Source organism: Barbus barbus, assembly GCF_936440315.1.
Source record: "Barbus barbus genome assembly, chromosome: 43".
Lineage (NCBI taxonomy): Eukaryota > Metazoa > Chordata > Actinopteri > Cypriniformes > Cyprinidae > Barbus > Barbus barbus.
The window spans coordinates 23,121,162-23,238,492 of NC_136721.1; the positions used below are offsets into that span (position 1 = coordinate 23,121,162).

Below are 117,331 nucleotides of genomic sequence, written 5' to 3' on the forward strand. Positions count from 1 at the left end.
CAGTCGACAAAACCATAAAAATGGGTTTCTTATTAGTAAACTTGATGAATGTGAAATTTGGTCCACAGTATAAGTAAATTAATTAACTGATCTGTTCCCCTTGGTCAGAATAGTCAGTAAATCCAAAGATTACAGGTCAAATGAATGTATTGATCATGTGGTCCATATGATTGCAGGACGCGCATGCGCACTGTGCTTCCATGAGCTCGCATATATATAAAGATACATAGTGACAATAACAGCGGCGTCTCCCATGACAACGGCAGCCAGACAATGAACGAGGGCCCGGATGGCAGAAGAGACACGAGCAAAGATGTCGTTTTGAACCGGGACTTGTTCCAAACGCGTTCTGTCCTCCGTTTACGTGATAACTGCTGAATATCTGGCGGCGCGTCATGTAGCGGAGGCCGCGCTGGTTAAACGCGTCGGGAATATTCACGCATCTTTAAAGCTGGATTGTGGATCTGACGCGTGGATTGAGGTAAATTCGGCTCGGTTTTGGCCGCTGACAGGTGCACACAGATTATATTTCTGTGATAGTGATAGTAAAGCGGCTCCTCCGTTCATTCATAGTTCATGCAGTGAGGATTTCACGCAGATATACATCATATTTAATTGTTTTGTGTTCAACACAAACATGCTTTCATCAATCTGTGCGAGTGATTGCTCTTCTGTGTTCATCATCAAGAAATCTTTCATTGTTTGGTCTGTTCTGGATCAGTCTGGGCCTGTTTTGGGCTGCTTATTACAATGACTGCAAACTGTCTTTATTAAAAGGGTGTGCTGAATACCCAATGCACTGGTGTTGTGCTGAGGTAGTACCATGGTACACTGATGGTATTTACCATGGTACATCACAGTCAAAGAAGTTTCATCTGTCAAATGTGCAGCAGTACAGTGCTTGCTGTCTTTTGTAGAAGCTGGCTATTTATGAAATATATCAGTGACATTGTTTTTGTTGTGTGCACCTATGTGCTCTTGTATCTTCCTATCATTTTTGATGTCTTCTAGTCATGATCCAGGCGTATTGTTAGATCATGGCAATGTTTCAACTCTTTAAAAGCATAATTTTTATTCTTCACCTCATCATAGGACCGTTTTTCACTTTTTCCAGCTTACTTCCAGCATTTTATTGGATACAGATTAGTTTACGCTCGTAAATGCATGATGAGTTGTCAACATTTGGGTCTGTTTTCCTAAAAGAGATATTTTAAATGTGTGTATCCTGAAGATTTATTTTTATTTTAGCATATATATGACTTCAATGCATCTTTATAAGGAACAAAACTCCAGTTATTAAAGGTATAGTTGACTCATGTCATTCAAAACTTGTGTAATACTTTGCATAGCGATGACTGTCAAGTTTCCGAATGAACCCTAAAGGACCATAAAAGTCTACCATATATATTAAAAATCATCTGAAGCTATGTGATAGGTTTATGAGGAATAGAAGACAAAATTAATTACTCTTTTTTTTTTTTTTTGATTAACTGTTTAAGATGTTTTCAGTAACTCTTGAACATCTGTGTGTGTTTAGGATGGATGTAGGTGCGCTTGCAGGTGGGGACGGTGTCCCGAGAAGAGCGGATTCGGTTGAAGGTGGACTTGAAATCGTGCCGCTGGAAATGTACGACTCGGCCAGAGCCAAGATAGAAGCAAACCTCCGCTGGTTGTTCGCCAAAGCGTACGGGGAAGGTAAGTGCATCTCTTTTCTGCAATCCCCCTCTTGCAAACAGTGGCACCCTTTGAATTTCAGTATCATGATATTTATAGTTTCCTCCAAGGTTCCCCAAAACCATAAAAGTACCATGATATTTAAAAAACACCTTTTGGTGTTTAATATGATTTCATGTGTATAATATGTATTATTTTAAAAAATTAACCTTTAACTCCTGTTGCTATTTGTGACAAAAAAAAAAAAATTCAATAGTTGGGCTATCAATTAAAATTGAAAAAACACCAATGAATACAAATATTATTACATAATTACATCTACAATTTGTTTTTTTCTGTAATAATATTCATATAAATTGCTGTATGGTGTTATTTAAATCAAAATTGCATCTACAATTTGTTTTTGTTTTTTAATTTAAATAACACTATACAGCAATTTATATGAATATTATTACAGAAAATAAATTCCACAATTTTAATTTTTAAAAACACCATATAGCAAATTATACAAATATTATTATAATATTTATATATTATAATATTAAATATTATTATAAGTAAAAAATGATGGCCACAATTATTAAATAACTAAATAAAAAGATGTTATTTTTATATCATTGTTTCTTATTGCTGGACACTGTGTTCTGGGCAGAATGCACTCTTGTTTGGCCTATCACATCTATTGAACTGCTTGCTTTGGATGCTGGCAGTGAGATGTGTTGACTGGCATGGAGAAATAGTTCTGAAGTGGCAGAAGTTGTGTGTGTGTTTTGATGAGAGTGTGTGTGTGTAGCTTCATAGCAGTTCTCACAGTCCACAGTGACCACGGCTCTATACTGACCACAAGAGAGCTTTGGAAAGGACCTGACGTTCTCTCAATGCTCTTGAGTTGAGAAGAGCCTTTGGAATAAAACAATAGTGATCGATGCATGAACGTTTGTGCCAGTGAAATGGATGTGTGTTTGATAGGCAGGAGGAAGCTGGTGGTGTGCGTGTGTGTTTTCCTCTAGCAGAGCGTCTTGAGTCTAATCAGAGGACAGAAATAACAGCGACTGTTACATCACAAAGCCTGCAGACTGAAATATCTGTGTGTAATTGTGGGAAAGCATCGGTGTGTGAACGTGCGGTGCCCTCTGCTAACATACGTCGCGTTTGTAACCCTGAATGGGGCTAAATGAATTTTGTAGGTGATTTCTTCAGAACAAAACTAATTTAGACTAAAGGTAAAAATAATGGATGCATTGAAATAGAAAAGTCCTATGTGATAATTAAATAGTTTTATATAGTATGCATTTTACAATACACTGTTTCAAAGCAGCTTTACAGAAAATCAGGATGTTGATGTTTATAATATTATAATATCTTCATGCCTTTTAGTTGCAATTAGCAGATTAGAGTCGGGTGGTAATAATGTAAATATATATTCAACTTTATATAAAGAGCGGAGTAAATAGTTACATTTTTTGTGGTGAGGAAAAAACGAGGTTGAGATTTGCTATATAGTAAATATCTCTTTTATACAGTTTGCTAATTCATATTGCTTTACATTTGTTTACTGTATATATGCAAATAAAGTTTGATATGATATTAACGGAGTGTCTATTTACACTAACTCCGCATTTTCTTTTTGCAATGGAAATTAAAAATCAAGCAGTTGAGATTTAGTATATTATATCATTTCTATGTGCGTTTTTTTGTATGAATGCAAATTAATTTTGATATAATTTTAATCCTACTTTATAGAGCTGTGTTAATACAATGTGACGCTAATATAATATTTTGTATACATAAAATTGTTTTTTATGTAGATGATTATGCTAACTTTGAAATGAGAATTTTTGATTATTATTTGAAATGAGCTTTGTCATGATTTCGTATAGATCCGTATTGATCTGTAAGATTTCTTTGACTTTGATGACCTCATGCATAAGAATGAGGGAACAGGATCTAAATTAAGCACCCTCATTTGCCTAATGTTTTATATTCATAATATATATGTTCAATGCATTGTCTGTGTTTGAAATCCCATGCACACTGTCACACTTGCTAAAACAGCTTTTACATGTAAATGACCTTTTAAATCAACAAATCTGAATGTAAATGCTCAGCTGGTATGCATGCATTTGTAATATTTCAGAGTATTGTTGAGTTATAGTATTTGACTGATTGTCCTTTCTCAGAGATTTTCAGGGTCTGAAACCTGAAGCTGCCTCCTCAGCTAGAGCAGAGATAAAGATTATTTGATGTGATATTGCGGGTTTATGTGGAGTTTTGCTCTGAAGCTCTTTGTCGAGTGTTGAAGGTGTGGTCAGATGTCATTGTGAGGGGAAACCCTCGTGTGTGACCCATTTCTGACTGTCAGCCTTTATTTATTAATGAAAGAGAAAGGGAAAGGGAAGTGGTGTGTGACCCATACTCTGAATTTGTGCTCTGCGTTTAACCCATCCAAGTGTACACACAGTAGTGAACATACACCCGGAGCAGTGGGCAGCTAATGCGGTGCCCGGGGAGCAGTTGGGGGTTTTGGTGCCTTGCTCAAGGGTCTCACCTCTCACACACACACACACACACACACAAACCTGTCTGTAATGTGTGTATAGAATTTTTTATTTTAATATAATCTTAGTAATAAAAAAGATTTAACGGTGTTTGATTTAGGATTTAGTTTTTGTTGCAGTAGAATCTTTAGATATTATTGTTATTATTATTATGTGTATATATATATATATTCTCAGTTTAATATTATAAAATCGTTTTAAGTATATTCTTTGGATCGTAATGCGTGTGTATATAGAACATATATAATATTATCTTTAGTTAAGTAATATACAATAAAAATGTTGTTGTCAGCTTTGTAATGTATAGAATTTATTATTATTATTATTATGTATATACAAAATTATAGTCGCTTAATATTATTCTTATTATTGTTATTTGAATGTTTATACAGCGTAATATTATAAAATTATTATTATTGATACAATTATTAACAATGTATTAAAATTATTAAATATTCTGGTCTTTTTAACAAATGCACCAGGATTAATTAAAAAAAAATAATTTGAAATTAAAAATATATATGTGACCCAGGACCGCAAAACCAATCATAAGTTTTTTGAAATTGAGATTTATACACTGAAATATCTGAAAGCTGAATAAATACGCTTTCCATTGATGTATGGTTTGTTAGGTTAGGACAATATTTGGCTGAGATACAACTATTTAAAAAAAAAAAATCTAAATATTGAGAAAATCGACTTTAAAGTTGTCCAAGTGCAATATCCTTAGCAATGCATATTACTTATAAAAAATTTAGTTTAGATATATTTACGGTAGGAAATTTACAAAATATCTTCATGGAACATGATCTTTACTTAATAGCCTAATGATTTTTGGTGTAAAAGAAAAATCTGTAATTTTGACCCAAATTTCAACAAATATACCCATGCTACTTATGACAGGTTTGTGGTCCAGGGTCACATATTATATTTTTAAAAATATGTAATTTTAATATTCTGGAATATTTAAGGGTTATCTTCACTGCAAATGTCTTCATTGAAAAAGATGAAAAGTGTGTGGTTAAGCGTGTATTTTAAAAGAAAGTGGTACCATGGTAATCTGATTGGGACATTTGAGACATTTAGAGATACTAGAGTTCACTCTGTGCAAACAGTACAAATTCACTGATTTCAACAGGAACAGTGTTTTGCAAAGAGTAAAAAAACACAGGAGAAATCACAAAGAAAGTGACGCTGTCATACAGCTGAATTGAACATTTTAACTGCAATGTGGTTGGATGTAGGCATTAGTTGACCAGATACAGTTTCAGAGTGACAAGTCTAATTTTACAGCTTGATTTTAAACAAATTTGCCTCTTTCCACCTCAAAATAAGTCCCATACATTCCCAATTTCCCATCTTTCAACGTCCCACCAGAGCTGTATTGATTTAGTGTTGTCTAATGTAGGATTTGGCAAATGCACACTTGCATACGTGCACACACACACACACACACACATCTCATCAGGGGTTATTAGACAGTCAGACATTAAGGCTTTAATCTGACTGGTTGACCTTTGACCTCCTAATTTAACGAAACCTCAGATTGACCCTTGGCAGAGTGGAAAAATATACAAAAAAAAAATTACCTGTAAGAAAGAGAAATAAACAATTTAACGTAAAAAGTGGCATTTTGTACTTGCACTGATAATAAACGGTGACCGTTTTCCACCTGCAGTGCTGTCAGCATTACCTAAAGCTGCTTATCATCTTGACCACGCTCTCTTCTCACGTCTGAATCAAACACACGAGGTCAAACACACCAACAAGTGAGATAAACATAGTCTCGTCGCTTAGCTACATTAGCTTAGAAGTTAGCTATAATTAGCCTAGCACTGAAGACGTGAATGTGTAATCACACTGAGACGCCTGATGTCATGTCTTTCTGTGGAAGTGGAAGTGTTGGTTGTTTGATTCGGCCAGCAAGATGTTAGCCATTCTAGTGGCTGATCTCAAAATCACCTTTCGTTTTTTAGTTTGTGGAAAATTTCCACATCTTTGTCTTACAGTCTTTTCCATACAATCTTTCTACAGTTCTTACAGACTGATTTGTCAATGCTCCACTTACAATTTATTGATAGATAGAGGTCACATTTTACCCAAAATGTAAAAAGAGAGTGAGAGAGAAATTATATTTTACTTTTTTAGGACAATTAAAATAATTTATTATGACAATAATATTTACATTTATTATTATATAATGTTATACATATCGTAAAATCTAATCATTATATATTATATACTTACTAGATAATTATATACAGTGGTGTGAAAGTGTTGGCCCCCTTCTTGATTGTTTATTTTTTTGCATGTTTGTCACACTTTAATGTTTCAGATCATCAAGCAGATTTAAATATTACATTTACATTTATGCATTTAGCAGACGCTTTTATCCAAAGCGACTTACATTGCATTCAAGTTACAGTTTTTACATTTTATCAGCTCTTGCTGTCCCTGGGAATCGAACCCATGACCTTGGCGTTGCTAGCGCCATGCTCTACTATTTGAGCTACAGGAAAGTAAAATATTAATCAAAGATAACACAAGTAAACACAACATGCAGTTTTTGAATGTGGTTTTTTTATTATGAACGGAAAACAAAGTCCAAACCCACATGGCCCTGTGTGAAAAAGTGCTTGCCCCCTAAACCTAATAACTGGTTGGGCCACCCTTAGCAGCAGCAACTGCAATCAAGCGTTTGTGATAACTTTCAATGAGTCTGTTACAGCGCTGTGGAGGAGTTTTGGCCACTCATCTTGGCAGAATTGTTGTAATTCAGCCACATTGGAGGGTTTTCGAGCATGAACCGCCTTTTTAAGGTCATGCCACAGCATCTCAATAGGATTCAGGTCAGGACTTTGACTAGGCCACTCCAAAGTCTTCATTTTGTTTTTCTTCAGCCATTCAGAGGTGGATTTGCTGGTGTGTTTTGGATCATTGTCCTGCTGCAGAACCCAAGTTCGCTTCAGCTTGAGGTCAAGAAACAGACGGCCGGACATTTAGCTTTTGCTGCAATGTGGTTGGATGTAGGCATTAGTTGACCAGATACAGTTTCAGAGTGAGAGAAAAAAGAGGAAATCAATCACTTTTATAGTTTTAAGGATTCATCTGTATTTAGTTTAGATTTTAGTGTTTGATAACTTTATTCAATTTCTGTATATTTTTGCTGAGGGGCACACGTAGATAAATATGACTTACTGTATTGGGTTTATGTGAAGATTGTTTTAAGTTCACTTAAATTAGAAGTTATTTTTATAATAAATTTTAAAACGGATAGCTCTTAATTATAATGTAAAGTTGAATGGTTATAGTCAATGGTTAAATATTAGGTGGAAACATTTTTATAGGGAAATCAGTATTAATTGGTATCAGTGATACTGGCCTTCAGTCATAAAAATATAAAAAATATACTGTCTTTATGTTGTTGGTAGATTTAATTTGAAGATTGAATGTGAAATTATTGCAATATCAAAGTATATTTAAAAACTTTAATGTTAGGTGGGATTAATCGCGATTAATTTCAGAAAAATGTGCGATTTAGTTAATTTTTTTTAATCGATTGACAGCACTAATATATGTGTGTGTGTGTGCGTATGTTCAATTTCAATATAATATTGAAATTGACTAAATTGTGTGTGTGTGTGTGTGTTGTTATATATATATATATATATATATATAACAAATCAGTAGACATGTACTAGTTGTATTGGGCTGTTGTAATTCTGTATATTTGTTTAGTGTTTGTGTGTTTTGTATAACTCTCTCTCTCTGTGTGTCAGAGCACATCCCGGCGGACCTGCGGGACCCGTTCTACACGGATCAGTACTGCGTGGAGCACATCAAGCCTCCGGTGCTGTCGCTGCTGCTGTCCTCTGAGCTGTACTGCAGGGTGTGCGGGTTGCTGCTGAAGGGCGACCAGGTGTCTGCGCTCAGCTCCCATCAGGCCATCATCCAGACGCTCGCACGTCGGGGGATATGTGTCAGAGAAGCAGACGACACGCCCGTCTCCCACAAAGACCTCTCTTCCACCCCCATCAAGATGGTGCGATTTTCACCTTTGACTTCTTACCTGGAGACAGTGCCGAGCTTACAGTGTGTCTAATAGAGTGCAACAGTCCACTTCCAGAAGTAAAATCACATTGGCTTTACACATAGTGAAACTAAATAATAATGTTTAAATCTTAAAACAGACCTACCTACCTTTTTTAAAATATCATGTATAATTGCTGAAGAACTAAACTACCCATAATCCTAAATCAAGATAAACCAATCAGGAAATCTGCTATTTATCATAAAAACAGAAAAGCAGAGAAATAAATAAGCTAAAAATACCATAAAAAAAAAATAAAAAAATATATATATATATATATGTATGTGTGTGTGTGTGTGTGTGTAATTTTATAAAAAAAGAAAAAAAAAAGATGTTAAAAAATATATTTTTTCTTTTTTTTTTTCTTTTTTTATAAAATTACACACACACACATATATATATATATATATATATATATATATATATATATATATATGTATGTATGCGTGTGTGTACATATTTTAGTACATCAAGTTAAGCTAAATGAAAATGAGGAAGGCAAGGCAATTAGCTGAAATAAAATAACTAAAACTGAAACTAAAATAAAATGTTATTTTAAAAACCTATATAGGCATGCTTAAAGAAACCCTAAAACTACAATTTCTGTAGAGAATATAGATGAGAAAGATACTTCCTAAATCAAGGCTGCTGAAAGTGAGCAGTCACTGTTGCTCTCTGTTGTTTATGTGTTTGTGTTTGTGTGTGCATGTTTATGTGGTTTATGAGGACACAAATTTGTATAATGACATGGGTATGACAGAGGTATTACAATATGAAGGTGGTTTATGAGGACACTGCCTATGTCCCCGTAATTCAAAAGGCTTAAAAAACATACTAAATGGTGTTTTTTTGAAAATCTAAAAATGCACAAAGTGTCCTGTGAGGGCTAAGTTTAGGTGTAGGGTTGGTGTAGGGCAATAGCACACACAGTTTGTTCAGTATAAAAACCATTACGCCTATGGAGAGTCCCACAAAAAACAACGTGTGTGTGTGTGTGAGAGAGAGAGAGAGATTTGGAAAGGTTTAGCTGAGGACAGAACTCAGGCACAGTAGGACCATCTGTTCAAAACCTGCTGGGGTGATGGAGCGCCACGGCTAGACGTGTGTGTGTGTGTGTGTGTGTGTTTGTAGCCCAGTGGAAACATCCATAGCGTTTCTCTAATGGACCAACATGCACCCAAACACAAAGTCTCTTTTAGTTTCCATTCGCTAATTTTCAGAATGATTATACTTATGAGATGAGCAGCCATGAGCATCACCACATGACAGCACATCATTTACTCTCTTTTTGTTCTAGGACTAAGAAAGAAATATTAAATTTTATTAAATCACTGGAAGGTTCATCAATCACATTGCAATTCTGACTTCCAAACATGTAACTTCCCAGCAGTTTAGTTTTATTTATAGTATTATAATATATTATATATTTATTAGTATAGTTATAGTATTTATTAGTAACTATTTATTAGCATTTATTAATATCTTGTTGGCTTTTATTTTTAGTCAGTTTTTATTTTAATTTTAGTTTGATTTCAAATTTCGGTTTATATTTTTAAGTTTAGGTTTTAAGTTACTTTTTATCTAATATTTATATTTAATTTAATTTCAGTTACCGAAAGTTTGTTTTAATATAATAACAGCACTGCTCCCAATGCTCTGTGTTTATGTACTTGTGTAGAGTGTGTTTCTGGATGAGACACACAGACTCCTCTCCCATCATTAAGCGCAGGCAGTGCACTGGTGTTCTGGTTTCCTTTCTTCTACTGTGTGTACAGCAGCCGGTTCCCTGACAAACACACACACACACACACACTCTTCCTGCATCGTGACTCAGAGCCGTGTGTGTTTATGAGCGGCAGTGAGACTGCAGCACTGATGTTCTCCTAATATGGCTGAGTCTGTTGACTCATTCATCTTGTTGAGAGATTCTGTAAACGTCCCTCTATGTTTGGGATGGCCTACTAACATTACTCAAACTGCTTGCACTATTTTTCTATCAGTAAGCTGTGTACTGTGCACATTAAGCTAGATTCCTGTACATATGAAATGTGATTCTATGTTTATCTTCTTATTCAGACCACTCTAGCGTTATAAATGCAAATTCTAATTATAAACAATATAATTTATAAATGCTAAATGATCTAGGGATGCAGAATACATTGACACCATATTGGTAATTTATTTATTTATTTATTTCAGTTGTTTGATATACAATATTTTTCTCTTTGACTCATCATTTGATCAGTTTGAGAAAAGTTAAAAAAATTTTACAGAAAGGTTTAGTCCAATGCAAAATATCCATATTATTTGATGAGATGATAACCAATCCCAGATTTAAAATACACGTAGTGAGGTTATGTGATGTCAAAGTAACAGGAATGGTAAATGTTATAATGTTTAGCAATAAACTATTGTTAATATATTTTTATATAATATAATAAATTAAGTATTTTAAAAATATATTGAATATTGTTAGAAAATATGTATATATTAAATATATTATTAAAATATACTGTTATAATCAACTACTGTAAATCTGTAAATAAGTATTGTTATAGTATTCCATCATTTTTTTTTATTGCATATATTTTTTATTCTGACCAAAATCACTGAAACACACACAACACAGTTATGACTTCTAGATTTCTATTTGTTTTATTTTAGTATTATTTATGTACTATTATTTGTTCATATGTTTAATGTTTTATTTGTGTTTGTTTCGGAATTATGTTCTTTTTTTTTCATTTTTATAATTTTTTTTCTATATTTCTAATTTATTTGTATTTGTTTTTGTTAGTGCTGTCAAACGATTAATCGCATTCCAAAATAAAAGTTTTTGTTTACATAATATATATGTGTGTGTACTGTGTGTATATATAAATACACTCTCATCCTTGTTTGTGTATGTAGAGTTCTCATATCCCGCTGATAGACGCTCTGATGATGGCGTATACGGTGGAGATGATGGCTATAGAGAGAGTCGTGGCGAGTGTCAAGCGCTTCTCCACCTTCTGCGCCTCTAAAGAGCTTCCCTTCGACATGGAGGACGCCATGCTGTTCTGGATCAACAAGGTCAGCAAGGTTTCATTCCTTTTAATCAGGACATTTAAGTTCAAATATAATGTTAGTCAAGGTTTCTTGCACCAGGCATGTTATAATTTTGTCATTTTCATCCTCTCTCTGAGCCTTAGAAATAAATGTTATTTTGTTACTGTACCTTTAAGACTCTTTGTGAAGATCATCTACTCAAAGCACCCTAAGACAAATGAGCAGAGTGAACACAAAAGATTTAGAAATTATTTATAAAGGGTTTTTAAGTTTCAATATTAAAATGGTATAAAAAGCATTGATTTGTCTTTTTTTCAGGTTTTTTTTGTTGACGGATAGAAAGTTCAAATTAACAGTTTATTCAAAATAAAAATCTGTAGCATTATAAATGTATTTAATATCCCCTAACTGAAACAAAAAAAGTACTAAAACTTTAAAAACTGATTCAAAATATGAATAAAAACTATAATAGTATCTCAAAAAACTCTGTAGGAAAATAAACAAATTAATAAATAAATAAAAATTTATAAAAATAAAGTTGAATCACTAAAAATGATTTAAATTGTTGTATTGAATATTGTTTCACTTTTTTTGAGATTTGAGAAGTGACCTACCTCAATCAAAATATGTGAAAGAGTTGGAAGTGAGCTCAAAAACGTTTGTTTGTGGATAAAAATGACCAAACTAAATAAAATAAAAAATGAGGATATATTCCTTAGACTTATTGGAAGTGTCAGTATAGTAGCAACTAATATCTTTAAAATAAAAGATTGGGCGTTTAACTATATATCTATATATATAACTATATAAGAGTATCAATTGAACCAAAACTTCTGAATTATTTCACAAGACAAAAATGAATCTCTTAATGATTCATCCTCACAGATAATGTGGACTATTTTGGTAAGACATCTAATTGGTCACATGTCATATCATCATAATTTTTTGCTGTTCAGTTTGAATAAAAGTTCCAGTCTTTTGAGTATGTTTTCATGGTATATGAAACTCTTTTATTAGAGTTTGAAATGGAGTACACTGATCTGTGTGTGTTTGTGTGCTGCAGGTGATTCTGAAGACGAGAGAACTCTCCGAGAAGGAACTCAAGATGAAACAGCCGCTGATGGATTCGCCGTGCCATCAGAAGGTCTGACCAATCACGAGTCTCGAAACCGTCTGATAGTAGAGCAGCACCCAGAGTGTTAGCATGCAGGCCTGTGTTCTCCTCGTCGATTGGCTGAATCACTCGTTGTGCATTTTACTACACGGTTTAACCCTGTTCTCTGATCAGATTGCATTCACTTAAGATCTGATCGTTCTCTTCTCCCTCCACCTCTTTCTCTGCTCGACGTTTAACCTTTATGCTCTTCCTGTTTGTCTCTCTCGTCCCGCCCCTTCCTGTCGGATAGTCTCCCTCAAAATGGTACTGGAAGCTCGTGCCTGTAAGTGCCACAGCGCCCCCTGTGTCTGTCATGTCACATTGCGGGAAAAGCGTGACTAGATGTGTGTGTGTGTGTGTGTGTCTCATTGTGCATCTCATGCGTTCATCCGTCTGTCCATCTCTCTCTCTCTCTCTCTCGGTCTCAGCCTGATCTCATGAATGCTTTGGCCCATTGCATGCTGGAGCCGGTGGAATTCTCTCGTGTGGTACAGTACTCGTGCTCTCTCACATACGCTTACGGACCCAAACCCAGTGCTTTATTTATTTATTTATTTATATATTTTTTAGTAATTACAAACAAAAACCTGATGTAGATCGAAGTCCTTTCAGGTCTCAAATCGACTAGCAGACGTCTAACACACACTCTTCAATACTTCACTCTCCTATTCATCCATCTGTCTTTTCATGCATCCACACATCCAATCATTCTAAAATTCTATATTATTATATACAATTTTATATATTTACTTTTTGTTTTAAGATTTTGTTTATATGTAATAATTATACTAATTTTAACAGTACTAATTTTAATGATATATACAGTATATATTTGCACTCACACACATTTTTATAATATAAAATCAACTAATTTATATTTACTAAATTTTTATATAATTATATATAAATTATTATAGTAGATTATAACAATAATTTAATTTAGTTTTTGTGTGTATATGTGTGTGAATGGTTAACATTTTGTGTGTGTGTGTGTGTGTGTGTGTGTGTGTGTGTGTGTGTATATATTATATATTATGCACACACAAAATGTTAACCATATTTTGAGAGAAATTCATTGCCTCATAAGAAACCACTATGCCACACAACACATTCCACACATATGGAGGTAATTTTGCATGAAAATAATAATTTTTATTTGTTCCACTGGAAATGAAAGTCCTGTCATGTATGTATTGTAAGCATGCAAAAATAATTAAGAGCTTAGGCAGATTGTTCAGTGAATAATCACATTTATCATATGGCATCTGAAGACTTGGAGTGTTGTGCTTTAAGAAGTTGTACAGACTTCTTTTGCCATGTTTCTTTGTCATTTTTGGAGCTCGGCAGTCTTAAATTCTATCCACATTTATTGTATGGAAAAGATTTGTCTTTTTATTTGAACAGTATTTAAACAGTATGAACAAAAACATGTTTTTGGAGTGACATGAGGGTGATTAATTGATGACAGGATTTTCATTTTTCAGAGAACTGTCATATTTAAAGCTGCAGTCCGGTTTTTTGGTTAAAAATGATCCGAAATCAATATTTGAGCAAGTACATAACCAGCCAGTGTTCAAAACTATCGCCTTGCTTTAGCCCGATTCACAACGGTTAGCTTATAATAATGTTTTCTGATTTGAGTGGTACTGGTAGGTTTTCATGGGACATTCAAGCATGCATGGCACTGCGTCATTACGTCACGTCTGTAAACATAAAGAAGGTGTCCCAGCTAGTAGGCTATCGCATGTGAGGATCCTGCAGGTGACGGCTCATTTATAGCCTTTTCTCACAGCAGCTAGAATAATTAAATGTATCATTTTAATGGCGGATTGTGATCCAGAAAGGATTATGTGTTTATGAAACACATAATTAAATTATATTCCAGTTTTAAATGTGCTTCTGATTACAGATAGCCTGAGTTTACACAAGATTTGTATTTTAAAGAAAACCAGTTCAAAGAGAGCATAGTTTGCTTTTTGGGTTAAAAGAAATTCGAATGGTATGACAATTAGATATTAGTCTGCACAGAAATTGAAATCTACACGCTAATACACACTATACTCATAGTCACACAATGCTGATCTTGCTAACATTAATAATTTGAGAATAAAGTATAACAGTTATAATAATTTGCACGGTTTGATGTGATAGGAGCTAACAAATCTTTACATTACTTCACCTTTGGTAGCATGATTTATGGTGATGCTTTTTTTCCTCAGTTGGGCAGAATAAACGTGGCAGACTTGTTACTTGTTCAGATGGCAATATACGGTGAAAATTCTTATTTGGGTCATATATTCCAAGACATAGGCTAGAATCTGTGATTGCGAAGTACAGTAAACATCCGCGCTGGAGACGTGCCGGAGCACAACCCCACGCACGGAAGATAATTCCGCAAGAAACTGCAATTCCAGGTTTTCAAACAGAGATGGCGACAAAGAGGCAAAACTTACGGACTGCAGCTTTAAAGTGAGCGGGTGATTTAGTATGTGAGAGACTGTGCGTGTCTGATCTGTGTTAGACGCTTTATAAGTCCCTGTCTGCTCACTCTCAGGTACGGTACCGTAGAGAACAAATGTCCGGCCGGCCGTTCCCACACCTGGCTGTGATGGAGGATCTGATGAAGGATGTTTGTGATGGAGCGGCTCTGCTAGCGGTCATTCACTTCTACTGCCCTGAATACATGAGGCTAGATGGTATATAGACACAATGGGCCACAAATGAGCAGAATAATCCTGTCAATTCATTCTTATGTAAATTATTGCAATCAATTCAACTCAACATTTTAAATCAGGATTCTTTGGTGAATAGAAAGTTCAAAGAATGTTTAATGCATTTGAAATAGTAATGCTTTGTAACATTATAAATGTCATCTTTATTAGATATTTGTCTGAAGGAGGTGCCGTCTCTGTTGGACAGTGTGTATAACATCCATCTGCTCCGGGAGTTTTCTAACGAATACCTGAACAGGTGTTTTTACCTGCACACTGAAGATCTGCTCTATGGGCCACCTGTGCTGAAGGTTCGTACTGAAATATATTTCATTCAGTAATACAAAAGTATAGATAAAATAGCTACCTTCTAAGAAACCAAATGCACTGCATGCATTTAGTTTCTTACAAATGCACAGCACTTCCAAATTAGGGCTGTGCAATTAATCGCATGCGATTGTCATGTGCATCTCGCCAGTAAAGCCGGTTCTGTGATTAGTAGTAAATCTCATCACCTGCTTTAAGATGGAGCGGCATTTATTACACAGAGCCATAGTTCACTGACAAGCTAGGCAATATCACGTTCATTATCGCAGAAGAATTGCCTTTGTACATTTGTATTGTGCATCATGGTCATATTTGTTGTACTGTCTTTAATTTACGCAGATTCTAATTAAAATCAAATAAAATAGAATTAAATTAAATAATACAGTAATTCTATTTTAGTTCAGTATATATTTACTGTATAAAAATGTTTAATTACCTTTGAGAATAATAGAAATTACAAACAAAGCATCTCTGTGCATTAGTCTTGTTCTTGTTCCTCCAGCATAACGTGATGGTTTTCATTGCTGAGCTCTTTTGGTGGTTTGAAGTAGTGAAGCCGGACTTCGTAAAGCCAAGAGACCTTCAAGAGATTAAAGATGGTTAGAATCCAGTCTTTAAAGCTCACTACTTTTGTTTCGATCTAAAAATGTCTATCTCATGATTCATTCACTCTTTATTTAAATGCTATGTTGTGATTGACAACCCATTGCTCCAATCTGACAGTGAGAGCGTCTCTTCAGCCAAAGAGTTCCCGCCCCCATGTGCCCATACCCAATGCCACCAAGCGAAGCTTCCTAACTCCCTCTCCTTCAGCCGACTCACTGGCGACAGCTACCACTCCTGATGGTTGTATGCGGTATTACTTGCACCCTGAGGAGTCCTTGTCTGTGTAAGTCTGTTTGACGTACCTAATGATCTGTTGCACACTGCAGTACATTTATTGCATTACATTGATTGTTTTATAAAACCAATATTTAATTTTTGTTTCAGAACAAGCAGAAGCCCCTCCCACGCGCTCCTCCCACTGCGGCAGAGACAGCAGAAGCCCACTCAGGGGGAGGAGGATGCAGGTAACTATATCTTCTAATCAGAATTTCAGCAATATTCACATATTGCATTTAAATCAATAAAATGTATTAAATTGAACAGTTGCCACTCTATTTTTCCATCTTTCTCTATCATTGTGTGAGCAGAGCTCAGGAACAGGTCAAACTCTTTGTCCCGTATGGATGGACTCATGCTTGGATCACAGTTTGCCTGGACAGAACGGAAACTAAGGTTAGGGTCAGGTCAAATTTTTTAACTATAACTAAAACTATTAAAATCTTTTTTTTTATTTTTTTTTTATGTTACTATAGTTTAACTCAGCTTTATTTAAAATATTTTTGTAATATTTATTGGGATATTTGACTTTATAAAATAAAATAAATATTAGATGAAAAACTTATAAAATATATTTTTTTAAAAATCTGAATTCTCGCTCTGGCAACTAACTGAAATAAAATAAGTTGAAGATGAAGTACTAAAATGACTAAAAATGAAACTGAAATTAAAATGAAAAAAATGCTCATTCAAAACAAATAGTGTAATAGTGTATAAATAAAATCCTATGAAAATTATTTAATTCATTTTATTTGTGTGTGTTAATGTCTGTTTTTGGAAATCTAGGATATTAAATACAAATAAAAGCTACTCTATTTCTTATATACTTATAATTAATATGTAATTATTATATATATCTAATTATTTTCTTCTTTTTATTTGGAAATTGCGAAATCTCTGTAGGTTTACAACAGCCCAGTCCATGAATGAATGACTAACCCGTTCAAATCTCAAATCTGTTTTCTCAGGCCCATCTCTCAGATGGAGATGGATTGGGAACGTGTATGTGGCGATAATGTCAGCTTGGCTCGATCCATAAGCAAGGACAGTTTAGCTTCCAATGTCATCTCCATCACTCCACGACACCGCATCAACGGCCAGCCCCTCCCCCAGACACGTCACTATGACAACCAGGAGGAAGAGGAGGAGCTACTGGCTGTGATTAACCCAGAGGGTGCATCTGCATCCAGAGACACCCGACCCGAGAGTTTCTTCTTGGAACCGTTGCAACCCGCGGTTTTACGACCAAATAAGGAGAAAACAGGGGTTAGTAAGTGGGAGGAAAGTGGAGAGGGGCGGAGTCAGGGACGCCGGGGGGCATATACGCCCACAGAATGCACTCTCAACCGGACGTTTACGCCGATTGGTAGCATAGAGCAAGCAAGCTCTCGATCACAATCTCCCGGAAGCTTATTCCTGCAGGATGACGCAGAGTGTGTGCGGGACAGTCCGCTCGGAGGCTGGGAGGACATCGCCTCGGATACAGAGTTTGAGGAAGATGATGAAATAGAGGTCCAAGAGCAAGAGCTTTCCAAAGCAGTTCTGATGCACGCTGGGAGGAAATGCATGGGACTCGGAGAGGAAGAGGAGTCTGAGAAATTGTGCGAGGACGTTTGCTTGCGCGAACGGGATGATAAGGAAGGCACGAGTGGAAGGGCGAGTCCTTGCCCCAGCATTTTGTCGCAGGCCAGCAGCACATCGACTGGCACTGGCCGTATGACGAGTTTCGCAGAACGCCGTAGACATAGAGTCGGATTCCCTGATGGTTGTTACAGCACCGGGAGCTCGCAGACAACCACTCCTGATGGATCCGAAAGCATGCAATTCCCTTCAGATGCGAGTCCGGGAACATCAGGTGGCCGACCTGGTCTCGCTTCCGAACTCGTACACCTTCGCATGCAGCTGGAGGAGAAACGGCGCGCTATTGAGATGCACAAAAAGAAGATGGAGAACCTTTCGGCTCGGCAACGGCTGAAGCTGGGAAAAGCGGCATTCTTGCATGTCGTTAAAAAGGGGAGGAGCGACACACTGCCACACCCACTCAAAACGGAAATTGCGTTTAAAGAGAAACCACTTTCGAAGGATGACTCATGCGTTGAGGTTCTGAAAGCCCAAGGAATAGACGTGGAGTGTAAAGAAATGCCAGTAGAGGAGGATAAGGACAATCGTTTGAGTGTAACAGGAGGGGGCGGGGCTTCGGATGATGTGGGCGGAGAACCAGATCTCGGCGAATGTAGCCGTTCCATTGAGCTCCTGAACGAAGCGATCGGAGCGATACAGCAGCAAATGACGCAAATGTCTCTCCAGCAGGACTTGCTCATGAAACAGACCATCCAGTCTCCGCAGGAAACCAAACCGAGCACTGTGCCGCCCTTAAACGAACACCCGCCGGAGCAACCTGAGACTAAATCGCGCCTCTCTGTGCAGTTCACGGAAACCCTTTCCACTGCGACCAAACGTCCTCCCAGGCTCAGCTCGAGTCGTACACCTCGGACGAAACCTAGTGACCTCAAACTGAGCAAAGATGCAAACAGTCGTCCAGCAGAGAAAGCAAGCACTCCGACACCGGGAGGCAGGACCCCCCGGGCTGAGAATGAAGAAGAGGGTGAAGCTAAAGAGGGTGGGCGTGGCTCAAAAGGAATTATTCGCAATACTATGTTCAAACTGCAGGACACTGCAAACCGACGCGCTGACAGCTTCGACTCGCCCCAAACCAAACTCCCCCTGGTGGAACCGTCGCCTGTCGATCCGACCCGGGAGCGGAGCGAGTCCAGCGGCTCTGGAAAGGAAAATGTTCCCATTTCGTCTGAGGAAAACAGAACGAAAGCACAGCTGATTGAAGTGGACCTATCTGAGCTGGCTGAACCGTCTGAAACTAGCACAGAACCTGATGGGGAACAGAAATCTGGACTGGGCTTCTTCTTTAAGGTACCATAGCATTTTTACAAAAGACGACGATGATGATTATTTATTTATTATTATTATTATAGATTTTTTTATTTAATATTATAATATGGTTCTATCTATCTGTGTTATATTGCATTGTAAAAAATTTAATTAGAATTATATTGCGTTATAAAATGGAAAGTTTCAGCCCTAAGAAGAGATGTTTTAATGTGATTTATTTTTATTATATGTATTATTATTATTATTATTATTATCATTACTATTATTATATCTCAGAAGAGTGGGTTAATATTATATTTATTATTATTATTATTATTATTATATCTAAGAAGAGTCGGTTATTATTATTATTATTATTATTATTATTATTATTACCATTATTATTTAAAAGTTTGGTAGCACTTTAGAATAGGGAACACTTATTCACTATTAACTATGACTTTTCCCTCAATAAATTCCTAATTTGCTAAATTGCTTTCCTAATTAATAGTTAGTAAGGTAGTTGTTAAGTTTAGGTATTGGGTAGAATAAAGTCATGTAGAATAAGGCATTAATATGTGCTTAATTAGTCCTAATAATTGGCTTATATGCTAGAAATAAACATTTTTTATTGAACATTGATGTCTTTTACCATTTTGCTATTGCTATCATTTCTTAAAGGCCATAATAATGTTAAAAGGCACCAGTGATCAATAGTAAAAAATGTTTTTAATTAAAAAAAATTGCAGTATAAAATTGTGAATGTAAATGATTTTGTTCACAATTGCAAATGATTTTCTCTTTTAATTATTTGTCACATCTTGCCCTAACTATGTTTTTTTTATTTATTATTATTATTTGAAATTAAAACCAATGTCTCAATTTTCCATTTCTGTATGTAGGATGATCAGAAAGCAGAGGATGAACTGGCTAAGAAGAGGGCGGCGTTCCTCCTCAAACAGCAGCGTAAGGCCGAAGAGACACGAATACGTAAGCAGCAGCTGGAGGCGGAGTCAGAGCTCAAGCGAGATGAAGCCAGGTATCAGTGTCTTTGTGTGAGTAAATGCTGTAGAAGGGCTGCTGCAGATACATTTGATGTCATTTGTGTTTGTGTTAGACGGAAAGCTGAGGAAGAGCGTGTGCGTAAAGAGGAAGAAAAGACTCGTAGGGAGCTGATCAAACAGGAGTACCTGCGCAGGAAGCAGCAAGAACTTCTGGAGGAACAGGGTGGGACCAAACCACGCCCACGTAACAGGAGGGCCCGCCCTAAATCACTGCATCGTGCTGAATCTTCCTGTTCTGCTCGTGAGAAAGCGTTACTTTCAATGTGCCATATTTCTGACTTGACCAGCCTGAATTTGTGCATCTATACATGCTTGCATTTGATTTTAACATCACTCTTCCTCTCTCCAGCGGTTAGTCTCTGTTCTGCTCCCTCCGGATCCTCTCTCTCATTGGCCTCTGCTGCTACTGAAGGTGACAGTGTGGCGTCAGGAGGGGCCAGTTCACACAGGTGAGTGGGAACAGACCATCATCCGTGTGCAATCCACTTTTCTGGACTTAAAATGATAGGTGTACGCCAAAATGATGATTTTGATAATGATAATTAATAAATTAATATATTTATTTTTATTTATTTATTGTTAATTAATTTACTGTATTTTATCTTTAAAAATGGAATTTATTTTTAATGAAACAATTTATTTATTATAAATTAATTTTATTTTTAATGTATTTGTAGTGTATTTATTTTTTATGTATTTTTCTCAGTTAATTTTCAGTTTACTTAGGTTTTATTTTAATTTATATATTTTAGTTAATACATTTTTATGAAATACTGTATTTTGTTGAATGTATTATAATTCATAATATTTGTTTAATTTTTTTTAAATGTATTTGTCAGCAACTCCTAACTCATATCTACATTTACCAGATTATAATAACACATAATTCCTGAATGTTTGTTGTAGGGGGGAATCTGTGGAATCTTTTCCCATATTGAGCCGAAATGCGAGCAGGAACATGGAACGAGACTGGGACAACGGCTCAACGGCCTCATCCATCACATCTGTAGCAGAATACAATGGTGAGACACACATTTTACAGCTCTTCTTGAATGTGTAAATACTGAATTATGTTATTTGTTTATTCAGCCAAAATAACAAAACATTTGTGAAGTGAAGTGACATACTGCCAAGTATAGTGACCCATACTCGGAATTCGTGCTCTGCATTTAACCCATCCAACGTGCACACACACACACACACACACAGCAGTGAACACACACACACCGTGAACACACACCCGGAGCAGTGGGCAGCCATTTATGCTGCGGCGCCCGGGGAGCAGTTGGGGGTTCGGTGCCTTGCTCAAGGGCACCTCAGTCGTGGTATTGAGGGTGGAGAGAGCGCTGGACATTCACTCCCCCCACCTACAATCCCTGCTGGCCCGAGACTCGAACCCACAACCTTTGGATTACGAGTCCGACTCTCTAACCATTAGGCCACGACTTCCCGTTTCAGCACCAATAGCTCACTTTGTGTTTTTCCTTTCTGTCCACAGGCCCCAGATTATTTAAGGAGCCTAGTGCAAAGTCCAACAAACCGATCATCCAGAATGCCATCGCTCACTGCTGTCTCGCGGGAAAAGTCAATGAAGCCCAGAAGAACGCTATTCTGGAGGTAAGTGCAGTTTCTATGACAGCACACTTTAAGGATGTTCAAACCTATATGAACCATACTACCCTACTTATGCAATACATATTATGTATACTGTGCATAGTATATTTGCATGACTTGTTATATTTATCTGTATATACAGCTGTATATGTTTGAGTATGTAATAACTCATTGCCATAATTCCACAGGAAATCGAGCGTTGTGAATCCAACCACCTGATAATCCTTTTCCGTGACGGGGGATGTCAGTTCAGGGCGCTGTACGTATATTCCCCCGAAACAGAGGAGATCGTCAAGCTCAAAGGCACTGGACCGCGTGCCATCAGCCGCAAAATGATTGACAAACTCTACAAATACAGCTCCGACCGCAAGCAGTTCACCGTCATCCCCGCCAAATCTGTGTCGGTCAGCGTAGACGCTCTCACCATCCACAGCTACCTGTGGCAGGCCAAGCGGCCGAGCAGCACGTCAAAGAGAAAATGATCCCGCTTCCAATTGGCTCATCGGATCCAACCGCTGCTTTCTGATTGGCTACTGGGTTATATTCCAGTCTCTTAAACCGCCGTTTTGCTAATGAGCAGGCCTCCTAATATTCTATTGGCTCACCAGCTGCCGCACTCCTATTGGCCACTGCGCTGTTGCACAAGCAGAGCTGAGGAAGTCAGAAGTGGGTGGAGCTTCATGTTTGATTGACAGAGTTAATGAATGTGTTTTAGGATTACGTCATCGTTCAGTGTTGTTGTTTTTTAGGCAGGAATCTGCGTGTGACACTTTTCTGTTTGATTTTACCATAGTATTAATTTATACAGGGAACAAAATGACACTCCCACTACTTGAACTATGAATTATGGTTGCTATCGTTACACGGCACGTGCGAATGTGTGTACAAGCGTGTCCGGTTCTTTGCATTTCTCATACCTCTCCATATGCTGCTGTTCATACGTGACACTCACTTTAACAGTGCAATGCAATGAACACGTGACAAAGGATCCGAGTGTGTGTGTGTGTGTGTGTGTGTGTGTGTGTGTAGATGTTGACCTCTTCATGGTTTTAAAATGTTTTATCATGAACTGCTTCTGTATTATTCATCTTTCCTTTTCTTCATGTATTCACGCTGGCTGCTGACAGTATTAATGTACTTTCCTAATTCTTCACTAAAGAATCAGATTGTCATAGAAACACATTGCCACTGATTGTGTGTGTGTGTGTGTGTGTGTGTGTGTGTGTGTTCAGTAAAGAATGTATGCACTCCAGGGACTCCTGTGAGCAGGGCTTTCTGTTGTATATGTTTGGATTGTACAAAACTTTGCTTTAACTTTTCTTTATTAGCCTCTTAATTGTTATTATTTACCATATATTTATTTTAAAGAAAAACACTGAAATTTAATAAATTATACAACCAAAATGATGTCTTGCTTGTGGTGTAATTTTAACAATCTGACCAAAATAGAACTCAAAAATATCCTAATATTCTTCTATAACATAATTGAACACACTTCAATCAGTCCATCCCTCTCTGATGCGGAGTCTCTGGGTTTGGACCATAAGGTGAACTCATATTTAAATTATTACATGTAAACACCACATTTACCGGCTTTACATGATGAAAGTGAAACTTTAATGATGCATAGTGTTTAAAGCCATGTTAAAATTAAATGTTTACGGCCTCATGAAGCTGTTCGCATTGAGGATTTCCTAGAAGCAAGGATAAAATAATATTTAACCCCCCTAACAAAATGAGAGGTGAAATGTGGTACCCTACTAACAATTATTGGTTCCCAGAATGTTAACAGCCGATAATAAAAACAATAACAGCCTATCCGCCTACAAAGTGACGTCATCGTTCTATTTTCGAGCCTACGCATAAGCCACGCCCACAGCGGAAAGCGGGACCAATCACCGACGGCCCTCTGCGAGCAGCATTAGAATGTCAATTGGTTCGTGACGTCACAGTCATATGCCAGTATAAAAAAGCTGTCTTTTGATAAACCTGATAAATCACTTGCGGTTCGTTGCTACTAGTTGTTTTCACTTTGCACATCTTGCAACCAACGCTAGTCGTTTTATTGCTCGTTGTATTCGAGTATTTTCCTTACTTTGCATTTCTTCCAGCCAACGTTAGTTACTATTTCAGAATGCTACTCACGTTGCTAGGAATAATTGCTTTAATTCAAAGAGAGCGGAAACAAGTCAACACCTCCTCAGGTCAAGAAGAAAATACAGACCAGAGTGATGCACCACCTCTGAAGAGTCCTGATGATGGTAAATGAGAATACCCAGCAACTCCCTTTCTGTACTGGAGTCTGCACAGGACTCACTTATTTGGATGTTTAAAGTTTTTTTTTTTGGAGGACACTGTCAAGAATTTAGGTGCTTAGCTGAAGTTCAGTTTTATAAAGTTTAACTTAATACAACACAGCAGAACACAAATTTCATATTTTAATTTACACAAAAACTGAAATACACAAAGGAAATTTGCAAATCAATATTAATTACATTAAGTGATGTTTTAGTTAATTATTATGACATGACAACTAATTCAATGTCTGAATGTCATGATCTAGTCACATAAATATTTAAGTTACATGCTAAGGTTACCATGCAAGATTTGGATGACCTTATTCATATTCATACACCCAACTAATTTAGGAGCTGTAAAGGCACTATTTTAATGTTTGATTGTTTTTAAACATTTCTCTTATTTAGAAACACAATGCTCATGAACATGCCAGAAAAAAGACATCCAGACATTGACCAATTACTGAAAAAGTAGAAAGCAATGCCTCCAAAAAGTCACTTCATAATTTAATAATCACAAGCTTATAGTTGGAGTAATATGAGTATGCGTTAAAATGGTTATAAAATATATCATAAATGTTCTTTTAATGATTAATATATTGTGGTCCATAGTCTCCCCTTTAGGTCAAGAAGTCGATGACACAGGTACAGTCTGTGCCACATCCGACTCTGTTGTTGACTTCTCTCCAGCTTCTTTCTGTGCCGCATCCAGCTGTAGTGATGACATCCCCCAAACTACAGTCTGTGCCACGTCCGGCTCTACTGATGACATCCCCCAAACTACAGTCTGTGCCACGTCCAGCTGTAGTGATGACATCCCCCAAACTACAGTCTGTGCCACGTCCAGCTGTAGTGATGACGTCCCTCAAACTACAGTCTGTGCCACGTCCAGCTGTAGTGATGACGTCCCTCAAACTACAGTCTGTGCCAAATCCAGCTGTAGTGATGACGTCCCTCAAACTACAGTCTGTGCCACGTCCTGCTGTAGTGATGACGTCCCTCAAACTACAGTCTGTGCCAAATCCAGCTGTAGTGATGACGTCCCTCAAACTACAGTCTGTGCCAAATCCAGCTGTAGTGATGACGTCCCTCAAACTACAGTCTGTGCCACGTCCAGCTGTAGTGATGACGTCCCTCAAACTACAGTCTGTGCCACGTCCTGCTGTAGTGATGACGTCCCTCAAACTACAGTCTGTGCCAAATCCAGCTGTAGTGATGACGTCCCTCAAACTACAGTCTGTGCCACGTCCAGCTGTAGTGATGACGTCCCTCAAACTACAGTCTGTGCCAAATCCAGCTGTAGTGATGACGTCCCTCAAACTACAGTCTGTGCCACGTCCAGCTGTAGTGATGACGTCCCTCAAACTACAGTCTGTGCCAAATCCAGCTGTAGTAATGACGTCCCTCAAACTACAGTCTGTGCCACGTCCGGCTCTACTGATGACATCCCCCAAACTACAGTCTGTGCCACGTCCTGCTGTAGTGATGACGTCCCTCAAACTACAGTCTGTGCCACGTCCTGCTGTAGTGATGACGTCCCCCAAACTACAGTCTGTGCCACGTCCTGCTCTACTGATGACATCCCTCAAACTACAGTCTGTGCCACGTCCGGCTCTACTGATGACATCCCCCAAACTACAGTCTGTGCCACGTCCTGCTGTAGTGATGACGTCCCTCAAACTACAGTCTGTGCCACGTCCTGCTGTAGTGATGACGTCCCTCAAACTACAGTCTGTGCCACGTCCTGCTGTAGTGATGACGTCCCTCAAACTACAGTCTGTGCCACGTCCTGCTGTAGTGATGACGTCCCTCAAACTACAGTCTGTGCCACGTCCTGCTGTAGTGATGACGTCCCCCAAACTACAGTCTGTGCCACGTCCTGCTGTACTGATGACGTCCCCCAAACTACAGTCTGTGCCACGTCCTGCTGTAGTGATGACGTCCCCCAAACTACAGTCTGTGCCACGTCCAGCTGTACTGATGACGTCCCCCAAACTACAGTCTGTGCCAACTCCAGCTGTAGTGATGACGTCCCTCAAACTACAGTCTGTGCCACGTCCTGCTGTAGTGATGACGTCCCCCAAACTACAGTCTGTGCCATGTCCAGCTGTACTGATGACGTCCCCCAAACTACAGTCTGTGCCACGTCCAGCTGTACTGATGACGTCCCCCAAACTACAGTCTGTGCCACGTCCAGCTGTAGTAATGAAGTCCCCCAAACTACAGTCTGTGCCACGTCCAGCTGTAGTAATGAAGTCCCCATTTGGACGTCACATAGAATAAAGCTGGATGTCTGTGCCCTGTTAGACCGTAGTGATGAAGTCCCCCAAGCTACAGTCTGTGCCACATCCAGCTGTACTGATGAAAGCAATTCTGCCAGATTAAGTGATAACATCTCATTTTTTACTGGCACATCTATATTAAGTGATGACATCTCGTTTTTTACTTCCACCTCTAAATCAAGTGATGACATCTCGTTTTTCACTTCCACATCTAAATCAAGTGATGACGTCTCGTTTTTTACTGGCACGTCTATATTAAGTGATGACGTCTCGTTTTTCACTGCCACGGCCAAATTAAGTGATGACGTCTCGTTTTTCACTGCCACGGCCAAATTAAGTGATGACGTCTCGTTTTTCACTGCCACGGCCAAATTAATTGATGACGTCTCGTTTTTCACTGCCCCGGCCAAATTAATTGATGACGCCTCATTTTTCACTGCCACGGCCAAATTAATTGATGACGTCTCGTTTTTCACTGCCATGGCCAAATTAAGTGATGACGTCTCGTTTTTCACTGCCACGGCCAAATTAAGTGATGACGTCTCGTTTTTCACTGCCACGGCCAAATTAATTGATGACGTCTCGTTTTTCACTGCCCCGGCCAAATTAATTGATAACGTCTCGTTTTTCATTGCCATGCCCAAATTAAGTGATGACGTCTCGTTTTTCACTGGCACATCTAAATTAAGTGATGACGTCTCGTTTTTCATTGCCACGGCCAAATTAATTCATAACGTCTCGTTTTTCATTGCCACATCTAAATCAAATGATGACGTCTCATTTTTCACTGCCACGCCCAAATCAAATGATGACGTCTCATTTTTCACTGCCACGCCCAAATTAAGTAGCGACGTTTTATTTCATTCTGACACATCCAAATCAAGTGATGACGTCTCATTTTTCACTGCCACGCCCAAATTAAGTAGCGACGTTTTATTACATTCTGACACATCCAAATCAAGTGATGACGTCTCATTTTTCACTGCCACGTCTAAATTAAGTAGTGACGTTTTATTTTATTCTGGCAGACCCAAATTAGATGATGGCATCTCGTTTTTCACTGCCACGTCTAAATTAAGTTGTGACATTTTATTTTATTCTGACACATCCAAATCAAGTGATGACATCTCGTTTTTCACTGCCACATCTAAATTAAGTGATGACATCTCGTTTTATTCTGGCGCATCCAAATTTAGCGATGACATCCCTCCAAATTTTTTCTCTGCCAAGTCCATATTAAGTGTTGATGTCCCTCCAGCCAGTTTCCCTACGATGTCCAAAAGTAGTGATGACGTCCTTCCAGTTTTATTTCATGTCAAATCCAAAAGTATTAATGAAGTCCCTCCAGCTTTATTCCCTGTGACGTCCAAAGGTATTAATGACGTCCTTCCAGCTTTATTCCCTGTGATGTCCAAAAGTATTGATGACGTCCCTCCAGGTTTACTTCATGTCACATCCAAAAGTATTGATGACGTCCGTCCACTTTTATTTGATGTTGCATCCAAAAGTAGTGATGACGTCCCTCTAGTTTTATTTTATGTCACATCCGACTGTAGAGATGTAGATCCGACTGTTGACGTCCCCCAAGCTTCAGCTTGTGCAGCACCTGACTGTAGTCTTTATGCTCCCCAAAATCAGTCAAGCCAGCTACAGGATAATGAGACGACAATTATTGGTTAGTTTGCTACCACAACATAATCCAACACACACACTTTAAGGTTTATGCTTCAGATTGACTGTAATATGCATTTTATTTAAGAGTAGTTAACATGGAAATGCAATTAATTTAAAGGTATTTAAATTGTATTTATGTATGACAATTACAGGTAACTTGAACAGTTTTTAATGTGACAAATGATTTTTTTAAAGGCACATATAGTATTTGAATTATTATATGTTTTTCTCAATTCTAGTTTTTAAATAGATGAAGTGCTGTCACTGTGACATTTTATGTTGACATCTCTTATTTATCTTTCAACAGACATCAATTCACGGCATTATGAAATTGGTAGTCAGCTGGGTGAAGGAGGCTTTGGAGCTGTTTATGCAGCGACTCGTTTGGATGATGGCCTACAGGTGTCAGATTGTATTACTTACATTATTTTTCTAGCTAATCATTTTTGTCTTATTCTACTTGTCTTGCTCTCTCCTGTGCAAGCACTATATGTGTACATTAACTATTTAAAGCACTTGTCCTGTCAGACCTGTTTAGATTATTCACACTTTATATTAGGTGGCCTTAACTACATCAAAAAATAAGTACAATGTACTTGTAGTCATATTGTATTTCAACACACTTTTGCTGCTATTGAGGTGGGATATGGGTAAGGTTAGTGACAGTTTTGGTGGTATGGGTAGGTTTAAGGGTGGGTTAAGGTATAAGGGATGATTCAACAGTGTAATTATAAATGTAATTATAGAAATGAATTACAGATGTAACTACATATAGGTATTTAAAAATATATAAGTACAATGTAAGAACATGTATGTACACAATAAGTACATTGTATCAAAAGATTAATTTAAATGTAAGTACACTGTAGTTAAGGCCACCTAATATAAAGTGGGGCCGACTATTTAAATTCATGAAATTGTACGTCTATTCAGGGTTAATATTTGAAATGATGTGAACTCTGCTGACAAATGAATTGTAATTCTTACACACATCCCTTTTTTGTTTTGTTGATCAGGTGGCGATAAAATTTGCATCCAGCAGGAACAAGAAGTTCATCAGCATTGTAAGTAGACTGTGCTCTCTCTGTGTTTCTCCTCTCAGTCACTGTTTTCAGTTTCAAACATCTCATATTAACATTAATCACAGACTCTAAGTGATTTTTCAGTATGCAATTTGCCATCGTCAACAGTTTGTCCAGGAATTGTTTAATTCCTATATCTTTCTAACCATCTTAACAACTGTCTTTCTTCTAGGACGGTTATTCTGAACCTCTTCCTCTGGAGGTTGCTTTGTTAATTCTTGCAAACAAAGGCCCCAGGGTTGAGGAAATCATCCAGCTTCTGGACTGGCAGGTGGATCCTGACTATTACTTTATGGTCCTAGAGCAGCCCATGCCCTGTCAGTCCTTGTATGAATATTTAAAGTGCTACAAGGGCACCATGGAAGAGGACGTGGCACGAGTTATTATGCACCAGGCTATATTCGCAGCTCGAATGTGCTGCCTTCGTGGAGTGTTGCACCGGGATATAAAGCTGGAAAACCTGCTGATTAACCCGGACACACTTGAAGTCAAATTGATTGACTTTGGCTGTGGTGCAGTCCTCACTGACGCGGGTTACACGTCCTTTGCTGGTATGTATGATCCCTCAAAGCTGTGAAGTGGGGCCCAAACTCTGGTGCTGAGTTGAGGGCCGCTCACACAGGACTCTGAGTGAATCAAGCTCTCATGAAGCATCATGGAATGGGATCCACTGTTGTGAATCAAATGGCATCAAATAATTTCTTACATGATAATGAATATTTAGTTAAAATGCTGTGTTAATGGAAACAAAATCTCTCCTTCAGGCACAAGAGAATACTGCCCTCCTGAATATCTGATGACCGGCCAGTACTACGGTGAACCAGGGACAGTGTGGTCACTTGGGATCCTCATGTTTGTGATACTTTTTTGTAAATTTCCAAAGAGACCACACCTGCACAAGATTAATGATAAAAACTGGACCAAAGCTGGCTTGTCAAAAGGTGAGATCTTCACTTCAGCAAAACTCAGCTGTAATCCAAAATCTGAGCTCAGTGTCTTAATTAAGAATGGTCATTGTGATAATTTGACAGAGATCAGGTGTGAAGTTCAAGGTACTAATCAGACATCTCTCTCTTCTTTCTGCACAGAGTGCTGCGATTTAATACGCTGTTGTCTACAGATCGATCCGAAGCAGCGAATTGAACTGGGGAAACTCAGTCTCCATGACTGGTTTATGGTAAATACATTCTGTTGATTTTTGAAGTATTTTAGCTTTGTTCGCTCTTTCTTTTTTATACAGTTTTCTTTTCCTATGTGCTGTAACTGTCATACAGTCAGTCCTCATGCAGAGCTGTATGTTTTGTTTAGACCTTCTGAAATGATTTTACCTGTTTTTAAACATCCAGTTTTTTTTTTACTCCAAGAATGTTATTTCTTGTTGTGCATTTCTTTTCTATGCTGTTTATGTATTTTGACACTAAACCTGATTTCTGTTGTTTCAGACCGCAGACAAGCAGAACAACAACACAATAATGGGTGAGTTTGGTACCATAAGCCTAACACACAACACACACTTTTTTAAGAATAGTTTATAAATAACACAGAAATTGACTTATTCAGCATTCAACAAGATTTAATTTACATTTATTTAAATGTGTGGAAGGTGAAGGTTTGTGTATTACACAGAAAAAAAAACACACATGTATATATTTATTTATTTTATGACTACTATAGTTTCCTTAAATAGTCCTGTAGTGTGCCAGTAGTTTTTAAGCACAGATATTTAATGTAGTGTCATTATATCTTTTAACAGACATCAATTCATGCCGTTACGTAATCGGCTGTCAGCTGGGTGGAGGCGCCTGTGGAAGCGTTTATGCAGCGACTCGTTTTGACAATGGCCAAAAGGTATCAGTTTTCATTACTATCTCGAATGGAGTAACTTGATAATTATTTTTGTCCTATATTATAGTCATCTGACTAAGCACTCTAAATGTATTTTTTTATTTACTATTTAAAGCACTTAAATTGACAGACCTGTTCATGGTAGACCATGCTCTACCAACCCGATCTCATGAAAGTGTGTATAAATAGTACGCCAAATAAAAGTGAAAACTTGTGGTTTTCACTCGCAAAAAGGGACTTTGGCGTGTATATGCTAGGATTAGGGCATGTGAAAACTGAGTTTTATATGCACGATAAACATGTTTGTATCATTAATATGCCAAAGTTCATTTTAGCATATCAATACCACGAGTTTTTGTTTTTATTTGGCGTACTATTTATACATTTACATTTATGCATTTAGCAGACGCTTTTATCCAAAGCGACTTACATTGCATTCAAGTTACAGTTTTTACATTTTATCAGCTCTTGCTTTCCCTGGGAATCGAACCCATGACCATGGCGTTGCTAGCGCCATGCTCTACTATTTGCACTCTACTAAATACGCATTTTCATGAGACCGGGCTAATGTTTGAAATGTTGTGAACTTTGCTGACAAATTAATTGTAAATCTTACAAACATCTCTCTTTTGTTTTTGTTGATCAGGTGGCGATAAAAGTCGTCTCCAGCAGGAACACAAAGTTCATCAGCATTGTAAGTAGGCTGTGTTCTCTCCGTTTCTCCTCTCAGTCATTTTCAAACATCTCATATTAACAGTAATCACAGACTGTAAATGATTTTTCGGTTGGCAATCTTCCAATGTTAAGAGTTGTTCAGGAATTGTTTAAGTCCTATATTCATCTAACCATCATAACAACTGTCTTTTTTGTAGAACGGTTATACCAAGCCTCTTCCACTGGAGGTAGCTTTGCAAATTCTTGCAAACAGAGGCCCCAGGGTTGAGGAAATCGTCCAGCTTCTGGACTGGCGGGTGGAGTCTGACCACTACATTTTGGTCCTAGTGCGGCCCGTTCCCTTTGAGGAACTGAACTGGTTTCTCCTGCAGAAAATGGATACCATTCAAGAGGATGTGGCACGAATTATAATGCGCCAGGCAACATTCGCAGCTCAAACATGCTGCAGACGTGGAGTGTTTCACCGGGACATAAAGCTGGAAAGCCTTCTGATTAACCCGGACACACTCGAAGTCAAATTAACTGACTTTGGGTGTGGTGAATTCCTCAGTGGTGTGGGTTACACGTCCTTCGCTGGTATGTATGATGATCCCTCAAAGGTTATAGTGAGTCTCAAACTCTGGTGTTGAGTTGAGGGACGTTCACACATGACTCTGTGTGAATCAAGCTCTCATGAAGCATCATGGAATGGGGTCCACTGTTACAAATCACATTAATTCTTGAATAGTAATGCTTATTCAATTAAAAATGCTATGTAAACAAAATCTCTATCCTCCAGGCACAAGAGAGTACTGCCCTCCTGAGTATCACATGACCGGCAAGTACCACGGGGAACCAGCAACAGTGTGGTCACTCGGGATCCTCTTGTTCGTGATCTTGTGTGGGGATTTTCCAAATAGACGAGACCTGCGCATGATCAACGGTAACAATTGGACCAAATATGGCTTGTCGGAAGAATGCAGCGATTTTATTCGCTGCTGTCTGCAAATCGATCCGAAGCAGCGGATTGAACTGGAGAAGCTCAGTCTCCACGAATGGTTTATGGTAAGTTCATTTTGATGATTTTTAAGTATTTTTGATTTGTGTTGGTTTATTTATCAGCTACACATTAGCTTTTATTGCAAGTGTCATATAGACAGATGATAAATTTTAATGCTGAATGTTTATACTTTCTGATATATTTTTTTATATATATTTTTCTGATATATTACTGTAAATATGCTGCCTCTCTTCGATTTGTTTTTATATGTTGTGTTATGTATTTAAACAGAAACCCTGATTTCTGATTTTCCTGGTTTTTATTTCAGATTGCAGACAAGGAGAAATGAGGGGGAACAAAAGAAAATAGTGTAAGTAATGACAGGAAAGACAGGAAGTTCAGTGACGGCCATGACAGGAACCCAAGCCCCCAGAGGGTAGCAGAAGTGGAGCAATGTACCCTGATGAAAATATTCATGGCTGCCCCAGTCCTAAACCACAAACATTATTAATCATAATATACAAAATAATAATAATATTTAAAAAATATAAATATATATTAAAAAAAACAGATAAGTAAATAAATAGGTGCTTAAAATATAATCAAATTACATTTAGTTAATATAAAAAGTTTATTGTTATTATTCATTCATATCATTAAATAAATATATAAAGTGCATGAAATAAATTATATTTTATATAACAACAATATAGTTTATAATATATGTAAATATATAAACTTCAACAAAAAATAATATATTACAAAAATAAAACTATTAAAAATAATAAATAATTCAAATATAAATAAATATAAAAAGATGCAAGAAATTAAATTACATTTTCTAACAACCTTATAGTTTATAATATTTACATATTATATACATTTTTTAATAAATAAATATAAATTGTATATAAATATATGTGTGTGTTTATGTATTTATAGCTGTATATACAGTGGTGTGAAAAAGTGTTGGCCCCCTTCCTGATTGTTTTTTTGTTGCATGTTTGTCACACTTTAATGTTTCAGATCATCAAACAAATGTAAATATTAATCAAAGATAACACAAGAGAATTCACTTCTCTCCAAGAGATAAACTTTGCCCCCTAATCGATATAGAATGTTGTCGCCGTTTCCTAGAATCTGGACTGACTGTTTTAATCCACGACGGTCCAGGCCTTGTGCAATTTCAATTTCAGCTTCAATTTCCGGTTTATGGTTCAGATCCGTCGAAGCATTATTAATTGAAAAATTGCAGACTCGGACAAATTGGATTGTATTGGATTGAAGCTGATTCTGTTGGTCCATATACTGTAGATAATGTTTTGATCAACAAGATGTTGCAGTAGCTCCGTTGACCGTGCTGTCAAGATCTAGGAAAGCCTGTGATAACTGCAGAGTTTTTGAGGACAGCCGCTCTTTGCTCACAGGGGATGTAGCGTAGCTGTAGTCACGAGGAAGTAGTAGCGAATCTTCTGTACATTCGAGCGAAATAAATTGTTGGGGGGAAATGTCTTGTTTCTGCATTTCGGATGTTGGTTGGTTGGTTGTTGAGATGTGGGTGTTGCACTCAATAGTGGAGGAAGGTGAAGGGGCCTGGTTAGGGATTTGAGCATTTTCTTGAAAATAATTTACGTATAAATAAATGGACAATTTTTATGATGTAGGCCGAAAATGAGCTTCCCCTCTTTGAAAGACCAGCAGCCGCCACTCGTATATATACATTTTATATTATCATCTCACACATGGATTGGCATTTTCTATAATAAAAATACATATCTGATATGACTTAATATATAATTAGCATCAAACAAAAAATATAAGTCATATTCTCAAGGATTAAATATTAAACGGGAAAAAAATGATTACACAACCATCAATTAGGTGGCGATATGCACTAAGCATGTAAACGACCATTGAACAACAAGAAAGAAACAGCATGGTGCGCTTTTTCTTAGCATCCGTTTCCAGAGTGACTCGTCGATTCATCGCTCTGTTGAGAATGTCTTGAGTCTTAACTTTTGATTGTGCAAAATTATTACAGTAAACATTACCATTTTAGATATTTAGTAGCTATTTAATATGCAATTATTAAATAAAAAGGGTAATTTGCTCAAAGAAAGTTAAGCTTAGCATAGGCCTATAATTGTGCACAAAATGTTATAGTGTGGTTTATTTTAGGATTATATGCTATGAATAGTCTAAATGAGCCAATGGCTGTTAAGTATTTTTATTATATTCTTTGGTTTTGCCTTTAAAACCATGTCATTTGACAAACGTATATATATGGTAGCGTAACAGGAAAAAAAAATCCTATGTTCAAGGCAACATAAAAAGTGCTAGACGATTTTTCAACCACTAGATGTCGCACGGGAGACCCCCATCTCAGACCAAAACAAACCACGCCTCCGCTCTCCGTATGGCCACGCCCTCTCGGGACATGAAGGCCTAATGAATTTGTGTGTAATGTATGTAAAGTGACGAAGTAAGTACTTTACTTTTACTGAGCGGTGTGGGTGTCTCCCTAAATGCATGGAGGGGCAACGGCTTGCATAAAATAATAAACACAAACACCCCATCCGGATTAGATATAGCTCCCTGCTAATTATGTCATCATACTCTATATTTTTATACAGAAAATAGCTGTTTGCTGATTCTATATGTAGAAAAAATCTGTAACATAATGCTGCAAGAAATTAAGAACAATATAAAAATCCACATTTAGAGGAAAAAATTATTAATTTATTAATGTATATCACATGCATATGCAATATTACATATAATGATGTAAATATTATATATAAAATCACCTTGAATACTTATTACAGAAATCTTAACTTAATCTTAACTCTTAACTTTTTATCATCATATCCATACACCAGAAAAAGTAACACATTTGTGAATACAACTTTGACAGTGAATTAGTTGATCTCTTTATTCAGCAAAATGCAGCTGTTCCCATGAATTTCTTCTATATTCGTGGAAATTACTCAGTATTTTTTTTTTCCCATAACATAGGTTATTTAATAAAGTTATGTTTTCAAGCCACGAAAATTTAAAATCATTGCATTTTTTAGAATTGTCTTTTTTGCATGGATATGAGTAGCTACTTTAAAAGGGACTGCTTTTAAACATTTAACTTTTAACACAAAATTAAGCAAAGCTTGCAAATTTTGTTAGGCCTATACAAAAATACAATACCATTTTACTTCAATGGCACCCACAGAAATATAAGATATAGCTAATTTGAGAATTTAATTCCAGTCTGTTTCTCACACTAAACCATCATATGAATTCAGAAGAAATCTGAGAGAAAGGCATGGGCTACTTTTCTAATGCTTTCTAATGCTTTTATGGACCTCAGAGTCCATTTACATTAATTCAGTGGAAAAGATCAGCATGAATATTGTGTTCCACTAAAGAAAACCAAACAGGTTTGGAAAGACGTAAGGGAGAGTAAATAATTATTTTCACTTTTCTTACTCTGCTGATAAATCGGTCAGGCCTACCACGCTGGTTTCTGCTGGTTTGATGGTTTTGACCACTTTTCCTGCTACAACTGGCTGCAGAAGCATGGTTTTTCTGCAGTGTTTATTGTCTAAGTGATCACAAATGTAATTGGTTGTAGAAGGGTTCGAGCATCAGTGGCTCGTTTTTGATGTGGGATACTGATGTACAAAACCCTCCCATTTTTGACCAGACATAAAAGGCAAATGAAACATTGTTTGTTCATTCTTGTTCCGTCACAAGATGCATCTGCAAGTCTCCATCGTTCTTCTTTTCATTCTTCTCGCTGGAGGTACAGAAAACATACAGCATATTTAATATATTTTGTGATGATAGATGACACTGAATGCCTCTCTCTGTCTGTTTATCATTTAAGGATTCTCTCTAAACTGTTATGATTGCCGGGATCAACAAGGAGATACTTGTCCAAATACGAAAACATGTAATGATAAACACACCAAGTGTGCAAGTACAAAAACAGTAGAGTACTTGGGTAAGTTGAGTATGATGAAGTGCACTTTTACTGTTATAATTTACTGGTACTGGCAAAGTTTTGTTTTTTAAAATCAAGAGTTTAGGACAAAAAAAATATTTGGAATCAGAAAGGAATTTTTTTAACCTTAAGTCATGTAACTGGTTGCCATTTCTTGTTTTTCACTATTTTTGCCTTCACTAGTTCAGTTAAATACATGTAAGTATTCCATGAATTATTGTAATATGTTATTTCAAAATTTTACAAATATGAAACACCTTGTCAACCCAACATATTTGACTTTGCCATTTAAGAGTTATATAGTGCTACCTTTTTGTTGTTTTTGACGTTGTTTGTTGTGATAGGACGGTATAGAAACCTGACAGAGGTATGGGTAAGGATCGGAAACTCGACTCGCCCAAAGCGCAACCAAGCTACATGTAGGAGCATGACAGGTATAGTGCTACTATTCTGGTATCCATCTCTTGATGTCCATTTAAAACTAGAGATATGTTCTCTCTTTTTTTTTTGAGTTTCACTATATTATAGTAGAAATGAAATGTTTACTCCAAAACCAAAATATTTACTCCAGTGCAAATTGCCATTCTTCTAATTCATTCTTCTCTCTTTTTTATGTAGCTCCCCCAAAGGAAAAATTTTCTTGGAGCTGTGTTATGCCACGTGAATGTAAAAGCTGGTCTTTTAGCACTGGCTGCTGGAGAAAGATGATTTATGCCAAGTGCTGTTACACCAAATTTTGCAATCAAAAAAAGGCTACAGGTCTCATTCTTCATTTGACTAAAACCAAGTGCCAAATGACCAAAGTATACGACACAGTATCTACTGAATACTAAAGGATAAACATTATTTGTGTAGAAAATAAAAATAAAATATGTTTTATACATTAAAAAGCATTAAGATATTTTTTGGAATGCTATGGAATTATATAGTAAATCTGGAATAGTGCTATTATTTATATAATAAAACTATATCGTTTTTTTAGTGCACTTGAATGTTAATCCAGCATCCGAGGAAATGTTGTTTGATTGCAATGCAATATTTTATTTACAAATCTTGCAGGTTTTTCTTCAACCTCTCGTAACCCCAATGGAAAGAAATGTTTCACTTGTGATGATGAGGGCTGCTCAAAAGTAATGAGTTGTTGGGGGGATGAAAACCACTGCTTTACTACAAAAACAAATGGTAAGAATGTAGGAGTTTTCTTCTCATAAACTATTAATTAGCAATTTTGACCTATAGACAATGAATTGAATCAAAGGTCTTTTTAATTTTTTGAATACAGTATATATAAGTCACTTTAGATGTGTGTGGCACTTGACTTCTGTTTTCTTACATGTTAATAGAAACTTTAAAGGCTATCAAAGGATGTGCATCGAAAACTGCCTGTGATCGGGAGCTTGGACGGACTTTAAAAACTTATGGGAACATCACATGTTGTTCAGGGTACCTGTGTAACGGTGCTGAGAGCGTCCCTCAGAGCTTCCTGTTCCTCTGCTGTTCTCTGCTCTCCTTCATCCTGCTGCACTGAATCCAGAAGCAGTGATCCTTACATCAGCATTTTAATAAATTACTGTGCATTATAAAGAAAGATGGTATTGTCTGAAATCATTTGATTAAAAACATGATGGCTTCATTTAGGCATGGGAATACACTGGACTTTTAGGTATTCTGAAAAACTTGTGAAATTCATACAAAATCCAGTGCTCCGAACATATTAGATGGTAAGAAATACTGAAATTCAAGTGCATTTTTCAATTAAATGTTTCATGCAAATTGTTTTTCGGACTATTTTGTGATAATATAAGACTAATAGAAGTAATAGAAGAATATATATTTTTTTAAATGAAGCATTTTAATGGAGATTACAGACATCTGGATCTGGTAAAAATAAAGGTGCTTTATTGGCATGCATGCTTTCATAAAGAAGAACCTGTAATATCCATGAAATATTTTCATTCCACAAAAAGAAAAAATATTTGGAATAAATTTTCTTTAGATTATCAAAATATTTTTCACACTAAAAATGGTTCTTCTAAAAATGTACCATAGGTTCTTTGAAGAACGCAGATTGGTTCTTCCATGGCATCACTGCAAAAATCCATTTTGGAGACTTTATTTTTTTTAAATATCGGATAATTGTAAGGTCATCAATCAAACATCAGTTTCAAACATCTTCCAGAACCTGTGTATATAGCTCTTCTCTTGTTATTGCCTCCTTAAAGGTGCCATAGAATGGAAAACTGTATTTACCTTGGCATAGTTGAATAATAAGAGTTCTGTACTTGGAAGTAACATACAGTGAGCCTCAAACACCCTTGTTTCCTCCTTATGTAAAACAGGTGAATCAGAACATAACACCGACTGTGACGTTACAGTCGGAATCACTAATAGTTACAAGCGAGGACAACTGTGAAAATGGCAGATCATGGAAATAAATGTTCTGTTTCAGGCTGTGCAGGGGATAAGAAGTGCAGGGATGAGTTGGTGTCTGTATTCAGAAAAGCAAATAACGTGCTCTAATAAAATAGCGGTAGCCTGTTACATTACAATACATAAGATTTCACTTATCACATAAACAGAGTAAGAACCCTTACCAAAAAGTAGTATACTTCAAGTTGATTTTATTAAGTATACTTAAGTAAAGTTCAAGTATATTTTTAAGCATACTTTATGCAGTAAGTATACAAATATCAGTGTACTAGTAGCATACTTGGATACTCCTTGGGACTAAATTGGCCCACTTTCTAGTATATAAAAGTATACTTAAGTATAACAATAATAATAGTATAAAGTATAACAGTAGTAAACTTTGAGTACACAACTAGTTTACATTAAAGTTTTTAGCTTGTACTGCAACTATACTAAAAGTGAACTTATAGGTATACTGATAGTTTACTAATTAAATACTTGTAGTAGCATTTTTAGTACACTTTGAAGCAGTGGCGGAGCTAGACTTTTAAAACAGGGGTGGCAAAGGGGTGGCAAGGTATTATTTTGGGGGGTCAATATACAAAGTGTTCAATTACACTAAAAATTAATTATTTTCCACAAAATGTATACAGATTAATTAAAGTTGTTTATTTTCCAAAATTTCTTTCTTCTGCTGAACAGAAAGGAAGATATTTAGAAGAATGTCAGTAATCAGACAGTTTTAGATACCATTGACTATGGAAGTCAATGGTATCTAAAACTGTCTGATTATTGACATTCTTCTAAATATCTTCCTTTCTGTTCAGCAGAAGAAAGAAATTCATACAGGTTTGAAACAACATGAGGCTGAGTATATGATGACAGAATTTTCATTTTTTGGTAGAGTATCCCTTTAATGTTTTTTGTACATGGCTACTCTACCTACCACTTGGTCCTTTTGGTGCACATGTGATGCTTGAGCTGGGTATGGGGAGTTCAGTGCATTGTTCTTCTTTTTCTATTAGGTCTGGCTCACTGTCTTCCTCATCACTGGTAGAAATAACCGTCTCACTCTGGTCTTCTTCTGAATTTGAATTCATTATAAAATTATCATTGGATATTATACCATAATACTTTGCACAAAAATCATCACACAATCTGAATTTAAGACACAATTTACTGCCTCTGCTCACTGCTCTGACCTGCTGGTGATACACTGGGTTCTTGTGTGTCATCATCTTTCTCTTCTTGACTTCCCTGTCCACCACCTACATATGGTTCACTACAACAGCTGACACTGGGATCTGTTTGGCCCTGATCTGCACCTGACTTTTGCTTCTTTAGAAAGAAGTTGGTGATATCGCTTTTTCTCTTCATTCTGCTGTCCCTATTCAAAGGAAAGCTTGGTTACACACCTCATGAAGAAACCAAAATTTGGAACAATTTGCTTGTTATTATTTACCATGAGTACACCATTACTACAAATACTAAAGTAATACATTACGACAAAATGTGAGTATATTGAGGTCTAGCCTATTTGACAACACAAGGAAAATTGCTTAAAGACGTCTAGACATGTTATGTTAAGTGCTAATAAATTGTATGTCTACACAAAGTTACTTCAGTACATCTCTACAGTCACATCTATTCAGGGATGCAAACACATGTATGGTCAAAAAAAGAGAGAGGTTATTGAAGCCCTCGCCCCGCGGCAAATATCCAGATACTTACATAATTGTGATGAATTTAATCCTTTGTAAGTTATCATTTTGCATTGTAAGATTACAGTTAACACCTTTAAATATTACATAAATGTATTATGTATTTTTATTAAACTTAGTGAGTATATAAATGAGCAGCAAAAAGTAATTCGAAAAAGTAAGCGATTGAGTGAGTGAGGGAGGGAGGGAGTGAGTGAGAGTGCGTTCGCGAGCGAGTGTGTGTGACTGTGTGTGTGTGCGCGCGAGAGTGAGTGAGTGTGTGTGTGTGTCTGTGTGTGTGTGTGAGAGAGAGAGAGCGCGTGTATGTGAGAGAGTGTATGTGCGAGTGTGTGTGTGTAGGCTATATGAGTGAGCTTGTGTATGTGCGAGTGAATGAGTGTGTGAGACAGCTCGCGATGACTGGTCGGAAAACAACGTGTAGTCTGACATGTTTCTTGTCCACGACGTGACAAAATTTTTAGGAGTCAAAATCGTGTAATCTGACACAGTGACAATCGTAACAGACAAAAAAAATCGATTCGAATCGTAAATCGAGTTTTTTATTTAAAAAATCGCAGATCTTCCTCGGTCCCGTGTGTGCTGCCGCGATGTTTTGGAGCCGTTTGGAGCACGAAAGAGCTGCGTGTCAGCTTAACCAATGAAAAGTGTAGCAGCAACAGCACGCTGCACGCTTGTGCGTGCTGTGTAAGGATGCATTCACGTCCGCTGGGAGATTTGAGAAATGTTCGTAAAAATCAAACAGTGTAATGTTTTCAGCGGGGTGGCAACAGGGGTGGCAAGGACTTCGTCCCACCCCAACTAGCCCTCTGGCTCCGCCACTGCTTTGAAGTATAGTCTCAGTAAACTACTAGCTTAGTAGTTTTATACTGAAAGTATACGCGTAAGTTTGTTTTGTTTAAAGTAAACTTTACATCATACTTTAAGTATACTACTATGTCCCTATTTAGGTATTAATTTGTATATATTTTGTTATATGAATGTCTGAACATACAAAACACCAAAAGAAAGAACAGAGTATTTACTTCTAAACAAAACATTTTATTCTAGCTTCATGCATTCTTTTTTTAACACGTGAATGTGGGTAAGTTTCATAAATAAAAAATAAAGAACATTTTGAACAAAAATCTGAAGAAAGAATATGGATTCAGAAAGATAATGAAAAAGGTAGATGGCTATCAACACCCCAAAGCTTGGCAGTCATTATTACCTCTTCATTGGTGACATTTTATTCCATAACGTTACAGAGTTTTGATGCTGTTTTATGTCTGATGATGGTGTTAGATTACATGTGGAAGCATCTGTTATTTAGGTTTCTTTTTCACTTGTGTTTTTTGGACATTTTTTACAGAATATGTGTACTAGCGGCCCCTAACATATAACAATGAAAACACAGATTCTAGGAGCACAAGTATAGCTCAAATATATTTAGACTTTTTCGAAGTATAAGTCAAGTACACTTAAATGCCATTTTAAGTATATTTCTGAAAAGTACATAAAGCCCATTTCTGAGAAGTATATGAAAAGTAGACAAAGTATACTTCCCTATTTTTATTTTTGTTTAAAACAAGTATACTAATAACCTTCCTGTAGCTCAAATAGTAGCGCATAGCGCTAGCAACGCCAAGGTCATGGGTTTGATTCCCAGGGAAAGCAAGAGCTGATAAAATGTAAAAACTGTAACTTGAATGCAATATAAGTCACTTTGGATAAAAGCGTCTGCAAAATGTATAAATTTAAAAGCACACTTGAATAAACTTCTTTTCGTAAGGGGATAGATAACTGAGGATGATGGCGCATGATTTACAGATCACCACTGACAAGCATCTGATTTGGTCAAATGTGTGGTAAGTACTGCAGCTCCATAGCATAAACAGAGTAAGTGCAATCCCAAATCTCGAAAGTGAAAGTGAAACTAAAAAGCGATGGCGCATTGGAAAGCAGTTTCAATGCCCAGCATATTAATAGCGGCTCCCTGATGTCTGCATTTTATTTACAGTATAATCACCCAACAATACAACTGCACGAGAAAGTATTGACATATGAAGTGTTCATTTGCAAAAACCTATAACTCCAATGTTTCTTTTTTTTTTTTTTCAGAAATCACGTTTTTTTTATTGCGCATTCCAAGTTATATCAATCAAACTGCAGTTGGGTTGTTTTGATAAGAAGAAGATAACACAGGTTCATCAAGTTCGTCGAAATTATCCATCCTCGATCACTTTTAGTCAGCTTTGGCAAAACTCCTCTCAGCTAGCATGTCTTTTCAAAGTGAATGTAGCCTTGTCACCTGACATGAATACAGCGAGCTGATTCGCCAAAATGGACTTATCGGCTTCTGTTAAAAAACAACAAGGGCGCTTGTCAGCTTCTGCAGTAAAACGTGAACTCGCGATGCCTTGAAAGTGGACAGTACAGTCTTTTTTGACGAAACATGTTTAGGGTTTAGATCGCGATATATGTGGAGAATAATGCACAGTTTTTGCAAAGGAACTCTTCATATATTCCCTGTGTTTCCTTCTTGCTGTGAGCTACTGAAATGAGCCGCACTGTGAAACAGCCAATCAGAGCAGAGCTCAACATTATTATTCATGACCTTTCCAAATAAGGTAATAACAGACCATTTGATTCTAGGGAGAAATCCTAGGGTTGTAAATGGACATGTAAAACCATTTCTGAATTTTTGCCCTTACCTAAGCCACATAATTATGTAGATATCAGAGAACAATTTAAAATACTGTATCAATGCATTCTATGGCATCTTTAAAATGAATTGCTTTTGTAGGTCACTTTAGATCAAATTAATCTTTAAAAGTTTGAAATGAGGAACATCATGAATATAATTAACATGCTCACATGTACAGTACATTCGAGACATTTAGCATCCACAATTATTCAGTGAAATGTAGGCTACAAGATGGCAAGAGGTTTTTAGTGAAACCCACATAACCACTGACACACAAACACACACAGATATGCAAACCATACATATATCTACATTTTCCTTGTAACACGCAGGTTTTTTATTTTTCAGTGGTTGGGACTTTCCACTGACCACAATTTTTTTCATGTTGGGCTTGAAATGAAACCCTCACTCACAGGGCCGTACGCAGGTTTTTATAGATACCGAGGTCCCAAAATGGGCATGCTCCCCCGAGAAAATTAGATTTTCCTGTCTTACATGTGTGCATTTAAAGATGTTTTAAGGCTCATAAATTGGATAATAATATAGGTTTAAAACCAAGTTAGTGGGCAGTAGCATAAATCATTTTTCAAGATAACAGATTCTTAAACATGAGAATCAGATTAAATGTTGCAATGAATGATCCATGCTACAAACTGGATATAGAGAAGATATAGTTTGTTTATGTTTATGAATTGAATAAACTCAGTTATAATTATCCTGGTAAACTTCAGTAAAATCACTTGTCTAAAATGTTTAAACATAAATATTATTATAATTATTAATATTATTTATTTTTTTAATTCACACTGAGAGAAATTTATCTTTTCCAATAAGTTTAAACTGTTTTTTATTTTATTTTAGGGGCATTTTTACATTTTCTAAAAGTGTCCATTACCTTTTGAGTCAAATTCTTACATTTAATCAGTGAAGAAGAATAAGACATTTGGGCTGTTACCAAGCAAATTAAATTGGTGCATCTGAATGCATCTGAAGTGGCATTTAGATGTATTTACACACTGTTTAATGCAAAACATGAATGCATTTAACCTGCAATTACAATAAATAATGTTTTGATATATTAAACATAAAACATTGAATACTGATAATTGAAATAATTTAAAACATGAAAAAAAATCGAAGAGTCTCGTTGAAGCCTACAAGATCCAGGGGGCGTGGTTGGATCCAGATCCAACTCCTCCCACCTTACATATACCTAAACCTACCCATCTCCACCCCCTGATCCCTAAGCCCACCCATCTCCACCCCTAAACCTACCCATCTCCACCCCCTGATCCCTAAACCTACCCATCTCCACGCCTAAACCTACTCATCTCCACCCCTAAACCTACTCATCTCCACCCACTGATCCCTAAACCCATCTCCACCCCTAAACCTACCTATCTCCACCCCTAAACCTACCCATCTCCACCCCCTGATCCCTAAACCTACCTATCTCCACCCCCTGATCCCTAAACCTACCTATCTCCACCCCCTGATCCATAAACCTACCTATCTCCACCCCCTGATCCATAAACCTACCAATCTCCACCCCCTGATACCTAAACCTACCCATCTCCACCCCCTGAACCCTAAACCTACCAATCTCCACCCCTGATCCCTAAACCTACCCATGTCCACCCCTAAACCTACCAATCTCCACCCCTGATCCCTAAACCTACCCATCTCCACCCCTAAACCTACCAATCTCCACCCCCTAGATGTGGATCCAACCACGCCCCCTGGATGTTGTGGACTGCAGCGAGCCCTACTTGAAAAAAGTCGAAACGTGGAGTTAAAACCACTAATAGGTGGCAGCAAATCACGGTTAAGAAGTGAGTCCTTGCGATTGAACCGAATCATTTAAACGGTTGATTCACTCCGCAAAACAGTGCCGTGACCATTTTTGTTGACGCGAAAACAGGCAATATAGTGTCTAAAACGTAAGTCTCTTAATTAACTTACATTTATAGAACTGTTGTAAAAAAAAAAAAAAAAAAAAAATCTATATAATAATTGCTCCATAAAAGTATTTATTGCAACATTTCGACCCTCACGTGAATTGGAGAAAAACTCACTCTTTGTGTGAAATTGATTAGCTATATGAAGTGCCCTCATGTCTTGAATTTGTGATCATTCTAAATGCATCATGCACTGAAAGAGCGCACTCGAAATGCGCGCGCGCACAAGTCTAGACTTCATGTACTGTATGCGTGCGCTCTCTAGGGGTGTTTCAAATGCTTTTTGCAAAATACTCGATAATGTCAAATTGCACATCGTTAAAACAACAATTACGATATATATCGCACACCTCTACCGCTGAGGCATCTCAGATAAGAAGATCTGTTATCTTGGCTTTTAATCCTTGCAGCACCAAATCAGAATTAATATAAGATTTTTTACAACTTCTGTTATTGGAAAAAAAAAGACAAAAAAAGACTCCCTGCTCACTCAAAAGTGTTAAAACTCTACACATCAGTGGCGGATATTGTAATGTGTAATGTAAAAATGTATTTGTCTATAGTGCCTAAAACACACCTGAATGCCCGTAGGATTCAATAATACCTAATAAATACCGTTTTCATAAACTAGTGGAATTTCGAGAACCGCCCAACTCCTTAAACTTTGCGCGTGCTCGCACGGTGACGTCACGGATTCTAAAATGGCGGTTCCTACGTCTGTTTTGAAATTATTCATAATCTACCGCTCACAATTCAAAAATAATACAACGGGCATCATGTTTTGAAAGAAATATTGTTCACAGATAAAACAAAACACTCTTATTTCGATCCAGAATGGATTCTGTGGTCGGAGAGGATCAAACGCTGCCGTTTGACATCAATCTGAGGTGAAGCGCTTTATTTTTTAAAATTTCTGTCAGGTTAGCGTTAGCATGTTAGCACGAGGGGAAAAACGTTTAAAATAAATGCGACAACAGTTCCTACCAAATGTTTTCAATTTGTTATTCATCATTAGAATTTAAAAGTGTTTAGTGGTAACACACTCGACAGATGAGCTAATGTTAGAATTACAGCACGTTAAACTATTCTCCGAAGTCGTTAAGATGAATTGTTTTAGATTTGTATGACTTCATTTAACCTTTATCATGATTTATGTGGTGAATGGGGTGTTTTCATTCTGTATTATCTCAGAAATTATGCATTTGTTGCTTTTATGTCTTACACTTTCATCTGTCTGACAGCTGCAAAGACGAATTACTAAAAGTCTATTAACTTAGTTGGTTTCATTGAGTTTCAATTCATAAATAAATGCGCTTCTAATATGTACGTTATACTTAAGAATGTTAGAAGTAATATGTTCTGTTGGACTGAATTTTAAAAAGTCTGCATCCAGCTTTTGTGGTTATTAATATATTATTGATCGTGTCACAGCATCTCACAGCCTTCATGTTAAAAACAAAACACATGATCCTCTTAGTTAAATATAGCAGGGACTCGATGTCCAAAGCATCTGGGCACACGAGGCTGTTTTTGACATTGTTTACTGCGTTCAGGAGTCAATGTTTGAGGCAATGTCAAAACATTCACAAACCGACAGGGATCATTAAATAATTATAATGTAATGTATTAATAACATTTTGTATGCATCAAATGCAGTGCATTAAATATAGCCGTCTGCATTAAACTGGATGTGTCATGCATTAAAATAGATTTGCATTAAAGAAAAATGCAGTTAATAAAGTCGTATGCATTGAATGCAGACCGGATCAAATTCAAGCTGACTTGAAGAGTTAGTTTATTAGAGCAATGCATTAATTGCACAGAAAGGATTAAACGCATTGCATTCAGTTTCAGTTTCTAAAGTGGCTTCAGTTGTGTTGAGTAATACTGACAGACAGACAGAGAGAGAGTCTCTAGCTGCTGTTATGTGTTGATCATGCGCTGTCATAGTAGAAAACACATTACTTCCTTGAGTTCCTTCCTGGAAACGGCACATAGCGGAACAGCGCTCCTGTTTATTATCTGACGCATTGATCTCTATATTTTGATCTATATTGGCCATGTGAACATGAAGGACTGATGTAGGTAGGTTGTAACTCCGTTACACCTGTGCAGCTTGTGTATAGAGTTAGTGCTGTAGATGTGCAGCTGTGTAGTTGTAGTAGATCACTGCTTTTTTTCAGAGCTCAGACTTTATCAAGTTCAGCAGCAGGTCTCTAATGGGCAGGAGTTGAAGGACTCTTGGGTTTGATGGTCAAGTTAGAGACCGTCTGTGCTGTCCTGATGGTCGTGCCATTGCAGTGTCACCTTTATAAAGCAGGTGGTGAGCCTGTGGGGAAACACAAGACGAAAGCTGATAGCAGTCAGCTGCTTGATTCTCTGACATCTGAGAGGAGCTTTTAACCAATTTAAATACAATTCTGAGACTAACTCGTATGTGAACCCATAAGACAGTTATATAATAGTTTGTGTGTGTCTTCCTGTGGCTAGCACAATGCTAACGATGCAGGAAAACGTGAGAAGAGGAAGTTGTTTGGCTGTGATGTCTTGAAGGTGTTGTATCCGTTTGGCTTCATCCGTCCTGCTCAAAATACTGTAGATTAAAATAAACAGATGAAAAATAGTGGTGTTGAGAGACTGTTTACATTGTTATTGAGCAAAGTTGCACCTGCTATTGTCTCCACATAAATGTGGTCTCATGAATGCTATATGTATATTATGGTAGTTGTATTTTTGTAAACACACACAGGATGTAGTGGTTATTTGGGAGTTGTGTTAGGTTTTTTCAATGGCTGATGCTGATATGGAAATACGGCTGGTTTCAGAGGAAATAACTAGAGATCAACCAGTAATCAGTAACCGGTCTCTAGATCTTAAAATAACACTTAAACTCAAAATAGATATGTTGGTCAATATCTATTTTAAACATGATTAAATATTTTTGTTACTTAAAAGATAATTTCAGCTAGTTGCCAGTGTAACATTTAGTTAAACTTATAGCCTACTAAAAAAACAAAGTCAAATTGAAATAAATTCAATAAACTGTATAGACATAAACTAGACTAAAAACTAATAAAGCTGAAATTGCAATGAAAATAGAAAATGTAAGATAAAAACTAATTCAAAATATGAGTTACTCACTCTAGTATTTGAAAAACAAACAAGCAAGGTTAATTTTTATGATATTTAAATGACATGATCCAACTTTTTAGTAATCAAATGTATGAATGAACACATTCTTTTTTTAATTCAGGATATTATTTTACTGAAAATATTTCAAAAATAGGGTAATCATATGCATTGTTAGGCTAATTTACAAGTTAGATTTTGAAAATGATGTACTTTCAAATGACATAAAATGACATAAATCAGCAAATGCCACTAATTTCAAATATTGGCCTATAAATTGGTCAGGTTGAGATAATGGATGTAAATGAAAGCATCAGAAGCTTAGACCTGCGAGGCTCTTCTGTTTGACAGCTGCTCAGTCTTATGTAAGTCCAGTGTGCTGAGTGTCCCAACGGGCTTGCTGTAGGTCTGGGTGACAGACAGAGGAGCAAAGGGGATTGAACTTGTTAGGAAGCCAAGAGTTACAGCAAATACACACAAACACAACATAAACATGCTTTAATCTGTACATTCACATTAGTTTCTGATGGCCTGCTTACATCATGCTCTCGCTTGTAGCCAGTGCTGCACTTTAAAACGGTTATGAAAGCACACACCCACTTTATTTCTGCTCCTGCCTTGAGGTTGGGTTATGAAAAGTGTCCACAGACGTATGCATTGTCCGTCCTCTCAGTGTTTGTGTGTGTTTCCATGAGCTGGATAGTAAAATAAAATAGACGCTGTAGTGTTGAGTGTAACCGCTGGATATTTGCACCTGCTTCGTGGATGAACGCTGACAGTTTTGTGGCTTTGTTGTGGTTGCAGTGTATTTGTCTTGCTGTTTTGCTTTTTTAAAATATATGTTTAAACTGTTGCAGTATTTCCAGACTGCCAGAGTCTCTGAACAGCGGCAACTTCAGCATGGACGACATGACAGGTACAAACACCCTCATGTCTCGTAATGTAATCTGTAAACAGAAAACACAAATGAGAAATTGGTGCTTTTTAACTGCTTTGCAGATTCTTTCAAGGATGTAGATCTGTGTACTTTAGCACATTTAGAACTTTAGCCTCTATTGAATCATCGAGACTGTTTATGTAAAAGAGCAAGATGAAAAGACCATTATTTTGTTCTTCCCTCCAGCCTTTTACCTTTAACTCTGTAATGAACACACAGTCTAACACACTTGTTGTATTTCTCTCTGATGTCTGTCCTTACGTATCAAACCACATGGTCTTAATCAGATTTTCATCAAAGCCTGAAAGGGTCAAATGAAAATAAGTGAGACAATGATCATTTCTGGAGTGAACAGAAGTGTGTTTGTTGTTCATTTGTTCATCTGTTGTCTTGTCGTCTGCAGCGCCTCTGTTTCTAGGGCAGAGGATGTCTCCAGCCAAAGCTCTGACCATGAAAGACTATGAGAACGTAAGTACAATAATATCAAAATGTTTGCTTTTGTTTGTTTTCTTATAATGAGAGAGAGAGAGTTTTTAGGCAGCCGTTTTAGGCAGCTGTGCATATGATGGCTAAATGCTGTCTTGGTAGGCAGCTCACTAGGTGTTGAAACATTCTGAAATGTGAAACATTATTTTAAACGAGTTTTTCTTTTCATAGCAGACAGTACAGTTTATGCAAAAACAAAGCAACACACATAGATTTCCTTGATTTCACTTTATATGCAGGGCTCGCAAAATCGCTAGCCCGACGTCCCGGGGCTATCTTAAATACAGGGCTCCCATGCAATGTTCCCTCTAAGCTGAGCACGCGAGACCGCGCTCTTCTTCCACCACGGGCGCACAGAAGAAATAATGTGCCTCGCGCACACAAAAATGAGTTGGGAAGCCATTTGATTGAATGCCGCCAGTAAAAGGGAAAGAATAGCAATGCTCGGGCAAACCGCTATAGAGCTGATGTCACGACAGAGTTAGAACCGGTGAATGCGGTTTACACGTTTCATAGAAAGAGAACGATGTGCACCAAAGTCGCTGAAGAAACTGAATACTTCAATGGTTGCAGTGCGCTCAACATGAGAGACAACGCAAACGCAATGACATGTGAAATAAAAAGTCCTCATGTATTAAAGAAGAGTGGCTTGATTAAGTGCTAATAGCGGAGGATGGGTAACAAAACTCTGAGACATACAGTCACACACAAGTGTATTGTACAAACTGTACTTCATGATGTTAAGACAGCTATACAAGAATTCATATGTTCACGTTTTTTTTATATATTTAACTTGCAGATCCCAGTTTGTATTGTATTCTATTCTATTCTATTCTATTCTATTCTATTCTATTCTATTCTATTCTATTCTATTCTATTCTATCAGTTTAAATAGTTTGTTTTGATAATATATTATGTTAGGGCTATATTATAAACCTGATAAATAATTGACCTTGTTTTTGAGTCTTTGACTTTGAGTCTCTTGTTCATCAAGGCTGTATTCATTTCAAAAATACAGAAAAAACAATGATATAGTGAAATATTATTGCAATTTCTAATATTGGTTTCCTATTTTAATACCTATACTTTAAAATAGCATTTATTCCTGTGATCAAAGCTGAATTTTCAGCATAATTACTCCAGTCTTCAGTGTCCCATGATCTTTCAGAAATCATTCTAATATGCTGATTTATTATGAGTGTTGAAACTGTTGTGCTGCTTAATATTTTTTTGGAACCTTTTGGAACCTTTTTTTCTTTGATTCTTTGATTAATAAAAAGTTTAAAAGAACAGCATTTATTCAAAATATAAATATTTCCTACAAATTTTCCTACAATTAGGAATTAGGGATGTGCAGGTCTAGTCGACTAAACTGCACAGCTCCTACTAGTCGACACTGACAACAATAGTCTGTAGACAGAGATGTTTCAAAGCAAGGTACAACTGCCCATCACTGTGGTATTTGTGGTTATTCCACACTCTCTCATTCTATTTGTATATCTTTCTTCCCTTCCCCCTCTTTCTGCCCCAGATGTTGAAGTGAAAAACGCGTGGAGTACAATGATGCACAGTTCACTGCCCTGCCAGTCTCTCTCTCTCTCTCACACACACACACACACACACACACACACTCTCATGCCAACCCTTATTACTGACCCACACACAGCCGCTCTGTTTCTTTTTTAGTTCTTGTCTCCTCCCTCCCCATCTCTCGTTCAGTTATATGGAGAACAGCTTCCCTTATGTTTATTCATGAATGAGTTTAAATATTGTAATAAGGAAGAATTGCATATTCAGAAACATTTCAGTATGAAGGAAAGTTAAGCCAAATTGTAGAAGGTTTTCTCCAGACCATGAATGAGTTGTTCAGTCTGGTTTTGTGAACTAGATCATTTGTAAGATCTGACTCAAAAGAATCACTTGCTCATGAATCTGAACTTTCATGAATGTCACAGGAAAACTACTATTTATTTGTGAATAAATTCCGATTTGTTCCTTAAAATATTCCATACATATTGCTTAAATAGAAGTTTCGGGGACATTTTCTTCTTGTTTGTATTGTCTGTGTGTAAATAAGGAGTATTTTGGGAATAATTTCTATGGTTCCCCTGCAGCAAATCACAGCCCTGAAGAAGGAAAACTTCAACCTGAAGCTCAGGATCTATTTTCTGGAAGAACGTGTGCAGCAGAAATGTGACGACTCCACCGAGGACATTTTCAAAACGGTGACTGACACACACAGTCACAAACAAACAAGTACACACGTGACATAGTTCATCCCTTCATATTAAAGCAAGCAGTTGTTTTGTGCTTGTTGATCTCAGTTTTTTATTATTGTAAATAACTTGTCTGTTTGTGTAGAACATTGAGCTGAAGGTGGAGGTGGAGTCAATGAAACGAGACCTGGCTGAGAAACAAGAACTGCTTGTGTCCGCATCGTAAGTCCTGCCCACTTGTTTACTTCCTATTTTTACTAATCATTGGTATGACATGATAGAGCATGAAGTGATAAATCCTGTGTCTTCCTTGTTCATCTTGATGATTGTTTGCTGAAACACTTGCTACATTTTCTCTCTTGATTTTTGTTTTTATCTGTTTCTGTTTGACAGTTTTAAAGTGTAGCTCCACCCATAGTCAAATTTGATTGGTCCAAAATTAAATTCCACAAAGCCATTAAACATCAGATTGTTCTGACTGACTGTGAATTCATTACCTAGTTTCAATTTTTTGCTTTAAGTGGGACAGAAAAATCACAATTAAAAAAAAATCTATTTTTTTCTTCAATTTCAGTCTATTTTACTGATAAGGCTTATAATATTGAAAACTAACTGGAGCTGGTTATTACTCATTTGTGCTTTCAGGTGAAATATTTAAAATTGAACACATGTAGAAGGCAATAGATATAAGACATGGATCTAAATGGTGTGAATGTAAATGATCTAAAGTTTATTTGTATAGCGCTTTTTATGATACAAATCGTTGCAAAGCAGCTCTACAGGAAATTAAGTTTCCACAATATATATATATATTGCAGAACCTTAATATATTTAACTTATGGCAAAATTTGGTAATTCTGTATGTTGTCTGAGCATTGGCATCCTCTGAGGTCCTCTGAGGGGTTGGCATCATCTCTTCTCAGGTGTTCGGTCATCTCAGATCATTTAAGGGTTGATTCCAGACTGAATCTTCTGTAATTCCTAGTTACAACGGGATGTTAATCCCATGACAGAAACAGTGAAACAAATAGAGACATAATTAGCGTAGCTGCTGTTCCATCTAAGCAAAAATGATTTGTTCAACCCAAGCTAAAGAATAATAATAATGTACATTTGATTAGATATAACTGCAGTACAAGATTATAAGATGCATTATGTGAATGCTTGGCTAAAGAGATGTGTCTTCAATCTAGATTTAAACAGAGAGAGTGTGTCTGAACACCGAACGTTATCAGGAAGGCTATTCCAGAGTTTGGGAGCCAAATGTGAAAAAGCTCTACCTCCTTTAGTGGACTTTGCTATCCTAGGTACTACCAAAAGTCCAGAGTTTTGCGACCTTAGGGAGCGGGTTGGATTGTAGCGTGTTAGAAGACGAGTTAGGTACGCAGGAGCTAAACCATTTAGGGCCTTATAGGCAAGTAATAATATTTTGTAAATGATACGGAACTGAATAGGTAGCCAGTGCAGAGACTGTAAAATTGGGGTAATATGATCATATTTTCTTGACCTGGTAAGAACTCTAGCCGCTGCATTTTGGACTATCTGTAGCTTGCTTATTGAAGATGCAGGACAACCAGCTAGCATTGCGTTACAATAGTCCAGTCTAGAGGTCATGAATGCATGAACTAGCTTTTCTGCATCAGAAACAGGTAGCATGTTTCGAAGCTTGGCAATGTTTCTAAGATGGAAGAATGCTGTTTTTGTAACATGGGAAATATGGTTTCCAAAGGACAAGTTGCTGTCTAATATAACACCCATATTTTTGACTTTAGAGGACGTAACAGTACATCCGTCTAGTTGCTAATTTTTAATCCAAGAGATTCTGTGTACTGTTTTTTTGGTCCAATAAGTAATATCTCTGTCTTATCTGAATTTAATAGGAGGAAATTATTGGTCATCCAATCTTTTACATTTTTTACACAATCTATTAGCTTAGATGGTTTAGAAGTTTCATCTGGTCTTGTTGAGATATATAGTTGAGTATCATCAGCATAACAATGAAAACTAATCCCGTATTTTCTAATAATATTACCAAGAGGCAACATGTATATTGAAAATAGCAGAGGACCTAGGACAGATCCTTGTGGTACTCCATACTTTACTGATGATAATTGAGATGACTCCCCATTTAAATGAACAAAGTGGTAGCGATCGGACAGGTAGGATCTAAACCATCTTAAAGCCTGCTCTTGAATACCAGTATAGTTTTGTAATCAATCTATGAGTATATCATGGTCTATAGTGTCGAACGCAGCACTAAGATCAAGTAATACTAGCAATGAGATGCAGCCTTGGTCTGAAGCAAGAAGTAAGTCATTTGTAATTTTAACAAGTGCAGTTTCTGTACTATGGTGAGGCCTGAAACCTAACTGAAATTCTTCATATAGAATTTTTTTTGCAAGAAGGAGCACAATTGAGCAGACACAACTTTTTCAAAAATTTTAGACATAAACGGAAGGTTTGAAATGGGTCTGTAATTTGCCAGTTCATTAGAATCTAGTTGTGGTTTCTTAATAAGAGGCTTAATAACCGCCAGCTTGAATGGTTTTGGGACGTGACCTAAAGATAACGATGAGTTAATAATATTGAGAAGCGGTTCTTCTGCTACAGGTAACAACTCTTTCAGTAGTTTAGTGGGTACAGGATCTAATAAACACGTTGTTGGTTTAGATGCACTGATAAGTTTATTTAGCTCTTCCTGTCCTATAGTTGTAAAGCACTGCAGTTTTTCTTTGGGTGCGATGAATGAAGCTGAAATACTAGACGCAGTAGAATCTACATTTGATATTGTATTTCTGATGTTATCTATATTTCTGATGTGTGTGTTTGTGTGTGTAGGAAAGCTTTAGAGAGTTTAGCGAGTCGAGGTGTTGATGATGGCAGAGAGAAAATGCAGAGAGAAATGGACTCACTCAGAGAAGCTTTCAGCACTCGGATTCAAGAACTCGAGGAGGTAAAACAAACCCTACAATGTTTATAACAAATGCTTGGGAATGTGTCCTCCATCTTTAGTCATTGCTTTCTCTTTTAAGTCTCTGCAAGCCGCCCAAGAGGAGCTGGAAAGCATGGCCACCATTGCTGAACAGGAGAAGCTGAAGAATCTTGGATTGGAGAAAGAGCTGCAAGCTGCCAAACAATCTGGACCCTCAGCTGATTCAGGCTCCACCCCCGAACGGGTCAGAGAGCTCCAGCAGGCCCTTCTGGAAAAGGAGAGGTGATTCAGAAAGAAATTCAATAACTGAAACATCAGTTTACGTTAAAAAAGTATAACTATTAACATATCCCTGATATGATTTCCAAAGGGCTATTGAGCAGCTGCAGGTGTCACTCAAGAATCAAGACGCCATGATTGGAGATCTTCGGCACAATGACCCAAAACAGCCAATGGTAGAGCAGGTGGCACAGCTAAAATCCCTTATTGGCCAAAAAGACAGTCAGCTACAGGTTAGTCTTTTAAGGCTTCTTTACACAGCTGAGTTATGGCTGCTCTGTGCCTGCTCAAAATTCCTAATGCCGCATAAAAGCAAGTTTAAATTATACCTGCTCTGACTCACTTCAGGCTCTAGTATAAAAGTATACAGTTGACATTGCTGTGTGAATGCATTTATTCCATCTCATTACACAGTCTGTCTAAAGACCCCTAATTTCCAGTTCAGAATTGCTTCTGTGCTACTTTTGCATTGTAAATTTGGCATTAGTTTTGGAAAACACAACAGCTTTCATACATCAAGGTTAATGCTATTTTTTAACGCACATGAGCAAATTACGAGTAATGTTTTGTTTATTTTACAGGCTCTTAGGGAAGAACTGGACCATGGGAGAGAAAATGCAGAAAGAGACAAAGAGGTAAGCAGATAGCTAGTCATATTGTGTTACCAGAATATTCCTCTTTGTGAGTACTTTTATAGAGTAAAATGTGCTTGTAAGCAAGCCAGCATGATGATATCGGCCTGCGTGATTCATTGGGCGGCAGTCAAAGGGGCGTGAAGCAATTGAAAGCTGATTCATCCATTCCAGCAGCATTCAAATTTCAGGGTTTTTCTTTGTGCACTCATAAGTATGATAGTTTAAATCTTTTCATAAATCTGATGAACCCCAAGTAATCCCTGTGCAATTATCAGTAAAAGTCCTATGTCGTAATTAAAAATGACAGGAAGGCCAAAGAGTGTTGAGAACCCTGTCGAAGGGCAATGTGCTAAATTGGATTAGCAGATTGACAGCAGTCTGTTACTGTGGTAAATGGAAATCAAACATCAAAAGTTTGGACAGTTTTGGACATTTGTTTGGGTTCAACTTTTGAAACTTTTGATGTTAGGATATTCTGGGTGTTCGACATGCAGTAGTTTATGAGGTTTGTAAGTGATTTTTAGTCATTGCTAGGTGGTTGTTTTTAAGTGTTCTGACCAGTGTCAAGAGTCCACTCTAAAATTTCTGATAATCTGTAGATATGGCTGAGGTCCCTCCTTCAGTGCTAATCTGTGAGCTTTTCAGGTGAACAAAGATGTGCAATCTAAGATATCATTCATGTCTATAGCAAAAACAGTGTGGCACTAGTTATGCATCAAAGATTAATACTTGGTGTTTGGGGGTTTGTTCAGATCATCAGAAGTATACTATTTCACGCATATGTACCATGCATAAATTTGACCTGCAACATCCTCAAGACACAGCAGGAGCATCAGTGGCCCAAATACAACTCTTCTCATCGGACGCCTGCTGAGCTGAGTGGATTACTGTGTGTGTGTGTATTAGCAGACGTTGCACACATCACCCAAAGGATTTCCTGTTTGTGGATTAAAGGGTTTAAATCTGCATGTGGGCAGAGCGTAGTCAGTTCAGATTCAGTGCAGAGCAAGATAGCATGCGTACAGATCAGAAAATTGTAGTGTCGGTCTGGTGAACATGCGTGACCCATGCCGTGTATGTGGCGTGTGTGTGCAGGGCGGTCAGTGTCGCTGGTTGTTCAGCGCATGTGGCCGTCTGAGGTTGGCGGTCATCCTTTCGCATGTGTTGGGCTTGGAGTTGCAACGAGACGGCCGCAGCGAGTTTCTCTGCGGAAAATGTGTGTTTTTACTTGAACGCATCGTACAGTGTGACGTCGCCATTGGACAGCTGCAGGAAACGCATGCTGCTCAGCTGCAGCGGATGCAGAACGAGAGAGATGGACTGAAAGCACAAATCACAAACAAATACAGACAACATAACCTGACCAAACTAGGTGGAAACGTACCTCTTAAACAGGAAGTTCAGACTGGAGCAAGCTTAAATACTCCAAAACAGCTGCAATGCATTCGGCGACCTCAATCAGTTCAACCAAAGCAGCAACAAACACGGATTGCCAGCATCCAGGACACCCTAGGAAGAAGTCAAGGGCTTGTTTCTGTGAATTCAGGTGGTGACGGCCAACAGGAGAAGTTTAAAGGTCGATTGAGGAGGTGTGTTAGTCTTGAGCCGCTTAGTAAAACAGATCATTCTCAACGTTCAAAATTACATTCTTTTTCACGTCTAAGTTCAAAAACCGCTGGCATGCCGGTAACCCGACCTCGCTCTCTTAGTCGAGACTATTTGGACGTTGTAAATAAGAAGAGCGCTTTGATTTCACGGTCAACTTCACTCCAATCGGTGGCCCTGGAGCAGTATGACCATGGCCTCATCAGTGCATCACCCCTCAGACAGACACGCCCACTGAGAGGCTCCACCCCCACAACCGTAGAAACGACCTCGCTGGTTTGTGATATACTGCAGCTCTTGAAGAGTGTGCAAGGAGTGCGGCCTGTCCCACGATGCAACCGTAGCAAGATTCCAGTATTAAAAAATCCAAGTTATTTACATGGAAACGCCCACAGTGGTGTGTCTTGGAAATTAAGGCTGGAGAGAAGTCTGAGAGAGTTGGAAGAGGATTTTAATGATGAATACACACCTGTTAAACAGAAGGTACACCGCTTGTACACAGATTTTTATGAGACTCTGCCTTCTCAAATTAGCATGTTAGGGCATTGCTTAACAGTTTTTAGCGGCAAATTAAATATGTTTTTGTTTGTTGCAGGTGTTTGTTGAAAGGCAGAATGAACTGAACAGATTGGAGCAGAAAACCAGACAGCTGACTGAAGAACTGAACACTACCAAGAGCAGCAACCAGACCCTCAAACACACACTAGAAGAAACAGAGAGAGAAAAGAAGGTAAATACTCTTCAGACAAACCCTCTCTGCATATAAGAAAACTATGCCATGGTTTTTATTGTTAACTTAAATTAAAGCCATAAAAAACATTTTCCTTACTTGAAATAATATAATGAAATCATATTTAACTCATATATAACATATTAAAAACTTGAATTATTTCAGCTAGTTTTGTTTTCATTTAGTTTAATTTTATGTACTAAAATAACAAAAACTAAAGCTGAAATAAAAATGAATAAACTAATAAAAAAGACAACCAAGGTACTAAAACCTTCAACCAAAATGAAAACAGAAAATTAGAAAATCTAAATAATACTAAAATAACAAAAATGACATTACCCTCTTTAACATTGCCAGTAATACTTTTAGAAATTGGTTTCATGCATACATGATTTCTAAGCAGAAAATTGTCATTCATCAAAGTATTGCGTTAAAGTCTCATTGGGTTCCTCTGTGTTTTAGGCTCTTTCTGATGAGCTGCAGGAGAGAGAGATCAAACTGGCTGCAGAGAAGAAGAACTCTCTGAAACGAGACAAAACCATCCAGGGGCTCAGTCTGGTTCTCAAAGAGAAGGAGAAAGAGGTATGATCCAGTCAAGCATTTTTCTGTCAATAAAAATACAGTGTTGAAGAACAAAACAAGTAGGGAAATTCAGAGGAAAATGAAACAAGTACATAAATAAAAATGACAATTTATATAAAAATGTTTCTATATGCCAGATTTTTTTACTTATTTTAATTGGAGATTTTATTGAACTAATGATAATAGAAACATAAATCTGAAGCAATATTTTTACGTTTGGGTTTAAATTGAAGCAATCTTTCTTTGTTAATGTGGTATTTACTTGACAATGGTTTTATAATGTATTTGAAAACAATCTCAAATGAATTGATTTTTCACTAAAAACTAGAATGCTTTTGACTACAAAAACTGCTAGAAAATGTGGTTTACCTGTATTTTTCCTTCTTTAATTCTGTCTCTTCAGATTGAGGATCTATCTGGTGATCTTGAGGAGAAAGATCAGGCTCTGGCAAAGGCTCGAGAGGCCCTTCATAAAGCCAAACTACAGAAATATCAGGTATGTGTGATTGTGCACTTTTCCGTGGTGAGTTCGAACAGATTGATAGCTGGAGCTACTTAGTTCCTCCTCATCACTAATATAATAGGTGGGTGAAGGAGTTGTGTAATGTGTGCATTGTGTTCTTTCGTGTGTTCCAGGGGGCTGAAGACCAGCAGTCTTTACTCCTGGAGCAGCAGGCTGAATTGTCGCGGCTCCAGGCGGAGGCTCACTCCTTGCTGCTGGAAGCCCAGAGGCTGCAGCGTGTGCTCGGCAGCAGAGATTCAGAACTGTCCCTTCTTCAGCAGGCCAAACTAGAACTAGAACATGAGCTGGAGGAACTACAGCAACAGAAGAAGAAGGGAGACAAGACCATTAACGTGAGTAACACAGACACACATGCTGAAACAAAAAAAAAAGCATTTGCGATAAACAGCAGTATTTAACTAAATACTTGCGTCATTACAAAGAAAAATTACATGTGACATAAATTAAAATGCTTAGATGAACCAAATGTTGAAATAATAATTTTTAATAATTTATTTATTTTGATTATTGTTTTATTTTTTACTTTTGTTTGTTTACTGTAGGATCTTCAGAACCAGTTGAAGAAGGTAAACGGTGCTCTTGCTGACAGAGAGAACTCTCTAGAACAGCAGCGTCTAGAACAGCAAGAACAAAACCGCGCTGCTGAACAAAAACTACAGAACACCATAGAACGACTCACAGCTAGCCTGAATCATAAGGACCAGCAGCTGCAGGTACACACACACACACACACACACACACAGCTTACACACAACACCTCTCTGCTCGCTTATTCATTCCTGTTTTTTTTTTTTTTCAGGACTATATGAACATGGTTAAAGATCTGGAGAAGAACAGAGCTCAAGAGGAGGGTGATCCCATTGTGGGTAAACTGAGAGCACGACTGAAGGAGAAAGAGGAAGCACTTGAGGTTTGTGGCTCATCCTTTGTATTTATATACGTCTTAAAGGTACCAGAAGCAACCTGCTTAATTTAGATAATGAGGTGTTAATGATTTGCCTTTCTCTGTTTGTGTTAGCAGAATGATGAAAACAGTTGTCAGTCCAGATATCATAAATATTAATCACTTGAGATTTTTTGTGTGCTTTATTGTCTGTGAGTAGAAAGCTTTGAATGAGAAGTTTGCAGCCGTGGAGGAGAAAGAAAATGAGATCCATTTTCTGCAGCTGAGCTTGAGAGAGAAAGAAAGAGACGTGGAGCGTCTTAACAACCTGCTCTCACACAACGAGGAGACTATCAATGTAAGAGTGTGTTTGTGTGATAGAGAGAGATTTTGCATTGGTAGATGTTTCTTAGTTGCCAATGTAGAATCAGATGCTAATGGTTTCTCTTTTTGTGTAGAGTTTTGATGCTCTCATAAAGGAAAGAGATCTTGAGCTGCAGCAGCTATTGAACTCGCTAAAGAATCTTCAGAGGTGTAAAGACGAGACTGAGCAGAACCTTCAGAGGGCTCTAAGAGAGAAAGATGCCATTATACAGCACTTACAGCAAGCACTGGACAACAAAACGAGAGACATGGAGGTACAACACGCACTCAAGTTTTTGGTGCAGACACGAGTCAGAATTTGGTTGGTGTGAAGGCATTTTTTTCCTCACTTTCCAGGAGATGGCCAATAGGGTTCTGAACCAATCAGAGTCTCAGGGTCGTGACCTCGCAGAGCAGATGAGTCAGAGGTTAAAGGTCACAGAGGCGATGCTGTCAGAGGCGGTGAAGGACAGAGAGAGGCTAGTGACCGAGAACCAAACTGCTGTAGAAAATCTGCTGGCCACAATCAACAGCAAAGACCAGCTTCTGAAGGTACTGAATACCAGTGTTATTTCACTATCATTGAGATACTATTCTAGTTTTGTTAAAAAATTTTTTATGAAATAAAATATATTATAAAAAAAAATATTTTATGAATATTTTTATTTTTATTTAATTGAATTCAATTTTGTATTTAATTTATTTGTGTATTTCCATTTTTACATCAATTTATTTATATATATATATATATATATATATATATATATATATGTATATATATATTATATTTATATTGTTAATTTTAAATTTCAAATAATGAGAGAGTTTATGGTTTTGATGCACTTGTACACTAATGCTTGATATGTGTACTTATGAGCATAGTTTCCAATGCCTCAGAAATGTCTGTTTTGTGTTTGTAGGAGAGTGCAGAGCGTCACGTACAGGCTCTGAAAGATCATGCAGCAGAACTGCAGGATCTTCGCAAGGAGTTGGCAGACACTCAGCTGCAGCTCAGAAACGCACAGAGACTGAACACTACAGCAGCACAGGATGGTCACCTAGAGACCGCTGAACTCCGTGCAATGTTGGCGGAAAAGGATGCCCTCATCAATGTGAGACTGACCTGTAATCTGTTGATCACAAAACTGTTTTCACACTTAAATCGATTGCTCGGTCTGGAGCTGGAATTGCTTTAGTGTGCAAAAACCTTCATAAGACAGTCATTTTGTGGTAATTAAATGGCAAGTAATGTTCTTCTGTTGGTTTTATAGAAGCTGCTAGACCGTGGACAGGAGAAAGATCGCATCTTGTTGGAACTGAAGACAAGTGAAGCTCTTCCTCCTCAAGTGCTGGAGCTCAGACAGACCATCGAGGTGCTGCAGGAGAAACTTGTGGAGAGAGAAGGTGAGAGTGTTTGTCCTGTAAAGGCTGATTTATACTCGACGGATCCGCAAGTTCACTTGGGTGCCCGCGCCAAATGTGACGTCATAGCGGTGTTGGTGGAAGTTTGCTTTGAGTGCGCGCAATGTCTTTTCTCGTGGCGGTGTGCACGACATTTTTTGTAACTTTCTGCGCAGCTCCGCTTCCAAAGATGCACGAGTTCTGGGCGATTCTAGCCAAACATGCACGTCTGTGCCGGCATTTGTGTGAAACCGAAGCTGATGTTAAGTTCAAATTCCACCAGGTGCAACTTTTAACGCTTTGAGGGAAAACAATGAAGAGTTTTTTTGTTTTTGTTTTTTTTGCATAGTTTGTCCAAGGCTTTTTAATTCAAGAACGTTTTATTTTTAATTGTATAAAAATAGAATTAGAATTAATGTAGACACTATTTGTACACTATTTGATTAAAGTTGTCTTGTTTAATGCGAAATAAACCCAAAAGCTTAAGATTATTTTAACCAGTTCATAAAGAAATTATTAATTAATCAACTCATTCATCAGGCGAGAAGTCTTGTACGGCAAATGACTTCTCACCGGTGAAAATTACTCCTCGTCGCCCCCTGTCATTTCAAAGAATATCTCAACGACGAACGCATCAAGTATAAAAGCCTCGTCCATTTGGGAAGGTGCGCGCGCAGTAGAGGCTGACATTTTTTCGGGAATCCCGCGGGTCACGGGAATCCCGCGGGAATCCCACGGGATGGGAAACAAAATCACTATTAATAACGTGATTGGGACGGGACTGGAAAAAATGTAAGCGGGAGTGGGCGGGACCGGGAATCGTAATAACACTATGATAACTATAACTATACAGAAATATACCTTTTAAATAAATAAACTAATTTTGAACTCAATACTAGTTGTCCTGTCTCTTTATGCTCTCCTCCTGTTTGCTTTGGTGTAGCCGGTTAAGTGAATGGCGTGCTCCACACACCCGTAACAGTTGGTGGCGATAGTGCCAACCACCAATAATGGTAGAGAAGAAGTAGGCTTCTTCACGCACTTTTTAGCCGCGAAAATCATAACCAAAATGGAGGCAGACGTGAAAGCTACACTGCAACGACTACTGTCTGAAAATAATAAGTCAGTTGTGCTCACGGATATTTCTGGGCGGTCTGAAATAACTAAAAATTTACGCGTTGAGAAAGATGGCATGAAAACGCCATACGCCAGCTGCAAAACTTGTAGACAAAAAAAAAAAAAAAAAAAAACAACACGGGAGTGGGAGGGAATGGGAGTCATTCTTCTGGGATTGGGACGGGACGGGATTTCCCCCAGTTTTTTTATGGGATTGGGATGGGACGGGATTTTTTTTGTGGGAGTGGGACGGGAGAGGTTTGAAAATTCACTCCCGTGTCACCCTCTAGCGCGCAGTCAGCAGAGGCTCACGAAGAGGAACCAGGCGAGAGTATAAATCCCGCTAAAGAATATAACAATTTTATAGTAATGGTGCACATATGGGCAGATAACGGTGATATTTCTTTAAAAACACAGGTATTGTCAGAAATATACCATGCCTCACTTAAATTATATGTAGACATAACATTTGTGTGTGTGTTTGTAGCTGAACTAAGCAGGCGAAACAGTGAGGAAACTCTGGATATAACAACAGTCAGTAAGAAATCAGTGGTGGTTTTGAAGAAAGAGCTCACACAGAAAACAGAAGCTCTGAACGCTGCTCTGAAGAGAGAGAACCAGCTCAAGGTCTTTAATTTGAGATCTTAATGGATTTATGTTTTTTTGTGTTTCAACATTTGAAGTTTATAAAATAGTTGTGTGTGTTTGTGACAGATTTGTCTAGCAGAGCTTCAGTCAACAGTTTCAGATCTAGAGACACGATTAGAGGGACAGACAGCCAATATCGAGTCCCTTACATCAACACTCAACACTAAAGAAGAAATCATTACTGTGAGTATAAATCATACTCGAATATACATATACATTCAAAATTTTGTGGTCAGTTAAAATCTTTTTTTCTTTTTTTATTTTTTAATTGAAAGTAATGCTTTTATTCAGCAAGGATGCATTAATTTGATCAAAAAAAGTGACAAAACATTAATCGGTAAAATATTAAACTTTCAAGGCACACCTAGCATGAGCTCTGAGGTTGGGTTACAGTATATGCTTCAGTCTGATTTTGTGGTTCTTTGCAGGAGCTGCACCAGCGTTTGTCTCAAAGATGGGATAGTCGACTTCCTCTGACCCGGGATCAAACGTCCCAGCTGGGTGAAAGTGAATGCAGCATTTCCTCCCTCCCTCAGAGAGAAAGAACCATCATTGGAGGAGATCGCCAACAACAGGTACATGTGAACACATGCATGCATTCTTTAAGCTGATACATGTTAGCGTCTCTAATGTTGAATGCCTTTCTTATTTTGTAGGATGTTGCATCTCTGTCTGATCTGTTGACTGAGCAGACAGAGTTAAACCGAGCTCTGAGAGCTGAGCAACATCTCTACTCTGACCTCATCAGAGCCGTCAAAGAGCGTGACAGGTGTGTGTGACACCTAAAAGGTCGTATCTGTTGTAATGTGATGTTAAACACTTGAGACCTATATTTTAATAATGCTTTGTTTTGTTTCAGTGTTGAGAGGCTGCAGGCACTGCAGCTGGAGCTCACAGCTGTATCACTCCTCAGACAGCAGCTGGAAAGTGGAGTCCAGATGAACACAGAGCTGAGAGATCAGCTACAGAAAGAGATCCAGAGAGCCAAACAGAGAGAAGGTGCAGTACAGACAGAGAGTGCAGAAAATCAATCAGATGCCATGCTCTAATCTCCTAAAATACCAAAAGAACCTTTTAGTTTGTTCAAGCCAGCAATGATGCAGGGCTAAAGCTAGTTCAAGGTCAGAGCTAATGGCTTAATATTTTTCCCATCGGGTTTTTGATTTTCTGGATGGCTCTTATTATATCAGCCCTGTATCTGGTGTAAAGCAGGGCACACAGTAACACACATCCAGCTTTTACATCATTATCATTGTTCATCCCCACATAACCATGCTTTTTTATTTATAAGAAAGCTTGCATTTATCTTTATTCTGACTTGCATGTATGTTTGTTCTGTTTTCTTTTGTGTTGTTCTGAAATTTTCTGTCATTCTTGTCCATCTTGTTCATCTCCTTTTTTTCTGTGTTTTCTGTTCTGTTCATTCATTCCTCTGTGGTTTTATTTATTTATTTATAGGTAAAATATTCTTTGTAATAAAGTGTTTTAAATTTCTGTGTGGCTCATCAGCACTAAAACACTAATAATACATTAATCTCATCCCACCCTGCCTTGTACACATATATGCCTTCACTTATTCAGCCTGTTTAATTCTTTCTGTGCATACCTATGACAACCTTTCCAATCCATTAATCTTCACAATGGTCACAAGATCCACATATATTCATCATTTTTTAAGTTCAGTGCTTGTATATGAATGCAGAAGAGATGGATCAGACAGTTTCCAAATACACTGACTGCTGAAAATTAAATGCATTCTGTCTGCGTTTCTGCTCCATTTACCCATAATCCTCTTGTGTCCATCTGCTTTGTGGGATTGTGGCTGTGGCAATGCCCTTTCCAGCCATCACAAGATAAAATAAAAACCTGCAATATTAGACAGTGCTATTTCAGTGCTATATATATATAGAGAGAAAGAGAGAGAGATTTTAAATTAGCTTAGTACTTCAACCTAAACATTTGTCAACATTTATAATTTTATAAAATATATATATTTTTTTTTAATAGTTATATTTTATTTTTTAATCTTTAATTGTTTTAGTTACTCTGGAGTAGAGCGGATCAAGAGAACCTTATTTATTTGATAATTGAACGATTTTATTCCCACTTCATAACTTTTGAATTTGATTCCAATTGAATGTGATTCTATTTGCCAATCATCTTTCTGTGCACACTCACAAAACAACAAATGCACCTGATTAACTTTCCTATTAACATTCCCATTAACTTCCTACCCATGTCTTGCTATGGCTCTCACTTTCACCACTCAGTTGTCTGTATGCTGTAAGTCTCAGCTGAAACTTACAATAAATATCTGCATAAAATAAATGTGACCCTGGACCACAAAACCAAGTCGTCTTAAGTCGCTGGGGTATATTTGTAGCAATAGCCAAAAATACATTGTATGGGTCAAAATGATCAATTTTTCTTTTATGCCAAAAATCATTAGGATATTAAGTAGAGATCATGTTCCATGAAGATATTTTGTAAATTTCATACCGTAAATATATCAAAACTTCATATTTAAAGGTGATTTTCTCAATTTTTATTTTTTTGCACCCTCAGATTCCAGATTTTTAAATAGTTGTATCTCGGCCAAATATTGCCCTATCAAATATTGTCCTAACAAACCACACATCAATGGAAAGCTTATTTATTCTGCTTTCAGATGATGTATAAATCTCAATTTTGAAAAATTGACACTTAAGACTGGTTTTGTGGTCCAGGGTCATAAATATGCATTGACATAGCATTTAGTGTGTATTCTATTCTATGGCACAAATTCGGTTTATGTCATATACTGATTATGCACCCATCCATTTCTTGTGTTTTCTCAGCCTTTCTTTAAAGTCTAAAAAAGGAAATATGCAGAGAACAAAGTTAAAGTTGTACATGCATATATATTTAATGTGTTTGCAGTGTTACTAACTGCATGAGTATACATGTGTATGCAGGTTCAAACCCTTCAGAGTTAGAGAGCATGCGTGATGCACTAGAGGAAGCCCAACGCTGGAACACCTCTTTGCAAGCCAGATTGGGACAGATACAGAACCGGGGAGGAGGGGTTGGACAAGCCAACGATTCTAGTACGTTCATGTATCATATGTATCACATTTGTCCATTCTTAATTAAATTAAATTATTTTAGTTCATTTGACTTTAATTCATCTGATGATTTAGTGGACACACTGAGTTTGATTGGTGATCAGACGTCCTATATGAGTATATGTGTTGGCGAAGGGCCAGAGGAGGAGCTCCAGCACTTGACCATTGAACAGCTCAGAATAAAGGTGAGTGCCTAATCGCCAAGTGCCATGTAATTTTTGTCAAAAATTGAAAGACTTATATTTTTCTCTTATTTTCAGGTTTCAGAGCTTCAGGCAGTCAATGCCGAACTGCAGAAGAAGCTGCTTCTGATGGAGAAAGACATTGTGGGTAAAGATCCAGTAGACTCTAAGAAAGAACCAGACCTAATCAACCTCTCAACTCCAATCAAGGTATTAAAGGTCACAGTGAAATCTTTTCTTAGAAATATTATTAGTTTTAAGTCTTATTGGAATATATTGGCATCAAACCAAATGTCAGCTTTGCACGAATGTAAACGGGGGCCCAATTTCTTACCTTCGTTTAACCTCTTGACGAGGGATGGGCGATATCTTATCGTTTGCGATATACCGGTAAAAATTCTCCCCACAATAAGAATTAGTCTTCCCACGATAATAACGATAAAGTAAAGTTGTTGACATTGTTCTGTGCGCGACAGTGCGGAGCGAAGGCTGGACGTGAAATTGAGGAGGAGTAAATCGCTAAATGAGGAGCTCGAGCTCCTTTTACAATCTGTAACTATTTGGTTAGGACTGTACAGTGCACAAAAAATGTATCTGAATAAATGTAGTACAGTAGCACGTGTGTGATACAGTTTTGTATGCATATGAGCCTGTTTACAAACCTATTGTCCAACAAAGATATAAATTAGCTTAATAACATAGTCGAGTGTTTGATATATTTTTTGACCAGACAGATTTTCATATTACAGAATGATAGTATTATATACAGTGATAAAGGCAATATCGATTAGCATTGCGTTATAAATATACTTTCCTTATAAAATGTTTATGTTTATTGTCTTCAAGTTTCATCAGTTAAAAGTTCTCTATCTCCATTGTGTGTTTTATTCAGCTATAACTGGATACCTTCATGGAGCTGCCAGTAGTATTACTATGGATATGTGGAGTTTCTGCGCAAGGGCGCCCTCCGACTTACAGTATGAATTAAACTGTGTACTCCGCAATGCTCCCAACACCCTATTTTGGGTAAAAATGGGAAAGATAATACTTTTCTCTAACGAAACAGGATTCCTTGAATTATCGTCATTGTTATCGTTATTGCAATAAATAACAGAAATATCGTGATATATTTTTAAGCCCATATCGCCCATCCCTACTCTTGACCTTTAACCTCTGATTTTGTGCTTTCGTGTTCTGTTTATGATTGACCTCTTGTCTGTAGTTGAGTTTCTACTTTACTAACATTAGTTAGCAGTAGGTTGTACCTTCTCTAGAAGTTTATTTCTGTAACATGTTTGTCTTCTGAATGAGTGGTTATGTTTGTTTCTGTGGGGTTTTTTTTCCCTCCCTCTAGTTTTCTCTCTCTCTCTGTCTCTCTCTTCCGTCCCTGCTAACCCCTGTTATCTCCTCTCTCTGTCTTTCTGACTTATTTTCTTACCCATGATCACCTGCAGCTGCCCCATCCTACCGTTACTGTGTGCTTTCTTTATATTCTGTTCCATTATGGCATTTTGTGTTAAGTCATGTGTCACCAAACATGCCATTACTGTAGCAAACACCGACACAGCAGAAACCAACTTCTGAAGATGATGTGTCACTAATTCATCCAAACATGAAGGTAAGAGATTTAGAATTAGAGAGTCAATTTTGTAAAAATATATTATAATCTTGAACCTCAAGTTTCAGTCTGGAGACAACAGTAGTCTTGTTTTGGTATTTACTGTTGTCCCATGTGTTGTTGATCTCTAAGGAGAGATGTGATGGAGATCACTCTCCAGAGGATGTTGGTGAGAGTAATGAACCATCACAGACTCAAAGACAGCAAAGTGGAGTACAGCTCACATCCAGATTGCTTTGGGATGAATCAGAAAAAGCAGAACTCCGATCACTTCTCTCAGATTGTGGAGCGGAGTCAGTCTCTCAACTCCGGTATGTTTAAGATAAATAGGTATCCACACTGTAGCTTTGGTTGTATATCAAATCATACTTTTAACTGCTGCAATTTGTAGGGAGCAAGCTGCCAAACTACGCTTGGAAGCATCTGAACTCCGTGGATTTTTGAAGGAGGAAAATGCCACTGAGTCCAAAGAAAGCGCAGAGAGTTCTGGAGAAAGCGACAGCCATGGAGACTTGCACCAAACCGTGAAGGTGCTCCGCTCAGAAGCCAGAAGTCACCGAAAGATAATTCGACTGCTAAAAGAGCAGCTGCAGCGGAACTCGGTCTCAGATGCTAGAAGTCAGCTTGACCTTAAGATGATGGCCAGCAATATGGAACAACTTCAGACAAACCATGAAGATCTGCAGAGACACACCAGCACACTGGAGAAAGAGAACAAACCAAGAGAAAGGAAAGAAATGGAGGAGAGATATGAGAGAAGAAGGCAGGGTCAAAACACCAAATCCAGCAAGAATCAGAAGCAGCACATGGCCAGACATGCAGTGAGTATCAGTCACATATGCTGCCAGAAAAGGTAGAAAGTCTAGCATAATGGTTGGTAATGGTTGTGGGTTCAAACCTACCAAGAAGCAATTATGCCTGAATTTTCAACTTCTGAAGCAACCTGGAGTTAGGTGCCATGTTCAAGGACTCAATAGTGGCTCATTGCATGCAAGAATTGAACAAGCAACCAGCCAATTACCAACCTTATTATCCCAGGGTTGCCCAGTCCTGTTTCTGGAGATCTTCCTTCCTAAAAAGTTCAGCTCCAATCCTGATTAAACACACCTGAACTGGCCAAGTAGGATCTTCAGAAGCACTTGATAATTACACATAGGTGTTTTGGGAGCAGGGTTGGAACTGAGCTCTTCAGGTTGGTAGATCTTTAGGAACGGGATTAGATAACCCTGCTTTATCCAGTAGGGCTGGGTTGACATTACTGAATTGTAGATCTTGATTTTAATTAACTGATAACTATTATTTTCCTTAAGAAGAATTGACATGATTTATCTGATGTATACTGTATATACATCGATGTATATAAATGAATCTATACCGAATCAAATCAAGAGCTTTTGAATCAAAATTGAATCTATTCATGAAGTACCCAGCCCTATTATCCAGTATGACACACCACCCCTTCTTCCCACTTCTTTTTGCTTTTAGTGTGAAGATGCATCCAATCATGTCTTTATTGCTTCTTTGTCTTTTCCAAAGTAAATAATCCGTAAAATAATCCAAATGTCATTTGTTTTAGGCATGTGTAAAGTCTCGGTTACCAGTACCTGTGAGGCCCAGTAAGAGTTCTGGGCAGAGTTCAGAAGATCTGAGTGATCGGAATTCAGGCCACATTCACCCCAGAAACAAAGACTACCTGACTGGGGCGGACGAGTCTGATTACAGCACGGACAGCAAGATGTCTTTGAGATCAGCTCAGCACGGACACCTCGAATTAGACCATGTTAAAGATGCTAGGCTGAGTCCAACTGCTGGAACAAAACAAGACACTAACATCAACCAGAATCTGGAATCTGAGCTAACGGCACAATTAGAGTTGCTGAATCAAGAATGCCAAGAGAAGGAGGAGCTAATCTCCCGTCTGAGGGAACAGGTCCAGGAATGGGACGAGCTACAGGCGGAGCTACAGGAGAAGGACAAGATCAACCGAGAGTACCTGGAAGCCCTACATGCAGCAGAGTCTACTATTGCGTACCTTACTGCATGCAGCTTGGACTCAGAATGTGGAATCGGTCAAACAGGAGATGTAACCTTGCGGCAACGTTGTGCAGATCTTCAGAAAGCTGTTGAGGAGAAAGGCCGACTCAACGCTCAGCTCTTGGACTGCTTGAACTCTGCGGAATCCGCCATTGCATTGCTCCGAAATGTAGACACTGCAAGCAGCCAAATGGATCTTGGACAAGAAGACCCAAAAGCACTTTGTGAGAGGCTTGAGGACTTGATTGGACAGATCAGAATTTCTCAGCAAAGGGATGGCAGGTCAAAAGACTGTCACAGCCCAGAGGTTGGTCCAACACTAGGACCTGATTCTGAGCTACAGCGCCAGGTGGACTCACTGCAGGAGTCACTGTTGCAGCAGTGCAAAATGAATGCAGAGCTGCAGGAGAAGCTCTGGACTTCAGAAGCAGCTGTTAAAAGGTTAAGTTCAGCTGTCAGCGCCAAGCGAAACAGTGGTCTGGAGGGGAATTACACTCCTGGACCAGAAGGAAAGGTCCTGTCATTGCAACAGCAACCGTTGACGGACTGTCTATCTGAGTGCATAAGAGCTGCTGAAGGTGCGGTCAAGTCTCTTGCAGACGTTTGCTCCAAACCAAACCAGTCTCATGAGGAGATCTTGTCCAGTCCAGAGTTAAAGAAATGGCTGGAGAGGCTGCAGCGTGCTCTGCTGGAGAGAGAGTCTCTGGAGGACCCAGTCTGCACTGAGAGGCACCAACAAAAGACAAGCACGCCCATTCAGAACCCAGAGAGTTCTAAACCAGAACGGCAACAAAACGTTCGGGAGCCTGTGACCTCACACCAGAATCTTCATAAGAACCTCTTGATGCTTCTTCAGGTTTATACTGAGCGTGCTCAGAAAATGAGCAAACTTGAGAAAGCTGTTAGTGGGCGTGGCGGAAGTGGAGGAGGTGGAGATGCATCTGGAAATGAAACTCTGGAAAGTTTGCAGAAGGCCCTGAAGGAGAAGCAGAGGGCATGTCGGAAATTAGAGGAGAAACTGGTGATCGCTCAGTCTGTCATCGCTGTGCATGGATCAAACAAGGAGAAACAGTCTGATCAGCGCAAAGGTGAAAAGAACACGCATGCATGTATGGCACATGTGATTGTACATTATTTCGCCTCAATATTTATGTCAGGGATTACATTTTAATCTGTATAGAATCAGCTACATATTGGCACAAGGTTCTGGGACCTACATACTTGTTATATAAAATAATGAAATATGTTGAGTATCATATTTGATACATCAGGCTTTTATGACTCGTATTGTATTATATAGTGAGAAAATGAAGCTCATACTTGTGACAATTTAAAGCAGTTTATAGTTACATGGCTATTAATTTCTGGTAGCTTGTAAATCAATGAGATCTTTATAACAGTATAGCAGATACTTACATAAAATGATAAAAATATAACGTCACTCTATACCTCCCAGTAATATTTCATAGTAAAATATAGTTAAATGCTTTGTTTCATGATCAAAGCTCTGTAGTTTCAAAATGTATAATGCAATGCAATACAGTGATAATTGAAAGATGAACAAATAAACATTCCTCAAAAGCCTGATGGATCATAAAAAGTTATTCTTATGTTTACTTTATAAAAGCATTTTATATCATTGCACAATACCGACCAAATCTGAAATGCCATTCAGATTTATTGCGGTACTATGACAGGCCTGTTGCTTGTTTTTCTGGTTGGGGATGCCATTCTCAACCCTGCCTGTCTGCTCTAGCACCCCCTAGTGAACGGGATGATAAAGGGGTGCAAGTGGAGGCGCAGGACCTCGGGTATGAAACGAGTGGAAGGAGTGAGACAGAGGTGGAGGGCAGTAGCACAGGTAGACAGGGGAAAAACGCTTCTTTTTAATAAGACTGCATGTGAGGGTTTCTGCATGGAAAGGCAATTTCAGACTCTCCTATCTCCATTGATGATCCATGCAAACTGCTACTGACTGCATGATCATAATAAACAGGGATGTTACACTTAGGGTAATTTAAGGGGATAGTTCACCCAGAATTGAAAATACTTCCATTAATTCACGCTGTTCCAAACTTGTATAACTTTTTACTCCACTTAACACCAAAGTTTAACAGAATGATGGTGGTACTGTTTAGGGCTGAACGATATATCGTTATCGTATCTATATCGAGATATGAACTTTCAAGATATTACTATCGAAAAAAGCAACGATATAGACGATATAGATTTCCCCTCTCCGCGCTCGCCCCGCCCTGCATACAACTCTGGCAGTCACACAACGAACATCAGTTTTACGAGTGCCCTTGAATGCACCGCTGAGGTCCCTATTCGACCGCAAACTTGTATGGTATAGCTCTGGAAATTCAGACACACAGAGAATCAGCTGTTCATCCATTTTGAGTTCGGCGCTTGTTTGGATGCCCCGTTTCTATTGGCCGCGCGGGGAAACGTCACAGAGCGCAGCGGCAAAAGTTTAACTATTTTGAACTTTGACCGCGGCGCGCGCGCAAGCTCGCCGCTGGTGCGCTCCGCTGCGCGTGCGCTTTGGTCGGCGCAGCAACTAACCGCCCTCGCGCAGCGCAAGCCATTGAAATGAATGGGTTTCATAGCGCAGCGCATGCCGCGTCCTGTGTGAAAGGGCCTTGAAAGGGCCTTTACGCCGTACGAGTCGACGTCCACCAGTGAGTTCTTAAAAATAAAACTACACTTTCCAAATTTTTTTGTATTATGATGTTTTTATTTTTCTGAGAAATGCTTGGTTTTCACCGAACCCGTAGTCATATCGTATCGTATCGATATCGAGATATCTGGCATGAAAATCGAGATATGAAATTTTGTCCATATCGTTCAGCCCTAGTACTGTTTTTTTTTTCTTTTTTCCTGTGGGTAAAAGTCACAAGGGAGCGTAAACAAATTTTGGGTGCTCTTATCCTTTAACACTGGTTATGTGTTTGTCAGCACGTATTTGTGTGTGCTCAATTTGTTTTAACATGGTTTGCATCACTTCCACTGCATGACCAAACCATCCCTGATTTAATAATGTAACTAATGTGGCACCTTTAAGGACTGTAACCTCCTTCCACCATTGCTGTAATTAACTTAAATCCACCTTATTATGTTTTTGTCATCTGTGTGTTTGATGTCACTGTCAGATGTGGACGGTGTTTTGCGGTTGGTTCCCAATCTGTCTCCTGTCCTCACGGGCAATCAGGACCGATTTTCACCTGACACTACCGCATCCAGCCCCTCGTACCCCAGCTCTCCTGGCCTGAGCTCCCCTCGATCCTCCGACCCTCATGCCGACCCCACCCTGCACATCCAGCAGCTCAGGTCACAGATCGAAGAACAGCACAAAGTCATCCAGAACCTCCAGAGGCATCTGCGTAAGAAGTCTTTGTCGTCTGAGCTCCTGAGTGTGACCTCTGACCCCATAGCAGGTGAAGAGGAGGACGAAACGAAGATGATGAAGGCTCAAATCACCCAGCTGAGCACTGAGCTAGAAAGAGAGAGAACCCTGAACAGAAGCAGCCAAGCAGGCTCTCCCTCCAGGTAGCTTTCATCACCATCTTCATGATCATCATCAACAATGGTATACTTGTGGCTTTTTTATTAAATGTCATTCTCTCTCTCTTTCTCGGCAGGATTGATTCTCTGGTCCAATCTCAGGCCCGGGAGTTGTGTGAGCTGCGGGAACAGATCCGTGTGTCTCATGGTTTGGGTGTGGAACAGCGTAAACAGCTGCTGGAGCTCAGAAGAGCTCTAGAGGAGTTACTTCAGCCTAATAACATGCACTCCGCTCAGGGAAGCCAGCTCAGAGAGCAGCTGGATCACAGCCTGAGCCTGCTGGAGAAACTGGAACAGGGTAAATAAACACCATCACACAGAGAAGCCACTAATGAATAATGGAAGAGATGGGAAACTTTGAGGCAGTAGTATTCCATTGTGAACATAGCCATAAATAAACAAAAATTTTGAAGTATATATGTTTTCTCTTATCCTTTAGTTTCTACAGGAGGGTCTGGTATGGATAATGAAGAAGCGGAGTCAGCGATGAAGCTCAGGTGAGAACAACTTTCAGCTTCATATCTGCTAAGAACGATGCACCGCGATCTCACAAATACTGAAATCTGAAATATGTAATAAGGCATCCTTACACAGCCGATTTAAGGCTGCTCTAAAGCAGGTCTGTGTCTGCTCAGAATTCAGTGTAAAGACGCAATAAAAGCAGACCTAAAATATGCCGTGTCTGACCCACCTCAGTCCCTAGTATCAAAGGTAACGCAATGCTGTTTTGATTGTGTAAATGAAATGCGAAAGAGTGCCGCTCTAAGCAGCGTTGTTGTCATGACAACCCAAAGGACGCCTGTCAGTTCGAGCTAGAGGTCTGCGTGGGACTGTTTTTTTTAGTCCCGCTCCTGCGAGGTTATATTCCACACCCACCTGCTCCCGCGATATATTCACTCTTTGTTCACCCGCTGTCCGCTTAGAATAATTTTCTTCGACCTGACCGTTCCCGCTAAATTTAGATCTCGTTTCCAGAATCTAATTTCTGCTACTAAAAGAGAGATAGGCTAACAAATAAAAGTGTAGTCTGCACAAAATTGTAGGCTGTTTGTTATTTTATTCGTCTTGTCAAGAGTCTTGTATTTATTGATAGCAAAATGTAAAACGAATAATTGTCTAAAGACACACTATTCGTTTTACATTTTGCTGCCTACACAGTAGGAAAAAAAGTGTCACAGAGAAAATAAAAATGTTGTACAAAAATTGTATTTCTTATTTTTGTTCGTATTGTCAGGATACATACAATTCGTTTAACATTTACAACACAATTGGAAAAAGTGTCGCAGCGGGAAAACAAATGTAGGTTGTACAAAAAATAGCCTATTAGCTATTTTATTCGTCTTGTCAAAATAGGCTACTAAATCCATTTAACATTTTGCCAAGTCATTCGCTTTTTATGATATGTGTGATAATATCTGGGGACATCGTCCCTGACTGTGCTTTGCCGGTAAATGCGGTTAGATGCTTGACACAGACAGAAGAAAGAGTGCAAATCACAGCAGCAAGCCGTCGTCTGTAATCAATTGGCTTTCACCAGTTTGTAACCTGCTTTTGTAGAGCTGGTATAAGTTCATTATCCAAGGACATAAAAGTAACTCGACTCAGCCTAAAATGCTTAACCCAGTTAGTATCACTGTAATTTTGTACCGTTACATTCCAAAAACCATCTCCTTGTGGACAACATTTCACCCCCACACGACGGTCTGGCCACATCTGCTGTCTCCCCTGGAAAACTAATGCTAGTATCAATTTGCGTTTGTGGTGGCCTGAGTGACTTCCTGGCTCTTTGAAACTAATTTCGGCCTCTTTTAATCGTGCGGTGATGTTTCCCATGCAGTAATTCATAATTTCTCTTAAGTGTTTTTTCCAATTGGAACAATTTTGTTGAGAAAAAGAAAATAACTGTCAATACCACAGAAGCTAACATTGTGACAAACCGTCCAGCGCACGATACACTGTAGCACGTGCAGGAAATATAAATTTAACATTGTTACATTTTAAAATGTTGTGTTTATTTCGTGTTTTACATTATTTGATCTTTTTTATATTTGTTATTTAATTTTATAGCATTTGTTTTTATTAAAACTCATTTTAAAATTGTTCTTTTAAAAAATATATTTCCCACAATTTTAATTCCTGTGTAAAAGCATTTATGCCGCTTCAGAACAGCATTAAACAGTACATTTTCATGGTTTTATGCCGCTTGAGATTTGGTTTCTGTGCTGCCTTTGCTGTGTAAAGATGCCTATAGAGAAGAAATGGAATGGAACACTGCATTAGTATGCGTGGTTACGCTGGTGTACACTTCTATAGCTACTATTCTGGTGGCTACTATTCTAGTCTGTAGCTACTGTTAGCCATTAATCCAGCTGGTTTTTGATGGCCTTTGGGTTTTTTTTTTGATGGCCTTTGATTTTTTGATAGTCTTTGGCTTCCTCCCGACAGTGATTGTGAGTGGCTTTGGGAGGAGCTGCAGTACCTGCGCTCTCAGCTAGAGGGCGACAGAGAACAGCAGCAGCTACAGATGGTTTATTTGTGCAAGCAGAACCAGAATCTTGCCATTAGCACACAGCATTACATTGACCTGTGAGTGCTGCCTGCAAGGGTCCGTGTGCAGTGCAGTGCGGTTCTTATCTCTACAATGGAAGTCTTTCTTAGAGTCATTTAGGTTTTGTTTTTGTGTTGAATTTTCTCTTTGATTGACAGTCTTTATGCCCAGATTCAGGCTCCATCCCAATTCATATACTATCAATATTATATAGTAGGAAAGATAACTACTGCTACCTTTTTTCCAAAAGAAATGTATGTAAAAAAAAAAAACTTGATGAGCAGAAGAGACTTCTTTAACGAACATTAAAAAAATATTGACTGTTAAAATTTTAAAAATCTAAAAAAATAAACACTATCCTTTAAAGTATGCATCCACGTATGCATTTTAGACTAAAGTATAAAGTATAGGATTTGGGATTTAGCCTTACCCTTTTACTTCCTAATTTCCTTATTATCTTGAGTGTTGTGCTAATGTTGATGTGTTTTATCGTGTCTCTGATTGTTTCCAGATAGTTTTGTTCTTTCTGTAATTTTTTGTGTGTGTGACAGACTCTCTGCAGAGCTACAGGAGAAAGACCAGCTCATTCATTCTCTGCAACATCGACTGCGAATGCAAGTTCCCAGAATGCACCAGCACTCCGACTCTGAGATGAGTGATAGGCTGTCCAACGATGGCACCACCTCCTTCCAAAACAGCCCTCCTGCTGTCCGCAGGCAGACCCCCAACCGACTTCACACAGGTAACACTGACCTCATCAGGTGTGAAGGTCATTGCACACTGACTGAAATTTTCGCACGTTGAAAAATAAATATGACCTCACGTTATGTCAATCACGTTTACACACTTCCTCCGAAATTTTCGCCCGTCATCAGGAAATTCGGATTGGGTTTGATTTATTTGATTTTTTTTCCATTTTTCGCATTACAAGCGAACGCCAAAATCCAGAATGGCGATTGTCAAGGTCATCCACTTCATCTCGCAGCATAAAGCACTGTATATAGATCCTTGCACAGGTCACAGAAATTGGTGGTTGTCTTTTTAATATGTGGCTCTAGTATCGCTAGCAAAGCATCAAACTGAGACACTGACATCCTGAAGTAAACTTTGAATCGCCCGTGATAATCCTGCTGCTAAGGAGGGGGAACTCTCCGTCCTCTATATTTTAGGATTGGATGGACCCAATATTTCCTTTTTTTTCTTTTTTTTTTTTCTTTTAAGAAGCAAGAGGACAACTAAATCATCCTCAATGCTTGAAGACTCCATTTAGTAGGCTATTGTTACGTGAATTGTTTCGCAACGGATTAATTAATACACATCGGACTCAGTGTGCAATGTTTCTGTGCGTGACAAATTTTTAGGATTACGAATACAAAAAAACGCATATTTTGGACTCCGTGTGCAATGACCCACAGTTTCTAAATGTGTATGATTGTATCTCGGCTAACACATCAGAATGCCAAATTAGACCTGAACGTTTGTGAACATCCTTCCAATAAAGTTCTTCAATGTTTTATCAACCTTAAACGGACTCCTTGCTAATAGATGAACGCAATTTCAGTTCAAGGCGGAGCACCTTTTAAATCAAGCTGAATTATTTATCCAGTAAACCTTCAAACGGGGCTATTGTTGGTTTGCTAGTGACCTCTTGACCTGGAGTGATATGGGGGTCAAATGAGTTTTGGTACTTTGTAACACTGAAGCCTTGTGCCATTTCTCACTGTCTCACAGTTTCAGTGCTTATATAATATAACTCTATGTAAACTAACTGTCCAGTTCTGCATTTAAGTGATGCTGATGCCTTGTTGTCTTGAGTTATAGGTTAGGTTTAAGTAACAGCGGTTGTTGTATTAGTATTATTTATATACTGGTACCTTATTAAGACCTATTAGTATTTTTAATTGGAGGTATTTTTGTCTTAGTAATTTTGTCTTTTTTGTTTGAAATATGTTTTTCGATTTTTTTTAATGCCAGTGTTATTTTAGTATTATTCAAACTCTTATATTTATTAATATTTTCAATTATCTTTTATTTTTGTACTTTGTTTCCATTTTAGTATTTTTTTGTGCTTTTATATTTAAATTTTTTAATTAAGCTTATATTTAGTTTGTTTTAGCAATTGACAGTGTTATTTTAGTAAACTCTTATAATATTTATTAATATTTTTACTTTTAGTATTTATTTTAGTTTTAGTATTTTTGTTTTTTTTTGTTTTAGTAATGTTATGTGCTTTTTTTTAAATAATATTTTATAATATATTTTCTATTTTTACGTTTTATTTGTGTCATTTTTTAGATTAGATTAGATTAGATTCAACTTTATTGTCATTGCACATGTAAGGTACAGGGCAACGAAATGCAGTTAGCATCTAACCAGAAGTGCAATAAGCAGAGGTACAGGATATACAGGGCCTACAATATGTTACATATGCACAAAATATACAGATAAGGCAGTAGTACTATGGACATAATTTACAAGTTTTTAAATACTATCAGTATGATATACAGATGGGTGATATGAACATACTATACAGATGGATTGTGCAGTAAATGTATGTACACTATGAGCAAAAACTATGAAAATTTTAGTACTTAAACTTATTTCAATCCGTTGCCATAGCAAGTTTAGTTTAAATTTCTAATTTTAAGTTTTAAATTCTGCTTGTTGGTGTGACGCATAATTACAATATTACAGTGAAACATGTTTATTATTTATCACTGATTGTGTATTTTGAGGTGTTGCAGTGAACCCATGTTTGCTGTCTTGATTAAATATGCGTTTATCTATTTTCATTAATCTGTGGTCCTGTCGGCTGGAGTATTTGAGTCGTGTAGTGAAACGCAGGAGCTGACGCTGGTGTCCTGTTACTGGCTCTTACAGATGCATTATTCAGTATGCACTCTTATCTCCTCTGCCCTCCTGAGAGCCGTTAAGAGCCCTGAGCCGGTGTGTTGCTGATTTGTTGAGTGTTTAGTATCATGGAAATGGATAGATTTTGCTCTTCACTAAAAGCATTTGCACAAGATGCTGGATTAACTCTCATAACACTACACTAGCAAACAGAAGGAATTTGTTACTCCTGATCTCTCTTCAGAACGTCCTGGTTCATGTTTCCCAGCATCTGGGACACAATAGATCAAGAGATTGGAGAAGATATATTCAGTGAACGCCTGATGGACTACACCGTATTTGGAGGTTATTTAGCCCTAACGCTGTTAGACGAGAGAGTGTCTCATGTTAAGTGATGCTGAATTGTCATTTAGACAGGATAGATGTTTGTGAGCTGTGCTAAACTTTCTACTGGATTGAAACTATACTGAGATCTGGCGTTATATTGAGATCAGGTCTAGGCTAACAGTAGCTCGGCTCTGGACATGAGTGAACAAACTGTGCTCCATAAAGGCGTCTCTCGTAGCAGATGGAGAAAAGTGCTTAAAGCCTCCAAAGAGGAAGGTAAAAATCTAGCGTTAATGTCCAGTTCTGCGTTTAAGTCCTGCTGATGCCTTGCTGTCTTGAGTAACAGAAGTTGATGTTTGAACCAGTGTTATTTTAGCATTATGTATGTACAATTACAGTATCTGTATCTTCAATTAGCTTTTATTTTTGTGTTTTAAATTCTAATATTTTAAGGTAACAATATTTGAAATTGTTTTAAGACTTTAAGCTCAACAAGTCAAATTAACAGTTTACTTTATTGATAAGTGTCCCCTTATTGTGCATGTTATTATACATGCCATTATCTTTCATAATAATGTATATGTAATGTAGATTTCTGAAGGATCATGTGACACTGAAGACTGGACTAATGATGCTGAAAATCACAGCAGTAAAATACATTTGAAAATGTATTCAAATAGACAACTTTTAAATTGTAGTAATATTTCACAATATTACTGTTTCTGCTGTATTTAAATAAATGCAGCCTTGGTGAGTAGAAGAGACTTCAAACAGTTGAACGCTCATGTGTCTAATATTTAATATAATACAATTGAATGATGGCAAAGTAGACATGCACAAAAAGTTTTTGTACTCAAAATTCGCCAGAAATAATTGAGAACACAAAAATTACTTTATGGCTCGTGCTTATTCTTATATGCAATTTTAAATGAGTCTTTTTTTAATAATTTCTTGCAGGGCTGAAGGCAACCAATGGCGATGCATTTTCAAATACCGGGCTGGTTTCTGGGGGCGTGGCTGTTGAAGGAGGCGTGGACGATGATGGAGAGGGGAGTGTCCGAATGCTACAGCGGGAGAATGGCCATCTGCAGGAGCAGCTGAGAAGCAACGAGGAACTGAACGTTACACTTCGCAGTGAACTGGACCTCACTCGATCTATCCTGAAGCACAGCCCACAGAGCCAGAGCGAAGACAAGCAGCCAGAGCAGCAGAACACCTCAGCGAGCAAGGCCATCAACTCAGGTAGAGTCAGGGAGCTATAATGTTATAGTATGAAAGTAGCTGCAGCATTGACTTCATCCACATACTTATTTTCCTACTTTCTCTGTTAGATCTGTTAGCAGAACACCTTCTGGAGATCCGAGCGTTGCGTCTGCGTCTTGAAGAGACTATTAGAACCAACGAGAGACTCCGAGAACAGTTAGAAAGAAAGTTACAAGAAGCTGAAAAAGACTCAGGTGAAGACACAAACTCGTACGCATTCATTTCATGTTTAAGTGGTTTACGACGCTCCTCAGGTCTTCAGATCACATATGTGAGTGTTTGCTTATGTGATCAACAGCCACCAACATCTTCATCGCTGGTTCTGAGGATCAGGCTCACATCAGCAGTGAACTTCACTTTCTTCTTGCCCAAAACCACACACTCAAAGAGCAGCTCAACCAGGGAGCACGAGGTAACATAGGCTCTGTTCTGTTAAAACTACTTCTAGATGTGATCTGTTAGCTGTTGTCACAGTTATGTGTGTTTTAAACAGATAAACAGAAGGAGAATGACCGCCTGAGGGAGACTTTGGCCCGACGAACTGCTAAACTAGAGCTGAGCAGAAAAGAGTGTGAAACACTGAAACAGGAGAAAACGCAACTGCAGGACAACCTGTACAGGTAACACACATACGGCACATCCATCTACAGGAAAATGTGTTTCTTATAACAGAGATCAGCTGCATATACACACAGTGATAATGTGTGTGTTTGTGTATCTTGTGTCATTCTCAGAGGGCCTGTTTAATGAGTTGCTTTAATTATTGCAATTATATGTAATCCAGGAGGTAAATGTGTAATTGGCTGATGAGTTTCATGTTACAAACACTCATTATGTCGTCCCTGAATTTTTTAGTTGTTGCACATCAGTGTTTCCTACATCTCAATTTACATTTACAAATGAGCATCTTTAACTAGGAACAACCAGTTAATATTTAAATGGTTTTAAAACTTACAAACATTTTAGCTCAGTATTTCTCACCTGCTAAATGCCAGTTTTGAGTCTGATTTGATTTTCTGAGCAGTTCAGTAGTTAATGCAGTAAGCTTTGTGACTGAATCAATAAGTGATTCAGTTGTTGATGCAGAAAATGTTCTGATTCTGTGAGACAGTTGTTAATGCAGTAAGCATTCTGAATGATTCAGGGAAGTGATTTAGTTGTTGATGCAGTAATTGTTCTAACTGATTCAGTAAGTGATTCAGTTTGTAATGCAGTAATCATTCTGACCAATCCAGTTGTTATTTTTTAATGCAGTAGGCCTAGTGAGTGACCCTAACCCTAATGCAATAATCGTTCTTACTGATTCATTAAATGATTGTTTTTAATGTCATAATCTTTCTGACTGATTCAGTAAGTGATTCAGTTATTAATGCAGTAATTGTTCTGACCGATTCAGTAAGTGATTATTTTTTTAATGCAGTAATTGTTTGCACTCATTCAGTGAGTGAGTTGGTTGTCCGACAAATTCAAATCTATTTGATTCAGACTAATTTGCAAATTAGTGTGACTGATTCAAATGAAAATAATCGTCTAAAAAGAACAATTTGTTTGACATCGAACATAGTTGCTGTTGCACTGTATGTTAGTTTTGCATGCAACCAGTGAGGACAACATAATAAAGTTATTTTGTGCATGCACTGATGTGTGTGTTTCAGGTTGCAGTGTGAGAACAGTCATCAGAGGCAGCAGTTGTGTGATACCCAGAAGCTCTTGCAGTCTGTGCGTGTGGAGCTGCAGGTGCATGAGCACATGAAGAACTCCACACACACTCGCACAGGTGCGTTCACACACACACGCTCGTGATGCTTGAACATGCTGTCGAGGGAGGTTTGAGACACTGTTGATATCTGTGTGTGTGTGTGTTCAGGTGAGGGCCGTGGCTCTGGATCTGAGAGCGGTTCAGCAGCGGATCTGAGCGAGCTGTTGGCTGAGATCAGACAGCTGCGTGTTCAGCTGGAGAGAAGCATCCAGATCAACACCACACTTAGACAGAGACTGGAACAACAGCTGCTGACCCGCACCGGCCCCAGATCAACCATCAACATCAACTACCTGCTGCCCAAAACAGGTTCACACACACACACACAGTCTTTATTTGAGATGCAAAAATGTCTCTCTTCTGTTTCTTTTGTTTCATTTTTTGTGCATTCGTTCTTTCATTGTTTTTTCATTCTTTCTTTGATCATTCTTTTTTTTTTCTTGTTTCGCTCTTTCTATTGTTTTGTCATTCTTTCTATTTCTTTTTCATTTGTTTTTTCTTTTCCATTTTTTCCATCATTCTTTTAAAGTTATTTTTCGGTTTTTTTTCTTTCTGTATGGTTTTGTTCCTTCCTTTCTTTCTTTCTTTCTTTCTTTCTTTCTGGTTTTGTTCATTCTCTCTTCCTGTCATTTTCTTTTGTTTTTTGGTCTATCTTTTGTTCTCTTGGTTGTTTTCTTTCGTTCGTTCTTTCTTTCAATCGGTCTTTTGTTCGTTCTTTCTATTTTTTGTTAATTTTTCCTTTCTTTTTTGCTCTTTCATTCAATCTTTCCTTTTCCTTTTGTTCTGTTCGTTCTTTCATTCTTTTTGATTTATCTTTCTTGTTCTTCTTGGTCATTCTTTCTTTTGACATTTCATTCTTCTTATGTCTTTCACCTTTTTTTTTTTTTCTTCATTTTTTCTCAGATGAAGCTGGTAAATCAGATGTTCTTCACTTGCATACAGACGTGTCCAGTGCTGCACATGGTAGGCATCTTTGGCCTTTTCTGTTTTTGTATGATTATAAAGATATTGGTCAGTTATTTGTGTGATGTTTACTCATAAACCCTGAAAATTAAAAGATCATTTCCACTTCCACTTCAGACAGCGGTAGCTCAGTGGACTCTGGTTCCCACGCTCCGTCCCGGCTGGTCCCAGGTCACCGGCTGTGGGCGGACAGACGCGGGCGTCACGTTCTGGGTCTGATCGAGGACTATAACGCCCTGCGCAAACAGATCACTGAAGCCAAGAGACTCACTGCAGACCTGGACACACAGATCCACAACTGCGGCCGGGTGAGAACACACACACACACACTCACTCACTCAGTCTGGTGTGTGTTAGGGTCAGCGCTGAATGTGTTTTCTGTGGTGTGTGTCAGGCTGTGGATCAGCTGAAGAGCGTATCTGGCAGTGTGAACACCATGCAGCAGGTTCTGGAGGAGGCCGCTCGACTTCTCAAACTACTCTGGAGAGTCTCACTACCCTCAGGAGATGCCAAACATACTCAACAGGTAACATGAGGTTTTTATTTAGATAAAAGCTTAAATATAGGGTGTATTCACACCTGGAAAGTCCGCTAGTTCACTTGCTTGGGTCTGGACCAAATACAATGTAGATTTTTTTTCTTGGTTTGTTTGTTTGGTGTGGTTCGCTTTCATACTACCCTTGTTGCAAGTGAACCAGAAATTGTAAACAAAACCACACGTGTGCGTTCATTGGTTCGTCCATTCAACCATACCAGAATTAGTTTGGAAGCGGACCGAGACCACCTCTTCAGCTGGGTCTCGGTACGGTTGTTTGGTGTGCACCCGAGTGCGATTGTTGTATTCACACCTGCCCAAAAGATCCGCACCAAGAGGGCAAACAAACTTGAGTTTGATTCAGTCGAACCAAAAGAGACAGGTGTGAATACACCCATAATGACTTCAGACTAATAAAGGAAGGTAACTGACATTAAATGCATCATGAAATGTTCCTTTCATTGGATAAAAATATAATAAAATGTGTTCTCAAGTGTGCAATTAATTCATTTATTTATGTGAAATAAAATGCTTTTCAGGAAAATAAACTTAACTGTTGGCTTATGGGCAAAAAAAATCACAATACTATGTTGACTTTGTATAATCAAGTAAATTTTTATCAATTTGATTATTTATAAATAAAATACATCTTGCAATGTAATATAGTATACTAAATTATATATAAGATGAAATAATTAAATACATGTTGAAATGTTCCTATCATTAAATAAAAATACAATAAATTATGACCAGAAACAAGGTGTGACGTTAACATTTTATTCAAATTTGTGACGTAAAATACACCTTGAAATGTAATATAATCGATTAAATGACAATTAAGTTAAATAATAATAAAAAACATGGTAAAGTGTTCCTATCGTTAATTTCACATTTTATTGTATTTTATTTAAATAAAAACTCATTTTCCATTTTCATTTTATGTGAAATAAAATATACATTATAATGTAATAAAAATTAAAATATAATAAAGTGTGACTATAAGGGCTGAAATTAATTACTTTAAATTAAAATGAAGTTAAAATGTATTTGTTAAACAAAATAAACCTAATTAAAAACCGGTGACTAAATTAAATATATTGTAAAATAATGAAATGCATTGTGGAGTGTTCTTACCATTAAATAAAAATACTAATAAATGCATTCACTAAGAAATAAACCGTGATACCAACTAACCTCACAATAATTTAGAATTCACACACAATAATTTCTAATCCAGTGATTATGTGAAACTTTGATGGTAAAACCATTGCCAGCAGTACTGGGCTAACTGTGTGTGTGTGTGTGTGTGTGTGTGTGTGTGTCATCAGGAGGAGCTGCTGAAGAGTGAGATCAGTCGTCTGAAGATTCGTCTGTCTCAGCAGGAGCGGATGCTGAGTGGAGCCGTCAAACGCCTCCGATCCACCAACCAGCTGAAAGAAGGCATGGAGCGCGTCATCATCGACCAGCGTAAGAGAAGCAGCACACACACACACACACGCGCGCGCGCTCATGCGGAGTTAACCAACACTGATGTGTGTCGTGTTTCTGCAGTGTCTCTGACTCACGGCGTGCTGAAGAGAGCCAGAGGAAACCTGGAGGTGCGTTTGCCTTTGTGTTCATTTACATGCATTCAAACTCTCTGTTCATCTGGGAAAAATCATAGTTTCCACAGAAATATGAAGCAGCACAACTGTTTTCTTGAGCTGCGAATCAGCATATTAGAATGATTTCTGAAGGATCATGTGACACTATTGCTGTGATCAAAGCTGAATTTTCAGCATCATTACGCCAGCCTTCAAAGTATTTACTATATATTCAAATTAAAAACATCTGTTTTAAATTACAATAATATTTCACAGTATTACTGTTTTTACTGTATTTATGATCAAATAAATGCAGACTTGATGAGCAGAGGAGACTTCTTTCAAAAACAAAAATCTTAAAGTTGCACATGATGGTCACATGGAGGATGTGATGCAAAAAAATAAAATGCTTCCTAACTAATTTCTTGGACCCAAAGTATTCAAGCAGTTTTTATGGTAATTTTTGTTATTGTGCATTTTGGGGGGAATGTCAGAATTATATTATTATTTAATGTACACTATATAATATATATATATATATATATATATATATATTTTTTTTTTTTTTTTATAATTTAAAATAAAAAAAGTCATTCAAAAAATATTGTTAAAATTAGATAGTTATATAGTAGATAGTGCTGTCAAACGATTAATCGCATCCAAAATAAAAGTTTTTGTTTACATAATATATGTGTGTGTACTGTGTATATTTATTATGTATGTATACATACTCTCACAGCATATATTTGGGAAATATTTACATGGATATACATTTATATTTTATAATATATATAAATATATTTAATATATAAACATAAAAATTTTCTTAAATATATACATGCATGTGTTTGTATTTAAATAAACAAAATAAATATACACAGCACACACTCGTATTATGTAAACAATTTTTTTTATTTTGGATGCGATTAATTGTTTGACAGCACTAATAATAGACTTTTAAATATATTAAATTGTAATAATAAATTGTGATGCAATTGAATGATATTAAAATAAAATGCTTGTAAACATATTTTTGGACCCAAAGTATTTAAGGAGTTTCATGGTGAATCCTATGTTAAACTGTTTTTGGATGTCAGAATTAATTTATTGCCATAAAAAAACCTTATAATCACAAGACAATACTGGGGACCTAGTATGACATTTATTTTCTGACATTTTCCAAAACACCTTCAAAATGTTTTTTAATGTTCTGTTGGCCTGAACGTTGTAAAGGACATTTATCTGGACATATTTGACTTTTTTAACAGTTTTTTCTCTTTCCTGTCTTCATGATATTAATGCTCTGCCGCTGTGGTTTATTTCACCTGTCTTTCAGTCTAACTATCTGAATGTTTTTGGGCTGAAGGGTCTGCAGGTGGAAGGTTAGTTTAATGACGGCTCGTGTGTTTGTGTGCTTTCAGGAGCAGATCTGTTTCTTTGCATGTCGTTCACTGCTCTTTTCTTTTCTTTTTTCTTTGCTTGCAGTTGTTTAAACCCCAGTGGCCCGTGTGAAGAGTTTTACTCCATGTCTCTGCTGTGTTTGTCTGAAGGGGTTTTAAACCCACTGCATGATTTTCGGCTGTCCCTTGCCACAGTTGTCTCACGATGCCAGTCTTTCATCTGGGACAACCGAAATCGTGCAGTGTGTCTCGGGTTTATTTTAGGCTTGAGATGCTCTGCATGGATTTGCTTGATCGTTTGGCTCTCGACACATCTCTGATAGTTTTACCTGATTGTGTTTCTGCAGGACGTCCCAACGAATGGCCAGTGACCAATCAGCAGTCGGGGGGCATGGCCTGTCTTCAGCAGCGTTCAGGCAGAGGTTCAGCCTGCAGTGAAAACTCCTCCCACTGCAGCTGATTGAAACGTCACACTGACCCCAGGTCAGGACTGTTGATTCCTAACATGGTTTTCTCTTTTCATTTGCATTCTTAATTTATTACTCTGCTTTTGAGGTACGCTGATGCCGTTCAGAAGTATTTGCACATATACAGTGAGCATTTAACCGTGTAAAAGGGAATGTTTTTTTTAATAGCAGAAGAGATTTTCTCCTGTAAATACTTTTAGTTTTATACTGGTTTTAGACAGTCTCGTGTTCACTTCTGGTTTCTTGTGATGCTGTACTATCTTGCTTAAGATCTAATATTTTGATGTAAATGAGTGGTACGTGTACATAAAATGAGCTCATGGTTTAATGTAGCAGACTGTTTAAAGTAAATGTATAAACCCTCAAAAAAGTATCTTTGCTTTCATGGTAAACCGGTTTGAATTATACTGAACTAATCAGCATTAGATTTTATACAACTACTCAACCTTTACAGCAAGACTCAAGACTTTAGTCAGATTTTAGTATATATTTATACTGGCAAAACTTTAAAAATCTTATTTTAGTAAGGTTTCTTTGCACGACGACGTTCACTCAATTTTTCATTTACATGCAATTTACGTTTTTTATTAGTAAGCCTATGACATTTGTCTATGAATCCATTTTTATTGGACATTTTAATGGAATAAACAAATCAAGGCTGAATGTGAATGATGCATTTCTACAATGACATCCATAATATCACACAGCACTTATTACTGTATAATAAATTACACTTTTAACCAAAACAGCTAAATGTTGTCATGCATGAACGAAACATGCAACAAATGATTGAGACGAATGACAATTTTTAAACATAATTAGATTTGTATACAATGACTGTGTATGAGAGAGACAAAGTAACTCAGAAATTTATAAATGCATACTTCAGTATAAAAGATAAGCAACATTAAATGGCCGTGATGTTTCCCCGCATATTAATATCAACACGACTGTAATGTGAGACTGATTTTATACAAAAATATTGACTTTTTTTTTTATTTCGCTGATTTAAAAGTATCATTGCATTTTTTTCAAGTTATTTGTATGTTTAAAATATGTAAAACATCAATCGTATAAAAGGTCACACTTCCAAAAAAAATCAGAAGTCGGAATTAATCGGTGCATCTCTAATTTCAAAACATTAAAATGTATTTGTAGACGTTAATGTAGATTAAAGTTAACAAAAATAAACACAAAATAAGGTTTTATGCATTAAATGTTTTCCAACAATTAATATAAAAATGTAACTGTCACAAAAAATGAAAATTCCAATTCTAAAAATTAAATATTTATAACATTTCATTATTTTCCAGCACAAGTGTTATTGTCCATTCAAAAAGTCGGACTGTGTTCAGCTTTACTTCCTTTCAGTTTATTATGGTTATAAGTCAAATATATGGCTGGGACATAGAAAGGTTTCATACAAAACAGATATGGCATACAATCATAACAAACATCTGTAACATGTTTTAATTATATACATGTAACTACAAAAACATTTAAATGAATTTTGACAGTTTTTATCAGCTGCTATAGGACCGTCTGTATTTTTATGAAAGAAAAAAAAAAAAGGTAACCGCTTTTAAATAGAAAAGGCCCTGTGTGTGGTCCAGGTCCCACGATGAGCTTTGGCACCGAAGCCAGAATCACTGAAACGGATTCATTGTGCTGGAGTTTCCCTTTGACTGCGATTCAGATCTCTGAATCAGCGTTTAATACGGAGCTCTGATCAGAGCGAAATGTGTGCGTCTAGCGCTGGATGTGCCGGACGAAGGCTTGGACCAGCTGGATGAAGGGCTCCTGGCCCTCCGGCGTGGCCTTGGATCCTGGTGTAGGTGGTTTGGTTTGCGGTGAGGGAAGCAGCCCGCTGGCTGGGGAGGAAGGGGAACCACGCCGGAAAAAACGGAATAATGACGACAACAATGTACTCTGAAAGAAAACATGAAAATATTTGGGTGAATCTCACGCAAATAGGTCAAAAACTGGTTAAAGGTCATATTTCCCCCCAAAATCAAAAGATATAAAAATCTATGTATACATCATGATGGCATTTATTGGCCTACTGCTTATAACCAGGAAAAAAATACTGTGTCCAGATTGGATAATTATGGTTTTGTAGTAATAAAAATAACTCCCAAAACATGAAAAAAATAAACAAACAGATAAACAAATTAGTCAAAAAGTAGTAATTTGCGTAGGAAAAAAACTGTCCAGAGAGGATGATTATAGTCCTGAAGTCATTCTAAAAATGTAGATATTTAAATAAATAATCTGTAAATAAATAAAAATATAATAAATCTGGAATCTGTTGAAACAAACACTGTCCAGACAGGATGATTATAGTCTTACAGTAATTATATATATATATATAAAAAAAAAATAGATAATTAAACAAAAATCAGTCAATAAATAAAATAAAATAAAAGGAATCTGTGGAAACCCCCCCCCCCCCCCCCCCCCCCCCCTCACTGCAGACAGGATGATTTAGGTCTACAGTAATGAAAATAAGTCACAAAACTTAAAAATATGTAGATAATTAAACAGATAAGTAAAAATAGAAACTGATTTTGAGGTCAAATAATTTCATGATTGGCAATAAAGTTAATGAAAATAATTAATATGAAAGTAATAATTGAATATATCTTAAGCCCAATGAAGGACTCACCAGCTCTGAGCTGAGCTCCTGTTTGAGTCTCTGCTTGTCTCTGGGCAAAACTGAAGGATCCTTCAGACAACGAACAGCCTGAGAGATCAACACGTAGAAGCAGTTCTCCATCGAGAACATCAGCAAAGACCTGAAATCACAGAGAAAGAGCATGAGATGACATCGAGATCAAACCCACACCGCACTGTAAACATCACAGGAGCGTTTCTGCTCACTTCAGCGCTTGAGTGTCCTCAGAGACCACGAGCGGCTCCTTCCTCTTCTCAATCTACAAACACAACAACACAATCAGCACAGAAACAACCAACATTCATTACACAAGAAGAGCAGAAAGCGCTGCACTACCTCTCCCAGCATGCTCAGCGCCACATTAATGGTGGCCATGAGAGTCCCGAACGACGGAGCCACATCAGAGTCAAAAGCAGGAGTGGTGAAACTCAACACAAACAGCATCCTGTACTCCGCAAGGTCCATAGACTAAAACACAGAGAGAAACGTGATTGAACGCTCCAGCCGTGAATGGTGAGTTTTTATATAGTGTGGATGTGTACCTGGTCCAGCAGTATCTGACAGCAGTCTGGTGTGAAGTGTTGTAACGTGGCCAGGGTTTTGCTGAGGATCTTTAACAGACTGCACTGAACCGCCTGCAGCGCTTTAGACTCCGCCTCCTCTCTCTCACCCTCCACCTGCTCTTTGGAGGCGGGCTGTACAGTACGCTGGGGGTGTGGCCCTGGTGGAAGCCCCTCCCCATTCTTGGCCTGAGCAAACAGATTCGCATAATAAACCAACCACCTACAGCACTGAAAAACTAACGATGCGTCAGAGCGTCACGTCTCATACCTGCAGGTAATGATGCAGCATTTTCTTGCTGTGCAGGAGATATGTACACGTCTGACACAGATAGCACAGATTTACCTGAAACACACAAACATCAACTTTTTGGCAGCTGAACCCGTTAGATCAGTGGTCTCAAACTCAATCCCTGGAGGGCCGCAGCTCCACAGAGTTTAGCTCTAAATCACACCTGCTTGGAAGTTTGTAGTGATCCTGAAGAGCTTGATTAGCTGGATCAGGTGCGTTTGATTAGGGTTGGAGCTAAACTGTGCAGAGCGGTGGTCCTCCAGGAATTGAGTTTGAGACCAGTGCTTTAGACAAAATCTCAGGGGAGACTTCAAGTAAATATTTTAAGAAGGGCTGTCAGTTCAACATGTTTACTTAATTAGTTATGAAGAAATAACGTGATTAAAATATTTTAACGCAGTTTGTTAACTGTCCCCACCCCAAGACCTGTACGTCATCTTACATTTCATACAGCTGACTGTTGACTAGGGCTGTCAAAAAAAAAAATTTGAATGTGTCAAATTTAAAATAAAAATCCACATTTGAATTTTAGATGTGCGTCAGGCTGCCTTATCAGCGGCACACAAGATGTGATGACGATGTAGGTGTCATTGCATTTTAATGCTTTTTTTAGCCTATCTAGTTGAACCCACTGGATGCAGCGCTGCTCATTCAAAATATAGCGGAAAAAGAGAACATCAATGCAGAGATGTTTACATCAAAACTGAAACCAATGCGATGCTGCGTCCCAATGTGCCTACTTCTACTATGCCCTTAAAGTATGTACTCTTGTGGTGAAGAAAAAGCACCTGTAACACGCACCCTGTCACTGTAAACTGGCCTGTCAATCATCTTGTCACTGTTAACATCCTCCACATTTAATTTCATACCATATTGGAGAGAAAAAAGTAGCTCGTTTATCTGCCAGTCTGCTCTTTCATGGCGAGAACTCATATTTATCGCATTTTCTAGAGGGACATCTATCACCGTTGCACTCGCGTCTCACACAAGAGAGCCACATGTTTAGAAAGCCATGAAAATGAATGTAAGTTCAACTTTTAAAAGACATGTTTCGAGACTATGGCGGTTTTTAAATATAAAAAGGGTTCTTTGTGTTTGGTTTTCAGTCCTTAGTATTAAACTATAAATACATACATTAAGTTTAAGCAATGTAATTATATATGTTTTATAAACATTCATTTTAAACATTATGCACTTTTTCAAAGATAGACTTGTTATTTTATTGCTTTGAAGAAACGTGCATTAGTAATATTTAGCTTGATGCGCCCTGTTGTGGCCTCAGGAGAGAAGCCAAAAGCCTTTCCCCTTAACAGAAATTATGCCTTTTAAATATAGAATATTGATCATATTTTAGTACAAAATTCGAATTTAGTTTTTCAGCCAATTTGACAGCCCTAATGTTGACAAATATGACGCAGGGCAACAACTCCATAAGCGCAGTTATGCCCTAAAATTTAAGATATTGGTGCAAAATCCCCTGTATGAGTTTTGGTTTCATATTTATATCACATGATAAGCAATATCACACGAGTGCTGTTTTTGTCCCGAATATACAAGTGCAAATGTGTATAAGTGCTTATATATAAGTGCAAATGTGATTTTATACAACAGTTCAGTAAATAAGTTAATGTGTTATATTTTGAACTGTATTTGCTCAGTTTTGCCAACAAAAATATTACCTATAAAGCCACAGCAGAAGTGGTTTCTGAATAAATCTGCGTTTTGAACGAATTGGGTAAATCAATGATTCAAAGGCCCATTCATAGGGAGCCGTTTAGTGAATTCCTGAATGAATCAGCCGTTTAAATGAATGAAAGACTCAAGACATTTACCGCCACCTGCTGGCAGTTTTAGTTTCTTATTCTTCCATTGCATGAATGAATAAAAAAATTAAAAACTGAGATGTTTCTCAAATTATCTTGTGTTCCAAAGTTTATGTTGGGCCGTTGTAGCCTAAACGTTTATGTGTAATAAATTTGATGTTGAATCAAATAAAATATTTATTTCTAAAGCTACTATTTGTAATGTCTCATTTAACACAAAAATAGCATTAAATAATCTTTTGGGAGTATTGTCACAGCGAAATGTAATTTGCGATTAATTAGATTAATTAATTGACACCATGCAATTAATTAGATTCAATATTTGAATCGACTGACAGCCCTAATTTTAAGTCAATATTCAAATGAATTCAATTGTTCACAGTTCAGAGCATTTTATATATTCACTAACACTACAAGTTACAGTACAAATACTTATCTTAAATGATTAACTTCTGAAATAATTGTTGAGGAAAGAAGCAGAAGTGCTGGAGTGTACCTGTACGTCTCTGAGCAGCTGCGGCAGGTGGAAGTGCCACTCTTTGCAGAAGTTGGAGAGCTGGAGCAGGAAGCCCACCGTGTGATCGGCCTCATCCAAACACGCCAGAGACTGAACCGTCCTCACCGCGTTCAGACACTACAACACACAACATCCTCAGTGACCAGTCATACGCTCACAACAGAACAGAACGGAAAAAACTCGGAACAATGTCAACAAAAACTTACTCAAAGAAAATGTGAAAGATGGAATGGAAGGATATATTTTGAGTGAATGTCAAGAAAACAAAAAACAACAGCAACAACAAATGTAGGTTATATCACCTCAAAATCAAAAGAATATATATTTTACATATATAATGAAGCCTAACTATAGGACCTTTACCATTTTTTTTCCAATGACAATTTCATTATAATTAAGTATTTTAAAAGTATTTAAATTGTAGCACTTCTTGTAATGCTTTTAAATTATGCTCATAAAATCCACTGCAACCAGAGAGGATCGTTACTATATTAAAAATGAAAATCTCTATTGAGGATAAGTAAAAAAATTTATAAAAATTAAATATACAGAAAAATAAAAAATAAAGTTCAACTGGTTGAATTACAATGGAAATTTAGGAAACGAAAGAAAATAAATAAATTTCTATAAATATAATCAACATAGGCATAACAACACACCTGCAGGATGCGCTCCTGGTGCACGCCAACAAAGTCGAGCGCTTCATTAATGAAGTTGTAACGGAGAGTTTTCAGCAGACTTTCCATCAGAGACAGGCTCAGTCTGTACACACCCGGCCAGCTGGGGGCGTCCTGAGACTTGCGCACAAACGCCTGACAGAGAGAGAAAGGGATAACAGCTGTGGTCATACGGGGTTGTGGCTAGAGGGGATACAGCTAAAACCGGAAGCTAACAATAAATATCATTTTCTACCTATTAGATTGTGTTTTATTGATGTCTACACCTACCCCAACCCTAAACCTATCCCTTACAATAATGTAAAAACAGTAATTATTGTTGTACAGTGTGACAAACATTACGCAACATTGATGTTCGCCTGCCCAGTAGATGAATCTGTATACCATCCAGCCTTAACCATCATACAGAGTCTAAACCTCCTCATGAAAAAAAAAAAAAAAAAGAAAGTCAAATTAGGATGTTGTAATTGTAAGGCAGTACCTGCGTGGCTCCGTTAGCTGGACCCTCATACACACTGAGCAGAGGAAGACAGATGCTCTGAATCACTCCAGCACCTGCCACTGCTGCTGCCCCCTACAGGAACATGACAAACATTCATTTTAGCCAGTTTACTTCATTTTTGAGTCATCACTTGATGTTCTGTAACGTCCTAGTTTGTGGTACTTCTTCATTTTTGGTGTGAAATACATATTTAATGTTGTTTATGATTTTAACATGTCACCCACATCACAGCCTTAACCCTTCAAGTTTCACATACACTGCATTAAAATCGGCGGTTCATAACCTTTTTGACTCTTTTCATATGGATTTGTTTTGCGAGGCCTTTATGGTCTGCTAAGTTTTGGCTACCTGGAATTTCAATGAAGGTACAGAAACCTCTCAGGTTTCATAAAAATATTTTAATTTGTGTTTTAACAAGTCTTATGGGTTTAGAAATATATGAAGAAGAGTAAATGATGACAATTTCCATTTTTAGGTGAACTAGGGCTTTTAGGATAAGATTTTTTTTTTAAATATCTTTTCCCCTCACAGTTCAGTTACTACTTGAAAATTGAAAAAAAATAAAAAATTATATTCATAAAATATATACCCAGTGGCGGTGCTAGGGCGGGGCTTGACAGGGCTATAGCCCCATCAGAAACTTGCTTAGCCCCGGGCACAGAATTGTGAGATAAAAAGTCGCAATAACCTTTTTTTAATTTTTTTTATTCAGTGGCGAAAACAGGCTTCCATAATCAATTCACTACAGAGATAGTGAAAATAATAAAAAACAAAACTGTTGGCTTACGCTGCATATTAACGGCGCATATTCTCTCTGAGACAACGAGACCAATCTACTCTAACATATGCTGATAACGGTATATAACTGTCTTAAATTATTCCCTTAATATTTCTTTTGCGGCTCATATAGTGAAAAACATGAGAAGAAACGTATTTCGCGTTAAAAAGGTTGTTTTTGAAAATCAGTGCCTGAAGTAAAGCTACTCTGAATTTTCATTGATGACTGCAGTTAATAATTTTAATTATAGGCCTATAATTCCTTGTATAAATTAAGAAACCCGTTTTAAAAAATCTTTTTAAAAGCATTTCAATGAGGAGTAAGCTAATAGCCTATTTTATTATCCTCACAGCATCATGTGGTGATGCACTATGAAATTATTGAGGGGCAATAATTTCATGTAATTTAATAATAAAAGTAATCTGATAATAATAATAGGCCTAATAATAATAATAATGTAACAGGCATACATTAATTGGAAATGCTAAATCCTCTTAATATTGCCAATTTTTAATGCTTATCTCTGGCTATCATCGACACATGATATCATGCAAATCAGCGCAGGGAGGTTATCACCCGCAATGTGTGCCCGTGTGGAAACAGTTTTATGAATTGTAAAAAAAAAAATATACATATATGTTTTTATTGAATTGAAAAAGAAAAAAAATCCCAACTTTCCCTCTTTTCTATATTCGTTCATAAATTATACTTACTTACTTTGTAAGTGCCATATTTGGCAGTTGGCATTATTACTAATAACAGTGGCATATGAGAAGTTTATTACCACAGAAAAAAGTAAAATATGCCTTTTTCAAAGCTGCTGTATATATAAAAAAAAAACTGATCGCTAAAGTTTAGGCGTTCATTACTTTCTCTCAATTTAATTCGTTTTTTAGCAAGCCCCTCTGAACTGTTAAGCCCCCCCTTAGCACTCCTGGAGCCGCCACTGTGTATACCCATAGAGTTTTGATCAATTCACATGACTTTTCCATGTCTAGAAATCACACTTTTATAATTATGCTACCTTACATATCCAAGATTTCTATATCCTGGTGAATACTGTTGGCTTTTGTTCCTCTTTTGTAAATTGCTTTGGATAAAAGCTTCTAAAGCTGCTGTTGTGTACCTGCGGTGTTCTTGCGAGAGTGAGCAGCAGATGAAGCGCTGCCTCAGTGAAGTAAAGGTTCTGTTTGGAGCGCAGACTGAGTTCTAGAGCACTCAGAACCGACGGCAGAACCGGCAGCTTCCTGACCACCTGCAGCCACTGCTCACCATCCTCATCAGCCCGACACAACTCTTTAGAGAGATGAAGAGCTAACACACACACCTGAGACAGAGAGATATACTGGTTATGATCTAAATGGAATAACTGCATACTGTATATACTGAACAATATACTGCCTATTAAATGTGAATAGCATGCATTATATACTCAAGACTTTAAACAGTAACATGTTATGAAAGCTCGTTCCCACCATAAAAAAAAAACCTTCTCAAAATTTATTTTTGTTCCTTGCAATTCTGAGATATAAATTTTCAGTTTGCCCCCCCCAAAAATAAAATGAAAAAAAAAGAATTGAGACAAATACCTTTTTTTTGTTTTTTTTCTTCTATGTGGCAAAAAATATTGATATAAACTCAGACTCTTTTTCTTCACATCTTGGAATTCTACATTTACATTTAGTCATTTAGCAGACACTTTTATCCAAAGCGACTTACAAATGAGGACAATGGAAGCAATCAAAATCAACAAAAGAGCAATGATATTCAAGTGCTATAACAAGTCTCAGTTAGCTTAACATTGTACACGTAGCAAAAAACTTAACCCCCCCCCCCCCCCCCCATTCTAAGTTTACATTTTGGAATTCTGAGTTTATTTCATGGAATTCTGACATTTTATATCTTGCAATTATAATTTTTTCCACCATGGAATGTAAAAAAAAGGTAATTGCAACTCATCTCAATTCTGATATCTCACAATTCTGTCTTGCCTCTGAATTCTGAGTTTACATAACCAAATTCTGACTTTTTTTCTCTTAATTCTGAGTTTGTATGTCAATAGACAAATCTCAATTCTTGGCTTTTGGGAGTTTAAATTGTTAATATCAGGTCAAGTGCAGTACATCATGGGATAGCATATATACATTCAGTGTACAATATACATACAAACACACACTCACTGAGTCTTGCTGGTCTTTCTGGATGTGTGGGCTATCTGTCTCCATGCTGTCCTCCTGAACGTCACCTCTCTGTAAAGTGTGACGTGTGCTGTCAATCAACGCCAGGGCCTCGTCCTGAACCATCTCACACACACACAACAGCAGCTGGGGAAGCTGGGTAATCTCTCCTCCTGAACCAGTAAATGTTCAACAATTGTTAAAACAAAACAAACAATATCCACAGAGTTGGTGGAACGTGTTTTCCCAAACAAACATGCAGACTGACCGTTGAGTCCTTGTATCTGCAGCGCTAAAATGAGAGCTGACAGGAGTTTGGCTTTGGTTCGGTCCGTGAGCTGTTGTTCAGCATGTAGAACGCTTTCCATCATCAGAGACAGGGGCGGCAGTAGAGCTGGAGCAGACACCAACACACTGACACAAACCACATCAGCAATATTAGTTAACACACTCTTTTGAAGAGTTTGATATATTATATAGACAGTACTAACATTCAAAACACCCTTCCCAGTTCATCATGACTTTTTAGTTCATTGTTTTTGTAGCTTATCTTCCGTAAACATTTTTTAATGTTTAAAATTATATTAAAACAAAACTAAAGACGACAAGAACAAAAACACAACTAAAACTTTAAAATCAAAACAAAAAAGAAAAATATTTGTGTGTGTAAAATAGCATGATATTAAAACTTTTTGTATTTTCCCCTTTTTATTTTAATTTGAGTTCAATTTTATAAATTTTTTGTGTTTTTGTCATTTTTATTAGTTACTGTTTTGTTGCTTTGGAAACTAGACGTCATAAATGAAGTTATAAATACTTTTTTATTTAAATATTTCATTTACAGTTAACATTTAACAAAAACGTTATTTTTTTATGGTTTCAGTTTACTATAACAACCTTGACTTTTCTATTCATTTCACACGTGAAGCTGAGCCAGTCATTTACAAAAACACACACCTTTTCCACTGTTTGAGGAGGATGAGGAACAGCGTGACCATCATGGATCCCAGACGCAGACAGAAAACAGACTGAGACATCAGCAGCTGAGAAAGAGAGAAAGATGGAAATTTGAGGTTTTTGTACCAATGTATCATAAGTGTGTTTGTAACAAAGCAATACAAAAAAAGTCATACATTTTCTTTACACAGTAAGATCAGGACTTAAGATAACTGTAATTATTAAAGCTCAATTTAAGAACATTAAAGGCAATATGTAGATATATAGTCATGGGTGCTCATATGTGACCCTGGACCACAAGATCTATACATCATCTCAAAGCTGAATAAATAAGCTTTCCATTGATGTATGCATGTGATTTATTTACAGTAGGAAATTTACAAAATATCTTCATGGAACATGATCTTTACTATCCTAATGATTTTTGGCATAAAAGAAAAATCAATAATTTTGACCCATATAATGTATTTTTGGCTATTGCTACAAATATACCCCAGCGACTTAAGACTGGTTTTGTGGTCCAGGGTCACATATGCATAAGGTAACTTACCGCTGCTTTGGTCCCTTCCAACACATCCATGAAAAGCTTCTGCCTGACAGTGTCATCTTTCAGATGCATCACCTCAGACTACAAACACACGAGACAGGTTATGATAAACACCAGTAGTATAACCGTGAGATGTGTGAAGTTGAGTGCAGCTGCTCACATGACTGGTGGAGAGTATTAAGAGCGTCCTCCAGGCGGAGATGAGCATCTGAGACTCGGACAGAGAGCGCAGTCCCTCCTCTTCACTGTCACACGCCACACACACCAGATCACGCACGTAATCCGACCAGAACTCATAGCGGCGCTTACTGCTGAAACTCTCCAGAGCCACTTTCAGAGACGGATCCAACACACCACTGAAAGACACACACAGACAGTCAGACAGACAACTGTTTGTAAAAAACTTCTTTTACTAATTATTTGATCAATTTTGAAGCAGCTGTTAGGAGTATAAGCTGTTTTTGAATGGAACAGCATATCCTGTGAGTATGGCCTCTTACACACTTGTGTAGATCATACCTGACAACATAGTAGATCTCAAGGGCGATTATCTTCATCACAAAGGCACAAGACTCCAGAACACACGGCTACATAAAAAGAAACACAAAGAAACAATCAAACAAGAAATAAAATACTTTGGGAACATTTGTGTCTTCAAGTTATTACTATTTATGCACACAAACACACACATACCTCTGTGGACTCAGATGGGGGAGGTAAGTTTCCAAATAAAGGAGTTGTTAGGTTCTCCCAGAATTTTTCTCTGTAACGATAAAAGATCAGATGGTTGGTTTAATTCTTAATTACAACCAACCAAATTATGTAACGTAAGTGGACATACATCAGTGGGCCAACCGTAACCTTAAGCTACGAGAATACTTTTTGTACACAAGGGAGGAGACGAATTGTTAAATAAAGTCTTTTTTTTTCTTCTTTGCATACAAAAAGTATTCTCGTAGCTTCATAAAGTTATGGTCGAACCACTGATGGCATATGGACTACTCTGACAATGTTTTTTAATACTTTTCTGGGCCTCGACAGTATTAATTGTTTGGCAGTCAATTGGACAGTCAGAAGCCTCCCGGTTTTCATCCAAAATATATTAAATTGTGCTCCGAAGACGAACGAAGCTTTTACGGATTTGGAACAACATGGGGGTAAGTGATTAATCACAAAATTTTAATTTTGGGGTGGAGTAACCCTTTAATATATTAATATTAGCTTTTATAAAAATGTTTTAAAACAGCAGCTTCATCATAACTATGACAGAATTACTGGAAATTGCCCATCAGGAAGCCTCTGAATACTGTGTTGGACAACAGGGACCTTTGAGCAAAAAAGCTTGAGAAGCACTGCCCAACTGCGTCATGTGTGAGAGACTCACTTGGTCCTGAGCACCGAGAGCGCACTGTCCCGTCTGTCCTGCCAGAGCGCGTGGAGGAAGGCCAGTGCCGCCCTGTGCAGGAGTGGAGGACACCAGTACTTCCCCTGCTGCTTAGAGTCCAACAACTCCAACACCACTGACAAACAGCTCCACTCTCCCAGAGAAAACTCCTACACACAGAGAGAGACAAACCAGACAATCACACACTGCTCTGAATCATTCACCATCGCACACTAACTCTATGAGCATTTGCGTAACCTCTGACCTTTGCCCCGTCGCTGCCGTCTTTGGTCTCCAGGTTGAGGAAGAGCTCAATGAGTCCAGGCTGTGTTTCCACAGCCACAGTGAGGAACTCCAGTATGGTAACTTTAATACGCATGTCTTCAGTTCTGCTCTGTAGTCGCGTCAGAAATGCATCTCTGATCGCAGCAGCATCACTGCCCAGACAAGCGTACACGGACATGGGAGCCACCTGAACATAGCACACACAATACACATTTCTTATATCATGGTGGGACTTCTACTGTTATTAAATTAAAATAACTAAACTAATTACCATAAAAATTTAATTACTATACATCAACCAAGATATTTAATGACAGATACTGTTTATATTGAACAGTGAATGACAAAAAGGTTATTTATATACATTAGAATATTTATTAATATTTTGAAATAGCTTTTTATTTTTATATTTTCAGTTTTAACGTGTAAATTTTGTTTTAGTATCTTTGTTGAGCTTTTGACACTATTTCTATTTGTCTTTTAATTTTATTTCAGATTTAGTTTTTTTGTTTTAGTAATGATTACTAGTAATATTTTTTTTTAGTAATGAATTTATTGATTATACAGTGTGAGTATTAAATAAAACCAATGGTTAAACCCATTATTGGATTCTCTCTAATATAAATTTATTCAAACTAGTGTTATTTTAGTATTATTTTTACACATTATAGTATTTATTCAGATTTTAATTAGCTCTTATTTTTATACTTTCAGTTTTTAATTTAGCTTAATTTAGATCTAAGTTTAGTAAATTTGTTATGTGAAATATTTTTAATATTTTTCAGCTTTAGTAACGATTCTTTATTATTATTATTTTTTTAGCAGTGATTATATTGAACAGTGGGAGTATGAAAATCAATAGTCAAACCAGATTTGAGGTTTTCCTCAACTAAAAAGTTAAACCAGCGTTACTTTACTGTATGTATGTCTTAATATTCTATTATTAGTTTTGATTTTGGGTTATAATTTTTTTTATTCATCTAATATTTTTAGTTCAAATTTATTCCAGTTAACGAAAATGTTAACATTTTTTACAGTTTTAGTTAACAATAACAACACTCACTCAAACCCCAAAGTTCAGGCATTTTACATGTAAAACTACATTATTTAGTCCCTTTATGAAGCTGTTTTTCACATGAAGACCACAACAACGTGTCAAAAGCATTACCGTGGCAAGTCTCTTCAGCAGCTGTATAGCAAGTCGTGGCAGTGCTGGGTCGTGCTTGTGGTAAATATACTTCGCCAACACAGCGATCAGGTTGTTGCCATGACCACCTGCAAAAAAAAAAAAAAACTTGCATGATCACTAGATGTCAGGAACAGACAAATCTATGGGAAAGTTTAAGTATTTATTATTATAAGCAATCCCTGACAGAACAGTCTAATATTTCACATCTACCATGCACTGAAGTCTGTGTACTAACCGTGCTGTGTCAGCGCTTGCTCCAGAGGTGAGGCCGTATCAGACTGTGGTTTGAGTCGGATCACATTGTTGGTGACTGAGAACGCCAACTTCACAGTCTGGATCAGAACCTGACCAGGTCCCTCAGACCCACCACTGCAGACAGACAGACAAACTCAAACCCACTGACTCATGTAAAAAGGACGAGCCTGAATCCATATTAAAAGCTCAATTGCGTACCTGCTGGGCTGTGCTGCGAGCACCATGTTGATAGTGTCCACTCCCACACCCATGATGTTGACCACTGCCTGTCCTGCCTCAGTGTTGGCCAGACTGTAGATACACAATGACTGCAGACTTGGGGAGCTGCAGAGGTCACACATCAAGAATGTGAGAACCAAATGTAGACCACATGAAATAAATGAAAATGAAATATCATCTGCATCCTCTTACCTGCCCTCTGACTCCCCCTCCTGACTTAGATTTAGAATAGCATGAACCAGCTCTAGAATCAAACAACCTGACAGAGAACAGTGAGTAGAGAAAGGGTTAAGCAAATACCAGTAAATTTAAGAGAAACTGAGAATTTCAGACATAATGTTGTGCAAGTAGCTCACCGATCCTCTCTCGCACTCCATAGGTGTTGTAGCGCCACTTATGATATGTAGGCAGCATTTCTTTCAGAACCAGTAGCACACATGGGATGAGTCCTTTGCTCTGAGTACTGCCCAACTGACCCTGAAAAACACACACACACATTAAAATGACTTAATATCCACCAATGTAGTAAGGCTGCATGACTTGGTTGGGGAAAAAATCTAATTGCAATTAAAAATAATAATAAAAAAATAAATAAATAATATATATATATATATATATATATATATATATATATATATATATATATATATATATATATATATATATATATATATATATATATATTACAGTTGTAACATTTTGTTATAAAATAAAAAATACAGAAGAAAAAAAAAGACTGATATAATAAATGTAGATGACATTATTACGATTACTTTTTTCTATTGTATATTTAAATTATTTATGAGATGTATTATTAAATAATAATTATTATTATTACTATTTAGAGTACATATTAAATTATTTACAATGATAATACTTATTGCGGTCTTTATTCCTTTTTTTAAACATTAAACTGAGACACTAAAACATAAAACTGAGACTGAAAACAGCTGATCACAAGCTGCTCGTGTGTAAAACAGTGCCACGCTTCACTCTGAAACACGCAGTCATATATTTACTTGATTACAGCCTTTGCAAGCAATTTGATAATCACACAAGCAACATTGTGAATTTGGTTTAATTTCAATTAATCATGCAGCCTTACAATGTAGTCTGTATTGTAGTGATACGTGGTTAGCTAAAAACTTGGTCATTTTGAGATGATTGGTCATAACAGCTGATAAATGCATTACCTTGACGAGTGTGGTCACTAGTCTTAAAAAGGCAATGGTCACACTGTACTCTCCTCTGGGCTGTTCGATCAATACCAGCAGGTTGCCATAGTTACCAGCCTTCATGCCCTCTGCACTGAAACACACACATACACCCACACCAAACACGTCATTTTTCAGGTTTCTCTGACTTTAACAGATGAATATGCTTCTTGTTCACTAGTTCTGCATGTGTGTGTGTGTGTGTGTGTGTGTGTGTGTGTGTGTGTATCACCTGATGGTCTGTGCCATGTTAGTCAGAGGGGTGGAGGCGAATGGAAGAAAGCCGGTGTGATGCAGACTGGACCAAACCTGTATCAGGAGCAAAGGCTGCTTAGTCCTAGATCATCACTTCATATAACCCTGACTTAATATAACTGTGAACATTTACCTTCCCAGGCTGCCGAGCAGCCAGAGCGATAAGGCAGTTGACGCAGGAAGTGATCACATCTACCGGAGGGTTAATAACGGAGGTCAACCTAGAACATGAATCACACACCGTCAGTTTCGTTGATAATGTATTGTTCACTGTTTGGTCTTCATGTTTACATGTGCACTTCACCTCTGTAGCAGCATGTAGATCCGTGATGTGAGCGGCAGCAGACAGTCAGACACCGTCCAATCTGTGCTGATGATCTTATGAACCAGATCCAAGATGGGCTTCACTCGCTCACAGTGTGCCAACACATCTATTCGCCCGAGACAGATGTCAATAGCAGGTAAAAAGGCAGCAGCATTTTAACAAAATGTAAAAATGTTTAAATCCATAGGGATCTATGATTTCCACTATGTATCCAGTCATAAAAATTTACAGTATATGTAAAGGAAAATCCTGGATAAATACAAAGTAGGGCTGTACACTTCAAATCCTGATACGGACTATTGATAATAAACATCTGTTGTGCAGCACTTTGTTTGCTAAACAAATAAAAGCAATTGTTACATTTTCATTTGATTACATTTTAAAAGATTAATTAAATTGTTACTGTTTTATATTATTAAATCAAATGTCCAGAAAAATTAAAACAGAACACAGAATTTCTTAAAAAAAAAAAAAAAAAAAACATTTCTTAAAGCCCAATTATTGTATTCATTTTATTAAGTTATTAAATGTTGAAGTTTCATGAATTTAATGAATTAATTAACATTCTTTCTGATAATTAAACCATTTAATTTAATAATTAAAAACTTAAATAAATTAAATTAAAATTCAAACCTAAAAATGTACGTTTCATTATTTCAAATAATTAGACATGCTTTTTGATTACTAAAATGTAATTTAATCATTAAATTGTAATACAGAGACATTACAAAAAAAGGAATTTAGGGGAAAAAATAAAACTTTTCATAAGGCCCTAAAAATTTCATTATAAATAAATTGTTACATTTGTATAAATTTCATGCTTTCAATTAATTAGACATGCTTTTTGATTAATAGGGCCCTTAATACACTTAAGTTTTGAGTGTTCGCACCTGCAGTAGAAACAACGTGCAGCAGCATCTCAATCTCACAGGTGAAGAGAGTCCATGAGCTATAGCTATAGTCCCAGCGCACCAGGAAACCCTGTTCACCCAAAGACAGCTGCTTTCCTTCACACACCTGTCCAAAACATCCCTGAGGCATCCGCAGGTTGGTCTGACCCACCCCTGAACATACAGATAACATGAGAGAAAATGTCACAAAGACATGTTTCAGATGCAATCAGGCAAAAAGACGTCAAGACACAGGAACATATGTTTTCAGCACTGACCCAGAGGGTAGAGGAGTTTAGGAGTCTGTCTCCTCCACAGAGTGCCGTCCTCTCTGGAGATCACATCATTGGGTTTGTGCTTATAGGCCTCAGTGTAGAACGACATCTTATCTAAAAAGGTGTACACCTGAGAGACAGACCATGAAATGCACATGATATTGTGCATAAGTGTGCATCTACATATATATATATATTAGAAAATGTTAAGAGGGCCTTTTCAAACTTTTTAGTTTTACCTTCTTAGCAGTCGATTTGTCAGACAGCAGTGCAGTGAGCAGCTGTAGTAAAGGTCCAGTCCTATGTGGAAACACACCCACTGCACTGTCCAGAATCACACCGAGACCCATGTTTGGCTTCTGTAGGGCACAACCAGAGGTCAAATCACAAACATTTCAGAGAAAAAACAGAGAATCTACAAATGGTGGTTTTACTTAAAGCTGCAGTCCATACGTTTTGCCTTCCTTGTCTCCATTTCTGTTTGAAAACCTGGAATTGCTGCTCTGTGCGGAATTATTTTCTGTGCGTGGGGTTGTGCTCCGGCACGGCTCCAGCGCGGATGAATTTAATGTTTGGCTGTCAGTCACCGCACTGGTGTGGATACTGTACTTCGGAATCAAAGATTCTAGCCTACGTCTTGAAATATAAGACCCACATAAGAATTTTCACCATATATTGCCATCTGAACAAGTAACAAATCTGCCACGTTTGTTCTGACCAACTGAGGAAAAAAGCATTACAATAAATCGCGAATGGTAATTAAATTTAACAATCAGTTAGCTCATATCACATCTAACCATGCAAATTATTATTATTGTTATAATTTATTCTCAAATTATTAAATGTTAACAATATCAGCATTGCGAGTAGGCTATAGTGTGTATTAGCATGCAGATTTCAATTTCTGTACCGTCTAATCTAACTGTCATGCCATTCGAATTTCATTTAAAGGAATTCTTTTAACCCAACAAGCAAACTATGCTCCCTTGAACTGGTTTTCTTTAAAATACAACTCTTTTGTAATCCCAGGCTATCTGTAATCATAAGCACATTTAAAACTGGAATATAATTTAATTTCATTCACATGTGTTTCATAAACACAATCCTTTCTGGATCACAATCGACCATCAAAATAATAAATTTAATTATTCTAGCTGCTGTGAGAAAAGGCTATAAATGATCTGTCACCTGCACCTGCAGGATCCTCACATGCGATAGCCTACTAGCCAGGACACCTTCTTTATGTTTACAGACGTGACGTAATGACGCAGTGAATTTCCCACGAAAAACCTACCAGTACCACTCAAATTAGAAAACATTATTATAAGCTAACCGTTGTGAATCGGGCTAAAGTAAGGCAATAGTTTTGAACACTGGCTGGTTATGTACTTGCTCAAATATTGATTTCGGATCATTTTGAACCAAAAAAGTTATGGACTGCAGCTTTAATGTACATCAATTGTTTTGCTCACCGACTCCCAGAAAAGCTCAGCCAGACTCGGAGCAGCAAGAACTTCACATGCTGCATTGATCAGATGCTACAGACAGAATAATTAACAGACTTATCCAAGATGAATGCGTAATTTATTATTAATGAATACCAGTAAAACGACATTAAGTTTTGATCTCTGTCTGTTGGTTTTATGTATTTTTGTACCTGTTGGCTGCCGAGTGTGTCTTCTTCAAAAGAGGTGATGACAAAAGACAGGAGACCATATATACACATCCGCGCAGTGCTTGCTGTACACTAAAATGAGACAGAGACATGTGACAGTATGCGTAAAGATCCACGTCACCATTGGAGAAAGTTTTTTTTGTTTAATCTAAGCAATTTACGTTATTTCCAGTGCTGCCGAGTGCCTGCAGCATGTTGGTGAGGTACTGAAAGACTCCAAGCTGCAGTGTCGTGTGTCCTAGACGTCTGATCACAGAGCTCACTTCCTCTGGACGCAGTGTGTGTCGCAGCAGAACCCAGGCCAAGAGAACCGGCCCGTGGTGAGAGATGTCACCAAATGTCAACAGCATCTGATCCACTTCCTGCACACACACAACAGTTGATAAACAAAAAAAGCAAATCCTCTAAATTTTAAGTGAAACAAAATTGCTCATCCATTTAAAAAAAAAAAAAAGTTAATTTCTAAATATGCAATTTCATTCTAAAGTTTGGGGTCAACAGGATTTTTTGAAAAATGTATTCAGCAAGGATGCATTAAGATTGATCAAAAGTCATTTGTAACATCATAAAAGATTTATATTTCAAATAAAAGCTGTTCTTTTGAACTTTCTATTCATCAAAGAATCCTAAAAAAAAAAGGATCACAGTTTCCACAAAAATATGAAGCATCACAATTGTTCTCAACACTGATAATGAGAAAAAATATTTCTGGAGCAACAAATCAGCCTATTAGAATGATTTCTGAAGGATCATGTGACACTGATCAAAGAAATAAATTACATTTTAAATTATATTTGAATAGAAAACACTTATTTTAAATTGCAACAATATTTCACAATATTAATGTATTTCTGATCAAATGAATGCTGCCTTGGTGAGAATAAGAGAGTTCTTCAACATCTGTATGATAGCGTATGTTCAATACCTTGCAAATATCCTGTTGGTCATAAAACTGATGCTGTTCTGTTCTGTCTTCAAGAGCACATTTATGCAGGAAGTCGACATCCATCCCCTCCACAAGAATCAAAGAACTGAAATAGCTGTTGAGAGGATGACAATTCAGGTATTTTAAAACATTGTTTGTGGTTGTATGAGAAGAAAAGGATCAGGTGACTGCATGTTCTGACCCGATGCGTTCAACCAGCACGTCCATGCTCTTGTCCACGAGATGTCGATTGGTCTGCCGCTGTCCAAAGCCCTGCTCCTTAAACAGCCGTGTGAAGGTGGAAAGGTCATTGGGAGGCATCTCGAAGTACGCATAATACAGGAACAAGATCTCCAGCAGCAGGGCCTGTTCCTTCAGACACTGCACAAACCAGTGGGACACCTGCCTCTCCGTCTACACAGAGATGAACAGATCCTAAGTCAAACTCTACAGGTGATGCTGCTTTAAACACAATCATATCTTCTCACCATCAGGTTTCCATGCGTCTCCCATGTTGGAGCTTCTGATTTGGACAGCGACTCAAACTGCTGCCTGTAGTTGGACACCAGATCTTTCTCCAGTTTACTAACACAGTTGGAGTACTCTGCCTAAAAAGAAAACGGATGTATAAAATTCATTTGGTTTCTGACTGTCTAATAGAATAGCTGATTTCTTATTTACCGTGTATGGATGTCTCTCATCCTGGAAGTACGTGAGGAGGTGGAGAACACAGCGTAGAACGCAGAGTCTTTCTTCATAGTAGTAATCTGCTATCTGTACAACACAATTTCAACATGGGTCACCTTATAATATATTTTAGAGTCATTTTTAGTGTTGAAGCAATGTTTAGTTTCAAACCTTCAGCAGCAGAGCTTGACTCTGTCTCTCATCCTGCAGCACAGCCTGATGGGAACAAGAGGAGGATTATTTATTTATTTACACAACCTGGCTCTCGTCATGTTCGTGCACGCTTCAGCTGTACATGCGTGTACCACATGATGCCGAGCTCACCTTGAGTGTGTTTCGTGTGCCCCTGTAGTCCTCCTGAAGGTAACACTGAAGAATCCGAACGCTTTGCTGTTCATCCAAACCCTGACATGAAACACACACACAAATATTTGTCCACTCCTGATGTCTCAATCCAGTTACTCTTACTTAGCCAGTATGTATAAATCAAATAAGAGAGAGTGCAATGTTTTCAAAACCAAGAGAGACATCATCCTAGAAAGCATTTTGGGTAAAAACATGCATATGATAAACAAAATAAATTGCTGCACTTTAAGTTGTGGTCAAAGTAGGCAGTTCACTAAGTTTTAAAATACATCCAATGTGCCCAGACTCTCACCAGAAGTTTGCTGATCCTGAGTCCGAAGTCTTTGAGAGCTTGTGGTATGTCTTTATCTGCTTTCAGCTTGTCTGCAGCTGATATGCTGCACATAACATTTCATCATTTACAACATGTTCAACAACAGCAAAATTATTAATTTCATGAGGTATGTTTACATACACTAACTTTAGCGTTATTTTACCATTGAATATACTATTATAGTTTTTGTTCATTTTGAATTAATCAGTTTAATTTAGTACTTCATCTTAAACTAAATGAGAAATGCTGCCTTGGCAAGTAGCCAAAATATTTTAAAAATTATGGTTTTATTTATCGATAATACCCTCACTAATTATCATCAATTCGAAAGAAATTAATCAGATTCTATATTCTGAAAAGTCTGTATGTAAACCTAAAATTAGCATATTTGTTTTCATGCACATTATATGTATTCTAAACAAAACTGGATGTGTTCAACAGGTATACCACGGAGTATGTATATCTACTTGACTTCATCCTAAACCTTAATCTTTCCCTCCTTCCCTTACTAGCTTGTACTTATTTGAACAATGACTGAGACTTGGTGTTACGAGCACTTCCTCTGTCTGATTGCCTCTTCAAGATGAATCGCTTCTTGTATTCCCCATTTGTAAGTGGCTTTGGATAAAAGCGTCTGCCAAATGACTATCAATATCATTAAATTAATATCTCCCTAGCTTGATAAAGCCAAACTCTTCTTTGTGATGAGGTTATTTATTTTTACATCTTACATGTTTGTACATTTTTAATGTTGTGTTACCTGGGTGGTTTGTAGAAGGACAGACCCTGCAGCAGTCTCTCACAGTCCCGATCCAATTCAGCCTCGATTTGGGCCTGCAGGATGACAAGAGAAAATCACAGGTCACAAGTGATGGAGACAGGAGCTGCACTGTAAAAGGATACCTCATCAAATCAGTACAGTTTAAGAATAAAACAGCTTTATAAATAGGCTTCCTTTACAGAATTCTCTCAAATTAACCATTTTTGTATATACACAACTGTCCAATTAAATCAGTGTACTTCTGTTGTTATTAAATACATCAGAAATGACTGGTCTGAGTACTAACCGGTTCTCGAAGTGCAGATCTGCCCAGCAAGATAGTCCATAACTCTCGGCTGCTCCTAAATAAAAGTATTTAAATATGCCATTATTATACTCCAGAACTGATATAAAGCCAGTGTAACTTTTATTTAATTTAATTTATTTTACATCAAATCGTATTCTTGAATTAAGCCATTCATTTTCAACAACAAAAAAACACAGGGACAGCTCAATTACATATTTTTATACATTTCATAAACTGCTTATATATATATATATATATATATATATATATATATATATATATATATATATACACACACCATATTTATCCTTTATTAATAAGCACCTTGTATAGATGTGTAATAAGATACATAAACAAACAATCAATTCAAACTCCTATAATTCGCTCTCACAAAGAGAAGTCGAAACAAGAGGAACATTTGCACAATTAATCAAGGTTAATATATTTATTTCGTATAATGTTTAAGAAGTTGACGGTTGTTTTGATTTTGTATTTGAATTGAAGTCGCGCGGGTCTGTCACACGCGACCGACTCGTGCGGCCGTTACATGTCAAATAAACAGCACGTTTAAGACATATCAACCACACGTGTTATGGCTAAATAGCAGGTATAAAATAACTAAACAATATCCAACTACTAGCTCTTTATAAACAACCTTTGTAAGTTTCGCATTCTTCCATTTTACCTGACACACATCTCCGAGTCCGCCATCTTCACCCGGATCACGTGACTAACACAAACGAGCGCTCTCTTGTCACGTGACTTGATGAAATCCTATAATACATATATATATTAATAAAATACTTATTTTAATACATGTATACGTGTAAATTCTCAATATTAAAAATGTTATGATTAAAACTAAAATATATTTTGACATTAGCCACGTGATTGTTTTGACACCACGTGACCTGTTCGTCCTACATGGCCGTCAGTCAGTGAACGCTGAGCACGAGTCACAGCAAAACACTGGGAATATTATTTTGGTCGAGACCCAAGCGTTAAATAGCAGAAAAGGGGTAAGATGAACCGTTATTTGATATTCCTGCGTTTATTTACTGTGCAGTGTGTTTAATGATCAGCTGAAGAGCCCATCATCACCCTCTCTATCAGTAACAAAAGCCTAGAAAATAACATAAAACATCAGCATTGCGTTTGGAATTATATTATAATTGAATATTAAGACTGACAATTCCTTCAAATGTATGTATAACATGTATGCAATTGTATTGATAAGCTAATATGCTTCATCAAGGCTGTCAAACAATCCTTTCTATTATATTTGATGCCTAATTTATCGTTATTTACAAAAATGCAACTTGTATCATGCAAGTAATACATTTTATGGTTACCCAGAAATTGTATTGAATAAGGTTGTGTTAAAAATACTATTCTCTAATATATTATTTTCAGGGTACTTATTATGTACACATTAATGTCACAGTATTTTTGGGTGCCTAATATTTCAAACACTAATATATTATATTAAAGTATAGTAATACAGGACAAGTTTTCTCTATTATTCATATATATTATTAATCACTGTAATGCCAGAACATCCAGCCATTAAAACCAGATGGTTTTACTTTCACTGACAAAGTGACACTGTCTTTTCATAATTTACCATGTTTAGAAATTGCTGGTGTTGAGCATTCAACAGTGCTAAAGTTCACAGTGTCTAGAGTTCAAGCGCCGTTGAGAAATTTGACATCCTTCTTTAGTTTCCCAGTGAGAGAATAGAAGCTCTGGACAGTACGGATGTGTCTCAAAACCTAGTTAGCTCCCTATCTAGCATTTTTTTAGGGCCTAATTGTCTATTGTGCCCAAAAATGCTGCCTAGGTAGGTTTTGAGCCACAGCCTGTCTGTAGGTGGCATCACATTGAATATCATAACATTGAGTAATTCATTGAGCTAAGGCTGTACCATGGAATAGTTAAATATAAGATAGTAACACCATAGTATTTTGACATATAACAAATTATACTACATGGTTAACAACATACTACATATTTGTAATTACCATGGTATATTTGCCCCCCCCAAAAAAGAATTATACTGCTATAGGACATATTCATATGAATTAGTTTCAAAATGTAAAAAAAATAAAATAAAAAAATATATATATACACATACAATTTGTTTATTTTAGTTTATGATGTGTTTTTCTCTGGAGAAAAATACTTAATATGAAAATATTGTATTATGTTTTTTTTATTCTACTTTATTATTATTCATTTTTGTTTGAGGAAAATTGTAAAAGTGAAAGAAAACATTTAATTACTATTAGAGTTGGTTTATTTTAATTTATTATGTGGGAAAAAATGCTAAAGAATGAGAAAAAATACATTTTGTTTATTTTAGTGTATGTGTTTTTGTGTGGAGGAAAGGCTAAAAATAGGAGAAAATATCAAATATAAATTGTTTATTTTAGTTGATTGTGTTTTTGTTTGTTGCAAAAAATCGGAGAAAATATTGCATTAAATTGTCTATTAAATTATGTGTTCGTTTGTTGTGTCTTTGTGTGAAGAAAAAAACTACTAAAAACAGTGAGAAAGCATTTTATTATTAAATTAAAATATTAAATTATTATTATTATTCAAGCATTACATTTTTAAAGTTTTGTGGTTTGTCTAATGATATTTTGGTGTGTCTTTACCCAGGTTTAATTTGCTGTGTGCAGGAGAGCAAAAAGCGGACAATGTTTGTGTGTTCACCAGGAACTTTCTGACAGACTGCCATATTCAAAGTCTCAAATTCTTGGAAACCTTTGTCACACATACGCCCCACAATCATGCAGCTGGATCCAGTGCTGGTTGAATCTGCCGTGGTGTTCTCCATGGTGATCTGCGTTCACTATGCCGTGTGGAACCAGCTCTCCTGGTGCTGCATCGCTCTGGCCATCCAGGCTTTTTACGTGCAGCACAAATGGGATCGGCTCATCCGGACCGGCGCCGCTGTCTTCCAGTTCCGGCCTTCAACCAACAGCGGCGTGTTACCGGCCAGCATGGTGCTGCCTCTGCTGGGACTGGCTTTGAGGGGGCGCTGCATCGCTGTGGGGAACGTTTACATGGAACGATTCGCAATGGTCATAACCGTGATCGGTATGATGTTGGCGCTGTTCCTATCGCTCATCGCGTTGGGAATCACACGCCCGGTGCCCACAAACACCTGCGTTATAGCCGGCATCGCCAGCAGTGCCATTCTGTACACAGTTAAGCAAACACTAACAGTCTCCGAGGTGATCGAAGTCTTGGAGGTGTTACTTATTTTTGTGTATCTAAGCTTAATCCTCTTGTACCTCCTCCCACGCTGCTTCACTCCCGGTGAGGCCCTCCTCATCCTCGGCGGGATCAGTTTCATCATCAACCAGCTCATCAAACGCTCTCTGGCCTCATCTGGGAATGCAAACACAGACCCGCTTCCGTATTTCCTCCCGGTCGCCGTGTTAGGCTTAGTGCTGCTGGGGATCTTCTTCGCCGTGCTTTTCGTATTCATGGAATCAGAAACCTGGTCGGCGTCGCTCTTCTTCCACACCATGACGGCCGTTTTGGGATTGGGCCTATTGGTTCCTTGGCTCTCCCTGCTCACGCAGCATCACCCCATCACCTGGTTGATGCATTTCATCACCGAAACCAACACTCGCCTATGGCTGATTGGATTCTGGGCCACTTTGTTGCTTCTAGCGGTTGCCGTTGTGATGCATCAAAATAGTCATCGCTCGGCCGGAAGCAAGAAGCACCAAGCGTCGACGACCGTGCGAAAGTATTTCCACCTCCTCACCGTACTAACCTTCGCTCCTGGACTCGCACTAGATCGTCCTCTGCTACATCTAGCTGCGGTCGGATGCCTCTCAGTGTTTCTGTTCCTCGAATTCGTCCGCTATTTCCGCATCCGGCCTCTGGGGGCGCCACTGCGGCGCCTTCTTACTATATTCCTGGATGAGAGAGACACAGGACCGCTTATTCTCACCCACATCTACCTTCTCCTCGGCGTCGCCCTTCCAGTCTGGCTCACGCCCGCGTCCTGCATCCCTAATGGAGGCCTAGGGGGCGCTGGTGGCCTGCTGCCCTACGCTGGCGTGTTGGCAGTGGGAGTCGGCGATACAGTTGCATCTGTTTTTGGCAGCACGGTCGGCGAGATCCGCTGGCCCGGCACTAAGAAGACCTTCGAGGGCACGGCGACCTCCATATTCGCTCAGATCATTGCCGTGGTGGTTTTCCTCATCGCCGACAGCAGTATAAACCTGAACGCCAGCTACTCGTGGGTCGTGGGTTCAATCACAATGGTGGCCATGCTGGAGGCGTATACATTGCAAATAGACAACCTGCTGCTTCCTTTGTACCTTTACATCCTCCTGCTGCTATGAGATCAGACCCGTCCAAACAAATCAGACCAGTATTCCAATGCACAGATATCAACAGCATTAAATTCATACGTTACAGCCCTAGTATTGCGAGTTTGGAAAGCAAAATGCAATAACATCATTAGAATGTTTATGACCCTCGTACAGTGAATAGAAATGCACTGATATTTATTAGAGTGAAACAAACTAGAAAACTTCTTGATATTGTAATCGACGTAAAAAATGGCACAAAAACAGATGTTTGATGGTGAAATGTGTATTTTTTGCACCACTAGTGGCAATTGCAAAATACTTGTTTGAGTCACACATGACAGCTTTGTTTATCCTTTTAAAGGGATAGTCCACTCGAAAAATCATTTACTCAGCCTTATGTCGTTCCAAACCCATATGCATTTCTTTCTTCTGTCGAACACAGAGTTTGAAGAATATTGGTAACCAAATAGTTTCGGGTCCCATTGACTTCCATAGTATTTTTTCCCTTGCTATGTAAGTCAAAGGGAGCCAAAACAGTTAGGTTACAACTGGTTAATTCTTTTAATTTCCACAGACGAAAGAAACTCACACAGGGTTGTAACAGCCTGAGGGTGAGTAAATTACATCATTTTCATTTTTGGGTGAACTATACCTTTTAAGTATTCTTCATTTTGATTTTTCAAGGTGTACATGTGATAATTATGTTGTTTTTAGCATTTATTTTTTTGTGTGTCCTCTCAAAAAGCTCTGATGTCTTGAGATGCTGTTAATATTTAATTCGCTCAAATCCTGCATCTGTCACTCCAGTATAAATGACAGGGATTGGGTTGCACATTATTAAAAAAAGAAATGGAAAATGTAATGCCCTTTAACAATGCCTGCACCTGCTGATAAACACGCGTCTTGGATCCAAACACAATACACATTTTTTGTATTTTATTTAGATGAATCTGATGAAAACATGCCTGCCTGTATTTTTTTATATTTTCTATATAATTTTATATGTTTTTTTGGGAAGCACATTTCTACAATTTTAAAATGTAAACAAAAAAAAATCATAATTACGCTAATTACCGTACTGCTATATGTAATATATATGCTATATATATATAATATTAATATGTATATAAAACACAAGTCTTTTGTGACAATTATGCACATTAAATTCTTATTGTAGTAAGCCTGTATATTTTATAGGTTAACAAACTATTATGTATATATACTTGGTTATTTTAATAATATATATTTAGAATATTTAATTAAACATTTAATATTTAAAACTATTGATTTTTTTGCATTACAATAATTAGAATTAGGTTTTTTTAGATTATAAAATTATGGAAATGTGCTTATGTCAAAAAAAAAGGATTTTATTTTAGCAAAACATTTATGTATTTATTTATTATGATGACCCTTAACATGTTTTATCAGATTTACCTGTTTTATAATTTATCCTTTCAGTCCTTTATAACAGCATATATGCATCACTTGAGCCATGGAAGAACACCATTGTTTTTCTATTATACGACAAAAATACTCAAATATAATTTTAATGCTATGAATAGGATCTGCCTTTATGTCCAATGCAATACGAAGGACTGGTAGCATAGCTTGTCGCCTTAAAAAGTGTTTTGTATTCTGAATCGTTCAATGCTATCAGTGGTTTGTCTGCATGGGTCTGTATGTAGGAGGCAGTAGATATTAATGTACAGATCACTATTCTGTAAACGCATGTATGCAATTCAGCTGTTGTCTTTACTCTGATAAAGATTGTGTAATTCTGAAATTTCGTAAATGATGTATGTTTAAACTTTAATTTATTCATGATATTTGACTGAGGCCTTTTTTTGTTGCTCTCAGAGTTTGGTGTTGAGTGTATTACGTTGACG

General features: G+C 37.5%; 6 protein-coding genes across 13 annotated transcripts; 5 read left to right on the forward strand and 1 right to left on the reverse strand.

Moving 5' to 3' along the window:
- Positions 1-202: 202 nt before the first annotated feature.
- camsap1a (calmodulin regulated spectrin-associated protein 1a) lies at positions 203-23,410 on the forward strand. Its single transcript, XM_079404833.1, has 18 exons — positions 203-481; positions 1,538-1,695; positions 8,012-8,274; positions 11,233-11,394; positions 12,434-12,514; positions 15,081-15,222; positions 15,409-15,548; positions 16,067-16,163; positions 16,288-16,453; positions 16,555-16,634; positions 16,758-16,842; positions 17,415-19,374; positions 20,235-20,371; positions 20,450-20,637; positions 20,746-20,845; positions 21,303-21,418; positions 21,895-22,013; positions 22,199-23,410. The coding sequence occupies exons 2-18, from the start codon at positions 1,539-1,541 to the stop codon at positions 22,490-22,492; spliced, it is 4,287 nt and encodes a 1,428-aa protein (XP_079260959.1). The 5' UTR covers positions 203-481; position 1,538; the 3' UTR covers positions 22,493-23,410.
- A 13,167-nt stretch (positions 23,411-36,577) lies between these two features.
- On the forward strand, positions 36,578-38,422 carry LOC306861920 (uncharacterized protein). Its single transcript, XM_079404406.1, has 6 exons — positions 36,578-36,640; positions 36,725-36,841; positions 37,186-37,275; positions 37,460-37,600; positions 37,901-38,023; positions 38,185-38,422. The coding sequence occupies exons 1-6, from the start codon at positions 36,592-36,594 to the stop codon at positions 38,367-38,369; spliced, it is 705 nt and encodes a 234-aa protein (XP_079260532.1). The 5' UTR covers positions 36,578-36,591; the 3' UTR covers positions 38,370-38,422.
- A 7,856-nt stretch (positions 38,423-46,278) lies between these two features.
- LOC306862721 (myomegalin-like) lies at positions 46,279-104,992 on the forward strand. Of its 8 annotated transcripts, none has more exons than XM_079405647.1 (50): positions 46,279-46,499; positions 49,599-49,657; positions 50,082-50,146; positions 52,279-52,389; positions 52,526-52,602; positions 55,219-55,333; positions 55,413-55,594; positions 55,683-55,824; positions 56,173-56,226; positions 58,427-58,561; positions 59,024-59,143; positions 59,547-59,639; positions 59,780-59,998; positions 60,209-60,379; positions 60,466-60,576; positions 60,770-60,907; positions 61,008-61,187; positions 61,270-61,464; positions 61,833-62,024; positions 62,184-62,316; positions 63,917-64,056; positions 64,144-64,260; positions 64,506-64,652; positions 64,734-64,846; positions 64,937-65,076; positions 67,032-67,366; positions 67,442-67,573; positions 68,916-68,981; positions 69,114-69,292; positions 69,373-69,802; positions 70,558-72,103; positions 72,772-72,876; positions 74,171-74,567; positions 74,660-74,880; positions 75,022-75,079; positions 77,682-77,872; positions 81,265-81,549; positions 81,639-81,764; positions 81,869-81,982; positions 82,064-82,190; positions 83,226-83,347; positions 83,438-83,638; positions 84,233-84,292; positions 84,410-84,600; positions 84,687-84,818; positions 86,156-86,294; positions 86,379-86,425; positions 87,747-87,792; positions 88,158-88,293; positions 104,895-104,992. In XM_079405647.1, the coding sequence occupies exons 1-49, from the start codon at positions 46,447-46,449 to the stop codon at positions 88,268-88,270; spliced, it is 8,565 nt and encodes a 2,854-aa protein (XP_079261773.1). In that variant the 5' UTR covers positions 46,279-46,446; the 3' UTR covers positions 88,271-88,293; positions 104,895-104,992. The 8 variants fall into 8 exon arrangements, with proteins under 8 accessions (XP_079261773.1, XP_079261774.1, XP_079261772.1 ...); XM_079405648.1 differs by lacking the exon at positions 104,895-104,992 and having other exon boundaries at positions 67,032-67,163; positions 67,257-67,366; positions 88,158-89,540; XM_079405646.1 differs by lacking the exon at positions 104,895-104,992 and having other exon boundaries at positions 88,158-89,540.
- Positions 57,283-58,394, forward strand: LOC306862243 (uncharacterized protein; the record flags this gene model as incomplete). The annotated part of the gene is made up of 2 exons (XM_079404989.1): positions 57,283-58,314; positions 58,365-58,394. 2 exons carry the CDS (start codon positions 57,283-57,285, stop codon positions 58,392-58,394), a joined length of 1,062 nt encoding a protein of 353 aa, XP_079261115.1.
- Positions 89,078-111,846, reverse strand: nup188 (nucleoporin 188). Its single transcript, XM_079405655.1, has 44 exons — positions 111,791-111,846; positions 111,106-111,160; positions 110,799-110,872; positions 110,018-110,102; positions 109,684-109,764; positions 109,531-109,575; positions 109,354-109,446; positions 109,161-109,280; positions 108,875-109,086; positions 108,673-108,787; positions 107,909-108,109; positions 107,730-107,819; positions 107,545-107,610; positions 106,312-106,431; positions 106,076-106,202; positions 105,798-105,971; positions 104,887-105,013; positions 104,716-104,803; positions 104,560-104,636; positions 104,307-104,421; positions 103,470-103,590; positions 103,306-103,372; positions 103,093-103,218; positions 102,875-103,008; positions 102,619-102,725; positions 101,431-101,637; positions 101,166-101,335; positions 100,475-100,544; positions 100,301-100,368; positions 99,942-100,137; positions 99,785-99,862; positions 99,235-99,320; positions 98,546-98,691; positions 98,281-98,450; positions 97,227-97,427; positions 95,302-95,394; positions 94,803-94,955; positions 94,123-94,260; positions 91,783-91,857; positions 91,494-91,700; positions 91,288-91,419; positions 91,158-91,210; positions 90,943-91,072; positions 89,078-90,206 (listed from the first exon to the last, which is right to left on the reverse strand). Exons 1-44 carry the CDS (start codon positions 111,814-111,816, stop codon positions 90,027-90,029), a joined length of 5,199 nt encoding a protein of 1,732 aa, XP_079261781.1. The 5' UTR covers positions 111,817-111,846; the 3' UTR covers positions 89,078-90,026.
- Positions 111,847-112,009: 163 nt separating this feature from the next.
- On the forward strand, positions 112,010-116,477 carry LOC306862600 (dolichol kinase-like). Its single transcript, XM_079405490.1, has 2 exons — positions 112,010-112,124; positions 113,767-116,477. Exon 2 carries the CDS (start codon positions 113,898-113,900, stop codon positions 115,470-115,472), a length of 1,575 nt encoding a protein of 524 aa, XP_079261616.1. The 5' UTR covers positions 112,010-112,124; positions 113,767-113,897; the 3' UTR covers positions 115,473-116,477.
- The last annotated feature ends 854 nt before the right edge of the window (positions 116,478-117,331 follow it).

Bases quoted from the DNA above. Each gene is read 5' to 3' on its own strand.
- LOC306862600 (XM_079405490.1), top strand. From the start codon at position 113,898: ATGCAGCTGGATCCAGTGCTGGTTGAATCTGCCGTGGTGTTCTCCATG.
- camsap1a (XM_079404833.1), top strand. From the start codon at position 1,539: ATGGATGTAGGTGCGCTTGCAGGTGGGGACGGTGTCCCGAGAAGAGCG. The intron at 8,275-11,232 runs GTGCGATTTTCA...TTGTGTATGTAG, and splicing joins CTTCCACCCCCATCAAGATG to AGTTCTCATATCCCGCTGAT. The intron at 12,515-15,080 runs GTCTGACCAATC...GCTCACTCTCAG, and splicing joins ATTCGCCGTGCCATCAGAAG to GTACGGTACCGTAGAGAACA.
- nup188 (XM_079405655.1), bottom strand. From the start codon at position 111,816: ATGGCGGACTCGGAGATGTGTGTCAG. The intron at 108,788-108,874 runs GTCAGAACATGC...TCCTCTCAACAG, and splicing joins GTGCTGGTTGAACGCATCGG to CTATTTCAGTTCTTTGATTC. The intron at 98,451-98,545 runs GTCAGTCTGCAT...TTACTGGTTCAG, and splicing joins GCAGATACAAGGACTCAACG to GAGGAGAGATTACCCAGCTT.
- LOC306862721 (XM_079405647.1), top strand. From the start codon at position 46,447: ATGGATTCTGTGGTCGGAGAGGATCAAACGCTGCCGTTTGACATCAAT. The intron at 49,658-50,081 runs GTACAAACACCC...TGTCGTCTGCAG, and splicing joins CAGCATGGACGACATGACAG to CGCCTCTGTTTCTAGGGCAG. The intron at 72,104-72,771 runs GTGAAAAGAACA...TGTCTGCTCTAG, and splicing joins ACAGTCTGATCAGCGCAAAG to CACCCCCTAGTGAACGGGAT.
- LOC306861920 (XM_079404406.1), top strand. From the start codon at position 36,592: ATGCATCTGCAAGTCTCCATCGTTCTTCTTTTCATTCTTCTCGCTGGA. The intron at 36,641-36,724 runs GTACAGAAAACA...TTATCATTTAAG, and splicing joins TTTCATTCTTCTCGCTGGAG to GATTCTCTCTAAACTGTTAT. The intron at 37,601-37,900 runs GTCTCATTCTTC...CAAATCTTGCAG, and splicing joins CAATCAAAAAAAGGCTACAG to GTTTTTCTTCAACCTCTCGT.